This window comes from Larus michahellis, chromosome 2 (genome assembly GCF_964199755.1).
Source record: "Larus michahellis chromosome 2, bLarMic1.1, whole genome shotgun sequence".
Lineage (NCBI taxonomy): Eukaryota > Metazoa > Chordata > Aves > Charadriiformes > Laridae > Larus > Larus michahellis.
In genome coordinates, this window is record NC_133897.1 from 44,010,293 (window position 1) to 44,154,471 (window position 144,179).

The 144,179-nt window shown below is 38.9% G+C and overlaps 1 protein-coding gene across 7 annotated transcripts; it reads right to left on the reverse strand.

Annotated features, from left to right (window-relative positions):
* Positions 1-1,357: 1,357 nt before the first annotated feature.
* Positions 1,358-105,179, reverse strand: SLC4A7 (solute carrier family 4 member 7). Of its 7 annotated transcripts, none has more exons than XM_074575078.1 (26): positions 98,691-98,961; positions 59,470-59,551; positions 45,029-45,172; positions 42,637-42,772; positions 41,443-41,603; positions 39,102-39,290; positions 36,084-36,452; positions 30,627-30,742; positions 29,054-29,211; positions 27,049-27,136; positions 25,763-25,909; positions 24,462-24,565; positions 22,743-22,917; positions 20,200-20,333; positions 19,395-19,640; positions 15,847-15,952; positions 14,076-14,237; positions 12,976-13,089; positions 12,370-12,531; positions 11,859-12,110; positions 9,244-9,312; positions 8,622-8,795; positions 8,146-8,277; positions 7,309-7,406; positions 7,030-7,081; positions 1,358-2,188 (listed from the first exon to the last, which is right to left on the reverse strand). In XM_074575078.1, the coding sequence occupies exons 1-26, from the start codon at positions 98,736-98,738 to the stop codon at positions 2,183-2,185; spliced, it is 3,624 nt and encodes a 1,207-aa protein (XP_074431179.1). In that variant the 5' UTR covers positions 98,739-98,961; the 3' UTR covers positions 1,358-2,182. The 7 variants fall into 7 exon arrangements, with proteins under 7 accessions (XP_074431179.1, XP_074431178.1, XP_074431175.1 ...); XM_074575077.1 differs by lacking the exons at positions 7,030-7,081; positions 98,691-98,961 and adding exons at positions 5,388-5,495; positions 105,130-105,179 and having other exon boundaries at positions 1,969-2,188; XM_074575074.1 differs by lacking the exon at positions 7,030-7,081 and adding an exon at positions 5,388-5,495 and having other exon boundaries at positions 1,969-2,188.
* Between the last annotated feature and the right edge of the window lie 39,000 nt (positions 105,180-144,179).

The following is a 144,179-nucleotide window of genomic DNA, read 5'->3' on the forward strand; positions in this document are numbered from 1 at the left end:
TACTTTATTACTTCTTTTTAAAATAATGCAGAAAGTTTTTGGAAACCATCTGCTCTAGTTTCACTGTATCTCAGTTTGACTAGAGGGAAAACATGGGTATTTTCTGAAAGAGCACCTACTCATGCTAAGGCACAAGCTACACTATTGTCTAGGAATAAAGGAACGTGTATACAGGTCATTACACACTATTAGTCAAATTGGTAATGCAGACCTCACTTGCTGTGCCACTGACCTGAGCCTTTGTTATGACAGTTTGGATAGCATTATTTGTATTGCTGTACACTATGATTTACTTTCTTTAAACTGTCTTCTCAGAATTCAGCCAAATGAAAAAAGAAAAGGAAAAAAAAGAACAACATTATTTAATTACATTACATTTAAAGGGAACAGTATCAGTCCATCTAACTTAAACGCTATTTTAAAATGTTTCTATTTATTCCCACTGATTGCTTTACTTTCGTAATATAGATTATCTTCTCTCCAAGTGACATTTGGCTGAAGAGCACCAAAATTCCACCTCAAGTAGTACTTTCAGATGAACTCTGCCCTCCTCCAGAATCAGCTCCTTTTGCAGTTGTTGAGAATTTTACCACGTGGCCCATGGTATAACTCTCAACTTTGCCAAAAGCAGAATTAAGCAAACAGCATCTTCTAATTTTAAATGAGCACAGATTCTAATTAAAGCCACTGTAATACATCCAGAAAGGGCTGGTGGCAATTCAGAATGTAAAGAGATCATTTCAGAAATTAAAGCCAAAAAACTAAGGCGTAAGGCAAAAAAAGTATTAAAAATGGAAATTGCGCAGGTAAGTGATCAAGATTTACATTTATACATAAAATTCTCATTATTTCAAATATTATAATGCTAAACACTAGAACTTGAAAATTTAAGTACAATAAATGCACTGACTGCATCTTTATCACTGAGCCCCCCAAAATCCCATTTACTTTAATAAATGAATATTTACTTAAATTCATCTTACAAGATAAAAATTTTTACTAATTAAAATAAATAAAATGTTTAAAAATAAGTTGGTGTGCTATCATATATGCCCCTTACAATGGAGAAGATCAGAACTGTACAAATACCACAAGCAATTTGTAATCCATAAAATAATACTGATCAAAAATCTATTACAGAATTAAACTACAGCTAATTTAATCAAATACACAGTAAATTTAAAATTAATTAAGCAAGAAATACATTTGATGAGGACATGAAATACTCTAAAGTTTCAGTCTTAAAGCTAAGTAAATCAGACTCAAAGTCGATGGGAAAATGTAAGTAAAAACAGGAACCAAAGAATTCAAAAGTACTAGTGTGGTAAGTATGTATAATTTCCCATAGACCAAATTGCTGTTGGTAAATCCAATTTATATTGTGTAAACATGGATTGTCCAGGATGACAAATACTGACTCGGGACTGTCAGTACAATTACTGCACTCATACTGCTACTGGATAACAATTTAAAAATCAAGAGTGAATTTAAAAAAAAAAAAGGGGGTAGCAGAACAGGGTTTTTATATATATTTTAAAGATTAACTAACCACCTGACTTAGGGCTCTAGGCCACTTCCATAAAATAGAAGAGAGACAGAATCCAGAAAACACCAGCATGTAGTGGAGACATAAAACACAGTAGTTCTCGTCAACAGCACATTAATATTTGTTCTATGAAATCACGAAAAAGTATACCCTGCAAAAACAAGCAGTAACTGCCTGCATGGAAAACAAACTTCCGTAGCGCACATTATAAACAGAGGTATTGCAAAAATTTAAGCAATGTGGACCAGTAATTTTCAGCAAAAGCTGATTTAACTTTTATGCACATATTGATTATTGAAAATAATATGCATTCATTACAATCTTCCTATTTAAAAATGAAAATAAAATTTCCAATAAAATAAATAGCTGAAGTGTGATTACCACTCAACTTACTTGTAGGAAAATCTTCTCATTATGCAAGCATATCTACAGTGCCCTAAACAATGGCAGAATTAAATACATGTTGCTCCTTAAATTGGAAATCACACTTCAATGGTATAATATCCTGCAGTGATATATACACACACACACAAATACACGCAGTTCCCCTTGGTTCAGTACTATAACGATGTTTCAGCATCCACGTATTTCACAACAGGTGCCTCTTCCACATTTATTTTCACACTTTCTGGTTTTTCAGGGCTGTTTGAAAGCAAAGAGGAAAATGAACGGTTTAGTTCACTTTAGTAAAGGTTAACTCTCAAACATTTTATACTTAACAACGAACACTGAAAGTGTTTTATGTAAAGATACTTTTATAATGATGCATTTCTATCACATTCTAGTAATTGTTACTACTCACAGGAACAGTACAAGCTTAAAGAGAGAAATCACCAAGATCTCACCTATAAATACCATTTCTGGTCCCACTGCTCTTATTGATTTGAAATTGTTTTGCAAAGCATCTTTTGAAAAAACAAACAAAACCAAAATTCACAAAAATGTCTAGTTAAAAATACTCAAAAATACATAACAAGCAATAGTATTAATACTGTTTAATTATTGGTCAGGGAAACAATTTTGTTCACAAGACAAGACTGGGAAAACATTTCAGTCCCTTCAAAATGGGGAACACCACTTAACAAGAGTAGAGGACAGTGAGAAATCCACTTAAGTCTCCATTCAAGTGGAAGACCCTAAAGACAACTGTCTGGCTGGGACCCAAACAACTGACACTTTTAGGGAGGCAGGCACTGAACAGTGGCTTATGCAAGGATAGAAAGGAACATCCCGAGGTAGTCGCAGGACAGAAGAGGAGAAACTGGAACAGCGTAAGAGGGAGGATTCTCTAGGCATGCATTTTATAAGTGACAAAACATCTGTGAAGTTGCTCTTTAAGGGAAAAAAAAAAGTGTACTAGAAATTCATGCAAATAGAATTCCGGGATTCCTTAGAAAATATAAGTGTGCCTGGACTCCGCAGAGTCTATAAGATATGAGACACTGTGGAGGTAGGAAGAAAAAGCAAACTGGATCAGTTTGGAAAATACAAACAAATCTAAAAAATATTTTTTTTAAAAGTACGATTTTTAAGTAATAATGGCAACCCACACAACATGTCATCTGGAATTCCAAAAGACATTGGTTGCTTCAAACTGCATCCTATTTGAAACCTATAAATTTGAAAACAGCAGTGCCTATAGAACCATTTTTACCACAGCACTAAACATCTGTCCATGCTATCAGATGAAGACTGTTACACAGAAAAACCTGAAGAGAACCGAGATGAAAAATTTAATGGGAATTATTTTTGACTGAGCAGTGATGACATCTCTAAATCTCTCCAGCACTCACTATACAAGAAAGGGTATCAAATACCTCGAAACAACAACCAATTCATTGAGTTAAGGCTCAAGGAGGTCCTGCCTCCTAACATCTTCCAGATTCATGCGATTATCAGATTGCCTCTTGAAAGAGCTAGTGTCCATCACCAATGTTTTTTATTTTCAATTTGTAATTTTAGCAAGCTCCCTTCCAAGATGCAATTTTTACCATACTGATCTCAAGTGGGGTATGTTATGGAATCAAAGGGAAACATCTTATAGCAAAATATAAAAAACAGATGGAATACTGAATATGACCTAAGTAGACTAAAAAACATTCCAAACTGGTCAGAGGCCTAATTCACTAGTGCTGCATATAACTCTATTCTAATTTAACCTACTCAGGAAACAGGAAAGCACAAGATGGAGTTGTACTAAGTTCTAACTGCCTGAAAACGAAATCTATAAATTTTAGTTCTTCTGGAAAGAGAAGTATGGGTCTGTATCTCTTCAAGCCTTATATGCCCAATGACTATAGATAATGTACCAGAAGCGTCCACAAATTCTGTAACAGGTTTCTCAGAACTTTGCATGAAAGGAATTAAACAATTAAAATACGAGGGTATACTGACACACACATTCTGTTATCTATCTATTGCCTCTGGTATCTATCTTCCTAACAGTCTAGCTTGTGTGGTACTAGAGTTTTTAAAAGGGTTAAAAACATTTATTTAAATATTTTTAAATGTTTAAATAATACAGGCTGAAGATTTGCTGAAAATTGTGCCTGTAGTAATGAGTCTCCAGCTTTTCCTATTACAATACCTCCAAGTTGTCTCCTTGTCTCCTCTTTCACCATTGGTTGACCTACTGTCTGGGCAAAACAAAGCGTATTTCCATGCCTATTTTGGAGCAATGCACATGCTGAATAAACACATGGTATACAAGTGCTAAGTGGCCAACCACTACTGCTGTTTCCATGATGGAAGCTGAACGGTACCCAATAGCTTGGACGATTACGTATGAATACTCCCTCACCAGAAACTCTTCCACCGAGATGTTATTTTACACAAAACTTGACAATTTCACATCTCTGAAGCCTGCCTGCCTTTGGCAGATTTGGCTGAAAGGGATCAACCAAAAGAAGCTGCATTTACAGACAGCAGGACTGCATAAGGTTAGTTTTCCAAGTCAATTAGGCCAATTCTCCCCTCTTTCCTACATAGGAACTACTAAACAATAGTTGCACTGTCATGGAACAGTCCACAGATACCAGTCCCTATAAACTACAGGCTCTTCAGGAAGTTGGGGATATTCTATATGAATATTTGGTTTGTTCCCCTTGACAGATTCAGCCAGACAGGAAAGAAACTAGGATGAAACAGAATGATTCACTGCATACAGACTTTCTTGTTTGATAGGGAGCTGACTGGGAAAGAGGCACCTGGCCATCACAGAAGATGCGTGTCAGCTTACAGGAAATGTTCATAGCACTGAGGACTCCTCATTTGTCTAGTACTTCATTCAAGTATATTTCACATCCAGTGAAGATAATATTTGAGCCAGGTTTAATTTTTAGAGATTAACAATGAGTCAGGGAAAAACAAACCAACCAACCAATCAACCCACCCACCCACCCACCCACAAAAACAGGGGGCAGACCCTAGGGCAGCATAAAGCAACAATGAAAGTGCTGGACTTACCTTTTATTCCCACTGGCATTTGTAACATTCAGGATCAAACAATTTCCATGCTCATATATATTCTAGTAAATCTTTTAGAAACCCTAAACCCATCAGAGTAGCGTACAATTGTACCAAGCAAATAAAGAGTAACTTTAAAGTTTTAATAATACATTCAGCAAAATAATTTTAATTGTTTATAGAAATTTTTTAACTTAAGAGTAAGCAGCAAAAAGTTAAGTTCAAATTCAAGTTCCTCAAAAGCAAAAAGTCAACGCAGATTTTACAAACCACATATGCTCATTTTTTTGAGATTGCATTTCAAGAAACACAAATACAGCTATTAGCTGCTAAACACAAGACCATAGTTAGAAAATGCGTGAGTAATTATAGCTACCTCAGGTTAGGTCTGTTTACTTTGGCATTCTCAGTGCTCATGGCAAGAGCCTTCCACTGTGCAGTTTTGGCCATTTCGTCTGATATGTTTACAATTGAGGGATCAAGGCTAAAGAACAAACATACTTTCTGGTTAGTATTCAATACCTTGCAACAACATTATATTTACTGTCACTCATCATTTACATCAGTTGTGCCTTCTTTCAATATTTACGCAGCCACAAGTTGAGTTCATCTCTTACAAATGTACTTCAACAAAAATTTGAAAACTTTACTCACTAGTGCTGCCTTAATCACATAACATCTTAAAACAGTATTTCACATAAGATACCACTAAAACATTGAGACTATTTGAGAGATACCTCGTTTCTAAATTACCTGTAACTTCAGAAAATTATTTTGCGTGCCCAGAAATAATGAAATTAATCACACTGTTCCACTAAGCTTTTCATAAATTAGAATTATTTTAAGTTGTTTCCAGGAAATAATCAAGGGCAAAAGAGCAGATGTTAATAAAATTTTGAAAATGGTAACTCAGTTGAGATTTAAAACTAGTAAAAATCTAGAAATCCCAATTATCTAGACAGATTTCAAGGTAATTTTTTTCCTGCAGAGCCTTACTAGACATTTTTCAAGGTTTTTTTGCCACCATCCTCCCCAAGTCCTGCAGAAAGTAAGTTCGCCCTTACAGATGGTAAGCTTTCAAAACCTATTTCCCTCTTTGCCCTTCACACATTTATATGTACAGCAGACTTAGGTGTTGCCTGTAGATATGTCTTCTGTTCTGTTCCGTACTTAAGCTTCAGAATTTACCTCAGGGCATCTGTAAGAGTTCTTCAAATTGCATAGAAATCTTTCAAAGCCATTTTTCCTCAGGAATCCCCACAAGATACAAGACAGTGAAATATACAGTAAACACACATGCACACAGTCAATGACATCATAGTTCTACTGTGAGAGCAATTAGCAACTCAAATGTTTTTTAAAAAAGCTTTAGTATTTAGCGTTTTCATTTGAGTTGCTAAAGTCTAATTAAGCCTGCTCTTACAGTAGACAATAGCACTCAACAGGAATATAATCCAAAAATCTGCCTATTCCCAACTCACATCAGGGTAGACCTGACACTACCCGAGATCCATAGGAAAGACAATTTTTAACCTAGGAACCCTTAGTATTAGAGAGGCAAAAAAGCTGGCAAGCTATTTATCTGTCACGTCTTCCAGGTGTGTGGAACAGTTCTCGAATACCTGGCAACTAAGGTGAATACATCCCCAGTAAGGGAGATGCATACTGAGACAAAAGACCTTCCAGTGCTGAAGGAACTTTCCATCAGTGAAATTCCAGCACTGTAACCCTATTCTGTAACTACCCTGTAACCCTATACTGTAACCAGTAACCCTATCCTCACATCTACTTTCAGAAAATGACCTTTTAAAGTAAAAAATGTCTGCCTGTAAAAAGTTCTTTTATATCACAGAAATTACAGACTTTAGCCCTCACTTAAATAAACCATCACAGAACTGCATACTTATTTCTGAAAAATCCAAGTGGCTGGTAAACACACGGCTCAACTGATGCCATTAGTTGCTTAATACTCAGTTATTTCATGCACAGTAACACACAAATATTCCACAAAAACTGACCAAGGAAGCTTCTTCACCTTGAGTACAGCTGGTTGAAATTGAGTCATCTGATCTGTTCAAGATGGTCATGTAAATTTATAATTAAGATGCAGTTTAAAGAACAATGCAACATAAAAATGCTACTATAGCACCATGAGATACACCTTCATACTTCCTAATCATGGCTGAGTTACAAGCTTGGGAAAAAAAATTAATTCAACTCATGTACAATCAACTTCATATAAAGCAAATTACAGCACGTGATACAAAAACTCTTAAAAGACCAATATTTCATTATACCTGTATTTTAAGGTTTTTACAGGAAAATCCAAATTTGCTTCTCCATATGCAAGGTGTACACTTTCATTGTCCCCTGTATGAAGCATTCTCTCTGCTTCCTGTAAATTTCAAGTGAAGAGTTTTTTTATAAAATCACTCACACAGCATAAATCAAAGAAGTATCTCACACTGACAGTTAATTTCCATAGGGGTAGGGGAATGTCCCTGTAAGCACTGGAATTGAATGCAGGAGATATATTTTGAGACCTTTTTTCTTACGAGTGTTTTATCCGGGGTAGGGGGAGGTGAAGGAGAGGGTTACAAGTTTTGTAAGGAATTCAGATAGCTGTTGTACAGTTAGGTAAGACTTTTATGGAGAAGTTATACATGCTATAATACTGTATTATTGGTAATTAGCAGTTGGTTTTAACTACAGGTCTGCAAACACAAACAAGCAAAATGTCCCTGGTACTCTGAAGAGTTTTGTGATTTATTTAAGCAGGGTAAAGATCCCTGCTCCACTGCTTTTCTCTCCCTCTCCCATTTCTCTCCTTCTAACCTGATGAAAGACAAGAAAACAACATTTTGTGCTAAAAACTGCTTTTTTTCCACTTTGCTTGCTAATTTTAATCACAAATAAGAGTCATAGTTCATAATAGCATCATTGAAAGAGTGACTCTTCCTTAACTTAATTGACAGTAATAGTTCCTCTAGCATTACATCTCATTAGTAAAGAATTTCAAAATGTGTATTTGGTATCTACCGTCATATGCTCAGGCCACTTAAAATTCTTTTAAGTCTCACTGAGTATTTTTTAGTAATTTACAACGTGCTTAGTTTGATTGTTTTCACACTTACTGCTTTCTCTTTTTTCTTTTTGTCATCTTCTTTCTTCTTTTTACTTTCTGGCATAAGATCATCAAGCCAGCTAAGCTCTCTTTTGGTGAAACATAAATCCATGAGCTTGCGAATGAACACTAATGCTAGAACCTTAGGGGAACCATAAATGAAATCATTTATATTAAACAACTTAAATGAACAAAAACGCAGGCACACTTTCAGTACATTCAGAATCTTTATCTGAAGCCCTTTTTTGCAGTACTAGTTTTATCTTACCACAAAGTTAAATAATTTCCACTTTCAATAGCAATTCACAACTGAATTCCTTATTTTCAGGAAACGAAAAGTCCTTGTGTTTCAAAAGTGAAGTACTACGGGTTCTTTTGTTTCTTTCCCACTCCCTTCTTTCTTAAGGCAGCAAATATGTTCTGAAGAGATCCTGGATGATGCACATACTCTCGGAAAATTATTAACTTGTGAAACAGAAAACTTACCATCATAGGGAAAACAACAGCAGCTGCAGAGGCTTTAATCACCCACAAGAGAACTAGACAAGTGAGCTGAACAACTGTAAAGATATGGACCTTCCAGAGCGGCACATAACGTAGATAAATCAGGTCAGGCTGATGTTTGGCAGGCATTCCAAACAGTTTTATACGGTCAAAAAACTGCATTGAAAAATAAATCATCCTTCAGTTAATTATTTTCTTCCCCTCCAGGAGGAAATAAACGTTTTTAAGGGACTCCAGAAACATATGTTAATCCCAAATAAAATGCTAATGAAGTACACTGAACATTCAAAGGAGTGGGGCGGATGGCTGTTTTGTTAGGTTCCCCACCCACCCCACCCCCTCCATTACTAACTACAAAATTTCAGAAAATTTCAGAAAATTTATTTCTCAGCTACACTACCGAAAGAATAACTGCAAAAGAACTGATAAGTGAAAGCACAACACAACAAGAACAAATAGCTGAATATGACAGACAGGAAATTATCCTACATACTATTCAGACAATATGGACTGGCTTTATTGTTGCTCACGAAGTAATGTGTTACAGTTTCCTTTTCACTTAGTGTTAAATAAAAGCAAATTGCTCATCAAAATCAGACTTTACCTGAATGCCTTTTAATGAAGATACTCCCATGTAAAGAAAGACACCATACAAAACTGGCATTGGAATAAACTGGGGAGGAAAACACACCCACACAGTTACTCGTGGAACCAACATCACATAACACTGCAGTCCATATCAGTGAAAGACATGGACCAAGTTATTCTTTTACTTTATATTTTACTTAAGTGAAATCTGTCAAAGCTGAGGCTCTTTATTTATAGAGAAAATGTATGCATCATTAAGCAGCCAAAAAATCTAGAGCTAACAAGACTACCAGCAGGATTAAAATGTAGTTCCTTCTTGACTGCCCATTCATTCAATCTTCTGGGTTGCAACCACGATTTTGATTAATGCTAAGTATAGTGCTTTATGTTGCTATCTGATAGGAACTGTAGCGAGACTATCAACTTCATGAAACTGCCACATGAAGTTTTACTTTTGATCACTAATCTTGCATTTCCGGAGCAGACAAAACAAAAATCCCATGAGAGCTACTGAGGTATGAAAATCTGCTCACTATTCAGGGCTAAAATTTTGCTCCAGTAAGATCAATTTAAAGCTTACTAAGATAATGAAGCTGTCCACTGATTTCAGCAGCACTTGCATCAAACCTCTGCAGCCTACACAAAGCAAGCAGGGCTTTCTTCGCTCCTGAATTCATGAAACTTCTGAGTAAAGGACAGCCAAGATACAGTTCAAAATCTTAATAAAAACTGCTGCTATCAAGCCTGAACAAAAGCCTTTAGTGAAACTTAAATATCGTAGAATAAAACTATGCCTTAAGGATTCATTACTGCATATCTATGTGTTATGTACATATATATATATATATATAAAAAAAAAGCTAGTGTCCTCACTGCAAGCTCTATAATTTGACATGCTAGTACTTCATTTATGTTAACTCCTACTGCATTAGATCAGTATAAATCCATACACAGAAAAAAAGCACAGCAACCTACAGATGCACGGCTTTATTCTCCTTCCTTTTTTTCCAACAGCAGCAGCCATTCACATTGAAAAAGAAGAACACTTCATAAAGAGCAAATAGTAATAATTCCTATTACCCTCGGTTCCATAAAAAATAAAAGTATTAGTTTCTAAGAATCAGCTGTTAAAACATGGGGTAAACATCACTTCAGCCATCAGCACCTTTATATTTTGTTTTTGAGCAACAATAAATCTATTTCAGTATTTCTGCTTTTGATTCTGATCATGTGCATTATACAGCTGAGCTCTTGGTAGCTTTTCAACCAGAGATGGTCAAATCTGGGGCCTACAGGAGAGATGGGGAGGGACTCTTTATCAGAGACTGTGGCGATAGGATGAGGGGGTAGCGGTTTTAAACTCAAAGAGGGGAGATTTAGATTAGATATTAGAAAAAAATTCTTTACTGTGAGGATGGTGAGACACTGGAACAGGTTGCCCAGAGAAGCTGTGGATGCCCCATCCCTGGAAGTGTTCAAGGCCAGGCTGGATGGGGCTTTGAGCAGCCTGGTCTAGTGGGAGGTGTCCCTGCCCACGGCAGCGGGGTTGGAACTATAAGGAAACTTTAAGGTCCTTTCCAACCCAAACCATTCTATGATTCCATGAATACTCATTTTTCGTGACTGCAACTACCTTATTGTTTTCAGACCTTTACATTCTTTGACACATGCAAATGGTAAACTATTAAGAATTTATAATATGCAGTTTTAATTACTAAACTATAATTGTGTGTTCATAGGTTTATTTCTTCCCATTATCTAAACTTAAACAGCCAGCAGAAGCTACTTTTTTGTGAAATGACTTGTGATCTGTCTTCAAACAGACTTTTATAAAGTTCTTTAAAGGTATCAGCAATTATGCAATTTATGCCATATCTGCTATTTTGGCAATAAAAAGACTTTTTTTTTTTCATTTCTCCTTTTATCTATTGGATTTGAAACAACAAAGCAGAAGTTGAATAGATTTTATGCAAATCTGAGCAAAAAGCCAACTGAACTGACTCATTTTCTTCCAATAAAGTCTTCAGAAGGGCACTATGGATTTAAGTTGAGAGACGAAGCGTAAACTGAGGGCACAATAGGACCTACAAAATCAGTATTACACTGTGATGACGCATAAAATAATCTTGACGCTTTAAACATCCAAGGAAGTTTAATAAACTGAAGATAAGAACTAGAAGTGAACAATCTGACGATCACTTTTTAAACCAGATGATTTGGTTTCTTCTGCTACACTACTATTACTTCCTCTCAAGTAACTTTATATCTTTATCACACTCCTTTTCTCTCTCCATTTATGCACTCACCTAAAAACTACAGAAGAACTATTTTAGGTAACGTAGACTTGAGAAACTAAAAGATAGCTGGCAAGAAAAATCAGGTAAAATAGACAAAGGTTGCTTTCTTCACTCCTCACTACATTTCTAGCTTGCTCAGATTCCATTTTCTTACATCTCCCCCCATCGTTTCTATTCAACTAACACCCGTTATTAAGAAAGCAATTCGAGAATGACTGGATGCGTATTTTACTTAACATAATAAAACTTACTAACTTCATGAAACGCTAAATCACAGTATCAAAATCAAAAGCACAAAGAAAATACAAATATTTTGGAAAAATCTGTATTTTACCTTTAACACAGAAGTCATGAACACTGACAGCCCCATCAGGACAAAAATCATCAATCCTGTCACTCGTTGCTCCCGGATTCCCAAAAACTTTGGTTGCTCTCCTGGTGCTGAGCATTCAGATTCAACTTTCAGGCTGTTAACATGACTTATAGACAGGACAGTTGCAGCAACAAACCACGGTAAACCCATGATAGAACATATCCCCAACATAACACCAACCATGAGCAGATCAAGATGGTAACCACAGCCTTTCTGTAAAATTAAGCAAAGAAATAATTTAATAAGTTTTCTATTTATCTGATATCATTATTTATAACGTAGCCGGTAAATAACTGATAACTACAAAAGTTAGATAATTTGAGAATGTCCACAAAATTATATTCATTCTTTATTAGTCAATACATAAATTTATTTAGTAGCTGTTGGTAATGTTTCACAGACTTGCAGGATGAATCCGATTTAAATAAGCTTGACTTACACGATGTTAGGGTTTTGTGAAAATGACTTTTACCTTCAGCTTATGCTCTTTCCTGTTTATAATAACAGCTGTTATTTGTTGATCCATGAAAATGAGAATGGTGCACAGTAAAGCAGGAACAGCAGCTATCAATAGTGTCCACCAAGGATTACTTCCAAGAGGATCTATGAACCATCCTCGGTCTTTTCGGGTGGGCTGAAAAAAACCAAAACATCAGCAATAAGAATTAAACAACTGAAAGAAAATGCAGGTTTTATTGCCACAAACAGCTGCAATGAACAGATCAACAGTCTCAAACACGTGTTTAGATTTTATTCCAATGCCTTTGACCAAAAGACTGACTTGGCTGTTATATGTGAACGTGACGTTTACATGGAAAATTAAAACAAATGCATTCCATTCCTTCATTTCTGCACATTTGCACAAAAGAATGCTTCCTTTTCAGTGATATTATAATATAAAGCATAGTCTCTTCTGTCAGATGAGACATACGTCCAAAACAGAAAAGAGAGATTACTTCATCAACAACATTATAAGTAAAAAAGATAAAATTCTGTTTCTACACAATTCCATTGTTCTACTGTATATGAAACTGTAAGCATTTAAAAAGTTAAGCTTTTAAAAGGTTTTATTTCTTACTTCAAATTTCTCTGGAACATGAAGCTTAGGAGAAGGTACTCCTACAAGATAGTCAATCAAAACCATGATTACTATGGTCAGAAATACTGCAAAGTCACTGATGGTAGAACGCACCTATAAAGAAAAGACTTGTATTAACTCTTGCTTTTTCATCATTAGAATTTGCTTGTATAGGAAGACAATTTTCTCCCCTATGAGTAGTGAAGTCTGTTTATATCATACTACACCCCTGAACATTACATATATTTTCTCTTTTCATTTTAAAATTTAAGCTGCCTGCCAGAATAGCATGAAGTTGCAGAAGGAAAGCATTCTGTAAAACTCTTCATACCATTATGTCATTTAAAAGTCATCTACTGCAAGAAGTAAATTACTTAAAATAATGCCTTCCTCATCTTCCTATCCCCTCAATACTACCAGGAGGCTGGGCCATCACAGCTAGGCTCTTGTAGATTAATTCAACAGCATCACTGAATTGTTCCGAAATCAATATTCGTACATTTGATGTTTTAATAGACAGGAGAGGCATAATTTGCAACATATTCAGGTTATCAAAGGTGACTTCATTAAACATTAGGAACACACTGTAGGAATAAGCTGAGTTTTATAGAAGATCTAACCACTTTATTTTGGCTAGCAGAGGTTGTGTAAATCAGTCCAAGGATAATCATGATATTAGCCTGATTAGAAATAGTGATCTCCTGAGGAACCACTCAGAATCCTTCATATGTCAGCAGCTTGGGGAAAGCAATCAATTGTTTTGTACGGCTAGGTGAGGAAAAGAGCAGCAGTATTAACTCTTCCAAATTATACTTGGCAATACCCATTAACATGAGAAGACGGACTGCTTAGGTCTTCTAATGCTTAGTGTTGTAACTATACAAAAGTAGAGAACAAGCAGTGAATTTTCTGCAGCACATTTCTTTCATCTAATGTCTTCATTTTTGGAACTATTAGCTAATTTTCTGTTTTCAGCTTCTTCTTCTGTTTTAAAAGAAATCTCTCAATATAAAGTTCTGAAGCAAAATAGAAAACTCAACTCCACTAAGTTTTACTACTGTATTTATCACAAGATAACAATAGTCTCTAATCAGAATTACCTTCGTTGGGAAATAACGTTTGGTCTTGAATTGCTTAAGGAAAGAGGAGAGGAAAAACGTTGTGAAGAATAATATGACAGACCAGAAGAGAACATCTGGAATATATGGTCCATGATGGCCACAAGCTGATCCACGAAACACACCATGAAATTCTAAACATTCCTGCAAAGAAAAAAACTACTTAAATTTCTACATTTTATTCATTTAGTACATTCAACCTAACTTGCAGCTTTTCAATATAAAACACATTTAAGAACCTTCACAATCCCAAAAAGGGTGTTCTTTCCTTCATCACTACCTCATCCTGAAATGCCAAATATGTGTGCTGTCTGTTCCAGAAGAGCCACATTAGCCATCACATTATTTCAGGATGACAAAATGCTGGGAAATGCCCAAGAAGAAACAACTACTTTACATTCACCTCATTTCTATTCTATTTCTCAAAGCATCACAAGACTGAACGTATAAATAAAGACTGAGGACTAAGCCTAGGAAAAGCAGACTATCCAACATCAACTTTCAAGCTAATGAACATAGAAAAGGACCACCTCAGTTTCTACCACCTCTTTATTCTTGACTTTGTTTTGTCCTGATACAGATAAAAGTTTCTAATAAAGTAGAAAAACATCATAAATAATGGATTTGAATAAAAAAGAAAACAAAGTCAGACAATCCCTACCCAAAAGGCTCACTAAAATGCAAAGTAAAGAATTAAAGTAGAGACATGGAGTACAACAGATCAAATAGTCGGCAGCAGCACTGCCACAACCTTGTCTTCAAACAGGCTGAGTTATCGAAAACTTATGACAGAAATTCTCTGTGTTAACAATCTACTTTGATTATAAGCACCAGCAAATCCTGAATCAGTTCTGTCTCTCTGGGAAGACTAAAGATGCTTAAGAGAATGAAGAGGTATATAAAATAAAAAATAAATAGAAAATGAATATTGTAACTGTTCAAGAGAAACTGCCACCCTAAGTGATTATGGTAGACTAGAAGCTGTTGGTGGTACACAGAAAACACTGCAGCTAAAACTCAAGTAAAGCACTGAGGCTTTTCATAGTATTTTTGCTGTGCAAAACACCTAGTTTCAGTATGAATATCTAGGTTCAGACACAAGGACAGCCCATAAACAGACGTCTACTGCCATCTTAGCCTAAGATGGCCAAAGTAGGCACATGCAGCTAGCACACGCAACACAAAATCTCTACCAGATCCAAATCTTTCAAGATGTAGGTGAAAACCAGATGCCAGGGTATGCAAAGTGACTGTGGACAGCTGCATTTAGGCAACTGAATCCCACCCAATGATCGACTAAATCAGTAAAAATGTTTCTTCCTAAAAGCTTTCAGTATCACTTCCACACGGTAACTTTCCTCCTCTTCACCTACCCACAAAATTAGATCTCAGTATGAAATATCCAGTTCAGAAGGTAATGCTTTCAAGCCTCTTCCTTCAAATAGCTCTTCTCCTTTTCTTTTAACCTTCAGTTTTCCAAATAATTATTTTTTTCCAATCAATATTTAGATAGTTTCTTTGTTTGTGTTGTATTTTTATACCAACATCTAACAGACTGATGAAACATGTTTTGCTACCACATTTTAACTGCAGATTCCATCTTAACATCTTCTTAAAAATACAGTTTTAAAGAAAACAATCCAGGTTCAAATAAAGGAAGAAACCAGATGAAAAATATTAATCAAGACTGGTACTGTGTATGTATTTATTTTTTATATGCACACACATATACACATAGCTTTTACATACTCACAGGAACTGTAAGGTTACTCCATGCTATATTTTCCACAGATATATTCATATCCCTCCACACCTGCAAAGTTTCATTGCCGGGATTCTCGGGCTCAGAGCACACACATCTGAAGGGGAAGAAAAAAAAGCTGATATGCTTTTAAGCTGTAAATGCCAAAATGCAGTGATTTTGCAGTAGTTTTAAAAATCCTAAAGAGTTTAAATCAGAGTTTATCCCAACCTTCTATGAAAGTAGCAGAGCACAAGGCATGACATGAATTTGCATGACATGAACTTGCATGACATGAACTTGCATTATCGGAGGGGTGGGGAAAGTGATGATGCAAAAAAGCAACTGCTCAAGAGGTTGAATGGATTGGACCAAAAAACCAAACTATGTATTTTAAAGAATTACAAGCAGGCAAAATGTCGACTTAATTATTTGACTGATCTGCCAGCTTTTAAATAGCATGACAACTGAAAATAAAACAAAACAGATAATATACGTGGACTTCTACATATTGTGAATTACAGATGAAGATAATAATCCAAATGACACCACTTTCCAACAACCCTATACTAACATGTATTGTGTAATTTCTAAAGATTTCTACATAATTCAGCTTGGCACAAAGAGTTTTCTACGTGTACAGGTTAAGGTTTTTAGATTTCTATACAGCATTAACATCCCACAGTGAGTCAAACTTCAATTAGTCCTACTGTACACCAACATAAGAAAAAACAGAGAGATTGAGATAGTTTAATTTAAATAATTGGTGTAGATGACTCAGTTTCGGCAACTCCTTTTCAAACCAGATGTGTCATTATCCTCTAGAAGTTTCCAAGTCTTTTCTAAAATTTTGGTAGTTAGCCATTTATGTTGCATTTGGCATGCCTTCTGATCTACATATGACCAAAAGTGGTCACTCTGAAATAAGACACAATTTTTGAGTATGTAGTGGGCTAACCTAAGATATAAATGCATAAGTTGCTCAGATTTAAAGCAACTGCATATATTCATTTTTAATAACTTTTTGAACAAGTAAAAGTGCCCCTCCCTACTGCAGTTATCCTTTCTGTCAGAGAGACTGACAGAAGTACTCATCAGTTAAAAAAAAAAAATAAACCAACTGTAACACACTGAATATTGATTTAATGGGATGTTTTCAAATAAAGCTATTCAAGCACACCAAACTGTAAGCTTGACATGTAAACAATTACGTAAAAGAAGAGAAACAGATAATAAGCAAGAAATAAGCCTCCTTTTTCTCTTTCGAAAAGCAAAGAACCAGGGCAACTTGCATCCTGAGAGTGCCAAGGTCAAGAAGGAAAAAGCACTAAATGTGCACAGGCAAAAAGAATCTAGATTTGCAAAGCATAATGTTTAGGGAACTTAAAAAAATTAAGAAATAAATATACTTTCCTTTCATAACTGAATCCTAAAGTAACAGCAAAAGGAAACAGAAGATTGGAAAGCAGTAATTCCTAGAAGGTAGTCGCAAACAGAGTAACTTAAGAATCATCAGAAGAGAAAGGAACTGCAACAGTAAGTATGATGAGACAAAAAGAAAGCATCTTTACTTGCTGGTCAAGGCAGTAACATGAACAAGCATGCCGAACGAAGACTGACAAGACAAGTTTCTAAACAGACACAATGAAGATACAGGATGCCATCAAGTAGATAAGCGGAAATCCAGGAAGAGAAAGAAAAAACAGAAAATGGAAGAGTATCTGAGAGAGTCTTCTGGCTCACTTAGCTGAAGATGCTTGTTTTGCACCCTCTTCCCCCTGCAGGTACAGAGAGGGGGGGGAAAAGCGTGCAATTGTAAAAGGCTGGATCTCCCACAGCTTTGTGATAGAAAAAAGATACAGGATAAACCAAAGCTGAACTCTGTGGCACACCCTTGAAGACATGTGTGACACGTCACAGAGCTAAACCAAGGAAATGTCACACCTTCCTCTCTCCACCCTCATGTTCCTCCACACCTATGCTGGTGTACCAAAACACAATCAGGTGCAAAGAAGGTCTACAGTATAGTTTCTGCCAGATCAGTGAATTTAACATGCTCACACGGGAGTCCAGTGAGGTCCCAGAGCTGTCCCCCTGCAGCCCATGGAGGTCCACGGTGGAGCAGAGATACACCTGCAGCCCATGGAGGACCCCACCCCAGAGTAGGTGGATGCCTGAAGGAGGCTGTGACCCCATAGGAAGCCCGTGACGAAGCAGGCTCCTGGCAGGTCCTGTGGCCCCATGGAAAGAGGAGCCCACACTGGAGCAGGTTTGCTGGCAGGACTTGTGACCCAGTGGGGGACCCGTGCTGGAGCAGTCTGTTCCTGAAGGACAGCACCCCATGGAAGGGATACACGCTGGAGTGGTTCGTAAAGAACTGCAGCCCATGGGAAGGGCTCACGTTGGAGAAGTTCATGGAGGACTGTCTACCATGGGAGGGACCCCATGCTAAAGCAGGGAAAGAGGGTGAGGAGTCCTCCCCCTGAGGAGGAAGGAGTGGCAGAGACACGTGTGATGAAATGACCACAACCCCCATTCCCCATCCCCTTTCGCCACCTGGGGTGGCAGTAAAGAGAAATCGGGAGTGAAGCTGAGTTTGGGAAGAAGGGAGAGATGCGGAGAAGGTATTTTAAGATTTAGTTTTTATTTTCTTATTACCCTACTCTGATTTGATTGGTAATAGATTAAAATAATTTCCCCAAGACAAATCTGGTTTGTCCATGATGGTAATTGCTCAGCAATCTCCCTGTCCTTATCTCGAACCCCAAGCCTTTCATTGCATTTTTCTCCCTCTGTCCAGCTGAGGAGGGGGAGTGGTAGAGTGGCTTGGTGGGCACCTAGTATCCAACCAAAGTCAACACACCACAGGTAGGTAATATACAACCACCACAGAAATAAATGAAATATAAAAAGAGATACGCCTAAATAGCTTGCTTATTGCTTTCCTTAAAGGAAAACAAGTTATTTTTGTAATGATAGTTTTACTGCTAGTTACTGTGATGAATAGAAATAATATTTCTACTTAGTCAGGAAAGAAAAAAAAAACCAAAACTATTGCATTTTCTGTTTTTCTTCTCTCAAAAAAAAAAGAATTTTTTTAAACTCAAGTGTTCCCTGTAATTACAGTAGAAAGTAACACTGTTTGAAGATGTTAACTCCCTGTTCAAAGCATATGAAAGTTGCAGAAGCTCTCCATGAGATAAAATACCTGGAAATAATTCTCACCCAGGTGGGGTAAACTATCATGAGTTCTAGAAGCGTTAAGGCAGAACTCGTGTTCTGACCTTTAATCTCCAGGGTGACCTTTAATAAAGCTGCAACTAAAGCAGGCTTTGTCACAGCCCCTCATCCCTTCCAACCACCCATAGCTACCACAGAAAATTCAATTCCACAGCATCCTGAATAGAATTTTTCTGAGGTTTCTCATACCCATACCACCCCCAGCATTCCTCCTACCCTTCCACGGAGAGGCACACATTGCAGTTTAGTTAACGGTATGTCTCTATACTATAAACCTTTTCCCTACGTATTTTAATAACAGATAGAAACGTGGTACTTACGAGTATAAAGTCAGTTTATCCAAATCATTGTGCATATTGAAGGCATACACTTCTCCCAAATGAAAAAGCTTTTCCAATGCCTCATAAATAAATATGATGCATATAAGCGCTGCAAAAGCTTCCTCAGTAAATCGAGTGATGTAACACACAAGGCTGCTGGCATCTGTGGCTACAAGCACTATGCATAAAAATGCTGTCCACAGACCAATGCTAGTGCGCAGGGAGAGGTAGGAAAGACCATAATCCCTGTGTGAAGAAACAAACAGAAGTATTAACTGAGCTCAGAAGTCACCTATACTATATTCTATTTGAAAACCAATACTGAGGCCAAGCTCTGTAGGTAATTCACCACTTCTCTTATCCTTGATGTTAGTTCTGAAGGAAGCAGACATTTTTCTGTCTCATCTTCCAAAGTAAAGCAACACTGCAAGACATTTCTAGGACTGAGGGTGCAACTACCTAGCTTGGGAAGCATCATGGTGACAATCCTTCCAGAACTACCTAGATGCTTTCACCTAGAGGACAGATCAATCCCTGTTTACCCCTGCAGAATCAAAGCAAACATCTCCACACAGTGAAAACATAACTTTCATGAATTCCTAGCCACATCTTATCACTGATTTTCTCATTAAGGTGCACCAGTGCCTTATAGCTTTGCCAAGTCACATCCAACTCTTAAGTCTCTTGCCGCTGCATTTACATCTTCATGGACATCCACATCGAAGACACATCCGCTTTCAACTACAGCTATTCTAACAGGCTAGAAGGTTAGAAAGTGCATCAAGCTAATACAAACATCACTTACCTGCAAAATTTAAATAATATTTTTTCAAATACTAGAACTGGTCCGGTGCTCCCCAAAATTGTAAGAGGTTGCCCAGCAAAGAGAGAATAGGCAATCCCAGTTAGTGAGGCTCCAAAGAGAGACTCTATTGCACTCTGTTTGGGGGAAAAGAAACTGCTGTAACTATGCTGCCTTTCAGGTTAGTGTTTAGCATCACATCTGCATAAACACAGTTTTAAAATGCATTAACTTAGAAACAAGACAAGATGTAAAAACATTGCAATTAATACTGATGTTTGAAACAAGAATAACTTAACACGGTTTTGCAGTAACAATACCATAGACAACAGATTTTGAAAACTTCACTCCTGAGAAACATAAAGCCATCCAAAACCATGAGAACAAGTTACTAGTCCTGCTAGCTATGGAGGAAAAACATACCAACAATTACTACAAGTTTGAACAACAACAACAACAAAAAAAAAAGTTACTCAACACGTAATTTATGGAAAGCATTATCTGTCTCTGCAAAGAAAATAGATATATCTACACATTGCAACATACCTGTACCAAAACATGATACGGTGTGCCGTATCATACCTGCATCAGTTAACCAAGCATTACAAAATAAAAAAAACTGACAGGTGGAGGTGCGGGGGAAATTACTGAACAATATCGGTTTATGTATACATGACACCAAAAATAGATGAGCAGTAAACCAATGTCCCACCTGGTAATGCATTTTTTTTCATTGAAGTAAGAGATCTGCTTCAGTTCTTGAATTAAATGTTTTACTATAACATTGTCTGTTAAAAAAAATTACAATGCACCTCAAAAGAGAGGGGCAGGACTTTTTCATTTCTAAAATGATATTAATGTTACTTGAAAATAGTTAACTACACCACTTACAACTAATCTGTAATCCATGACTTCTCATAAAGGGTTCCTGGTGGAATTTTTGAGTGTTTGTTATTTTGCAATTATAGAAGCCTAAGAAAACAATATTTATGCAAACTTAAGCTCCAATTCAGGAAAGCATCTAAAACTGGGCAAAATGGTTTGCTGAACTGGGGCTATTCAAAATGAAAACATTGAGTCCTTTGTTCATTACATTGGAAAAAAAAATATATATAATCTCAGTCTCATGTTCTATTACCTTTAAATTAGTGCTTTTGGTTAGTCAATGCATTAACCTTGGGGCTCTCAATCAAGGTGGCAGGGACAGGAGTACTGTGGAGGTGATGACCTCTGGGAATGTGAGGGAAGGTTTCAAACACAAACTGTGTACCTTACAATGTCAGCTACTGTGCTTGAACATGTGTGTGCAGTAACTAAATTTTATATTCAATGATGCACACCAAGTATCTGAAGGCAGGAACAAACCCGCAAACAATTCCAGACAGCTAAAAGAAAGAAGGTGTTTAAGAATCAAGCTTTAAAAGGAGCATATTCTCATAATTATACATGATGTACATACAAAAATTACATCAACATTTTGATAACCACTCCTACATTTAGAGTGGCAAAAACAGCACACAAAAAAGATAAAACTTATTTCTGTATTTGCTATCAGCTTGAAGTGCTATATCAATAAACAAAAATCTGAGTCAACATCATTACTTGAAAGAGATAAAATAGTTAACTAAATTTTAATATAGTAAAAGCTTGAAAACTGATCTAAGTATCAAGAAGAATGTTATAGCATAATAAGCTTTACCAGGATCACAAAATTTGTAAAGGACATGTCTGAATACATCCTTCCCTCCCCCAAAATGACCGAGCCTTGTTTCTTCATAACGGATTTAAAAACAGAAAATACACTTCAAACTAGTTTATTCACAGGCCAATTGACACAAACACTAAGTTATTAACATTGATGTCTGCTGTTAAGTATTCTTTCCCTGCTCCAAAACCAAAGTGCAATGTTATTTTGGTTAAAAAGGTGCTGGTGTTATCTACTGCCCAACATAACACTACCAAAATTTCATGTGTACAGTTTATATTCAAGTTTTTTACAGTGAAGAGTATTTTCTGCTCATAAACCTTAGCCACTTTCTTTCATTGTTAACAACATACCATTAGTGAGAACATATACGTATCCTGTCCGTTATTTAAATACACAATTGACTGCTACCCACACACTGCAGGCATTATCATCCTCGTAGGCCTACTACTCAAGGCCAGTACATGTTCTTGGCTATCCACCTTGAGCCTCTGACTTTGCCTAAAGTAGGCCTAGTGGGATGGTGCACCTTTACTGCCATTCATTATTTTTAAGTAGCCAAAAAGAAGGCAATGCAAGCCCTTTCTCAATTCATGAAGCCATTCATCCAATAAGGCAGGATAAACATTTTTTTACCTCCACTGTGCATCTTCTCCTGTTCACATGGGTTCCCCACATTTTCCACAGCAATTACCTTTTGGGGAAGGTCTGCTTTGGGGCAGGCTAATCAAGTGCTGTGGGTAAATTCTTCAAATACAAGTATAAATAAATGAGACAAATGCACACAGTGACTTGCCTCTGAAGATCTAAAAGCCTGGCCACTACCATTCTTTGTACTCACTATTCTGCCTTGTGTAGCTTCTCCCAGGAGCCCTCCAAAAGTGATTACAGGAGACATACAGGCACAGTATAGGAAAAGAATCGAGGCCAGGCACTGCAGGCTTAATGCATCCTTGAAGTCACTCAAGAAAAAAGGTGCTTTCCTTTGGATGTCAAGTATCAAACCACCAAAAAGCCTAAATAGGTGAGATGAAACTCGTCAAACTGTACACTAAAGGATTCTAGCTAGTTCAAAACTATGGGCTACACATGACTGCCAGTGCCTATTGCCAGCGCAAATTAGCTATTTCATAATCCAGATTAAAGCATAACAGTTTAAAATGTAAACGAGAACTTTATCTATTCCAAGTCAGCAGTATTCCAAACATAATCAAGCAAGTTACCCACATTTTTAAAGCTGGCTAGGTATTTTTGTATATAGGCTAGATACTGATAAAATATCTTTGCAAACGATTTTACCTAAATAACGTATTAAGTCAAATCTGTTTTATGATATTCAAAACAAGGAACAGAAGAAATATGTTAAATTTCAACCAAGACCACTGCATTGATACATTTCAATATTACTACTCCAATAAGTAGATGTAGCTTTTTGATTTGAATTCTTTACGTACATATGGTTAGGTCCATATATAAATTTAGGTCTACCATTTTTAACAGTGTTCTCATCTGAAATATACAGACATTCTACAAATGAAATACAAAACCAAACATATATAAGTTAGTTCAACTGTAAATTTATTAGCTTTAATTAAAAAGCTTTGGGCAGTTTCCAAAATTTTTCAAGACTCCAAAATACTAGGTATAATTTGCACCTACAAAAAATTGATTTTATTTTGAATTAAAATAAGAAATAAAAATAGTCCATTTCTAAGAAAAACAATAGTCTTATCTAGGGATAATTCTGTGGGCAGAAATGAACTTCTCAGCTCCACATACTGCCTGCAAAAAGCTGAAAAAGTAAGCGTAACAAAGCCAAAATGATAAAGATCAACACCAATGTTGTAAAGTCTTTCTTGGAAAGGTATGAGAAAGATGCATTTCATTTGGAAGTTTATCATTTTGGGGATAACAACATTGTACATCTTTTCCAGAATTTCTCAGTTGATTTAATCTCTACTTTCTCATCTGACATATTAAGGTTTAACGTTAACCATGTACTTCCAATGTTTGGGGCTTTTTTGGCAAATATTTCAGAATTAACAGAGAACAACGCAACTCAACTGAAAGAAATCCCTTTAATTTTATTTTAGATCTAAAAGAAACCTAACCAAAACCAAACCAATACCAAAGTATTTTTTGCCACTTTATATTCCTTGTTGCTCCATGTCATACATGTTTAATAAAACAGATTTGCATTAATGGAAATTTTTAGTACATAGCCCAATACTGAAAATTGTATATTCCTGCTATAATTACAATAATTGCATGCTCCTGACAATTAAAAATTAAAACCCAACTCTTAAAATTCAGTTAGTTAAATTAGGCAGCATCTTGTATGAAATCCCTTGCAAATGTGTTGAGAAACATTGCCACAGGCTTGAAAATGCTTTAAGCAGACTGGCATTTATAGGCAAGAATCCAACACTTGAAAAGGAAAAAGGATGTGCTCTGACACTTCTACCATGATTTTTTATGTTCAAATGTCATCATTAAAAACTGTGGAGATTTATCACTTTTATTTCATTATGGTAGCTAGTATTTAGGGAAGTGAACACACCTTCCAGTTCTCTCAAGTTCAGGTCCAGCATGATGGCCTTCTTCTTTGAGAGTCTCTCCTGTAGGAGTAGATCCATTTGGAAATTTAGGTACCTTCCTTTTCTCCTACAGGACAAAAAAAAAAAAGAAAAAGAAAAAGAAAAAGAAAAAATGCTCGTACTTTGAAACTGCCTCTACACTAAAAAGCATAATTCAAAGACAGCAGGCAGAGACTCTACACCTTCCAAACCTTTTTCATGCTCCCAGCTTATCAGCAGTCCTCCATTTGCCAAATTAATCTTTTGTTGAGTGAAGATGACTAGAACCAGTCATCCCAAAAAAGATCTTATTAGCACCTTGCACAACAATATTAATCTCCCCTCTTTCTACAAGAAATATGTCCCTGAGACATGATGAAACAAAACCTATCTTAAGACACGGTAGAATTTCAACCATGAGGTCTAGATATTTTTAAATACTTTTTTTCCTCAATCATTTCCAGAGCAGAAGCCTCTCGCTTCTAACAGAAACTGACCTCACTTGATGACACACTCCGTATTTAGTTGAAGTATAAATGAGAAGTCATTCCAATAAAAATGAGAAGTCATTCCCTTATTGAGCAAGCTGCTCACCAGCTCCTCATAAATTTCTCAGCTGAGCTTGCTTTCCAAAAACCCCTGAGCCCTGCTCATTTTGGAAACTATTTAAGAAGTAGCCTCAGGCTATTCATGAATAAGCTGCACTGCTGTCACCCCTCCATTCCACCCACTTCCCAAACCACCACAACGCCAACCTTCTGAACCAAGAGCACTGGGCTCTACTCCCACTTTTGATCCTGGCAGCAGGAATCTCAGTTGCAAAGAGGGGGAAAGGGAAGAAATCAGAGTCTCTCCTAAGGTCCAGCTTCCCCCTTGGATCCCATTCTAAGCTTCTATTGCAACTGAGCAATATGATCCATTTTTACCTATTTCATAAACATTCTGTGAACATTACATGTTAGCCGATATACATGAAAACATTTCAATGTTGTATGCAAACATACATTTTTATATGAATTACAATAGTCTTGCTGATCATTGTTAGAATAATAAAATTTACAATAGGAACTAGGGTACAGTTTCAGACCAATTCTCCTACATCCCACATGAACTCATTTCAGTATTACAAAAGGAAACTACTTTTTCTTCCAAACAAATGTGTGGGGTTTCCTAATGCTTTATTGAAGTTTATACTCCGCACACGATTTATTTGCATTAGGAAATGGCATTTTCGAAGTAAAAATCATGTGAGGTCTCTAATGGACTTTTTTTCTTTTTCTTTTACCTGGGAAGGAACACTTTTTGGTGGCTCAATTCGTATAGACGGATCCCATTCTCCTGGAGGCAAGACTGTCACTTGGTCTAAAAATTCATCAATTCCTGACAACAAATCATTTCGGTCTTTTGCTTTATAGGCAACATCATGGAATACCTAGAAGAAGAAAAGTACCCAACATTCTTTTTTTTTTTTTTTTTTAAAGAGGAATTGATTTCAAGGAACACTACATTATTTTTTAAAAGGCATGGGAAATTTTTTAAAGGTACTCAGAAGTTAGGCTTTTACTATACTTGCACACTTTTGCATTAAAAACTACTTGTATGCATCCCCCTATGGAATATAAAATAAGGAAGTTTTATCTCCAAACTCAAAAGGAATATTGAGTTGATTTCTAGATTTTTAATTTAAAAATTAATCTTCAATATTCAATTCAGTAAATCAAGTTCATGTACTATTGCCTGAATAATTCTGCCCCACAGTCACTGTGCCCATATGCTGTGCTAAATCAGAACAAAAATACTTTAAATAAACTTGCTTTTTGGTTTGAAGGTTATATTAAGAATAAGAACTTCATTTGTTTACCTCTAGCTTAATTAATTTTAAAAGACTTCTTAAAAAGCACACAAATTTCTGGTTTACATTTCCAAACTTTAAAATAAAAAGAAATATTAGAATTTCTATCAGGTAACCATAATAATTACCAGCAATTCAGTAGGTGGCGCTCAATGCAAAGTTAACATTAAAACATCCTAATTTCACTCAGTCTTTAAAAGTGCAGATTCCCCTGTGCTCTTTAAAACCATCCACCATGGCTCTAAGCGTATGACTTCAAATGCCTAGTAAAATTCTAATTTTAGTTATTTTACCTCGCTTTAATAAAAAAAAATAAAAAAATGTGATGATTCACACGCGTTCTTAAGCTTTCTGTCCTCAACACTTACGCAGTTTGTTGTGTCCTTTTTGACGTACAGTTATTCATGTCAGATGCAGTTCTATTTAATGGTTCTATTTCCTAATTGAATACAAAAATGAAATCTATACACCAAAGCTAAAACATTTTTTTCAGAAATACATTTAGAATTTTTTCAAGAAAGACAAGGGGAAAAGTTAATTTACCATTATCTAGTTCACTAACAAAAGAAATAAGTTTCCAGTTCTTCATTTAACCAGTTTGGGGTGTGTTTGTTTTGTTTTGTTGTTTTGTTTTTTTTTAATCTGTCACTCTGGAGTACATTTATTGAAAACAGTCAGTAAATACATTATTCTAGACTTCTGTAAAATACATCACTCACGTCATCTGTCATAAGTGTTGCTATTGATCTTCCAATTTCATGGTACTGTGGAGCTTTTCCTGCTGGTCCCAGCAATAAAAACAAAAAGCTGTGGAGAAAGCAATCGAGATGAATTCAGCTGACTCATTGGAATATACTCAGAGGGTTCTTTCAAACTAATTTTTAAAGAAAATTTAGTTGTGAAGTAAGTATACCTTCTTCACCATTTCAAATCTTAAAGACTGCTGCAAGACTAAGAAAAGACTTGCCTCAAAATCGTTACTGGAAGGGACTCGAATCCTGAACCGAAACTGCTCTGAAATCATCTTAGTTAAGCCTAATTTTTCAACTCCTTACAGTGTCATAAACGCAGTAGAAATCCACAGGCTAGAGCTCAATGACTATTTCCTCCAGATTATATGCCTTACCGACATTCCCACTGGCAAAGATCCCTTAGGGCCTTGGAGCTTTATGACCTGTTCTAGCCTCCCTGATGATCACCTCTTACAGGAATTAAACCCCCTCTCACTTGCAGTAACTGGGTACATCACACAGCAGATGCACACATACACCTCAAGCGACACACTGGACGTATTTATATAGGCATATCCTCGTCCTGTGCCACTGGAAAAGAAGGGAACCTGCATTTTGAACACCTAAGAAAGTCAAAGTGTCATTTTGGGAAGGGAACCCAATCTGGGGGCGGGTCACAGCATATGTTATTCCAATCACAATAATAGTTATCACACTTTTTTTTGTAAAAAATACAAAAACAAGCCAAACTTGAACAGGACTAGTATCTTATAAGTTCAAAAGGATACAAACCGAAGAGTCAACCTCAGTAATTCTTTTCACAACCTTCTTCCTATACTCCATGAAAATGAAGTTCTTAAGTACAACACATTTGAAAAAAGTAGTGCCTTCTTTCACATCGCACTACAGAAAAGCTCCATGTTATTTTTCCTTTGCAAGTTAACTACCCTAACTGAAACTGAGATTCCATCTTCAGAATCAAGTATGTTATTCCAAATCTGCAAGTGTACACCATTCTGCAAAATTCAGGACAGGATAATTTTAGCTACGTTAATACCATAATCCATTTGCAGAAATTTGGAAATTTCCCAAGAAACGATATGAGCATTAACGTCAACTACCCTCTGAAAATTCTCACATCTATTTATAAGAACACTACCAGAATTATTTTTGTCTTTCATTAGAGTATATAAAAGTTACAAAGATAAACAGGCACCTTGATCACCTATAAAACATTTAAAAAAAAAAAAAAACAAAACACCAAAAAACATAAATATACAAATTTATGTCAAACACCACAGAACAGCCCAATACATCAATGTGCACAGAAAATGAAATGTTATCCATGACGACTGATTAAATGACCTACTATCTGCATCATGGGACCTGCATTTTGACATTTTGATCATCTGTGGTAAATACACCCACAGTATACTGGTGAGACCCATGACTTTGGGGGGATGGGTGCACCCGGCTGGATGGCATATTGCATTGGAAAACCGATTCAACGGCTGCAGATTGGTTACCCCAGTGTCAATCATGTAGATCTGGGCATATAATTAAGAAAAGTAAATTTTTTCCACCACCTAGGTTATTCATACACAGCATATTTTTATATAAAAAGCAGAGGTTCAGATTCTTCCCCACTGTCAGGCTGTGTTGTGCTGAAGGGAACCATAACAACCTTCATGCCCCTCCTTGAAATGGCAACACAAACTTGGAAGACTCATTGCTTTTACTCCAGGTCAGGTATAAGTTTCAACTTCGACAGTTACTTAAGACAGCATCATTACACGTATTTAAAGCATTCAGAGAATTTTATAGCAGATCTCATTCCTTCAAATATTGCAGCAAGTGACTGGCATCACGTTAAACAAAAGTCTACATTTCTTGAGCTTAATAGAGCATGTATAAAAATTTACAACTATTTGAAATCTTAAATATTATTATCTTATTGTATAAGTAAAGCCAGACTTTCCAGGCATGTATTTACCGTGTAGGAACCGGAACCTCTGTGAGACCTGAGAGAAGCACAGCAGGGGAGAGCCTCACAAAAGCAATAATAGGTCTTTCTAAAAAATCTACTTCTCCCACTAACACATTTGATGCTTCTGCTCCTGAAGGTATTTTCCTCATGAAGTTCATATCAACCTATTCATACAAAGATGAAACAAGTGTTTATTCCCTTACGTTTGCTAGCAGAAATTCTATAACAGAATTGTAATTTTATAAGTATTTACTAGATATTTATGCTACAAAGAAAAATAAAAAAGCAAATTAAATACCCCACAGTACAGAAAAGACAAACATATGTAGAAAATATCAGCCAGCCAGTCAACTAATAATAAACTGTCTTCTAAAAGTCAGAATTACTACCACCTACTATACTCTAGAAGACTCCAAACCGCATAACCACCTTTCTAATATTACTTATCACAACAAACATTCCGTCATAGGACATAACTTCACAAAACCTATGCACAATTAACTAAGGAGAGTTCATGTAATTACACATGGTTTCTAGAATGGAATTAGTTATTTCACAGCTGCATATTTCAAATATGACATAATTTTGAAAAGTAATTTGTATGTTTATGTTTTCATCCATAGAGAATATAATGGCTGAAAATCTTAACATTCGTTTCTGTACGTAATTGCAGAAGAGCATTAGAAAATGGTACAGCACATGAACTCTGTGTTCACATACACACACACACAAGCACCAGTTACATTGCTATCTAGAGAACTTACAGATGGCCTCTTGAGTCCCACACCAAGTGTGCCACAACTACAGTGCCAGGAGGCTGACTCCTGCCCAACAGGAGACAAGGCAGGTGTACAGAAGGACGGGCCAAGCAAAAACATAAAAACTGTGACAGAGCAGCAGGAATATATGGCACCTGCCATGATTAGTGAGAACTACAGTGTAAGTTAGCTTTCCTTAAGCATAATTATTTAACTTGTCAAACCAATTTTCTTACAGTGTTCCACAGTACAGATGACACTACAGACTGAGCTTTATAGTAAAAGCCGTAATAGACCTTGCCCAGCAAATTTAAATTATGAAAGAAATACAAGGGATTTACAGTATTACACAATATTTCCCTCAGAAACTGGTATTATACATTCCTAATGCTTAAGATGTACAATAACTTTTGTACAGCAAACCCATAAAACATATAAAGTAAATCCCTTTTAAAAGCCCTCTTAAAAAAATCCATTCTAGAAAAAAAATGTTGCAACACCATCTACAGAATTGTTTTCATAAGAGTTTTTATAGCGGATCTGAAAATATCTCCCTCTGCATGAGAAGTACAGCGGCTGCACTCCTGAAGTTACCAAATACTGAAAAGATCATCAAACAACATGGAAAATTCAGTCCCACTGGGAAAAGTTAGCCTATGCCATATTCTGACACTTGCACATAAAAGTTATGTCTTAGTACATGTGTCTTGCATACGCTCGTACAGATGTGTATCTATATGTGTCTTAGTTGTAACTAAGAGGGAAGTTACAACCACCATAGTTATTTTGTGCTAAATATTAAGGTACTTAATGTTATTTACCTTGCTGAAATCAACCGTGCTGTTTTCTCTGCTGCCTCCTGTCCCAGTACCTTTAACGTCTCCACTTTTCCCAGTGTCTAGATTTCCAGGCGCTGACTGTGGAGATGCTAATAGCCCTAAATTAAAACAAAGGAGACAAGTTCAAAATTGTGTATGAAGTTAAGTGAGTATGAGACACTACCAAAACTCAATGTGGCAGCTTGCTTAAAGCAAATGTGCAAGTCATTCAGTAAGAGTGCCCTACATTAGTATCATAAATGCAACATTAACAAGTCGTTGTGTTGTCAAAATAATGACATAATTAAAAAACTTAAATATTGCCCAAATGATGGCCATTTGCAGAACAGTCACCAGAAAACAAGAGTTACTTTAATTGCAGAAAAAATAACAACTGTTGAGATTTTAATCGTAACCGCTCTAGTAGTTAGTAGATAGCATCTTCGCTATATTTAGAAGTCCTCAAACACCAAAAGCAAACACCTCTGCTATCTAGTCTGCTGTGCAGCAGTTAATTCAATTGTAAAAAGCCTCGGCAAGCCTCAGGCTACAGCTACAAGGAATGATACCCTAGTAGTTAACTAACCTGTACGAGCAAATAGTGTATGACATGAAGGACAGACAGCTTGCAAACCCTAATTTCAATCAGCAGACCAAAGCTCCAAGTCTCGTTCTGAGCAGATGTTACCATATGAAATGCTCTCTCTACCACATTAGCTAAAGAGGCATGGACAATGAAGTTATCCAAGTTAAACGTACAGCTTCCTTATAACATCTGCACCAACATAAAACCATTTTGTGTAGCTTGCTACGCTGCTAGCAACACTGAATTGCAGGTTCAGTGAAAGATGCAAAAGGCAAATAACCCAGGTGTTCACAACACACTGAATTCCATGTTGCACCATGGTTACCCCTACCCAATTATCATTTAAAAGCTGGCCTAGGCATGCATAACCAAGCCCAATCCCATCTTTTGCATTACAGAGCTTTTACTTGTTCAGTTTAAACACACACTAGAAGTGCATTTGGCCTTGCTTGTCTACACTAGACCTTTCAGATGTGGTGATAAAACATGCTTTTAACATGCTTTCAAAACCGTATCTAGACAAAGACTGAAGTCTAAACTTTATATTACTTGCAGAAAGTTTGTATTTAGGTCAAGCATCACTCTAGTCGAGATAAAGCTGAAGTCCTCACTGGCTACCTTTTGGCTACTGTTCTAGCACAACTACTGCTACATAACTACTTGCATCCCTCCATGTTTATAATTTAGCACTGTAACATTTTTGTGCATTTCAAATGACAAATGAATTCACTTTATTTGATCCCCAAATTTATTTTCAAAAAACTCTTTCAAAGAGTCATCGTATCATTGAAAAACATGCAGGTCCGAGCCTTTACCATTAATTTTCATTCTTACAGTTCATAGGGATATAAGTGGTGTGGGTAGTTTTTCCTGAAGCAAAAACCAAATGAAGTTAATAAGCTGTAATTTCCCGTGTGAATCCTAACATGCACAAGTAATTGGCTAGTACTATAAATGCTACATTCAGTTAGCTAGACAAAAAAAAAAAAAATCACATTCTACCCTTCTGCTAAGATGTATGCATTATTCACAAGAATAACGAACAGCGATCAACCACCTGTGAAGTAAGCTGTTCAAAGTATTTAACTGCATAAGAGTTGATGTTAAAATGTGTTTGTAGGACTAGAAAGAGAACAGAAATATTAAACAGCTGTTGCAGAGGACGACCATAATCTAGAAGTTTATACATATACACTTTTTTCACACCCCTACGTAAAAATAAAGGTAGCTGAAGATGTGCATGACTGATAAAGACAAGCAATAACGCATCATTTTGCACTTTTCACCATGTGAGCAAAAGCAAGCAGAGAATAGAACAAAGAGTGGAGAGACAACCAAGGTGGAGAATAGAAAATAAAGATTCTACATACTAGCAAACACTAATTTATTATGTAAGTGCTGAAGTGACACTGATTCTTCTAAAAGGTTTGCCTTCAAAATTTCCCCAACCAGTCACAGTTAAGGTCCACAAGTCTTGGCACTCACACAGGAACATTTATCTGATCCTAAACCATGTGTAAATAGTTTTCCTTTCCGTTGGTCTCGCAGTTGGACAGACTGCTGCACTCACATGACAGTACTGCTTACAGGATTTCTGACCCGAGCAAGCATTTCCATATGCTACTGCATTTCATTATGCATCTCAACCAATCTGACATTTGCAGGGAAACTCAGAATAAAAAATTCTCCAATAGCAAAACACTTTCACTCACATCTCACACTAATAAAAGAACTTATTTCCTTCTCTTCTCCAATTCAGTAGATACAAACGAAGAGGCTACTGCTGAAAGACTACCTCGTAGTTTTTCCAGACTGTGAGGCACAGGAATTCTTCTGATCTTACCAAGCTACCAAGGGGATCATTAAAAATAAACAGTACTCTTCTTGATGTTGTGAGGCAGATATACCACCTGCCTCTTTCAAAAGACAACTGTGGACTAAGTCTTGAGTAAATTTGGATTAATACCTCATCAGATGACTTAAAATATTCATAGCTACACCTTGACTAAAGATCATGTGCATTTTCTAGCCGACTACACTTAGTTTAATACTGAGATCACAAAAATCTCATCTAACCTACACATTAGAAATAAGAATTAGAAATTAAGATGAGTTCAACACCCAAACGTGACTATTCCAATATAATTATGTTTATATAGGCAAAATTTATGAAATACGCAACTTCCAAATAAAAAGTCAGACCACATTTGTATTTGAGGAAATTAAAACCAATTTTTAAAAATAAATTCCAATGCAGCCTTAATGTGGGAAAAAAAAATTACTCCTAGAAGGCAAATATGTAAACCTTTCTGAATTAATATTTTCAGTAAGTAATTAATGTAAGAGCAAAGCTGTTATAAATATTATTTTCCTCAGTTTTAAAGTATATTTATCAGTGAACCAAAAGACCCCTTAAACCAGGCTGCTTTGCTGTTGATCTCGGATATTAAAAAAGCTTAATGATGCTGATGAATTAACAGTGCTCATCTTTAGCTGTGACACAGCTTTCTTCCCAGCTCTACCTATGGAATTCATTATTCAACAGTTTCAAAGATGAGAAAACAAAAGCTGTTTTTCAACTGATGACAAAAGAAAAAAAAATTGTTAAAGAGAACCCTTTGCCTGATTGACTTACTATGAACAGATGACTGGCTGACAGAAAGTAAGTGATAGACCGAAAGCGCGTACCTCTTCTCCTTTTACAGTAATTCATGTTAAGTTCAGTAACCTTCCAGCTAAAGACTAAAAAATAAAGTCTGAATAGCTTAAGGCCAAGGACAGATGAACGCTAAACAGAAGAAAGCCACCTATTAGAAAATTAACACAGTTCCTCAAGCTCAGAGGAGGCAAACTCAACTCAATCATACAGACATGGAAAAAGTATTCAGGTTGCAATATTCTGAATTACTAGAGTGGTAATACAGACCATAATATATAGTGGAACGGACTAAGAAGTTTGTTTTGGTTTGTGTTTTTTTTTTTTTTTATTATTTAATACAAGGAAGATGACTTCCTCTTCAGGGTTCCCTTCTGAGCCTGTCTCCTAAGACAGAGACTAGTCCAGTTGCAGCCCTGAGGTCATAGTCTGAGAATGTCTTCAAAGGCATCTCTAAGGAAAATTTGTCTTTCTGTGGTCAGATGATTTCTTGAATTAAAAAGGGGGAAAAAAACCCAGAAAACAAAAGTGTCTTCCATCATTACTGGTGTTCATCTTTCTCTGGAAAGACTTTTATTTATGGATTAACTGGGAAATCATCTCAGATTTTTCTTTTATGAGAAACATCCCCTTGAGGCACAAAAGCAATCTGAACATGACTTGGAGATTCTGGTCGAAAGCTTTATTAGTGATAATAATAGCATCAAGTACTTGATCTTCATTTGTTTGCCTTCTCTTCGGTTCTAAAGTCCTTGGGTCTGGCATTCCTGTCAGATGAGTAGAAAAATGAGAACTGGAAAACCAATTACAGCTGTTATTTTACTTCTGGTTTTTAATTACCTTTGAAAGATCACCCATGAGCGAGAATGATCTTCATGTGAATCCTCTTAATTCCCCATAAGGAAGTCAGAGAAAGTTTTTTGTTTGCTTTTCTGAATCTAAGTAAGGATGGTGCCCCTACTCCAACTCAAGATGACAGCCTACAACAGTTTGCTCTTTCCTTTTTAGTGACTTAGGTGCAAAATGTGACAAGGCAGATAACCACAGCCTTTTCTCTGTCAGCATATTTACACTGCTCTATGTAACAGGCTGCTCTTACTTATTAAACAAGTGACGAAGGAAAACAAGAAAAGCCTCACTGAGGCTTCCCCCCCCCCATACACATAGGCATAAAGCAGATAAACCTGCAAGTTAGATTTTGGCAAGAGAAATTTCTGGGCAGGAGAATTTCTTCTTCGGGCAGGAGGAGCCTGAAGGCTAAAGAGAAAGGTGATCCCTTTAAAAACATCATCTATCTAGAAGAATCCTGAAGTCTTTAAATAGGTGATAATTTTTGCAAAAGTAAAGCAAGTATAACAGTATGTATGCAGACTGCACAAGTTATGAAACGTTTACTAAAATCTATTAAAGAAACCTTCAGAACTTTCCATCCTTTCTCTCAACTTATCTATAGATGTACATACCTTTTTACCTTTTTACAAGTAAAGAAAAAGAGTTTTGCAAGACAACAAGTTAAACTGCTGAGCTCTGACCTACAATTATAAACTCTTAACTACCTAGTTTGCAAGTCAAACACAACAAGCAGTATGATGTGACTGATACTAAAGCAGTGTGCTATCTGGAAACCGTACGTGAACTGAACCTGCCAGTTCCATCATAAACTACTCTACTGGTTTTAATGGCCCTGTGTTTTAAAAGCACAAAAGCAAAAATAAAACTGCTTAAACACTTCATGATACAACTAAACTACAAGCACCACTGATAATTGCATTCTTCCTAATTCTTTTCATATTCATCTCTAATACTTCACTATGTCTTCAGCTGTAGCTATGTCAGGATATCAAACACTGGTTTAAAATATTAACTCAACCACTGACAAAAACAACAAAGCAAAATCTGACATGAACTGTAGGTGAGTGAAAGGAAAAGGCCACCATTTTTGACATTTTGCTTATATATTATAATTTACAACCATATTCCTTTTTCATTACGCAAACGAAGGTTAATTAAAGAATTTTTTTGCTGGTTTTAGTTAAAAGCTAAAAAGTTAAAAAAGCCGAACAAGAAAACAGTCACAACTGAGAAGAAATAAAACATGCAGGCAGAAGTAACAGTTATCGTATTCCTTGGTGCCCAAGTTATGTGCCACAACATTGCAATGCAAGTGATCCAGATCCAGAGAGCATCACACATGGACAGCTTAAATTTTGATAGTTGCCTGGTGTTTTGACAATATTTTCCTCTGTCTTCTTTTCCTGGCTTTCCTGCACTTCTAAGTCCTCCTCAGGTGGGTGGATTATTACTGAAGGAATATCATCACTGGTAGGCGACACCAGCAATTCCTTGCCCTGAAGTGGACTTGGCTGGGCACCTGTGGTTGGCGAGTGGCTGCAGGTAGGACTGGAGGGTGGTGTGTTTTGAGGGGTAGTTATAGGGGTTGTACACCTTGAGGCTGCCGGGGTTCCAGCTCTTGAAGAAGGAAGAAGGTAATTGAGAAGAACTGACAAACGGTTTTCTCCTCTCAGGGAAATATTTGAGGCAGAGAGACCTGTTCGCAAAGAGTGGCGGGAGGCTGAAAGGCCTTCCCCTGAGATAAAACAAATGAAACACCATGAGGCTTACAACAGGGATACACTAAAAAACCAGAAACCAATACCCATTAACAATTTACACAGTAAACTGCAAGCTTTACAGGCCAAGTGTCATACCCATGCAAGTATGGTAAGAGTAAATCTGATTTCAAACATTAGAAAAGTCAGAAATTACCGATAAGTCTAATTAAAACGCCAAAGATATGTGGGAGAAGATACTATCTTAAAATCAGTAAGATCTGTTAATATAACAACAACAAAAAATTGTGTCTCTTGAAACTGACTCATAAATTTTCCTAGAAGAATTTCTCATTCCCAATTGCACAGCTTTAAGGCCATCCAAAAAAATACATTTAAAAAAAAATCATTAGCAGCCAAAACATTACAAGACTTCACAGTTAACTGCATCCGTTATATACCAAGAACAGTTAATTTCTAAAATTAAAATATTCCAAACGAACATGATCAAACATATCTAATCATGTTAAATGCAGCTGTCTTCCAATAAAAGTCTTGTTTTAATAAGAAGTTTCCTAGACAGCTGTAGTCTCAAAATACTGAAGAGGGCACATGGATGAGATTATAGTCCCTTCTCCATTTCTTCTTGCTGTGCCTAAAACAAAACGTGTTTCTCAAAAATCCATTGTTACTTTCCTTGCCCTATCCAGTTTCAGTGTCCCACTAACATAGTCTTAGCATGGTGCCCTCAGATTTCAGTTTGTAATGGATTTCAGTTCTTCCTTCAGCTTACTTCTCCTACAATCCCTGAAATTAAAAACATGCTGTTTTCACGTACCATGCCATCAAGCAAGGAAACAGCAAACTAGGCATATTTAGTCTCACACCTATACTAGGCCTTACAGAGACCAATACGCTGAACGACCCTAGAAAAATTTACAAGGAGGCGCAGAAAGTATGCCGAGGTAAAGGCCACATGCATTTCCTCCCCGCCTGCCCCCCCCAACAATGGAAGAGCGGATCCTACAGATACAAACTTGATTTACATTAAGAAAGAAAGCCTCAAAAGATTAACTATTAAAACTGCAGTGCAGTAAAGACATGAGGAACAATAAAGCAAACTGGTTGATTTTGTCTATATTAATCACTACAGTAATAACTAGACTTCTGTCAGTATATCTGTGATGAATCATGAACATGATATGTCCCCAGCCTAAAAAGGAGCCTAAAAAGTATGATGCACATATGTGTGTTTGGTTTACCGGTTTATTAGAGGGTAATCATAGCATTATTAAAAAAAAAAAAGTAAATCTGTATACACCAGCAAAGAGTTCATCATGTTATACTGGTTTCTTATTTCAGCATGTATCCCATATTCTGTTGTAGGAATACTATTAAGAATAAAATGCACTGGAAAATGGAAGTGATACAGAAGAAGTAACTGACAAGCAAGAGACCTTGAATACAAAATTCTCAGAATTAGAACTGGGGATACAAGTGTTCAAGGATGGGCAAAACCAAGTTTATATGTGAAATTTTCACGTATACCGAACAAAACGGGGAAGTCAGAAGTTATTGAAGAAATTATGCTCTTATAGGAATTATCTGTATTTTCATTCTAGAACAAATAATTCTGGAACTATCAGGGAAATATTTAAGCATGCATTATATATTCACTAGCTAACAAAAAGTACCAGCAAGCTTGGACATTTGCTGGAGCATACTCCAAGTACGCTCTCAAAGTGAGAGCTCCCAACAAGCACTTAAGTAAAACATGTTCTAAGCAATGAGGTATCTTTCAAGACAGGAAAAGAACTTCACTTAAAGGAGTGAGTCGTGAAATGAGTACTAAGTTTTCACTAAACCAAAAAACATGTCTTAGTTAATGCAAGGCAAAAGAAAACATAAAGAACGGAGACAAAAATAAAGGTCGTAAGAAATACAAGAATAAAATATGCTGCTCTGCAGTATGTATTGCTATTTGGACTTTGGAACTGGATGTCTCTAGTAAAATGTATTGATATTCCAGAATATTTTCAGGAACTGGTTCAATAAAAGATGTGGTACAGCCTATAAAAATATCGCAAATATCTTTCTTGGGTTTGGTGCCCCTCCCCCCTTCCCCCCAACCCAGCCCCGTTAGATCCTTCTCTACAAAGCAAGGTAAAAATAAACAGTGTCCTGGCTAAGAGTAATTTCTTCACTATTAGCATAGTGAACTTTTTCTGGTCATATTAACATAACAACCCTGGATTAACACACAGTAATTGTCAGCATCACTGAACTCATGACATTACCACAAAGTAAATCTCTAGTATAAAGACTGAATAAGCAAGCAGGATCCATCTGACAAACATATAAAGCTATGCCACGATGCTGAAATTCCTCAAACATTACACATTTTATTCGAGCATATCCTAAAAACCATTAGAAACAATGTAGGTCTATTTCTATACTTCAAAACAATAACGCATGCGATGTATGCAGGCACAAGTAGAACATTTGAGTAAATTCAAAAATACACAGAAACATCATCTATAGCTACACATAGCACACACTTATCATTAGTTCTTTGCTTATCAAGAAGGAAACACTTATCTGCTATTATCAGCTGAATTTTCCTTCATCTCCCAGTGAGAACATTACTTAACAGGTTAGAACAAACTGGATGCTACAACTTATCTCACCATTTCGTTCAAGCAAGTGAGGGTCAGAATGTTTCTTGCCTATATCTGCAAAAGACCGAACCAGGGGAATCCGATTGCTGAATTTTTTCTCATTCTGATGATGGTGCCTTTTTAGAAGAGCCTCTCTCACATTCTCTCTTATGGATTCATCAAGCTGGCCAGAGGCAATCATGTTGTCCAAAACCATATCTACATAATAACAACAACAAAAAGGAAAATTATATGTATAGCAACCAAATCTCTCCTTCACCACACTCAAACACTTCAGTTGCACCAAATAATAAGAAAAAAATGAAATCTATTTTAAAAAAAAAAGTCTTTTCTTTAGCAAAGTCATCTTCAAGAATCCACAGGAAATTTTCAAAGATGTCACTAAACAAGCAAATGTGAGAATAAGGAAAGCACAACATGCGGCTCCAAAAGTCAGAATTTATTAGTAGCATCATTTTAAGAAATAAGTTACTTAATATTTTATAACTTATTGTCATTTACTTCAACTTTCAACGGCTACCCCCTTTCAAAAAAAAAAAATTATCTATGTATTCAACAATCCTTCACTAGAAGTGAACACATAGAGACAGAAACACGATGGACTTAAGACAGTCTTAACCTGGTGTTCCCTTTTTCAAAAGTATACAACTATACCAAAGTGAAAGTTATTACAGGACGAGATGAATTCCCTAACTCCTCTGTCACCTTCAGATGCTCTAAATTCCTGAGGCTCTCTACCAAACTTCATGCAATTCACATGCTGTAGAAGAGGAAGTGTAAAACAAAAGCTAGTCACATCATCTAAAAACTAATTAATCAGCTGTCAAACATGATCAAGTTTCGATTCTCATGAGTGCTCACAACAGGAAAGAAAGCCTGCATGTCTGGGAAAACCTGCTGTGATTTTTTAGCTTTTTTTTTTTAATTAAAAAAAAAAAAAACAAACCCAAAAAACCCACTCACAAATCAACATGAACCTATGTGACAAAACTTCTAAAATCTAATTTCCCAGTCTTAACTGATGTATCAAGAACCTAACTGTCTTGCTAAACTGCAATTACACAGAACTTTCACAATGAAAAAGATTATGGCTTGGAACACCACCTTACAGACAAAATTATATGCAGCGAAGTCTCTATCAGTACAGTGCAGCTTCTTTCTGGGATTATTGGCAACACGCCTTTTGTTTTGCTTCTCAGAAGGAAGCCGGCCACCCTCTCCCTCCTGTTTTAAGTGAGAATCAAGAACACCTAACCAGGTATTCCTGGCTCAGTGAAACAAGACAATACATTTGTATGCCAGAGATTGTTATCCTACATGCTTTGTAACAACACTTAAAATTAACTTGTAAAAAATTCAATCTCTTAAGACATCCTACCTAGTTCCAACTAAAATACCTACTAAAAGAGTGCTGCTTGCACAGAATTAAGCAATAACTGTTTTTCTTATGTACTAAGATTATTGCTACATTTCATTATTAAAAATAAATTAAAAACCAAAATCTTGCTTTTACAAACCCTGTATTGAACACTCTTTCTCAGGAAGTCAGGAAAATACGAAGGGAATACCAATTTCCTGAGTGAATTTCAAAGATTTCAAAACAAAGCAAAAAAAAAAAGTTTCAAGCACTGCCAAAGTTTTTAATGCCAAAACACCTCATCCTTCACATACATGTTGGTCAGCCCTAAGCCTAGCATGATTCCTGAGAAGGCATTCCACTGTGTGGTACCTGTAGCAAGAGATACCAGGAAAATTATGTAAAAATAGTTCAAAGGCATTCAGGCTAAGCAGGTATATATACGTATATGAAAAAGCCTTCAATGCTAATTTTATAGTATCCAAAATGACCATGTGATTAGTGAGGACACTCAACACAGTAGGTCAAACAACATGTACAAAGTTTATTTCTGCTCACCTCTTAAAAAGGTGAAAAAAATAGCAGATGTGCAACAATCAACTGCACTAATGGCATCAGCCAAGTTATGATTATTAATTATGGTACTAAACTGCACATATAAATCCTAAAGTGTTCTGGCAGATATTTACATTTCATCTGTAGAAACAAAGACAAAGAACATGTTCAGGGATTAGAGCATAAAGGCAAATTCTGGGCCTCATCCTAAAGCATGTACTAAAGGAGGTCCTACGTATCCAGTGAGGCACCTCATAAGTGAAGTTTGTAGGATCAGCTCTTTACAATGAGATGAAGAAAACTTCAGTAAGCACGCACATACCTATTTCTTCAATACAGTATTTTCAAGAACATAGAAAGATACCACCAAAGGTGTCTCAAGTGATAGATTAAAGTTTAGGAATAAAGTATTTAAAAAAAAAAAAGTTTTGCTGCAACCTGCTATCTCATCTAGTGTGTTTGCTCTCATGTCCAACATGACGGTCCCATTAAGAATACAGCTTCGCAGTTCAAAGAGACTGTGCAGAGACAGCGTTGCTACATAAGGCTTGCTCCATCGATCACCACCATCTTCAACATCCTCTTCAAATTTTAGCCACCTGAAATGCACACACGTATTTAGATTTCTCCTGGAAGATAGACGAGCAATCCCATTCTTCCCTGTGACTTCTCATGACATGGAACAGGAAGTCTCATCAGCTCATACCTACTTTCATTTCCTCAGACAACCCAACTGATTGACAGTTCCAACATGTTTACCAGGACTTTTAACTCCACTCAACTGTTTTAGTTTTCACCCACTTTGCTTCTTTTATTTTGAACAATACCTGTTCGACTCATGAGTTCTTGTGAACAGTGTGGGACTGTGCCTTGCTAATTGATTTGCATATCTCAGTTTCATTGGTATCTTAGGATTAGAAAGCTGTTTGAAACACACCATATACAATGTTCAAGTCTCCTAGGGTGCTAAGTCAGACATTTAAGAGCTAGGTAACACTAATATGCGCAACTATAAATTGATCTTGATTGTGACTCATGTGCATTTTGTAAATTGAACTTCTGCAAAAGCTAACATGCAATAAGGTAATTAGAAGTACCAAACGCAGCAGAATTTATTACAATGCATATGTAGAAGGAACCAACTAAACCAACATGGGCCAAAAATAATCGTGGCATCCTTTAATGTTCATGCATGCAATTTGCAAAAAAAGTAATCAAATACTACTTAAGAAGAACATATGTAAATACCCAATTTTCTTTATGTTTGAGTGAAAAAAATAGACGCTAATATATCAGCAATAATAGAGCAAAGAGATTTCCGAGATTGTAAGTACTGTGCTTCAGGGCTGAACACCTGTATTTATAACTAAACACAGTTTCCCTTTCACAATGCTTGGCATGATCAGCTTTAAGAAAGTCAACACAGCACCAGTAAGACGGAGGGTCTCTTGAGAAAACATATTGATTCTTCAGAGTTGGACAAAAACAACAGAAGTTTTAATTTGCTGAGTATGAATTGAGTGAACAACTCCTATAGTTCATGAAAATTCTAACTTAGACCTGGTTTGCAGTTCTTTGAAACAGAATCACTAGAACATACACATTTAAACAATCTACTTTTATTTAGCATACCTAGCCGTTTCTTTCCATTCATATTCTTCTCCATCCCTGAAGCAAAGTTCATCCATTTCAGTGAAGAGATCATGGGGAATGTGTTCATCATCATCTTCAGTACCCAAGATAAACTGCACTCGTTGGGATGGTGTGTCTTGAAGAAAAGAATAAACCGAACAATTAAAAGAATTCATACTTCTATTATGCAAGAACACCACATAACAGTTAAATCTCCTACTCAGTTAGAAATATGCAGCACAATATCCCCTTCAAGAGGCAGGAGGAACAAATGAAACATGGACATTTCTTTAAAAGGAGGCCCTTTTAAAATTTTTCATTGTTTCTGAAAACAAAACATCTGGAAATTTGTGTTTATGTAACACAATTAAGTATTTTTAGCTCTTCTACAGATTAACAATATGAAAATAAAGATCAACAGCAGAATTAGTAAGAAAGTAAAAATTAATATACCAAAGGGCTAGAAACCTTGTTTTCACTTTGAGAACAAAATAAATGATACCATCATCACAGAGACACCAATTGGGGGGTGTGTATGTGTGTGTCAGAAATCACAAAACCAAAAACCCCCCATAGGTTGACAGAAACAAATACTCTGACTTATAAATAGGTTGCTCTAGTAATAATTCAAGATGCTAAATACAGATGGCTTTTTTCTTTTTTTTCTCCCCCCTGCACCCCCCCCTCCGCCGCTCTATATAGTGGGCACCCAGGTACTCATATTTTTAAAGCTGCAGATTTTTCAATGGCCTGTTGCTGCTTATGTTGGATGGAAAAAGTTATTACCTTTCTCATTGCATGGCTGGAGCACTGTACATAAATTAGCATAGGAAAACAGAAACTACACAGCTAAAATGTTGAGGAAATATTTTAACTTCTCATGGTATAATGCTTAGGGGAACAGGCTCAGTAATAACTTGTAACAAAATTTAACTAGCTTTTTTGATCAAATATAAGTAGTGAGCTTCACTGCTATGAGCAAAACTTTAAAAAAAGGAATTATAAAAACACATGGTTTTAGCTGTATTTTTAATACCTATACACAGATCTTGTTTCAACTCAAGGGAGAGCTTTCAAATTACAAGGGTTCAATAACGTAGTATTCACAATGTTATCTCATGGAAGGTCAGAGATAGAAAATCCAGGTACACCTCAATTTTAAAAACTGTGCTTTGTTCACCGAAACATTACTCTCACAGCTGCTAGATCTGAACATACAACTGTATGCTTCCACTGCAGAAGATGATCACCTTTTAGATTCAGACATAACATCTGAATTACTAATAAACTTCACTCAAAATTGAATTTTGCTTTTGCATTGCTGTTGTGGCATACTTCATCACCCAATAACGTAATTGTGAAATGAGCTCTTCAATACGAACAACACTCATTATCAGTGAAGACGTACAGCAGACTGTATGTCTGCTGTACATATCAACATATCCCAAGAATCTGCCATATCCTCTGTATCCAGGATACAGAAATGACCAGAAGAGAGAAGTGAATTTCTATCTATTTAATATTACTTGCTGCTTCAGAACCTACAAACATAAGATCAAATGATAATAATTTGTATTTGGGTGTGGAAGTTTTGATGAAACTAAGAACTGTAGGAGAATGGTAAAAGAGGACTTGTCAAAGCATTCCCATTTGAAAACTCCTTTGTTTCAGGGAACTGGCCCCATGTAGAGAACGGTTCTAGACATAGAAAGGCGACAGTGAACAGCACAGTGTCCATGCCTGAAGTGCAACACTGCACCATAACCTTCCCATTCATCAGAGTCTAGGAATCAACGCGGGTTTGAGGTCTTGAAGAAAAACTGCCAAGAGTACCGCCAAGTAATTTCATTTCAGAGAATGATATGACAAAGTCATCAAGAGGATAAGGGGTGGGCTGGGGGGCGGTGTCTGATCCAAAACTAAAACTTCGGAAGCAGTACAATTCCTTTACTAACAGACAGCAAGAAAGATGAAGTGAATATTTTAATAGATCATCGATCAAATTATCATGGCAAATGCTGTTTCACAGCTCTATTCATACTTTAAAAAAATCTTGAATGACAGAGGAAGAATAATACAAGACTACACAATCTGAAAAAAAGTATCTAATTTAAATAACACAGATTTTTATGCTACAGGCGAGTATTATGAAGCTCTAGTATAAGCTATTCAGTGCAGGCTGCTGAACATTCATGCAGACACCTGGATGAAGTCCAACAGCTTATGATTTAGATAAAACACAACCACAAAATCCTTGCACGTTTGTACATAAAGACATTAATTACAGTGAGAATAAAAGAAACGGCACAAAACAAACAACATTTAAGCACAGAGTAACTAATACAAGTTTATTTTCAAGAGATACAAAGAACTCACACAACAGATTTCTTACCATATGATGGAGATTCTCGGCCATCCTCTCTGTCAGTTTCTTTTTCTTTTTTTCTTCTGTGATGCCTGTGTCCACGATGCCTATGCCGTCGACGGCCTTGCTTTCCAAATGGGACGTGAACGCCAATATACACAGCTCTGTGGCCTTTTCAAGAAAGGTTAAAAGGAAACCATCAAGCAAAACCAAGCCTCTTGCACAAATTTAGTGTCTTAGTCAAAAAGACAAGGAGTTTGACAAAAAGAAACCCAAAAGCAGCCGGCAAAACTACCTTTAGTGAACTAATATTACCACTGCCAACTCAGTTGTAAAACAAGTAATGCAGAAACACAAGCTTGACCTGTAACACTGGAAGAAGCTACTTGATAAACACCAGGGCAAGGCAGAGAAATTACACAATATTCCTCTTGTTTGCAGGGATCCACATTAGGATACTTGTTACAATGGCAAGATTTAACCTTCTAGTTCAGTGTAAGATTTTCATTAAGAAATTACCCATAATGTAGAGTCTGCAAGGAGTTCTCACTGCTTGAATTGAACTGCCAATATTTCTTCAAGTAGCATGTGACACATTTAGGTGAACCTGGTGTTCAACTATACCATTAGTTTAGTATCAGTTCGGGAGCATAAAAGGAACATACATTTGGAAATGTATGCCAAAACATCAAATAACTTACAGAGACGGCTGGAGTGGTTTTTTTCTATTCTAGAATTTTTTAATAAATTTAGATAGTGCATCTTCAAGTTAATGCATACTGCTCTTTAAAACATATACTTTCAACATCTTGTTTTTCCTTTGACCTTTCACATTAAGGCAATACTAGTATCAACAACTTTGCAAAAGAAATCAATCAACAGACTGTTACAAACATAGTAGTACCATGTCTCCCATAATGGAGTTAGCATATACAATAACATTTTCAATTCCTTTTTAAACAAACAATCTCAGGAAGAGACACATTAACTATAAGCCTGGAGGTTAATGCTAGATACTTTGTTTCATACTGCAGAAGAGTTATTACAGAAGACTGACATTAACAAAAGGAAAAGGAAGTGGTTTTCCAGCTCTTAGAGAGATGCAAATTCAGCAAATTTATAGAAGGCAAGCAAGCCCCACGAGTTGTGACCGTACACATACATGCACATATGTATGTGTGTATAGCATACACACACTAGATTAAGGATATTGAAAAATTCTGGTGATTACAGAGCTTTAAAGTAATAAAGTATGGTAGTATGTCAAGGTTGTTTTCCAAGAAAATAATGTCTAAGCCCAAAAAGATACACAAAACTTTTATAAAGCTGTATTTTTACAGTGCTACATGAGTAAAAAGACTAAGCAAAAATCAGTAATAATGCATGAGTAAGTTCAACATTTAATTAATTTGGTGAAGATTGCTTTTCAAATTACAAAACCTGGTTCTTGACAGACTTCCAACACTAGTTCTAATTAGAGTCGACTGATAAGCACTATGACCAAATCTGAAATTAAGCATATTAAAAGCTATCTGTTTCCATGTAAGACTGGAAAACAGATTAATTTGTTGAAGCATTCATCAGTCCTATTTATAGAGAGAGATTTTTCTTTTGTGAGCTTCTTCCAAGAAGAGCACTCAGCCCCGGCCAGGCAGCCTGCACAATGCAATTGCCAGAGAAGTTAATGCAAATGTGATGCCTAAACATAAATCAATACCCTTGATACATAATATTACTAGGTACCATTAAAAATGGTCACGTTATTGATACCATTGTGATACAATAATCTTATGTATAGGGAAAGCAAAAGTTCTAGGTTCAAAAATAGCTGCATTACTCACCACACAGCACTCAAAGCTGCCTGGTGCAAGCGAGTGACCCACCACTCACTGCAAACGCTATTATCATCCCTGACAGGATTTTTGGTTTATTTTATATATTCAACTAGCAAGTGTGAAAACTATAGTTATACAGAGTTAGAAAGTTTTATTCAGCATCAGTGTTTAATTTTTTGCAGGAACTATTTTTTCCTAGGAAAAACTCAAACATATTTCTAGTAATAAGAGCATTTTGTATCATCAGCTTGTTTTAATATTCTTAATAAGACTGTTTTAAGCATGTGTTTTGATCATTGCACAGAAAAAACCTTGCAGGTGATTACTTTCTAGAAGATTTCAGAAATCTGAAATTGTTCAAGATTTTACTTCCTGAAAAATCAGAACAACTTTCACATTTTGGTCTCTTGCTGCTCCCATAAATTAAGACAAAAATCCTGCATTGCTTTCTGTACTGAAGAACAAAAAAAAAAAAAAAAACAATTTTTTTTTTTTTTTTTTTTTTTTTTTTTTTTAAGAGCCCCATCTTAAACCATTCTCCCTGCTACTGCAAAGATTAGCACTTGTAATAGTGTGATCATTTCCACAGTCAAAGACCATGCTGCTGCACGGAGGAGAGGTGGAACAAGGGAACGAGAAGTCTCTCCCCTATTACAAAACCGCAGTCTGACTGAAACTTTTTTTTCAATGGAAAAGTTTGGAGGAGAGCAGATACATTGCAAGGAAACAAGCAAAAGCTAGGGAAAACTGAGCTGAAATTAGCAACAAACCACGTGTGTTTTCAAACAACCTGCAACCATACCAAATTGCCTTCCTACCCAAAATGCACTGACCTCTCAGCTATCCCTATGCCCAGGTGCCTCTGAACTGCTTCAAGGCACACCAAGTAGGCAGTGCCAACTTAGTCTTCAACCTGAGCAGCCCACAACCTACAGAGTACTGTGTCCAGCTTTGGAGTCCTCAGCACAAGAAGGACATGGACCTGTTGGAACGGGTCCTGAGGAGGGCCACAAAGATGGTCAGGGGCTGGAGCACCTCTCCTGTGAGGACAGGCCGAAAGAGTTGGGGTTGTTCAGCCTGGAGAAGAGAAGGCTCCGGGGAGACCTCATAGCAGCCTTCCAGTACCTGAAGAGGGCCTACAGGAAGGATGGGGAGGAACTCTTTATCAGGGAGTGTAATGATAGGACACAGGGTAACGGCCTCAAACTGAAAGAGGGTAGATTTAGATTGGATATCAGGAAGAAATTCTTTACTGTGAGGGTGGTGATGCACTGGAACAGGTTGCCCAGGGAAGTTGTGGAGGCTACATCCCTGGAAGTGTTCAAGGCCAGGCTGGATGGGGCTTTGAGCAGCCTGGTCTAGTGGGAGGTGTCCCTGCCCAGGGCAGGGTGGTTGGAACTAGATGATCTTTAAGGTCCCTTCCAACTCCGACCATTCTATGATTCTATTACATTCTCATCCAGAAGGGAACTTTCTTTAAAGTGTCTTCTCACTACCCTAACAGATTAGGGTATCACAAAGACAGGGGAACAGGCTAGCAATGGGTTATCCTACCCTTCAGCCCACGCTGCCCAGAAGTGACTATTGTGTGAATGGCTATTTCCTCTTACAGGCACTGTCTTGCAGGCAAATGTAAAACAAGAATACCTTCCCCAAATCACTTCTGTATACGCAAAGTGATCAGACTGCTACACCTGCAACTGTATTTTGAGACTAACGTGAAATGCTGATGAGCAAGACAATCTTCAGCTATTATTAAAGAAAATGCATCACAATCCAATGTAACTCTATCAGAATAACTTCAAGAAAAAAACCTGATGTTGAAAAAGAGCCTCTGAATTTTATTTTATTTTCTGGAGCACGCATGAGGGGTGGCAATACAATAGACTAACCAAAAGAAGTTTGGCTGTTGCAAACAGCAGCTTATGAGTGCACCAGATTTTCCTTAAGAAAGGGGCCCTTTTCTTGGTATCATGGACATTAATAAACAAAGACATCTCCACCACTACCTAAGAAATCCAAAACTACTGCTGTTGAGTATACAAGCATGATTACCAAAAAACATATTGCAGGTATATTCAACTCCAAAAGGGAGGGCAAAACTGCATAACAAAATTTGGACAAGCTTAACTTTAATTCTAACTCCACAAAGCAAAGCACTGAGAAGCCCTCTAAAAACAGAGACAGCTGTATTGAGTAGGTCTGTGTTGCCTTAAGTTTCATTATTCAGACAGGAGTAATTAATGTTTGCAGATGGACAGATAAAGATTTACTTACAAACACAATTTACAAGGGGAAACAAAAATACAGGGATTTTTTTTTCCTTCACCCCCAATGAATTAGGCAAAACAACTTAGTTTGCTTCACACAGAAGTAAGCTTGCTTCACCAGAAAGGCAAGTAATATGAAAGCAATGGAGAAAAAGTTAACTCTAAAAAGGTCTGAATTCATATTACTAGCATCAGTGTTATTTCTAAAGGGAACCCAACCTTTTCCTTGAATATTGTTTTTATAAGCTTGAAAGGTCACACACAATTATGTGACCTTCAAAACTTTATTCACACTAGCATCTGTACCACAGTACCACTCTCAAGCAAAGCTTGTTACAGAATTACTTTAAACCAATAATCAATAGAATTAGTAGACTGCCCAATACTAAATTTAGTAATATAAAGCTCAAGAGATAATTGTTCATTTTAATCTAATGTGACTTTATCCAAGCTTAGCTATTCAAATCTGCCAAGAGTATTTACTACTTAAGGTCCTTATCAGTATGAAACAAATTTAAACGTTAGGAGCTTGCTACATGTCTCCATCGCGTGGTTGGTCATAGTCCAAAAGTCAGCTTATATCAAGACCTTTAAAACTGACAGTATAGAATATGCCCTGTTTAAGTTCCCTGATTTCTCCCTAAAGCGCCTAAGAAAATGCTAATAGATGACTTCTAAAGTCTGAGAGAGATCAAACACATGTATCCAAAAACGCTCTGATGTGGCAACCCTGTAAGTACAAATACACACAGAACTTCCTTTTTTCTACCAATATTTTGTTAGCTAGATGCCCTTTAAGCTTCATACAAAGAAGGACATTCTTCCCCATGTTAACAAGGGAAAGTACAAGAAAAACAAGTTAATACCTACGTGAATCCTCACATCCTGTTACTTAGAAATTTGAACTGCAGATACCTGTAAGGGACATCTGGAGGTGGGCTATCTGGTCTAGTCTCGCTCAAAGTACAGCCAACTTCAAAGCTGAAGTTATCTTTTTGATCAGGTTGGTCAGGATGACAACCAGCCAAGCTTTGAGTATCTGTAAAGACAGACACTCTACAGGCTCTACGGTCAACTTATTCCAACACATAACAACATACTGCATGAAAAAAATTTCCTAATATCCAATCAGCACTTCCAACACTGCATCTTGTGACAAGAGTTTGACTCCATCTTCCCCATAAGCTCCCAACAGTCTGCGGAAGACAAAAAACGACAAGAATTACTTTTTCATTTCCAAAAATCTTCAAATAATAAGCTGAAGATAGATCGTTTATTTTACACAGAAGCCTTTATTTCATAAAATAATGTCGTAACCTATCTTGTTCCAGCATGGAGCTTTCCAGTATGGAAAAATTGGAAGATCTGCAGGAGAGATCCTAATCTGTTCCTTAAGACCATAAAACAGGGAAAAAAAGCAGCTGTTTGATGTCTTCTATCTCACATCCCCAAACACATTACCCTAGTAGGAAGCATTTGAAATCTATCGTCATCTCATGCCCTGACATTAATTCCCCTTACATCACAGAAAGTACTTGTAATCACAAAAATCAGCTCAATGCAGTTTATTGGCATAACTTCTACCTTTTCTGTCACAGGTCTGCTTCAAAGGTATAGACACAGAAACAGGAAAAATAATCTTAGGCAGATGGAAGAAGTAAAGAGTCAGAACAAGAAAGTCTTTTCATGCCCTAAAAAACTTCACAGCCCAAGGTCTTCTTCAAATATTCTCGGCTCTGGTGAAACTTAAGGAACAAGCAGAATTCCTTGTTTACACACACACACCCTTTTGTTTAATTTATTTATAATGAAAACTCTGAAAATTCACTCAAGTCAGTAATTCACTGAAATTACTGCTAGTATGCTAAATTCTCTAATTTCTAATTAAAAATAATGCCACCTTTCTGAAGTATGCAATTAAATGTACAATTTAATATTGATAGCGAAGTTATCAGTGTAAGATGCAAACTAAGTATTTCAAAATAAATAGTATTACAGCTTATTTTATGAATTTCTCTCACACAAAACATACCCAAGAAACACTCAAATAATTTTCTAATGAATTAATGTAGTAAAAGTGAACATTAAATATTTTAATATAATTTTGTTCTTCCATGCATGAAGTCTATAAAAAAAAAATCTATTATTACCAATGATTCTTTTTCTGTGCTTTGTTAAAAGAATTATTTCACAAAAACTATCTCTTGCTTTCGAAATAAAATTTTTTCTAACCAAATCTGTATAAAGAAGTAAAGAAAATTCTTTCACGGGACTGTTACGTGTCATAGCTGGAGCCCAAAGGTTCTCCACAGTGCAGTGTATTTTAGAGTCTCTTAAACCTCCAGGGCTGTATTCTGAAATCTCTTGTTGTTCCTAGTAATTAAGTATATCTGAGAACATGCTCTTTATACTACAGTACTTGGACAGACAAAATTGAGAGGCATAATCCAAAAATCTCGTATGCACAGCATACAGTAAGCAGCTCAGTAAGAGTGTTTTCTCACTACACAATGAAAGAGAGCGTCATATTATGCTCTGGCAGGAGTAGTAAATGCCAGAAGTGATTTTTTTTTCCTGACTTAAACACCAAATAGGAGTTGGTAGGAGCAGTCATAAGAAAAAAATGCATTGACTATTTCTGTTTGACACAATCAACAACATTCAAGGCAGCATTATCAGTAATTACATTAGACATGCAGGTAGTAACAGTAATAGGAAAAGCTTAGTGCCAGCTGACGGTGCTACACAGGGATTCTAGCATGGTACCTCCACCCCAGGTCTTTGTGGTCCACCGCCAGCATGGATCTCCCCCAACTGGGAAAGGAGCCAGCATTTGGTACCTGTGGGAGGGGGACTAGATGCCCTTGCATTGTACATCCAAGTCAGACCTGGAGCTGAAGGCTTAGTCCAGCCTGTCTCCGCAACAGAGCTCAGAAAAAAGGATACATACCCAAGGTAATTTCAAAACGTTGTTTCTGTTGGAGGAGAGAAAACCTAGAAACACGCAATTCAAGCAAAAGTCCAATTAAGATTGAAGATTGGCCCTTCATCTACCACTGAAGAAACCAACATTCTCAGCCCTTCACTGATGCATACCCTGTAAGGACATAAGGCTTCCACATTCCTATCACTGTTCTTATAAAATATTTCAAAGGAAGCATTTGTAAGGTTTTCCCACTTTATCAATAGGTTATAAATACATTCTCATTTCAAATTTGATGACATCCCTCTCTTTTACAACTGCTGCACGCATCTTTAAATGGATAAGCTTGCCCCCAAGTGCGTCTATTTCCTGATATTTTAAGATATGAAAAATATTAGAGAGGGAATCTTGCCTCATGTAACAGTTACCCTTTCTGAGAAAAACTGAAACTTGCACATGGTTTTTATAAAATAAAAAATGTTCAGAAATTTAAAAAAATCTCACACTTTAAAAGCTTTAACTGCTGTGAAACACAAGCTTTGAGCGAATTGCAAATGGAAAAGTCATCCATTCAAGACTTCTGACTTCCATCAAGTCACAGGCTTAGCGAATTTTTGGAACAACTGATTTTAAAGAGATTAAAAATAGTAAGATAAATGTTATGAAAGCCATCAAGAAACAACAGGCTGCAGAATAAAGTACAGTCTTCTATTTCTTCTGCCACATCTCAAAAATTTTAAGTTTGAGCAATCTAGAGCCATCAAGCTCACTGAAATCTTTAAATTTCGATTTTCTGGCCATCCTACTTGAAGAACAATTTTACATGTGCTGCAGAATACAAAACTGCAGTTGGTTACCTTTTTATAAAGTTTCTGACGCAGTCAGAACAGAAACATTACATGATGTTCTCTCACATAAAAGAAGTTTGACAATAATAAAAAATGTTAGGACACAGTTTATAACATGAACTTTTAAAAAGCATTGCTTTCATCTTAGTCTATTTTACATAAAATACTTATTTTACATCTTTATGTAAAAGGCATTTGTTTTGAATGGCACCCATTTTTAAAAACAACTCTGTTTTAAGAAGCAATGCTACAATTAGCACTCACATTTCCCAAAATGGATTTTAAAGATTTAAGTATAAGCAAAGTTATTGTCTGCTGCAGATGCTGTCATGAATTCATTCAAGTTTAAACGCTGATTCACTTTGAAAAACCATTACTAGAGGGTAGAGAATGTGACTGAACAGTTTTGTCTGTTTTGGAGGGCAAATATTAGATAACCTAGCCTTATTTGTCAGAAATTGTAACAATGCAAGGGTAGCATATTCAGCACTGCCTCTAACACTACAGAAAAAGTAGCTGCATATTGAAAAAAAATTACACTTTGCTGCATCGCCTCCTTCAAAGATTATTTTCACTTAAGGTTCAGTATTTATGTAAAGGTCTTCTATTTGACATTAGCTACATAAGGAGGAAAGCGTAGCTAAAAAAATTATGAATCCCTACACATGTATCGCAGTTCCCATGCAAAAATCACTTAAATTACTGAAGTCTACACTTCCCATAAAGCAACACCTAGATTGTAATATTAAATAGATCTAAGTCATTACAAAAGCTGAGAATATTTTCCTTACTTTAAAGTAAAATTGAATACCATACAGATTTATATATTATACATACACTAACATGGCTTTTAAACAAAAATGAAATCAAACTAGTAATACTGTTGTTATTCTAATGAATTACTTACAGTATATGCAAAAAATACTGACTTAGTTTCAGTATGAATACTACTGCTCAGTTCCAACTTGGTCAGCAAGATTGTGAAGTTGGATAATATCATCTTTAGCAAGATAAAACATCCTGTCAACAGCCATTCATCAACTGCAGTATGCAGAAGGGTTCCTTAGCTGTTGAGACCATTTCACAAATAAGAAATTACCACGTGTCTCAAGGACATTCATTAAGAAGTTCTGTTTGTAGAATACTGAGTAATTTGCCTCAAAGATGAGGAACACTGTGGTATCAGAACTGCTAACAATTTTTTTATTTTTTTTTTAAAGTTCATGCATTTGTTTCCTAGCTAAAGAATATTAATTTTGGGGTGCACTAGTCCATACTTCTTTTTATACTCAGCTCTTGTTATGCTACCATCAAGAAGTCTCATAACATAAAAAAAGAGAAAAAGTCTCTTATCTCAAGTAATTTCTATTAAGTTCACTTGCCAGGAGGTTACAGTATGTTTTTCCAGTAATTTACAAATAATTTAACATGCAAGTAAAAATTTCAGAATTTACAGCAATTTTTAAGTACTGTGTTTGGCAGAATCAGAATCAACTTCCAAAAAGAATGTTCTAGAAACTGGAAATAACCCCCTGCCTCCAAAACTGACGACACAAAGCTGAAAACTGTGTCTAGTCACTTTGGGTGCCATATTGAGTTTTACATCTACACAATCAGGTTGCCAACTTTCCCTCTCAAAAGGCAGTCTGAAAACATTTTGAAAGCATTTGTTAAGGAATTACCTTTGTGATAAACACCACAAAAAATAAAATAAGTTGAAGACAACTATTCTCTCTGCACTGAAGTCTGAATATTGCATAAATAAACAGGACAAGAGGTTCTGAGGAATTTGCCCATGGACTAGATAATGTAGGATTCCCATAGCAAAAGATATTATAACTAAGTTTTCAACACATGTGATGAAGGTGTAGCAATGCAGCCTAATTCCAAAATTCACTTAATCAAGAATGCACTAAAAATCATATGAGGAAAACATCCCTCAATTTTTGTGACTTACAAAGAAGCCGGGCACAGATAACATTTATTTCTGGATGATAAGGACATAACAATTTGTCCTGCACCAGCTACTAGCACAACTGGTGCAAGTGAACATTTTGTTGCATATGAATCAGAGCATGTCTCATACACCTGACTAGCTGTACTGTATCTGAATAGACATGTTTTTGCTTGTTCTCAGTTCAACTCAAACTAAGGACCAGGGAAAATCTTTCCAATTTAGGGGTATCACTAGAGAGGATGGATTAAAAGTGGTCTGCAAGAATCATTAGTGACCATCCTAAATTATTTTTCACTTTTTTCTTTTTGACCACATAAAAAGATACAACTTCATGTGAAATAGCATTTCAAAATTCTTTTTTCTGTTAAACACAGTTCTTCTCTAGACCATTAAGGGGTCTCTTAAAGCACACTCTCTCTTTAAAGTATTCATTCTGTAGTTTGAGAACCATAAGAAACCTGTTCTATACTGCCTGTCTAAATTAGCACAGCCTCTTACAGAACATAAAAACGTAAATACTAAGCACAATCTTAAAGAGACAGCAGCTACAATGTCCTGTTGTTTTACTTGTGTTTACCTGCTCCCGTAGAACTTGTTTTCTTAAAAGATATTACAGGAACTATTCACGGGTTTTTGGACAGTTGCAATTTACATGTATCTAAAAGGTAGAATAATAGTAAACCTGCCACCTGAAAAAAAGTCTTAGCAGTACATTCTACTACATGTTGCTGTGTAAGTTCTCTGAGTTCCCCAAAACCCTTTCACAATACTGAAAAAATTTCTAACTACTCATAACACATTAAACTGCAAAACACTCGTAGAGCAAGTTTTCCACTTACATATACAATATTCACTTCTAGAGGGGAAAATGTGAAGGATTATTTAACTACCTGTCCTTATCAAATAAGATTAACTGAAAAGCACAGCTGTTTTCTTAAAGGAAAAATAAGGCATGAAGGTATCAGAGATAATAGGGTCACTTGAAATGTAAACACTACTTACACCTGCCACAGGATTGTGTGAGAGTAGAGTAGCTATTAAATCGTCTTAACTCTTGAAAGCTGCTTCTTGGATTTATGCCACAGAAAACTAGTCTACTGAGACACACACTCTTGACCTCAGATTGTTTCTGGAACAAGACTTCTATTATGTATAAACTCCTTATCTTTGCTATGCCTGTAACTGGTCTGCTAAGAGTAACGATATATCCCTTGTCTCTTAAACTGTATCTACTAAATGTATCCTCAAATCAAGGTGGAAAAATAACTACACAGTTAAAAAGATAGCTCCTGGTAATATCAAGCCAACCATGTTAACTCAGGTTTAAGAAAGCTTTCCTTAAACATGGTTCTTAGAAAATGCCTTTTACGAGATGGCATGAAATACCTCTGCCATTACTGTTCTTGCCTTACTTCCAATTCCTGTCTTACTTTGTTATTACTCTCATTCATTGCAGCTCAAAAAGTCTGGCATCAATTTAAGAACATTAGGTGCTCTTAAAAACGTTATTTTAAGATGTTATTCCCTATTCTAGCTCTTCTGTAAACTGACATTTGTTATTTCACAGTAAGGCCTTACAGCTTCAGTAAAGAGCAGTACCTTTATTTAGTACACACGCAGTCTGCCCATAATTGAAGTTTACCAACTCTACCAATTTCTCTTTTACAGGAAGGGAGTCACAAAACAAGCAGCCTGAGCCTAACCTTTCTAACCTAAACACTGTCACTCTGGATATGTACCACACTTTTCCAGCCACCATAAATAGAATGCAGAGCTTGGGAAGCCTTAACTACAAGATCTGTTTTCCCCTTTAGCATCTGGCCATTAACATTACACTACAGAATTTCCAAAAAATAGAAGTATCCAATACTGACAACACCAAGAAACCTTTGTTTTAATATTAGTAGCAAAAATATGCCTTCTGCAGCATCAAACCAATGAATATTAGTTTGTACAGGCTTTAAAGCAGTTAAGTATCACCTGCCCATGCTGGCTCTAAAAGGTTCAGTGCTTCACATCATAGCTGAACTGAATCAATTGCTTGCTGCCTCTCCTTGAAAAGAATCAACACACACCTCTGGAAAGGGTCCAGATTCCTAGAACTCCTTTTCAAGTCACAAGAAAAACAAGTTGGAAGACGGGACTGAAACAGCTTCAAGTCTTAAAACACTTGCAATACTTAATGCTTGACTATAGTCTTCCTAAGCCTACAAGAAAACGTTCACAAGTCAGTAATGAAAAATAATGCTATCCAGAGGTTTTGTACTGCTTGCAGCCAACAACTCAATTTCTCCCCTTGTAAGATTTTAATAACAGAATTAAAAACAAAACCCAAAAATCCTATATACCTACTCTAATCATAATAGCTTATAAATAATCTCATCAGACAGAACTGTAAATTCACATAAATTTACCCTCTAAAACACCCTGAATCTAAAGAATCTCCTTTGGTGAGTCTCAGAGAAGATAACTATGAGTCAAACAACTGTACTTACGTACCTTTCTCTTTCGAACAGGAAAGAAAAACACTTCTTGTTCTAACTTGGGAACTATTTCCACTGTCAAAATACATGCAGTCCCTCCCTCTCCCCAGTCTACCATTAAAAAAAAGGGACCCATTTTCTTACAAATATATAAGATGCTACAAGATATATGTAGTTACCAAAAATAATTCCTACTTATGTGTGAAAATGTGTGCCTATATGAAGCTTCAGATATGTGATAATCCTAGCGGAATACATTTTTCTTGTCAGATACTTGTTTAACCTCTGCGTAGCCAGTCCCCTCTTGTGCTGTGACGCTTAACACTGGGTCACTCGGGCAGCACGGCTAAGAGTAAGGTGAGGACAGTGAGATCTCCTCCTTTCAACACCTGTTATGTTGACTCAGTTGCTCATGAAACAGAAGCCCTGGTTTCACCTTTAAATTATTCTTTGGCCGTAGGTAAGACAGGTGTATTTTCCACAGTCAGCAGTACAAGTGCTTAAATTGCCTCAAGCAGCCTGAACCCCCTGCCTTCCCACCCAGTATCTTGTGTAACTACAGCGTTGTCCTTGCTGAAGCACTCCTGCGAATGTGCTATGAAAGGGACTGGGGAAATGATCTGGCTGCACGTTCCCATATCATTCTTGGTGGCTGAAGCATTACAGCTGTTCCTGCAGCACGGCATGCTACTCCAGCTGAACCCCTGCTTCCCCTTAACCCCTGCCTTCCTGCAAAACACAAACATGATTTTTCTGGGTCATCTCCTGGAGAAAACCAAGAGAAGGAAACAAAGGAGGAGGCAGCTTAAATCTGCAGTGAAGATTTAACTGCAGAGACAGACACAGCGGCGGTTTCACCACAGCTCAATCCTATCTAAACTGTCACTGTTGCAGCCTCTGCCGCTGCACCTCTCAACCTCATATTCACACTGCCTTCCTCCGCTCAGCGCTGGCACGCGTCCATCTGTGTGGCAAATGAGTTTCGGGTGCTCAAGTTGCTGAGATCTTTCTTATTATTTTCCTGTTAGGACTGTTACATTTTCTGATGGCTTTACATACTTAACCAGGCTTATGGTATTGTCAAAGAAGCAAAAGTGTCAGTACAAGACTGAACGCAGTAACAGCCTGAAGGGAGCAGAGCAAGAGTATGTACAACTGCAACAGCAACAAACAACTTTAATCACTTTAAACCGTCTCTTGTTAGACCACAGCATAAGAAAATGTGACAGCAACCTAAATCAACTTTTCTCAGCTAGAAACTGCTGCTATAATGGCTCTCCGGTGTTCTGAAGCAGCGAGAGTCAGTACTGTCAAGAAATACAACTTAGTGAATCTACTGATAGTTTTCTGGCATTTTACAAATGCTAATTAAGCTGCAGAGCATTCTATGTGAAAGGTCAATAAATAAGATTTTAACACTGGATCTCCCTAGCTTTTGCCTGGCTTCACTAAACAGCATCCATGAATCTTCATTCCAATCTACTTCCTTTTCAAGTCAGCAAGAAATTGTATCTTAGATGAAGTATCTTAATTTTGCATTTTGCTATATGAAACTAACTCAATGCCATTTCTCTTGCTAAATGCAGGGTGCCGAGTCAAATAATGAAGACTAACAGGATCCCATAATGCCTTAACTGACTGCAGATGGCAGAACGTACAGTTTACCACGGGAAAAGAAGAACTGTTATCTGTTCAGACTCTCAGTATTTAAAGCACATGACCACACTCACAAGGAAACTTAAATTTCAGAAAACAAAACAAACATCTCCCTCATGGCCCCTCTTCAATGAGTTTTGATTCTGCAGAACTTGACATCATTCACGCTGGGAAATTACTTACTGACAGCAATCATTTTTCCAAACCTACAATCTCAGAAGCAAGCTTTCCTTGGAAAGCTTCATAAGTTGTTTTTTTTCTTTTAGTATTTATTTCTGTGACAGATTTGAATAACAGTGAGCATTTACTAGCATGCACAGAGACAAAAAGCAGTGCAGGTTATCTGCTGTTCACTGGTTTTATTCCTAGAATTTCATAGTGACCATAAAATTCTGATTCCTTTTAGCGATACTGGTTGTTACTTGAAGGAAAATAAAACTTTAATCCTGAAGCAAAAAATGCGTGTTAGGCAAACAGAAAACTACCACAAACTTACTCTCTAGTTCTTCCTTCTCGAAGTTTGTATTGATAGTAGAGCTGATTTTGCCCATATCCACAACGGCTTCTTCATCATGACCCTAAAGAAACAAGACACAAGTTTAACGAAATAGAACTATTTTTTCTAAATCTCCATATATATTCTGCAGTTCTGAAGCTAAGTTTTCTAAAACAACATGCTTTCACCTCTTAGAAACTGAGAAAGAAAGTGTCACTGAAAATCTATCCATCCAGTTCTTCAAGAAAACGTTACCCTGTATTGAAGGAAAAACTGTAAATCAACAGACACGCTAAACACCATGCAATTTCCTTTTGCAATGCTCTCAATTTCATCGTATCAGGGATCAGGACATACATTTCAGGCACGCAATATTCTTTAGTTTCACATTCAACAGCAGTGAATCTACTTCAATAAAATGACTGGCAAATTTATAGAAATTTACGTAAGTTAACATTCAGAGATCTTGAACCCATTTGTTTCGGGGACAATTCCCATGCGAGATTTTCCAGCACAAATAAGAAGTTTTCGTGAACCGAAGGTTATACAAAGGGGTTAAATTACACAACTTGGGGTCTCTCCTAGACCAACCGTTTTGGGAAGACCAAAACCAACTGTTTAACTCGGGTTTCAACAGACAGCTTGTTAACCACACCCCTATCTAATTCACATTTTTTATGCACAAAGTTAGAAAACAACAGTTGCATGATGATCTGTTTCAGATTTCATTACTACTGAAACCATACCACTCATAATACAAAAAGCACAGTATCCAAAAGAGATAGAGGGTCAGGAATGAGGCTGATCTCTGAACGTGTCCTCTAATCACATGTAGCACATCACTAAAGCAGAACTTTAAACACTGCATTTTGCTCAATCTTGACAAAAATAAACCTTAAAATAGCTGAACAGTAGAAATCTCATAATCTCATCTCAGATTTGACATCAAAACAACATTAAAGTTGACTTTCTCCAAATGTTTGCATTCCTTAGAATACAGTCCACTTTTAACAGCTCATAAATTATAGCCTCCTGGCAGAACTGGTTCTCCAAAAGAACTGCTGCCTACCTAAGGGTAATGCTTTGCTTTACATCTAACTACGTATAATGTCAGGCTAACTGCTACAGAATACTGTCCCCGCTCTTTCTGCTCCCTTGGGCACATGCTTTTTTCCTTAAGTCAGATCTATCAATCATGGAGTAAGACACAAAGAGCTGAAGCAATCGGGGGGTTTTGTGCGTGTGTTTTTAAACAACTTAATTAGTTTTCCATTGGATCAGTTCACCAAACTGACTTTTCTTGTGTCCATATAACAGCTAGATCCACCACAAATAAATCTGAATACTGCTTCTGGCAGCAGCCCACTGGTGCGTTTACATCAACCAATGTGGGATCTGTGATAATGGTTTCATGATGAAAAAATGGAAACCTAAATCAGGAGTCTTACAGGGACTGGGAACTCTAACAGTGTTGACATTCACCTAAACTTTGATCTTAGAATTACTCAATAGTGCAATGTTTTATATATAGACCAGGTTTATCACCTCAAGGGGAAGTGACAAGGATAAAAAACAACATAACTGTGTAACAGCTACAAGCTAAAAGATACTGCAGCACCACTCACAAAAAAAAAATTTTGAACGAGTAACTCCTTAATAAAAAGCGCGCACAAATATCGGGCGCACATACACACGAAAAAGTCCAAATCTTTGACTATTGAGGAAAGTTGATTAAAAAATATGAAGATGACAAACAGCACGTATAGGAAAAAAAATTCAGATGCAGTTTAAAAAAAAGTTAAAAGTAGTGCCAAATTTTTTATGTGGTCTAACTATGTAAATAAACAAGATACAAGACAGAAGTAGTACATGTCAGAATAAACCCCTGAAAACTAAATAAAGGTCAATTCTGAGCTGTGTCCCTAAAAATGAAGTTTTCAAGAAAGGCCTTAACACAGCAACAACTTTGTCACTACTCCTGCATTGCAAAAGTAGAGTTTTCCATGCACGTTAGAAAAATCAAAACTCCTGCACACTCCAGACAGCTACAATTTAAAAAAAAAATCACTTTACTAAACCAAAGTCATGTCTGATGGGCAAATCTGTGAAAATCTTACAAGGATCTGTTCATAAAGAAGTAGCAGAAATTTAGAAAAGTGTTACGGCGATAAGATGGGGGGGTGGTGTAGTGTGTGTGAAGTAGTACACTCCTGTAATCTACACACCACAACGAAATTACGGAGTGCTCTAGAAGATGCAATAAGGCAACTGGTCCCTGTCATCTCTCTGATAACCATTCCAGAGGTAGGGACAAACACAGTTGCAAAGTGAGTCTGGGCTCTTATCTTTACTGAAGATGGATTTTCCAACATGGCTTGGGAAAAAAAAATTTAATATGCATAAACCTAACAGCAAGAAGAGGTCTCCAAGCAGCAGCATTAAAAAGCTTTTACAATCATTTTACAAACATTAAAAAGCATTAACAATCCTTTGAGGCACCAAATAAGTACAGCAAAACATTTAACTGCATTGGTAGGCCACAACACTACCAAGGAGTTGTCAAGCATACTTAATTTCCAGTTTATCTCAGTGACACAGAAATAGAAAATTATAGGACTGTAGTACACTCTAGTGCACTGAAATAGATATAAACACAAATCCTGCATGTTACAAGAAAACTCAAAATAGAGACAGAAATAGGTGAAGTATTAAAAATCCTCTAAATTACCTTAAGTGAACTTAAAGGAAAAACCCTAATATTAGGAAAACTGCTATCAAAATCTCTTCCACAATTAGCTTCATGGTTACAGCCACAGACTGCTGAAATATCCTCTACCTAACTTCCCCCCTACACTCCAGCACCAAGAGTCCCTTTAGGACACTTGGAAGCTTGCCAAACACACAGGTTTTGAGCAATAAAGGAACACAATTTTTTTCTCCAGATTATACAAACCACTGCATACCGGTAGAAAATTACATACACGCTGCAGAAAATATACATGAAAGAAAAAAATTATCTCCCAGTAACATTTTGAAACTGTACTTGCTGTATGCCTTATACCATGTTATTAATATTTATCACCCTTTGCTATATTAACAGAGGTACTTTGCCAGCCTTATACATAGAGAAGCAGCCTTCAAAACCACATCATGTGAACGTAACATGTCTTCTGAGATTAGATTACAGAAAGGCATGCATGCCCTTGCAAACCATTCTATCACTATCTCAAAGTACTCAACATATGCAAAGACTCTTCCAAGAATAAACCATTAGCAACCACAAATATCATACATGAAGAATGCATATCACTTACAGCCTTTGTTTAGAAAGAAAACACAAAGCATCGTTATTTAACATAACTGTTTGTGATGCCAACAGCAAATCCCACTGTAAAATACCTTTGCCTTATGTCAGGTAAAAAACCCAAAATACTCAAACACACTATAAAGCTAATACCAAACTACAGCTTTTTCCTTACTAAAAATAAAGTCTGTAGGGCATAGGTTTCCAGTAATTATAGAAGATCTACCGTGTCAGTTTAAAGCACAGAAGTGAGAGAAAACTGTTTCAATTGCTGAATCAAAACACATTCCCATTCTAATTATCTCTTTTACTTTCTGAATTTTTTTTTACATATATAAACAAAGAGAGGTGGGATGGTTTAAAACTCATCAACTTCCTTTTTTAGGCACAGAGAATGACTTCATTTTAGAGCAAGCATTCCTCTGCAATTTACCGTGAATTTCATGTGAAACTTAATGTATAATAATCCCACAGATGCACGAAAACCAGATGATGAAGACGAGCCCAAGTAACATCTAAGACTAACTTGGAATGTAAGTAACTTCTCTTTTCAGTCAAGAGACAGAACAATTGAGAAGGGAAAAACACAACACAAGTAGCAACCCAGGTGCCCCAGGGAAAGATTAAGCCTTCACCTTTGGTTTGCTTTTTCACAAGGAGATGGTCATTTATAAAAACAAAACAAATCCAGATGACTTCAAAGGGAAAAAGAAAAAAAAACACACCAACAAAATCCTAGTACATTGTACTAAAATACACTAAGCACACTTCTTCCTAACCCCAAATTTGTTGATACTCACAAACATACTGTAGAAAAAACCTTCCAGTAAAAACCTTTGTATTCAGCTAGAGCTGCCTACATACACTACAACATGTCTTCTCGGCTTTCCAACTTTCCCCAGCATGAAAATGAAATTCCTTTTCAACTGTTGCAGACCAGACAACACTTTCAAATACTCTGTGCTCTAGCAGAATCCCAGCAGGATTCCTCTTGCCACTTCTGATTTTCAAATGCCTTTTCTCAGTCTAGGAGAAAAGAGTAATTCCCCTTTCATTGCAGACAAATAAGTATCTGCAATACTTACTGAAGTATTAGAATACTTCAGTACTATTTAAACCTTTTTAATTGTTTTTATGTAAAAAGAGTTTTTTTAATAATTTGGTTTTTTATTTAAAAGAATTATTAAATAAACTGTTTAAACTTTAGTTATTTACCTTCCCAAATAATTGTCTTTATTTAGGATGGTACACTTTTCATATCTAAAATAGTAATGCTACACGTTTTTTTAAAAGCAGTATTTAAGAAAGTCAATCCTAAATGGCATGAATCACTAAGGAAAGCACTCAAGTTTGCAAGAATTAAGTTGTCGACCTCCATCCGCATGTATTAGTTACTGTCTATTGGACTGGCACAAATATGACGCACAGAATATTACATCTAAAGGAAACTTTCCACTGTCATCTGTACAAGTTCTTCTCACCATGCAGCTCGCCTAACCTTATGCAGTCACATACACATGACAGACTTAAGATGGGCACGCTGCCAAAGTGCATTACTGAGTAACCACTTCTAAGAGATGCAGCTGGCTAGTAACGCATTTTTAAACGTACTTGAAATATAGTTCAATCAATTCATTCTGGTAATAGACAACAATTATACAAATGGCTGCTGATACAGTTAACTGTAAAGCTTTGAAATGCAAGCTTAATACAGTAATTGCGTTGAGAATAATTTGAGCTCAACGTTCAAAACTGTTACTTAGCTAAGTCAGTGTTCATATGCTCCATTTACATTCCCTTGTCCCAAAGTTCTTCCCCAACAGAGCTGGGGAACTACTTGCAGCACCAGAAGAAATAGCACAAGTGTTCATCGGCACAGGAGAGAACGCGAACAAAAGAACACCACCACCACTACACACACCCATCCCACCCACCCCACCCCCAAACAAAAACAAAAGCAAAACCCAAAACAAAACAAAAATCAACACGGGCAACAGGGGGATGTGGGAGGTGTTCATATCTAGGTTTTTTCCTTTATACATCTGTCCATGGCCAAGTTTAAGACTTCTAATTTTGATATTATTCTACTACTGCCTACACCATCACAGTGAACATACATATAGTCTGTGACTGTAATTATATCCCATCCCCTCTGGCTTGGGCAGAAGGCAAATACTTGCCCAGTCCTTCTCACAAGAACTCACAGATACATCTCTACCTTTGCAGAGTCACCAGGTCTGGCACACGGGATTCAGCTCTTAGGCTGGAATGTGGCACCAACAAACCATTCCTCTCAAAACATGAGCACACGCTACTTACAGACCCAACTGGTTAATATATATAGCATGCTACTGTAGATTTACATACTCAAATCAATAGCATATGAGAATTTTTGCACCGCACACTTTGGTCTTTGTACTTTGCTCTTCATTCTTTCATCATCAGTACATATGAGCAGTTAAGCTGGATCAAACCATCCACCCAACCCAGCATGCTGTCTTCAAGAGGATACACCACTAGTGGCCTACAGCAACTGCCCAATAAACTTACACATCAGTGCAAACAGAATTCAAAATGATGGCTTGACCTAGACCTAGGAAGCATAGTCAAAGCAGTATTTTCTTTGTACCATCAGCCCTCACTTTGTTGGATGTGCGTTCAGAAGCCAGATACAATAGCCATCAAGGCTCCAGTAACAAAACAAAAAAAAATTAAATTAAATACAGAAGAAATACCAATATTGCTCTGCTTGAAAAATAAGTTTATCTGGAAAAAAAATTAAAACCTTCATTTTGATCAGACATCTCAAAAATAACTGAAGAGGAACCACGAAACCTGATTTTGCAACTTTTTCATAGATACGTCTGTATATATATAAAATACTTTAAAACTGACATTTTTTAATAGATAGATACACACACAAACTCATTTGTTTTCTCACACAGCTACTGAAATACATTGTTCAGAATAATCGAGAATCAGTAGGGTAATTCATTATTCATTTTCACAGCAGCATTTCTTAGGTGTTTTGTTTCAGAAGCCTGCATTTCTGTGCGTTTTCCAAGCACACAGAATACTCCATGGAGTCAGGAAAGAAAATACATCTCTGACTGACAGAACGCACATACAGCCACTTCTCTATCCATCAATGTCCCAGAACTGCAAGCCAATAAGCACTAATACCGGGGGGGTGGGGGTGGGGGGAACCAGACAAGATCAGCGTTATCTCCTAATTTTGTAGGACTACAAGTCTACCCTTGATAGCAACCCTGGAAGTGATAAGAAAAGAAATCTGAAAATTAGTATATTTGTTAATGCCATCTGTGACTACTGTATGCAGAGTTCAATAACGATCACTCTACCTCTGGCAATCATCAGGTCAGGACTAGGTCTACGCTACAGCTCTCCCACTGCTACCCATACAGAGCAGCAAGTAGCCTTAGTTAAGAGGGAGTAAATCATGAAGGGCTTTTTGACATGACTCACCTGTAGAATGACTAACAGCAGCACTTGGTAAGTTCTAAATATATTGTTTTACTTCTCTGTCAGATTGATTCTGCTTTTAAACCAGAGGTAAGATGAGCCTATGGTGGGCAGGAGGGCGGGCATCTCCAGTTGCTGCCTCCTTGAAGGACAGCCAGGATATGAAAAAAAATCAAAGTTCTTCCTAAGTACTAAGTACTTTACTAAGTGAAGATATTATTCAGCCTACTAAACAGTCTTCAGCTGAACTGCAAAGTAGTTCTATAAATGCATTTGAAGTTCTTTGGGCACAGTATTGGTCTACACAACAATACTGTACCTTCAGAAGTTGCCAAAGTGATGAAACACTACCAGTTCTAAATCAAGCACATCAACCTAACAGCGAAGGGAAAATGCACCAAATGTAAATGGGCCCTGTCTCACTTTGTTGGCATGCAATTTTTAGCTCGCCTTGCCCTCTAAATATATACAGATGAGAGTAAAATTAATAATTCACAAACAGAACACTTGCCAGGTTTAAAATGGGAAGCATACCATATTGATGGGTTCCCCCTTGGTTGTATTTGCTACAGTCTCACTTGCACAGGAACAGCTGCTTTCCAGATATTTTTTTTTTCCCTACTATCATAGCAGTGGATATTCCTCAGGCACTACAGGAAACACTCCAGCACAGCTCAAAGGTTTTGGTGTCGCTCCTGCTCTCCCCCTCTTTTTTCTTCTGAATTTTATCTGTGGTTATACAATTACTACTCTACACAACTATCCTCACATGTAAACGAAGATCCCTCCTAATTAAAGCAATATTCGAGAGTCTCACAGGAAGGCTTGATGCTTAGATTTCAGTAAGACCACAGCTGTAACGAAAGAGGTTAGGAATACTTAGAGAAGTTTTTCTAGCCTACTAATCCTCTAATTAAACACTCAGCTTACCCTACTATATACATCTGACCAATCAGCTTCTCGAAGACTTAAAAAAACCACAGGAGCTATACAAACCTTCAGTTTGGACAAATATGTCCAACAGACATCAACAGATTTCAATAGGACTTCCCAGAAGTTACATTTTATTTTTTACAAAACTGTATGTGGAGGACAGCAAAGACAGACATGTATGGGTGCTACTTAAAAAAAAACAACACAACACAAAACACACAACCAAACGCACCACACAACAACAAAAACAAACCCCAGCAAACTTTTGGAAAAAAGCAGTTCTAAACATGTTAATTTTATTTCAGTAGTTCTAGCAGGTGTCAGTCTGGCCACTGTCACGCCAAGTGCCAAAACCTGCAAGATAATCCACGTCCCAGACAAATCAGACACTAGTCTCTGGACAGCAAACACAAAGTGCTTGTGTTAATCAAAACAAAACATTAAATTGGGAGAAAAAGTCAGAAAGAAAAAGAAGCATGAACACTGGCAAGAGACCGGTCACAGTAGTGACTGGCTGTCAACTAGAGCACACTGCAGCAATTTATCAAAAAAAAAAAAAAAAATTGGGTCAGAACAAACACAAGAAAAAGGGATGGCTTGATTAATGTTAAGGTGTGACTAAAATACGAGAGAATATTCAGTTAAAATTAGAAGCCCTGTTTGAATTTAACACGAGTGTTCTGCAAGCCAGAAAATTTACAACCAGGCATAAAGTTAGCAAATAATGTCACCAATCCAACACAAGATATCAAGTTGCATATCTAACATTATAGTAGTCATTTTACAAAGTTGCATTTTATCACTGCCTCACAGCACTAAATTTCATTCAAGAAATTCATAGCTCCATTCACTTCAATTACTAAAATTACAGTTAGAAAAAGCAGAAGTAGTATAATCTTTATAACTAGTCATCTCAGATCTTTGCCTAGTCTTCTAGGTACATGCATGCATGATAGAGTTCTGTGTCCAGAGCTGAACGTAGCACCACAATGAAAATCAAAAAAATCGACCACTGTACTACAGAGACCCTAACAATCAAGACCACTGCAATCAGATGCGTTTTAACATGTCTAAATGAAACTCTTACTTCTTATGCTCACACGAGGAAATTGAAAATTTAGTGGTAGTCTTATAAAATTTATATAAAACAATTCAGGGGTCTTTAAAGCTTTAAGGTTTAGGAAAATTCCATCCCATAGATTTTAGTTTCCAGGGAACTCTAAAGTAGTAATCCCTGTTACACACTGCATTGCAGTTAAATAGCAGTGATAAAGACTATCCATACAACCAAGAGGATAAGCAATAGCTTGTTAACACTAATACTTAAGAGTTCACTGCTTCATTGTAGAAATCCCCATATAAATGGAGTTTTGCAGCTATGCCACTCAAGTCTGAAGAAAACACTATCTCCATCTATCTCCATCACATTTTACCTCAGTTACACAGCTCATTAAAGTGTTTTTTTTCTGTCTTGGGGTTTTCTTGGTCAAAAGGAACAATCAATAGGCTATTTCAAGATCTTTACCAGAAACTTCCCTGCTATACTTGCACAGAAATACTTAAAGCCACAGCTGATAACCATCAAATTAAGAAAAGCTGAAACTAAATAATGAGGGGGAGGGAGGGGAGGAAACAAGCAACCCACACTCAACCACTCTCAAAATCTGGTAGTATGCTCTCAGGATTATAAAGTCACATTTTCTTTCTGAATTAAGCTAGTTACTATAATTAAGCAATTCCAACTACACAGAAAATATCTTCCCTAATACAGAAATCTCTAAGTACTATACCTATCACCATATCTTTCAAAATTTTCTTCCACAGCTAGTGAGTCTAAGGTAGCACACCATTCTAAGACACAGCTGCTAAATATTGCTTGCATCAAAGCACATTCAAACCATTATACGGCTTGAATATTAGTTATACGGCTGCTATTTACATACAGGTTGCATTTTCTTCCCTGGACGAGCTGCTTCCATGCTGATGTGCAGAAACGGAGAATGCCCTTGTCCGAGACCCTGTAATGAACCTCCCAGGAGATCAGAGACTGCGCATACATGACTGCTTTAGCTCGCTCTGCTTGACACAGATGTACTCCGGGAAACTGCTCCCCAGCCCTGCAGCCAATCGCTCCCTCGCCAGCCTCTCATCTCCCAGGCCGCTGATTACAGCTACCGCAGGGTCGCACAAGAGCAGAATGGGCAAGACTGCATGCCTTCAATTCCAGCTCAGAGAATACCAAAAAAGGAACTGAAACGGAGTTCGAGACTTAACATTTTCTGCATCACCAACAGCTAAGAACAGCTCCAAGGTTATATTTTTGCTCCAATCCAAGACTTCATTAGCACTACAAAATGAAAGCACATGTATACCTCACGTCCCAGAACAGAACAACCCAAAAGTCAAACATCTGCTAAGTGCATTTATAGCTGTATTATCGACCTTTCACTGAATGCTCATTCCAAAACACGTTTTTTTTGATATAGGCCATATATTCTTCTTCAGCAAAATAAACCAGGGCTTACTAGGGGAAAAAAAAAAAAATCCTCAGGAGTTGGTTGTTTGGTGTTTTTTTTCTCCTGTTGAAGAGGTAAAAAAGCCATGCCATTAGCTGCAATTAATTTCATGTCTCCTTTCAGATTAAGATGGCTCTCTGTTTCAGGTATGATACAAGTAGCTATGCTTTTTCCTTGTTGAAGCCAACTCTAGAAAAATGCAGCCTCCACTACAGCACATCAGTTTCTGAGCTTCATTTCACTCTTCCCTTCTTCATCACTGACATACCTTAATCTCCTTGTCCCATCATATAATGCATATGAAAACTGGCTCTTTAAGGCATTATCCATAGATTAACCTTCATGACATGACACTGCCTTCCTTGTTCTTTTATTCTTCTTTCATTCCTACTTCTTGGATGACGAGAAGTCTGGTCACGAAGCTGGACCGGTGCCACCCCAACCAATGAAAAAATGAACAACTTGGAGAAAACAAAACAAGCAACATACTGTTCATAAACTTGGGGCAAATACCACCAGCCAAAGAAACCTACTGTGTAACTGTGAAGATGGTATTTACCACCTAGCAGTTCAGAAATCAGAAGACCACATTCAGTTCCCCTCAATGCCTTTCTCAGTCCAGAAAATTCTCTAACCATACACTAATGAAAGTATTCTCAGATAGTGCTGACAAGAGAGTTTAGAAGTAGTTTGTTTCCACTCTGTAAATAGATGTTCACTCTAACATGTGTGTGAATCTTATCACTTACAAGCTATTGAAGGCTTCTCTGTTGCTATATGTAAATACCGTAAACTACATGGTTCATATAGGAAGAACAAAGCTAAACAAAAATATCAGGTACCCTAACTCTTAGTGATCTCCTCTCAACTGAGCATCCTAAACCAAACCCATTCTTTTCCTAATGCAGAGAACAAATTCATACAGTTCTTTAGCTACTCAGATGAATACTGAAACAGCAATGCTGAACTGGGTTCTGGTGGCTCTCCCACATTTTAATGCAGGCTTCCTTTGCATAAATCCATACTAGAAGTACTTCAATTTCTAAAACTACAAAAGTTGGTTTGTTTAGGTTGGGGGTGGGTATGTGAAGGGGAAAGAGGCTGTCTATTCCTTTGGGGTAGAATAAGGGGAGAGCAGGGGGGGTTGGGAATCACACACCATTGATTTTTTTATATGTTTTGGAAAAAATACTTGCTTTGGAAACTTAAAAACCTCTCTGAAGCAGTTTATTGAAATCTCTTTCTAGTCTGTAGTCAACCAATTCCTAGTTAATAGTCATTCAGTCTTGGAAGAAAAAAAGAAAAAAAACACAACACAACACCACACCACTCAGAAGCTTTATTCAGTAAAAATAAAAAAAATAAAAAAGAAAGCAAAGAACATGTAGAGCCAAGCTGACAAACTAACAAGGTTTTTTTTTTCCAAACAGATGGAAATTTTTGGCTTTTAAGTCCCATACCAAAATACTTTGTGGATAAACGTCTGCTCTTACCTAAGAATAAATACCAGGGATTCGCATTAGATGGAAAACAACACAGCAACTTCAAACTGCAACTGTCTCAACATGCTTAACTACAAAAGTATTCTAAAACAAACTTTAGGCAAATATATTCAAAATTATCACATCCTTGAACATGTTCAGCGACAACACTGTGAGAACTCAGAGCAAGACTATTTGTGCTGCAGCAGTATCTCAACCATATGCTTGACGCTACAAAAGAATCTTTATGAAGTGTATGAGGGCTTTATTTTTTTTAAAGAAAAAGAAACATAAGTAGCTATCATGAAACATCCACTTTTTCCATCAATCTGTCCTTCTTAATTTTCATTTTTATACCCCCTTCAAGTTCCACTTAATTTGAGCTTATCTTCCCCTATAAAGGCACTTTTTTGGCAAAGCAGGTCAAAAAAAAAAATACCTATCTATTCTCCAGACAGGAAAGAAAGATTTTTGTCTGAACTCTTAGCTTTGTGCAAAACTTTTAGTCTTTTCACAAGCAATATATAGTCCATTATTTCCTTGCAAGCAGCACAGGCTTCCATTAAAAATTCCCTCAAAATCAACTAAATTGGACTAATTCCAAAAGCTCTGTTAATCATGGGGTGGAATGCAGAAACGTTTACAATGGATCAGAAGAGTAATTTTCATGTCACTTGTTATGACTAGTTTCTGGATCAATCTGTAAAAATATCTCCTATCACGTCTTACAGTAACACCAGCGTTAACACACCAGCAAGCTGCATATATTTTACTACAGCCGCAACCTCTTCTTTCCTGTCCTACAAATTTTGCTCTTAAAATGAGTGCACAATTATGATCCCAGTCTATCATAAAGTGGCAGTAAACTGCCTTATTGCAGGGTGTGCAGAGTCTCTAGCAGGCAGAGCTGTGCCTAAACTGCCATTCCGAGATGACAGGACACGTGCATGTTTTTATTTAAAATAGCTGCAGTGGGCAGGACTGTGCTCTCAGCAGGATTTACCACATGAGCTCAAGCCCAGGGCTATCAGACCAAGCCAGACAGGAGCATAAGGAAACCTGAGTGCTCATTTGCTGGCAAAGAAGCCATACTGACATACCCACACATGTAGCCCTGGGAACTGGCAGATCTGGTATGAGGTTTCTACTGATACTCTAAAATCATGTTTTGGGGTGGGGTGTTAAGAGTTGCATCCATAATCCAACTCAACCCTTCCCTATATGAACAAATTATACAAAATGAACATGACCATTTTTTTCTAACATTGCAGTCCAAAAAACCCAACCCAGTTCACTGCTGCCTGTCTTCATGTATCTGAAAGGACAGCATCTATCTCAAACTCAAAGCACCTCTCTTTAGAAAAGAGTATAAAAAAACAATAAATACTTAACAATGAGACAATAAGAAAATACTTCTAAATGAGCCTTTATTTTGGATTGGGGAGGGTGGGGGGGTGGCCCAGGTCATAAGGGAGACAGGAGGAGAGGCAAGGTGCTAGGGGATTAAGATGATGCAGGAGGAAGTTGTATGACACAAACTGTCTAATGTTAGTACATCAAACACCACTACAGATGGTTTTGTTCAGGTCCTTATTAAATGGGAACGTACTAACTTCTTATCAAGAAGAACAGCTTCCTACAAGTTTTCTATTAAACATAAATTAAATATAAGCTATTCCTCTATGGAGACATTATTCCCTTAGCAAGGGAAGACAGAAACCTTCATAGGGAGTGGCTCATCATTTAATGAATTAAAACTATCCATAAAAACCAAGTTTGACTGCCTACAAGTATTTTTCAGAATACAATTTCCACATAACGGCTAGTTCCCAAGAGGTACATCCACACAGCACGCTTCAACTTGCTTCAGTTTGTATCGGCACGTACACATGTAACTGAGTGTTTCCAAAAAAAGACGACGACAAAAAAAAAAAAGAGGAAGAAAAAAAAAAAAAAGATAGACGTATTCTGTGCTGATACTCTCTGGTGTATTGCCCTAGTAGCATACTCTTGGGTTTCTCAGCACATTGCAGGACAGCTGTCACAAGCCACCGTGACTCTGAGAACGAGCACGAGACAGGTTGCTAGTTTGAGCCCTCCTGACATTGCACAGTTACATATCATTCCGAGAGCTGTGTACTTATTCTCTAGAGAGGCTACCACAAAGTTGTAATCTGAATTGGCATCAACAGTGACATTACTACATACTCTACTGTATAGACTCCTTCATTAATCACCCTGCGGTCCTGATTTGGATACAGTGATGAAGCAGAACCACAAAAGATGTATGTAAAGTTTTAGAGTACTTTACTTATTTCTGGACTTAAAAACATCCCTCAGTAGAGACAGATGGAAGAAATTCATCATGTTCAAACAGAACACTACCAAGAATTTCACTTCAACATGTATAAGCATGTGGTCACCATGCAAAAGGCACTGAGCTAGGCCAGGGGGGTTTTGCGTGATTTGATTTGTCAGTTTGGGGTTTTTTTTTCGTTTGGTGTTTTTCTGGCAAAAGAATGAGCATGCTTTCTAAATTCAAAGCCACTCAACTTTACAACTGCAACATATCCGTCATCTCTTGCTTTTACATAAATTAATCTCCAGGCATTTTGGCAGCATTTTTGAAAGATATTCTGATTTTTCTTTATCCTAAAGAAGTCTCAGATCACTGTACAAGTTCACAAGAACTATAAACCAGGGCGTTACTAGTGTTGAAACAGCCACCTAACCAAGGCCATATGTTTAAATGCTTTACAATCACTTGTACAAATATTAAACATTCATCTCCTAGAATAATAGATGGCACAGAAATGAACAGCTAATGAGTTCGGATATGAAGCAGCATAATATGGGTCAGATAAAGTTATCTGTTTTGTACTGTCATTATATTATTTGAAGTACAGGAACACGAACGCCTTTCCCTGACAGCAGATCCTCAGGAGGAAAAAAGAAAAGGGGGCAGGGGGGGGTGCGGAGGAAAAAAAAGTAGAGTCAAATTATCCAGTTAGGACAGACTCTCCAAATATAACAAAACCAAGCTACGCCCACACAGAACAGTTCATTGACAAGAACACCAAACATCAGCAGATAATAAAATAAAAAATTTGCTCTTTCAATGAATGCTGTATATTTGGAATTATTATTCACCTAAATGTTTTTCCCTTGACAGAAAAGTGAAAGATCATGAATCTCACCAGTTCACATGAATGCAAGACTTAACTTCACTTTCAGCTTTCCCTGTCTCTCAAGTTTTCCTCTATTCATGTAATTAAATCCCAGCCAAATCAAGTATCTTTACTGACAACACATTTACTCTTAAGAGTGAACAAAAATTACTACCTATAAATCAAAGCTCAGGAAACTATAATGGAAACATAAGGTAATGTTTCCAACATCAGTAGCAGGACTGACAACAGCAGGAGGTTATTAGCACTCCACTGGGCCACATTTCTTTTTAAAAACAAGGCAGGCAGAATGGAAGTAAAACTCCGAGCCTGCTCATGACCACTGCAATTTGAACGAAGGCAGAATTTCATCATAAATTTTTTACTTTCCAAGTGGTGTAACGTACAAGCTTCAGGTGTTATTGTCTGCAGATTCTGTTAATACATAATACATTCCACAAATCATATCTCCCAAATTACGCTGAATAACTTCAAGACATCTGAAATCTACATTTATCATGAATACCTGTCAGACAATGACTTCTCCTCACAATATTTTGAGCAGACATTGTAATATCCTTGCCTTACATTAGATCTGATGCTTTCCTGATCACAGAGTAAACATATAACTCACTTCTATGTTTTTATATATATATACACGTTATATATATATGTATATATATAAAAATCATATAACTCACATTTCAGAAAACTAACCTTGACAAGTTTGTTTTGGTTTGTTGGGTGGGTTTTTGTGGGTTTTGGGTTTTGCCAGCTTCACAAGTTAGATCAGCTTATGGGAAAGGAGACAGGACAAAGGGGGAATGACACCTCCCCTTCAGAGACCAGGAACTAATTAGTCCAGCTCAGCCTTCACATCAAGACATACTGTAAGACATGTACTTTCTTGCTGAAATTGCTTCCATTTTCCTCCTGCAATTCTAAAGCACAACAGAGTACCTTAAAAGTCTGAAATAACCTTTTTAAGGAAAGATGTTGCTAGACAAAAAACTGTCAGAACTTTAAACTCCTAGGAACCAGCCTAAGATCCATCAGAAGGATCACTGAAGGGACATTTAAAAGGGGATCCACTTCTATTTCTACTTGCCTTGCCTACCCTCACGTAAAGGTATACAGTTGAGCTCCTTTTGTTCTGTGTAAAGAGAGAAAGCCGCTGATTTTCTGGTGTACTAAGAAATTTAATGTTTTTTGCTGTGTCTGACTAGGAGGTTCTGGGAGAAGTCAGTGTAAAAGTAAGGTGCTGATTCTGACACAACAGATTCATGCACATGGTTGTACATGGTATGAACATTACAGGAAAGTTCAACTGAAAAAATGCAAGGGTAAAAATCTGACAGAGATCTAAAAATTAGCCAAAAAAGAAAACCTACCTCTTTTGTAGGTGCATGTTCTTGACACTGCATTCTTTGTGTCAAGAACAACCTCTGAAAGATAGTTTTTTTTAGTACTTTATTACAATTTTCTCTTTTATGAATAATCACGTAGAAGACAGTCTAGAACACTACTTTTAAGAAAGATGCTCACATTTCTCTTTTGAAGAGGAAAAACTAATGCTGCAGGACTCTTACTGTAAACTTATGACTTGAGGGGCTATTTAGTAAAAAAAGTTGAATGCATCCAACCCACAGTAGGCAAATTAGGTGCTCTTGATTTGTTTAACAAACACTTAGAATTCTCTGCTTCAGAGGGCATTAACATTTGAGTTTGCATGGGAGCTGTAACCAGCCAGCAAATACTAAAGAGGGTGCTCTCTGAAAAGATTACTCAAACAATACAGAGGCATTTTTAATCATTTTGGAATAAGCAACAAAAGTTACCTGTCTTCCTAATATAGCCACAGTTAGACCACAGTTCTGTGCTGCCTATTCTGTGCATTGCCATCCAGTAGCACAAACACAAGTTCAAGGAAAGACTGATTTTAAGTGAAACTGAACAACATGGAATTTAGACAGGCTTTTGGCTTTCACATTGGCTTCTAAAAGACAGACAATTATCCGATCTTGCATAAAGTCTACCCATAAAAATTCTACTGCCATGATTTTCTTGTAAGACAAATATGAACTTGCATAGTAAGCTTATACCAGACCCATGCTACCTGAGATGCAACCATGGCAATTTTCACCAGCCCCAGGAACTCTAAAGGTGCCTTCAACATATTAAGTCCTGCCCCAAGATACAAACTCTCCTCCCTTCACTCTCTGCCTGAACTTGAAAACAGATTCAATAGCTTAAAGATGTCCTTACGAACATCACTGATCCCATTAACAGACAGAAAACTGAAATACTAAGTCAAATACACAGTAAACCAAACATTAAGACAAATACACAAAATATATCATCCAGACTGGAGACCTAAGCAAAAGACCTTTCAGCAATATGAATCAAATATGCCATACCTGATGGCTACAAGAACTGTAACATTTGTAATTCAGGATTTCACAGCTAGTAGGGAATTTTTAAATGCTGAAGAAAAAAAAAAAGCAAGATTTGATCTAGACAATGTCAACTCTATCTGTCAGCCAAATGACTTTTCTACAAACATCAGATAATGGAAACAGAGAAAGGAAAAAAAACAAAAACAAACAAAAAAACCCAAAACAATAAAAAAACCCAAACCAAAACAAACAAACAAAAAAAAAAAAACACAAAACAAAAAAACCCCGCAACCCAGCACTATTGCATGACCTTTCTAACAATTTAGAAACCAAGTCTCCAGACTAAGTATGTCTTTCTGATACTACCAAATGCGTAGAGAAGCCATCTACACAGAATCCAAGACTTGGTTTTACTGTGACATATAAAATAGAAACAACTACAGCTTACAGCCCTAGGGATGTGTTACTATAGCAAACAAATTTCTGCAATCAGATCAATCTTAATCATACACGCATTAATATAACTTTAAATCTTTAACTGGGTTTTCTGAGGGGAAGCCTTCACTAGAAGGCTTTTAGCAAAAAAAAAGCTTTCCATGATTCCAAAAGCACCTCAAACTGATAACAGGAGAGAATTTGAAAAATTATATACGAGATACATGAGAAACAACAGTTAAAAGAGGTAATACTGAAGCTTTCCCACCTATAGCCAAAAGCAACATGTAAAGAAATATTCAAATAGGAAGATTTTGAATATACTTGTCCTCTAGGCAACTCCCTATGTTTCTAATGATAAAGTTTTCATTTGCCTAGATTATACGCATATTATAAGCACACCCATCCCTTTTTTCCAGTGTTACTTCACTTAAGTCAGGGCACACAAAAGAAATTAACCTATTCACCAAATTACTTGCCATTATTCTCACATTTCTTCACAGGACTGACTCTACAGAAAAAATAGCTGCCTGTAAACCAGGCTGGGAAAGTGTCACTGAACAGCATGCTGTAAAAATCTCCTATGTATAGAACAAACAGAATCAAACTGGCTTATAGTGCACACTAACCTTAATCAAATGTGATCATATCTGATAAAGGCACTCAACGTTGGTAGAAAATGGGATTTTTTTATTGAAATGGGAACAAAATTTGATATTTGGGGCAGTACAACATCATAGCTTTTGGTGATCTTAACATCAATTTCCGAGCTTTTGACTGAGATGTAATTAATTTAAATAATAGCAATAATTTTGTACATTATTTTACTAACCATTTACAGACTTCCTCAAAAGCTGAGATTTCCAAAAGATTTGTCTGTAAAATTTGAATCAGTTTTCATTGTTGATTATCAAAATCAACACTAGCAGAAGCATTACTTTAAAAAAAATTATATACAGCAAAAGCATTCAAGAATAATGAGACAAATAAAAGGATACTTTAAAATGTTTATAACCAGGTCAGCTGTCTACTAAAAACTACTTACGTTGTCTGAGGTCTCTGTGCATTGACAGGGGCTCAAAAAAGGGTAATGCACCCTTTTCTCACTGGGACAGAACAGCTGCGCCAAAAGAAAGCTCTACCCTTAAAGGAAGACTGAACCGTAGTTCAGTTTAGAATTACAGCATTCATACCAGGACACTAGGGGGAACCTGAACGCAGTCCACTTCAAAAATCACTTGCATATTCTGATGCTGCTATTAACCCCAAATTTTCACTCATGGACAAGTTATTCAGCTATACGAGGGAAGACAACTTTTTTCAGACCACCGAGGTTGTAACGCATACAGACTATGTAACTGGGAAAAAATATGGAATTCTTATAACCTCAGAAAGGAAGCTGTTGTACAATAGTACAGAGCACAACTATCACTCTCTCTATTCTTATGGTTCTTCCAGCCTTTTCTATTGAAGAAAATTATCAAGCTGCATACTCAAATATCAATCTGTTAAAGAAGTATGTTAAACAAAAAGCAGTTGAAAAGACTGCACTGCATGTTTACACTTACTGTTTAGGAAATGAAGCAATGAAAACAGCCTGAAGAAAAGTTTATTCTATGTATTTGAAGCTTGTTTCCACTTTTCACTAATTCCATTACATAGCTGGATTTCTGGTAACACGTAATGTTATTAGCAACTTACACATATTCATAAACACCGTGCTCTCCTAAACAGTATCATCATGAACACATTGCAAAACCAAGGAACTGTACCACAATACCAGACTTTCGGAACCACTGTGTCAGCAGGCTTCACTTCTGCTCTGGGTCTGAATTTAAATTTTCAAGACAACTCCACATTTCTAAAAGCTCTAAAAGAATTAAGTAGCATTAGGAGACAAACACAGGCATGCAGGTTTGAAAGATGTCCTTAGCAGCATTCACAGTCTAACACTTTATAAGAAAGAGGATGGAGGAAGACGGTGGCGTAAGAGAGTTCACCAGTAGTTTCCTGAAACTCGCCCCTTTTCTTTTTCCTTAAGCAATAATTTTCTTATTTTAATAGTGCTATGTACTTATTGACATTTTAGAATAGTTTGGGGTTTGGGGGTTTTTTGTTTTTGTTTTTTTAATAGAATCATAGAATCATAGGGTTGGAAGGGACCTCTGGAGATCATCTAGTCCAACTCCCCTGCCACAGCAGGGTCACCTACAGCAGGTCACACAGGAACGCATCCAGGGGGGTTTTGAATGTCTCCAGAGAAGGAGACTCCACCACCTCTCTGGGCAGCCTGTGCCAGGGCTCTGCCACCCGCAAAGTAAAGTTCCTCCTCATGTTTAGGTGGAACTTCCTATGCTCAAGTTTGTGTCCTGTCCCCGGGCACCACTGAAAAGAGCCTGGCCCCATCCTCCCGACACCCACCCTTTAAGTATTTATAAATGTTGATAGGATTCCCCCTCAGCGGTCTTTTTTCCAGACTGAAGACACCCAAATCCCTCAGTCTTTCTTCATAAGAGAGGTGTTCCAGTCCCCTCAGCATCTTGGTAGCTCTCTGCTGTACCCTCTCCAGCAGTTCCCTGTCCTTCTTGAGCCGGGGAGCCCAGAACTGGACACAGTACTCCAGGTGCGGCCTCACCAGGGCAGAGTAGAGGGGGAGGATGACCTCCCTTGACCTGCTGGCCACACTCTTCTTGATGCACCCCAGGATGCCATTGGCCTTTTTGGCCACGAGGTCACATTGCTGGCTCATGGTCATCCTGTTGTCCACCAGGACTCCCACGTCTCTTTCCACTGAGCTGCTCTCCAGCAGGCAGCCCCTAACCTGTCCTGGTGCATGGGGTTATTCCTCCCCAGGTGCAGCACCCTACACTTGCCCTTATTGAATTTCATAAGGTTCCTCTTTGCCCAACTCTCCGGCCTGTCCGGGTCTCTCTGTATGGCGGCAGAGCCTTCCAGTGTGTCAGCCACCCCCCCCAGCTTTGCGTCATCGGCAAACTTGCTGAGGGTGCACTCCATCCCCTCGTCCAGGTCATTGATGAATACATTGAAGAGGACTGGACCCAGTACGGACCCCTGGGGAACACCACTCATCACTGACCTCCAACTAGACTCTGTGCCCCTAATCACTACTCTGTGAGGTCTGTCTTTCAATCAGTTATCTATCCCCCTTACTGTCCATTCACCAAGCCCACTCTTCCTAAGCTTCACTATGAGGATGCTGTGGGAGACCGTGTCAAACACCTTGCTTAAGTCAAGGTAGACCACATCTATCGCCCTCCCCTCATCTATCCATCCAGTCATGCCATCGTAGAAGGCTATCAGATTAGTCAGACATGATTTCCCCTTGGTGAATCCATGTTGAGTACTTCTGATAGCTTTCTTTTCCTCCACATGCCTTGAGATGACGCCCAGAACAAGCTGTTCCATCATCTTTCCAGGGATGGAGGTGAGGCTGACCGGCCTGTAGTTCCCCCGCTCCTCCTTCTTGCCCTTTTTGAAGACTGGAGTGACATTGGCCTTCCTCCACTCCTCAGGCACCTCGCCTGTTCTCCAGGACCTCTCAGAGATGATGGAGAGCGGCCCAATAATGACTTCTGCCAGCTCCCTCAGCACTCTCAGGTACACCCCATCGGGGCCCATGGACTTGTGAATATCTAATTGATCCCTCACTCGATCCTCCTCAACCCAACCCAACTCAAGGGAAGTCGTCTTCTTTCCCCGTTACTTCCCCCAATGCCTGGGACTCCTGAGGGCTGGGCTGAGCAGCAAAGACCGAAGCAAAGAAGGCAATCAGTAACTCCACCTTCTCTGCATCCTCCGTCACCATGGCTCCTGTTTCATTCAGCAGTGGGCCCACAACTTCTCTGGTCTTCCTTTTGCTTCCAATATACTTGTAGAAGCCCTTCCTGGTGAGCTTGACATCCCTGGCCAGGTTTAATTCCAAGGCAGCCTTGGCTTTCCTTGTTTCATACCTCACGCTCTGGCAGCATTCTTGTAATCCTCCCAAGGGGTCAGATACTTCTTCCACTTATTGTAGACTTCCTTCTTCCACTTGAGCTTTTTCAGAAGCTCCCTGCTCAACCATGCAGGTCTCCTGTGTCCCTTGGCCGATTTCTTGCTCTTAGGGATGCACCGATCCTGAGCTTGGAGGAAGCGGTCTTTGAATATCAACCAGCTTTCTTGAGCCCCTTTGCCTTCCAGAGCCCTAGCCCACGGCATCTCTCCAAGCAGTTTCTTGAAGAGGTTGAAGTTAGCCCTCCTGAAATCCAAGGTTGTAATTTTACTTCTTGATGTTTTGTGCGTGGTACCCACAATCCTGAACTCTATTATGATCATGGGTACCACGCAGAAAACATCAAGAAGCTATACTCCATAGCTAAGCTTTCTCAAAAAAAAAAAAAAAAATTTAGATAACTATTCATGTATTTGCTAGGTGTTGCAAACTAACTCGACTCAAGTCTTTTTTACTAATGTTATCAATACAACTGTCAAAGAATGCATATTAATAGAAAGCACAAACATTTACAGTTAGACCTGATGATCGTAAAGGTCTTTTGCAACCTGAACGATTCTATGATTTATATGATTCTACTGGAGACACATCAGCGCTTTCAGTTCTGAAGTGGAACATCCTTAACATTTTACATTAATTCTGAAGCATCAACTCAAATACAACTTTTTGAAGGCTATTCTCTTCAACAATATTTTATGAACAAAAAGCATTAAGAATACAACACAAAAAACCCTCTGCTCAAGTTGCTTTTATTGGAAATTTATGAAACTACAGAGGAAAATTCTATCTATTCTAAACTAGGAAACCACTGAAGGAGCTACCATTCATAGCAGGATAATACTAACACATAACTCTCCCACACTATACCCTCTTGTCAATCAGGGACCACTTCTTTACAAACACATCATAAGCAGGCTTTGAATTACAGGCTCTGTCTGTAACAGTAGCAAACTGAGACACACAAAAAAGTCACCAGTAAGTATTTAAAACCAGATACCTCACTCAGCCCTCAGCTGCAAGGGAAGACAAATTGCCCTGTACTCAATCTGTTGTGCTGTAGCTGTATGCTGGGTGGCACTTTCTATGATGAAAAGAAGACTCGCTTGCTTCTCAAGTGCGGTCTTAGAACACCATGACAGGACCACATCCAATTACTCAACTTAAAGCAAGTAATTCTGGCTCTGCTTCATTACATCTAGTCTCTGAACAAGTTTGATATAAACTGTTATTCCCATTAATAAGACCTCTGTCAAACTACTTGCTACCAATAAGTTTAACACATTAATTACATCATCATCAGAGGACACTTAACAAAGACCAGCTTTCTTGTCTATGAAGAGCTCCATGAGGAACTGCACCAAGAGCTTTAACACTACATGAGCTCATTTAGACTCTTTTTGTTTCACTTTCAACAAGAAGTTTTCAGGTTTGGATTTTCTATGACTCGGATTGATACAGGATTATTGGCCTATCAGGTAGAATATAAAGCATATAACTTGTTTCGAAACTTTTGTCCACACTGGTGATGCAAAATCAGGACATCACTGCTGACGACTGTCTCAAAGCATAGCGTGATCAGTTTATATATCAAAGTGAAAACAACTATTTTTTTTTTTAAGTTCTTCAATTTCTGGTACTTCTAACAAAGCTGCTTTCTTGCAAACCAAGGGGTTTAGAAGCACTTTCTTCTATAATACAAATAGCACAAGGCAGGAAGAACCAAACTTCAAAAAAATACAGTCACATCCAGAACATCCTTTTCAGTTCAGTTTTCATTACTACCACCTAGAATTAATACACTGGAAAGCTGCTGTGAGTTATTAAAGAGAAGCCATGCTTTAAAATTACATTCATCAAAAAGAACAGGGAACACACTTCACTTAAGAGTTTAGCAATTCATGACCAAGTTGAGAGATACTAGCACAGTAACATGAGAAAAGTTGACATTATACTTCTTAGAAGGAACTTAGTGTTTAGTTATATATGAAGCAGTATGTGAAACACGGAAGTACTGTAGAGTAGCAAATGCTCTGTTTCTCACTTTAACAGAGGGACATTTGTCTAGAGCCACCAAGAGAAATTTCTCTCTAATGCTGCAGTACAAGTCACTGTAAATCTTCGCAGATATGTGGAGAAAGCACACCAATTTTTTAGAGTTGCAAAACACATTTTTTTATAGGTGATATCCCATGGGAATCCTTCCACATCACAGACATATAGACTCACTACTCACAAAGAACAGGGCACTCGGTCACAATCCAATTCCTTTGAGGCCATCTGTCAACACATGAGTTTAAGGATAAAAGTCAGACAAAGCTCCTTCTAACAAAGAAAAGCACTGGACACTTTACAACAAAGTTGGAAATCAAAATTAAACTGGAAAGCAGAAAACAGCAGCCTTGTCAAGGCATACCTAAAACTCACCTCTGTTGCTTGCTGTTACATATGAAATTCACATGGAATTCTTGAGAATTACCTTTGCCACACAGCCTACAGAAGGACACCACCAGGCTCCCCTTCACCTTGTATCACTCCTCACAACAAGCCACTTTCTTGATCATTATCTTATCCCCAATGATTCCTATATAATCAAGGGGAGGCTGAAAGCAGTTCCTGGATTATTTTCCTCTTTCCCATCCTATACTTCATTTCAGCAATACTAGTGGACTTAAAATATGTTCATCGATGATCCGTTAGTGAAATCTTGAACTTGCACAACACAAAATTATTTTGACATACAAATCCACAGAAGGTCAATTCTCAAAATTAAGATCATGCCCATTCTTAACTTTTCTGTAACAATACATACCTTTTTCCATTCAAATTTACGAACATACACAAACACACAGGAACAATCCACTCACCAATAAAGAGGCATTGTTCAGATATCATTAAATTCTATAGCGTATTGTATCTATTCATGGCATTTGGATTTTTTTTTAGTAACCCTCAAGACAGGAAGGGAAATTTTCTTTTGTCTTTGCTCAAGAGCCTGTTTTATACCACAAAACAACTGAAGCAAGAAACAGGTTCTCCATATCATAATGTGGCTGTCCTGGTTTGAAGTAAAACTTTCTGTTCAGCAATTTTACCTTTCAGCTAAGCCTCTTCTAACTCTCTGAAATCAACAGCATATTGTGCAGAAACTGTTCATTCTCAGAGTGATAGGACCTACGTTTACAGTTAATGGCAAGGAATGGTATGCAGAGAGGCCCTCTCTTATACTTACTGCTATAACAACCAAGGTCAGCTGACTCTGTTATCTGCCCCGTTGTAGGGTCAGAAGCTGAAAAGCGTTGAGGGGTCCCACCTGTGGGTAGGAGCAGACAGGACAGATGACCCAAAACTGACCAACAGGGTATTCCATCCCATCTGCCTCATGTTCAGTATAAATGCTGAGGGATCAAAGGGACAGCCTCTCTTCCTTCAGTGGCCGGAGTCCAAGGAGGACTCTATCAGTTCGTTTCTATCTGTCATTGCTGACTCCAGATCCGGAATCCAGTTCCCATCCATCGCTGAGTCCAGTCTGAAACTTCCCCAGTGCCTGCCAGTAATACGATCATCATCCTGGGAGCTTGATACAGTTTTGTATATATTGCATCTATTTAATTATTTTTCTCTTAATTTTATTATTAATATTTCATTAAAGTAGTTTAGTTCCTTCTAAACTCATAAATCTCTTTATCTCTCTTCCTCCTCTCCTCGGAGAGAGGTGGGGGGGAGCATCTGTCATCCATCATTGGCCAGTCTTGCCCAAACCAGAACAGTGGCCATAATACGTTAAACTATTTACAGTCTTGTGATGCATCACCATAAACTTACAGTTGATCCTCTGAGCTTCACAAGAAATAGCACAATGCAAGTCACAACACAGAAGCCAGTATGCCACCTTGGATGCATGTATTCTCTACTCCGAAGTAGAAACTCATACATGTTGTACACTTGCATTTCCAGAAACAAGCATGCATACAAACACAGATACCCTTTCTGTCACTTCCACAAGTACTCAGCTCCATTGCCTTGCCCAGCTGCAAACCCTTTGGGCTCTTAACAGCTTCCATAGCACCACTCCCAGCCCTGACACCTGTACTGCCATTGTCCAGGTCTCTCCCCAGCTCTTGCCACCTCTGCAGCCTCTAAAACAAACTTAAACCTCTGTTTGGAGATACTGCCACCATTCTCTAGAAGCTACTTCTAAAAACAGATACACATCTTCCTGGTTCTCAATGGTGCCTTCACTGCCACCAAGTTCACCCTCTGGCTATGACCTCTCCCAGCACCTGGAAGTGGACACTTGTGACTTTACTCAAATATGCACAAGTGGTAATTTCAACCCAAAATATTCTGCACCAATCTCCAATGCAACAGACAAGACTAGAGCCTTATCTGCTTGAAACTTCATGATCCAACCAGTGGTCACCAAGCCCTACAGACTTCCTCCAAGGATAGCCACAGAAAAAGAAACATTTTCAAGAAGCTGAAATGAATGCGTTAATCCACAATATAGTTTTTCAAGTGTAGACCTACTCCCCCGCCCCTTCCCTAAAGAGACACAGCTATAGAGTTGATATGTGTGGACTAGCAGGTAATCGCACACCCCTTGTACACACTTAAGCATATGGAAAATGATCTAGAAAAGTACACCTGGTTTGAGAACTGCTGTTTTAACATGCAAATTCTCACCCTTACATTGCCTCCAGAATCTGGAAGTTTATAACCGTCAGACATCCAGCCTAGGCTACCATAAACACAAACACAGCAACTATCCAGTCATACAACAAACCACAGAGAGAAATCAGTCACCTTATTCAACAAAGTAGAACATTCCAAGTTCTTTGCTGTATTAGGATTACCTAAAATCCCATATACCAAATGGGTTACAGTAAGTTGGACCCATCACCAATGAGAAAGCACACTGAACTTTCTTGTTTCTTGTCTTTTCAAAAGGTTCTGTCCGTTTAAAGCACAGAATACAAGTAGTAGGTATATTGTTTGGCCTTGAGCATATCAAACGTCTTCAGTTCCCTATTTATATTTTGCCCTTCATTTGTGTCTTCTTCATAGCAAAGGCAACTTACTCATGCTCAAGAATTAAAAGCCTCAGACTAACACTATTTGCCTTCACTCAGTAGAATATGGCCATCTTCTTGCTTTAACTATAAGGCAACAGGCTACCTCCCAAGCACATTTGCACTATACAAAATTTATAAACAATAGGAACTTACTTCTGTCTCTAAATGGACCATAAATTAAGTACATTTAATCATGCCAAACAAAATCATTTGGTGAACAGCTGTTTCATTAAAAAAGAAATTAGCTAGCATCCTACCTCTGTTTAATTTGTTCTCTTTCTTGGGGATGAGATATTTAATCTTTTTTGTCTCCCCTGTTCTCAAGGCTTGAATCTATAATTTTACTTTGTTTAAAAATAAACGTTCATTTTATTGACTCTAAAGAAGAATGTTCTCAGCTTCTCAATAAACTGATCTTCCTCAGCTGAAGCTCTACCTAGAACATCTGGGTATAAACCAGACACAAGAATATTTATCCTTACCATAAACAGAATCATATACAGTTACGTATTTCAGTAAAAGTAAGCAAAGTCAATCTAGCAAAGTACATTCCAAAATATGCTGATAATAAATTGTGGTTACGCCTCTAAAAAAAGGAAAAGCATTGCAAGCATTTTACATAGCATCAGCAGTTAAGGCAGGTAATGGATGGCAACACTGATGCCAGCAACAAAGAAAAAAAACCTGGGTGATGTTCTTCCTTTCTTGACTGGCATTCATCAGCAGTTTTCAAAACTCAAGAATTTGCACAAAAATCAGTTAGAAAAGCTTTAATAAATTTGCTTAAGATTTACAATCTAAAATTAAAACTGTCCAGTAACTGGTTTTGTACACTTCATTTATAAGCTGAAACATGCCCCTCCATCCTATCATTATCTAACTATCTGCAATTCAACCAAATATTAATTTCAAGAGTATCTGCCTCCTTAATTTCCTTTTTGATATCTCTCAGTGGCAGGCAAGCACTGAGAGATTAATAAAATTAATAAAACATTAATAAAAATCAAGCTGAAAAAGGAAAGGATCTCTGCTACTCTTGGGTTTTACCACTTCCTTAAATGAGTCACAAGAATTACCAGATGTTATCTGTTTGTTTTTATATATACAGTTTTAAAATGCATGGCTGGTAGGGTGCAGTCATTTGACAAACAAAATGAAGAATTTACCACCAACAGTAGTAACACCAACTGTGGCTATTCACTAAGAAGTTTCTCATTTCCTTTTTCGTACACAAAGTCTGTCTGGAAATATGTTTGACATGTTAAAGAAAATGCATGGGCTTACATAATGGTATATCCTCACAATAGTGCTGTAAAAGCCAAAGAAAAAAATACGCAAAAAATCACTAGCCTACAAACAAGCAGTAGTTTAAATACGATCTTTCCAATTGCCTTTTTTTTTTTTTAAGATAGAAACAAAGAAGCAATAAATCTAGCCGTAGTCTAAATAATCCTACCTTATTGTTTAGAATGATAATTAAAAAGCTTGCAATCAGTCCTCCACCTTCAGAAGTTAGTAAGAGAACCCACAGAAGGATTCCTTCTTTTACGTGTTCTTTCTGGGGAGCAACTAGAAAAGATACTCTAGCTTTGTCTAGGACTAGTAAGCACCAGAGGCACTATTCAGTTAAAACCCCTCTATAAAAAAAGACAGAGGTGAAGAAAGTAATTCCTAGAACACAGACTGAAGCTGCAGTGTTTCCACCTGCAACAAATTATGTTTACAGATATCCCAGAGAAAGAGAAGAAAATTTTAGTTTTTCAACTGAAGCACCTCCAATATGGCAGAAATGTCTCCCCTCTACATAACAGCACATAATAAATACCTCATTAAGTATTTCAAGGTACAGGCACAAGACCTGGCAAAACGTGAACATGAAAATCTGTAGTGTTTGTCCCCTCCAAGCTGAGAAGCCAACAGCATCAGCCAACTAAAAACCTTAATGATTATTATTAGTGAATAGCTACCTTGCAGAAATAGCAGTCATTACAAGTAAGTTTACAATACTGGAGTTTTTAAAATAATATTGATACAATGTGTCTATGGGAAACCAATTGTAAGTAGAACAAGTTTCACATAAACGTGTGCTTTAAATCTATATTGTGAACAGAAATAGATGGTTGAGTTAAATAGTTTAACTTAATATGATAAACATGGGCACAGCATATCTCCCAGGCCTCAGCCAACAGAGGCAGCTAACAGACGTCACAACAGTTTACAGGCTAAAGCTACAAAAGGCCCCGAAACACCGTTCAAGATGGACACTTTATCCTGTAACGTTGCACTAACACCAGTCAAAGCAACTGTCCCTTGCACATCAGAGATCCTAACTCCGCGAACCACACAGGGAAGATCTCACCATCCAGATGTTGGGCTACAGGGAGCACCCGAGGCTCCTCCCTGGTGTTGTTGATAGCAGTGGCCTCATCTGAGGGTGGTGTGCTATCTTTGAGGTGCTGAGTGGCCTGTTGAGAGCTGCAGGAGGGGATGAATACACTGCACAACAGGGAATATAAGCAGGAGGTCTTGGGAGGTCTGCTGCTTGCTGAATAATGTTTTGGAAAGACTGAGGCTTATCCAATCCTCAAACTATTGCACTTTCCTGCTTATCCAATATGGACACCAGTGACACTTCCGAATAGCAACTACTGAGCAAATCAAGGGCATCTACTAAGCACTGTGGGCAAGAGTGAAGAGGCCTAGGTGGTGTGTCTCAGTCTCTCCAGTGAGAAGCAAATGGCCCAGGGCAGAGCAGATGTATCCAGAGGGTCAATATGCAGTTATTAGCAGAGCTTTTACTGTTATGACCACAGGAACCTCTCTCAGGAATAAGGATCCATCTGTCAAAGAGCGGCAAGAGTATCTTTGCCACCAAGCGCATTAAGCTTGTGTATAAGACTTTAAACTAGGCATGGTGGAGAAAGGTTGTCGCACTCAAGAGAAGTAAAGACATGGGGAACACATGACAGAAGGCTCTCATACTTCCCTTGTAAAAGAGGCATGTCTGGGGGCTCATCTCAAGTGTTTGCGTGCACGCACACACAGCATGGGAAATAACAGGAGGACTTAGTCCATGCACGGTTGCAGAGCTATAACCTCACAGCAATTACAGAGTGACAGTGGGACAGCTCACATGGCTGGAGTGCTGCAACGGATGGATACAAACTCTTGAGAAAAGTCAGGCTGGAAAGTTAAGGAACACAGGTTCCAACCTATGCAAAGGGCTGGCTACAACAAACACTGCTTTGCTTGGAAGGAGTGATGAGACAGTCAAGACCTTATGGGTAAGGATCAGAGAACAGTCCAACATGGGTGATGCTGTGCTAAATGCCTACTACAGACCTCCTTATCAAGAAGGGGAAGTAGAAGAAGCCTTCATTCGAAAGCTGTAGGAAGCTTCAAAATGGCAGGGCCTGGTACACACTGGGGCCTAAAACTGGTATCTGTCAGTAGAGTGTGGCCAAGCACAAGCACTCCAGGAGATTTCTTGAGTGTGTTGAAAATTATTTTTCAGTGCTCAGATCAATGAGCCAACTAGTGAAGATGCTCTGCTGGACATGTTGCTCCCAAACAAAGAGGAACCAGACAGAGATGTGGAAGTCAAGAGCAGCCTTGGCCACAGCAACCGTGAAATTGCAGTGTTTAAAGTCCTGAGAGAAGTGAGAAAGGCAAGTAGCACAGTACTAGCAAGACCCAGTACATACAACGTGGGCCCTTCTGGAGAGCAAATTTCAGCTTGTTCAGGTATCTTCTTGGTAGAATCTCATGGGACACCACCACGGCGGGTGAAGGGAAAGCCTGTGAGAGCTGGCTGATCAAGGACAGACTCCTCAAAGCACAAGAGGGACCACTCCTGCATGCAGGAATTGAAGCAGGCCTGACAATGGACCAGTGTGAAAGAAAAGGGAACCTGTGACTGAGCTCAAACGCAGAAGAGTTCATGGAAGGTGGAAGCAGGGGTGGAAGGAATATGCAAACGTTATCTAATCATGCAGGGGTGGAGTTAGATAAGCCAAAGCTCTGCTGGAGTTGAAACTAACAATGGATGTGGGGGGCAACACAAAGGAGAGAAAACACATTTTAATTTTTTCCTCCAAAACTGAAGTTACACCACAGAAAATAGATCTCTGCACAACGTTATGCACATTAGCGTCTGCTATACATCTTTTTCTTACAAATGTAAGAGAAAATCTGAAGAATTAGAGCTTCTAATTGTGAACTTAAAGTCTGATCAGTTAGCAATAAACGTGATTAACTAGCTGTACTAGCCTACTCATAACCCTGTCTAAAAGAAAAAAAATCACACATGCTTCCGTTTAGCTTGACTTTTGAGATCTAGAACACAGCAGCCTGAGTCTCTTGACACGACAACAGAATTTTTGCACTGAGAAACAATCACATTCCAGAAATGGACACCAAACGAGATGCTATTACAACACCTCTACGAACATGCTTGCTTTAACCTCTTTCTGTTCTTTTTAACAAAGATATACAAAAAGACAGTCTGATTAGAGATTCTCTAGTCTTCTTTATATTCTGTTAGTGAAACCGCCATGGTGTTCAGAAGTGGCACTTTTCATTGAAAAAAATTCTTAGTTTTTTTCTAGCAAGGAATAATTGATATTATTACGCTTGCCATAACCTAGGTATTTACAATCACTTAGCTGTCATTTTCTTCATCCCAAAATAGATCCCAGTCAAGACATAGCCAGCACATACTTAGTAGACATTAGTCATGGAAAACGCAGAGGAATCAGCCTAGCGCAACAATGAGCAGGTGAGGGGGGTGTGTGGAATCTTCACTTTACACTTTAGGGAAGCATAGTTTTTCAAGACGTGCTGTCCACATACACACTCTTAATACACACACGTCCCCACAGTGAAAAGATAATAACCAAAAAAAATAGTCAAGTTTTCATGTGAGTCCTCAGTTGTCCCCACCTGAAAGCAGACCTCGGCTGACAGATCCTCAGTAGTAGAGCTGTTCTGTAGAAGGAACAGTAGCAGAGGGTGGAGTAGCAGGTCAAAATCAGAATCCCAGCGTACATCAGACAGTGGGGGGACAGGGGACGCTGCTCTGTAAGCAATTCCCCTTTTCTCTCTGCAGCCTCTGACCACATGCCTCATCCACAGGACACTCCAGTTTGTTTGGAGGTAGCCTCCAGAAATTCTGTTAAACTGGGGCAGTGGTTTGACAACAGGTACCCAATCTGGAAACTTCTACTGAAGACTCTCTTTTACTTAAAAAAAACTTCAAGTCTGTTTTTAAGTTTAAAAATATTTTGGTATTTCAGGATACTGCCTTAGCCATACTACCAACAAGACAAGTCCAGATGCCTTCCAGCACAACTACCTCCTATGAAAAAGACCAATACTCGTTCTACACCATTTGTAGAAAATTTAAGCTTCCAATGAGATTGAGTTATGAGAGATTGAGTACACACCAAAAAAAAACCAAGCCAAAAAAACCCCACACAACAACACTGAGCCACAAGAAACCTCAAAGTCTGTCACACCAGGAATCTGGGGAAGACGATACACCTATACCTCACAAAATACCATATATTGAGAGAGTTCAAAATGAAGATTTGAATACGGTCCCACTCTTCAAGTTCACACTGTGTTCACCAAAAATCACCTTCAGTGCTGAAAACTTGAAAGAGTGGGGGAAAGGGAAGATCTATCAGGTACATTACTAAGTATAAATGCAGGGGCAAAGAGTCAAACTAAGAAAAGCACAAATATTCCTTTTAGAAAAGTGGATGCTGAAGGAGGATACAAGATGATACAAGTACAGCATTGCAAATACTTCTGCTAAAATGGGACTTGACAGAATTAATAAGCCTGGGGTGTTTCAAGGTTATGAAGCACTCCAGCATTGCCGAAATAAGACAACTTGTGCCAGTATACCCAAATAGGACAACCATTCCATTACATAGCTTTGAGTCAATTTAGTTTAAGGCACTGGAGTAGGAAAAACAAAAATCTCAGTTCAAGCTAACAGCCTTTCCTCGGTGGAAGTTACAAGAGCATTCAGACTGTCAGATACAACACTATGGATCAATATTCTGAAACATTAATCTAGCCTTTTTTATGCCTTGTGTTGCCTGTAGAGCTCTACTTACGTAACAGTGGACAATTTACAGAGATAACTGTAATTCCCATAAAGCACAAGCATTCATTCTTTTTGGCGCTTTTATGAAAATGAAACAGCCTTCCTGTTGTACAATCCTGGCACTGTTATTGGAAGAATAAAACACTTAGTCTTCTCTGTAGATAAAGAAATAGTAAAATAACTATGAGCCATACTCCAAAGACAAAGTAACTGAAAAGACTTAAGAAATAAAGTTTTCCAAAAACTTACATAAATAGGCATGGCTGATATGTAACTAAAATGGCTCCATCTACTGGTTAAAATACACATTTCCTTTGTCACGACATGCTCTCCCTACTGCAGCAAATTTAACTCCCAGTGAAACAAGGAACTCGGGGGGTGCCCAGCACAAACTAACAGAGACTCTTACACAGATAATCCCTTCTAATAACCATTGAGATATGCTGGCAAGGTAGGTTTGGGATGCTTGCATAATTGATGTTTATTCTCAGTAACACAAAAAGAAGCTTCTACAATGTCAGGACTGATTTTTTAAATGCAAATGTTGCGCTTTTTTAAAAATAACATCGTAAATTTTTTCACCTATTGCTAAATGTACAAGTGTAAATTTAGAAATACATATTTAAAAACATTGTAAGATCATCTGTATAAGAACAGAGAGCCTCATTTTCACATTCAGACATTTACTGATCTACAGGATTGTGGTGCTTTTCTCCATCTGCTTATTTACAAAAACCTCATTTGAATCTCACTGTTCTTATCACCATTTCAAAACATGAACTTAATTACATGAACTTAACAACAACCTTAATTTTAGCAAAGAATCTGAAATGCCCCTAAACTTTATCATTCCAGAATATGCTATACTAAAAGCATGAGAGCATTCTTTTGAGATCTTCTCTAGCTAAGTTCAAGTACATTCAAAGTTATACTCTGTATTTTATCAATCACTAGTTATACAGCAGTTCTATTTACTAAGTAGTACTTCACGGCCACTGAAGATCTTGTGTAACAGATATCCTTGTGTAAAGGATATCAATATTCAAAAGCCAACAACAATCACAGTGACATGTCAAAGGTCACCTACAGGAGCAGATCAATCACATGGATATAAGGCAAAAACTGCTCAACTTAGTACACCCTACAGCTTATTTTGGACAGCAAATTAAACTGCTCAAAGAAGCCTAATGAAAGTTCTCAAGTAACACATGAAGTTTTTGACAGCCATAGAAACTTTTTAAGAATTCAAAAAGATACACTTAACAGCAGCTTACAGCACTTTAACCCAGAGGTGATCAGATGCACTGCTCATAGCCCACTGCATGGTGCAAGTTGTACAAGGTACACACCCTGCCCAAACAGCACAATACAGAAAAGCAGCTTGTCTCGTCTCTCAAAAGTCATAGATTCAAGTTTGCAAGGTTGTCAAGCTAGTTAAAATTCTCTCCCACCAGGGCTATTTAGTCAGGGCACTGACACAAGTCTAACTGTATTGCTGTAACTTGCGGAGAGCATGTGTTCAGCCAGATGCCATGAACTCATGGGGGAGGAGAGTTTCCTGCACAGTCCTCAGTTACACAGTATAAACATACCCTCAGTTACCCTTGTCCAGCCATAAAGGGAAAACAGCAGTTCAAGCTTACTATGTTAATACGAAAAAAATTTGTATGTACCAGCGTAACATTCTTCAGAGACTTGTATTTGACTTACCATCACAAAAGCCACATCTCAAATAAGAAGGCAAATAATCACACAATAGAACACTTTCCACTACTTAATTTCTAAAACAGCACATCATCCGTGATACGTGGAAAGATATAAAGTAGTCAGATCTCTAGAACTTTGTTTTACTATACTAATGCTCCTTACATCCTTACATATAAAGTAGCACCAAGGTAAATCAAGACTTAGAACATATTTTAAAAGGAACTGTTTCAATAACCACCTAAGAGAAGTACTGCATAGCTAGGCAAAGTTACCAAACTATCTGAAATGCAATAACTGGACCAAAGCTTAGTTCGGAAACCATATATTGCATTCTAGCCACCACCAAATACCTGGTTCTCCCCTGAAATCCATTCATGAAAATTAAGTTGTATTTCAGATTTTTCTTGAGAAGAAAAAGCACTTTGTATTTTGATTATTACACTGTTGAAGTTGTAACTACCAGCAGATTCTGATAGGATACGTCTCATCAATTTGTGTATTTTTTTTTATTTCAAGTGGTTCTGACGTCTGTTACCCTATACTCCTACAAGCCTTCATGGGTTTTGTTATGGATTTGAGAAGCTGGAGTACCAGACGCTACGCTCTTGCATTAAGAAGATGCATCAGTATAAAGGAAGGGACTGACCCCGTTTAAGGCAGTGATGTGTGTTGGTGAAGTGGGGTGTACCTGAAAGAGTCCTCAAATTAAGCCTGAAGTGAAAGCCCAAAGCTGTCATTGAAACACAGCCACTGTTGAACAGGAAAGTCTAAAACTCACCTGATAATGTGCATGCACAGCTGTTAAAAAATAAAAGCAGAAGCCAACCATGTAGCCACTTCAGAAAAAGCACAGGGACACTAATGCCTCTTCAGTGAGATATGGCAGACCACATTACTTTAATGCTTTGATTAGGAAAGCCAGAAGGAGAAGCCTGGAAATATGCCCGTCCCCAACAAGAGCCACTTTCAGTTCTATCATCATCTACAGTCGAATAGTGATAAAAACAGATTTGTTTTGTTGAAGGAAAAAGACGACACAAAGAAACACAAACCCCTTACTTAGCCATACTGCGTGGGCTAAGACCTTGTGAAAGTTTTACGATATACATGAAGTAGTACCAAAGAATAAAGAAAAAAGGTTTGATCTATTTTTTGGTTTTTTAAGATAACAAAGTATTTTGAAAATATTACCTGCAAAATACCTAGAGACAGAGCTGCATTCCTTTAAATGCTACTTACAGCTGTTGCAAAGAAACGCACCAAACTATCCAGTAATGAACACCATAATGACAAAAGCTAGATAGAAGCTACAACCGAGATCACTGGTATGCAGTATAAAGCATTTTAATACCATCACTGTAACTGTCAAACTAACCACTGTATAGAAAGCAACATACTAACACACTCCACTCCTATTTAAACAAACCAAAAAAGAATTACTGTAAGTAGCTGTTGAGGGAAGAGGAAAAACAAGACAAGTGTACAACTCCTCCTTACACTCTCACAACCTCCAGCTATTTTCAACTCAGACTTCCTGAGGCTATTGCTCATTCATTTACCAACTTCAATGTATCTGTTTTCCGATGTTTGTCCAGCCTCCCCTTAAGTTCACAAAAACTTGTGTATACGTTGTACAGCAAGCATACCTGTGAATTTCCTACACCAAGTGAAGTTCTGCTTATTGTGAACCTAGTGCCTAACTCTGATTTGACTATGTGCCTCCTCTTCCACCTTCACCTGCTCCCTCCACACGAGTTTTATAGAGCCCTACCGCATCATTCTCCCATCACCTCTACCAGGCTGACAAGTCCTAGCCTGTTCAATAATTTCTCATCCAGGAACCAATTCACATCTTGTTGCCCTTCAGTGAACCTTTACCAATAATAACACATCTTTTCTGAGGGGCAGAACAGCTTACTGTCTGTAAGGTATGAAAGAACCATGGATTTATGCAGTTATGTATCTTTTTCCTCCTGTATTCTCCACTTGTCACAGATGTTCTGATGGTCGGTTGCTCTCTGTAGTAGCTCTATCGGGCATTTGTTTCACCTCCCTCTTTTGACTTTCATGTACACATTGACACCAAGCAGTCCCCTCAAAATACCAATGCCCTAAATCCTTGATCATTCACTTCTTTAAGACTGGACCTAAAATACAAAACAAGCAAGATTAAAGGTATTTTATATTTTTTATAAAATAAATCCACGGAGGGGAGCAGGGTGGGTGACTGACAGAGGTGGTCCTCCATACAAGCACCACCAGAGCTTACTCATTACATATCTAACACTACATAAACACAGAACCACCTAATTTACCAACACTGGAGGAAAAAAAGGAAGTGTTAGGGAGTTCTTTATTTGATCGTGCTTCTGTATTTTTAAACCGCAGCACTTAAGTTCTCAGATTTGATTCACACTTTATACAAAGTCCTTTCACCTTACTTCACCTTTCACCGTTTATTTCTGAAAAAGCTATAAATGCGTAAGCAGTTTCAGCAAGCTCTACTAGCAGGAAGGTGGTCTGTACTACCAGACGCACAGGATTAGAAAAATTAAGTCAAACTATATTGTCAAAAATACTCATATTTTGGATTAAGTAGCTTTCATGTATATAACATTATACCTCTTGCATACAAAACCCCCAACAAATCCAACACTGCTATACTATGTAATTGCCCAAAGATCAGCATGTCCTGTCTTTTCTTTAAGCCATTTACTTGGATGTGTTTTCCCTAGAAATTCCTTTTTTTCTAGTTCTTACCAAGCTTTCTGCTCTCTCACTTTTCTAACTATTTCAGGTTTGTCACAGCTGCAGTCACCTCCTGAATACACTCTGGCACCAAGGTCAGGCTCCTCCTGACTCCGCAAGGAAACCAACTTGGACCACTCCACTGAGCACCTCTGTTCAAAGCACCTACATCAAAAACAACCACACAGTAGTACAGCAGCTTACGGGTCTGTCCCAAAAGCCCCTAGTTATTTTCTGTTATAATAGAAGCTAAATGACTCCTGCCCGGCAGGCCTGACAAAGACAAGCTCGGGGCACCTTGACTTTCATGAAGTCTGTAATCCTCTTTTAATCTGGAATCACCTGAGGGTAATGATTAACATCTTACACTTGAAGCCCAAAGCTTTTGCAACTTGCTCCTTACAGCCTAGCATCTCTTTACTAGATGGGAGTATTCTCTTGCCAGCTGATACCTCCTACAGAGAGGGAAGGCAGTTTTAACACGAATTAAACCTATCAAGCAGTCTGCCCTTACCAAGAATTTAACTGGAAAAGCTAACACAAATTAGGAATATGCCTTTTTGGGGCAGAGACAAGAAGGTGGCGCAGCAGTCTGGACAAAACAAAACCTTTAGAGGTGAGCACATACATTAATTTCTGAAGCCAATATACAAAGACTGTAACAATACAAGGAATTTGCAAAATTCATGGACCTTTGAACCACTAAGTTATCAACTCTCCTGTTATAACAGAGGAAAGACATACTAAACATACTGATGTCACAGGAAGGTAGCACTTCATTAGACTGCCAATTTTATCAAATGTGACTCAAGTCTCTCCTTGAAGAGTAGCAGAAAGATGATGAAAACTCACACGTTTTCAGTGTTATTTCTCTGTCCCTCACAGCATCCTTTGTGTCACAAACTACACATCCCTCCTCTGCAGGCAATGAAAACAGGTGGCTGTGCGACACCTCTTTGGAAAAGGCCTCGAAGGCGAGTATCCGAGCAAGGGCTCAAAGGCTCATTAACAAAATCCAGACTTTGAGTCATCTGAAGGGAGGGGAAATTACAACTGTGGAACCACATGTATTTTTCAGTAGCACAGGAAGTAAGGCAACACATGTCTGTTTTACTTAGCCACCGGCCGGGGAAGGAAACAAACCCGAGCTCCGTAGTTTTATCCATCTCCCCCCCACACGACCAACACCCCCGTCCCCCCAGAGCAGAAATCCGCCGGGGAACCGTATCCACCACCTGACCCGCCTGGGCGGCCGTGCAACATGAGGACAAGGGGAAGCTCGCTGCTTGCCATGTGTGCGCACTTCTCCCTCGCCCAGGAACTCGTCAGCCAGCGGGGCCGGGGCGGGGGGGGAGGGCAGGGAGAGAAAGGCGAGGCCGGGGGCGGCTGCCGCGCCGCCCACCGCCGCCGGGCACAAGCCCCGCGGGGATCTCACAAAGGAAGCTGGGGGGGGGGTGGACGGGGGACGACGGGGACAGAGCGGCCGCCGACCGCACGCCGCAGCGGCGCCCGAAGCCGGCGGCGGAACAAAGGCTCCGGCCCCTCGCGGGGGCGGGCGGGGGTAACGGCGGCGCGCACGAGGCCGGCACGCGGGCACACCTACGCCCTCCCGCCCCCGCGGCGAGAGGGGGGCCGGGGGAGCCCCGGGGGCTCCGGTACCGGCGGCGCCGCTTCCGCCTCCTGCCGCCGCCGAGGGGTTGGGGAAGACAGAGGAGGGTCCGAGGGTCCCCGTCTCCCCCTCCGCCCACGACAAAAGCGGAACGGGATGGCCTCGCGCACGACGCGGGAGGCGCTACCCCACCGCGGCCCTTTGTGCGCCCCCCCCTCCGCTCCACACCCACCCCCGCGTTACCGTGGTGAGCAACGGTCTCATCTGCTCGCCCGCCCGCTCCTCTTCCATCGCGGACCCCGCCGAGATCGCCCGGGAGAAATGGAGGGAAGCGGAACGAGACGCAGAAGGGCAGGCTGGAGGAGCCCGGGGCGGGCTGACTGCCTGGCGGAGGGAGGGCGGACAGCACCGGTGCCCTCAAGACGGGCCGCCCGCGACTGCTCCGCCGCGCCGGGGGGCTGAGCCCAGATCGACTCGGCGCGCCCGCTCCCCCCCCCGCGCCCGCCCGCCCCGCGCTCGACCGGCAGCGCCGGCAGCCAATGGGGAGGCAGCGCAGCGCCCGGCGCGTCGACGCCCCCGCCCGCCCCGGGGCGGTGCACGCGAGGCAGGGGGGGTCCGGGCAGCGCCGTCCCACGCGGAGCCGCGTGGCGGCCCCTGCCTCGCCTCAGCCGCCCGTTACCGCGGCGGGCGGGCGGCCCCTGACTCTCCTCAGTCGCCGGCTGCCCGTTACCAGGGCGGGGGGCGGCCCCTATCTCGCCTCAGCCGCCGGCTGCCCGGCGGAGGCTGCCCGTTATCGGGGCGGCTCCTGCCTCACCTCAACCGCCGGCTGCCCGGCGGAGGCCGCCCGGGCGGCGACGGAAAGGTTCAAGGCCCGGGCTGGCGGGAGCGGTGAGGTGCCGGTGCCGGCAGACGGCGAGCAGTAGCGCAGCAGCTCACTACGGCTATTTGACGCTCGCCCCGCACAGCAGCCCTTGCCGGTAACTTCTGCCAAGCTTTTACCGCGCAGGCTGAAATTTTCCATGCCAGGTGCCTGCCTCCGGCTGATTTTTTAGAAAGTAACCAAAATAATTCAGTCACTTCCAAAAATAATGTTATTTGCCCTTGTATAAATATTCCAACAATCCTTTATTCAAAAGGCTGGGGGGGAGATAGAGTCAAGGTTGTGCTTTTGGCTGCCGCTATAAAGCTTCGCTCCAGTAGAAGTTTTTAGAAAGAACCAGCTGTTTGCACTTGTCTAGCAGATAACTTTCGCCTTGTCTGCCTCCATGAAGATGACACCCTCCTTGGGTGTAATTGGAATTCACAATTCCAAAACACCTTGTACCGATAGGACTGAACATGTACACGGGCAGCAGATGAACCATCCCGTGATGCTTCCTATGCTTGATAACATGCTCACGGCACCCTGGGGCTTCTAACTGCACCCACAACAGTGTGTGGGGGGATTTTTATGCTATGGCCCCTTTTTCCACTCTGAAAGCCTGCCTGGCTCAACTAGAAGACAGCCTTTATTCGCCCAGGACTCCTGGACTGAGTTGTCAACAAAGCTCTAACACCATAAAGGCAAGGAGTTGACATGCACCCATGGGGCAGAGATGGCACACAGCTCCACAACACGTCCCTGGACCGCTTTCGGGATGCTTTGGGCGTAGTGCTTTTTTGTTACATACAGCATGTGAATGCTGAATGTCTCAGAAGTGTCAGGAAGAAAATACTGGTGACTACACTGCAGGCCCAGTCACAGCTTGTCTTCTGAAAGTGACAAAGTTTGGAAGGCTCACTTGAAGAGAGGCACAGAGATTTCCCAAGGAGACTGGGATCAGAGGGGATGCAGAGTAAAAGAGAAGGCAGGCTGACTGACACAGATATAAACACGGTCAAGACAGACCAAGGCAAGGGGATCAGAATTAAACTGGGTCTCAAACAAGCCCTCTCAAATGGAGATAAGAGAGTTACTGCTTTTATCAGTAGCTTTAGAAGCAGCAAGTGAAAGGAATGCACGCATCAGCAAACACCGTGCAGGGCTACGAACACTATAAAAGGAGGCTCTGCAGAGCCCGCAGACAAAAATGTAAACCCGGCTGTAGAGGCAAACCAGGCCTCTCCTGCCGCCTACCAGCAGGAGGCTTAGCACCGCTTTCGAGATCCGCCTGCTTTGGAGGCTGGCCACAGGCTAGCAAAAGGCTCTGAACCTTTGCCTGAGCATGGGCAAGAAGAGCTGGTTGGTGACCAGTAGTCCTCTCTATGCTTTTCAGGAAAGGCACTGGCAGAGACGGATCAGTCTGCAGATGAAAATAGTTCACCATTTCTCTGAACAGGAGCAGATGTCCTGGAAGGAACAGCAGGTGCACACACTGTTGGATGGCACTGGGCACAGATGCAATCCTGGCCATAAGGTCAGAGCTCCTGATCCATACAGCTTGGAGGAAGTTTTCAAACAAATGACTTGGCACGGGTCTACACCAGGTCACTATAACCTGTACTTTGAGGAAGGTATCATTAGTGTAAGCTACACCTGCCTAGTTGTACTGAGGAGGTAAAGTAAGGCAAGCTGTGTGGAACAGATTGAAGAGGGAGAAACCTTAACACACTCTTAAATCAAAGATGATGAGCTGGATCAGGTCTCAGCTGAGTTTGAGCGGATAACAGACAGAAATAAAACACTGTGCACAAGCACCACAAAAATAATAACCTTGATATAAAATGCCTTGATATACCTGCAGTGTAACTGTGACCTGTTCTGTCCTTTCCTCTTCCAGGAACAGTACTGGCAGAGTTTCAACTCAGATAAACCATTGAAAATTATCTTGCAGTAGACAGCATGGGTAGTAACTGGGACAGATTGTAACTTCAGGTCGTAAATAATTAGTGCTAAATAGGTGTCTTGGGAGGCAGATCACAGAGGTCCTCCTTTGATACTGGGATGAACAGAACCCATCTTCATGAGCACAGAACTTCTCCATTCTATGGGGATGCAGTCCAGAGAACAGTAATATCTAAAGTAAGGACTTCCTGTAATGTTCAGTAAACTACAGTATTTGGTGAGGTTCCTCAGAGTGTTTCTAAAAACTCAGCTAGAGTGAGAAGAATGTTTAGTCCATCAAAAAGGAGCCTACTGACATGAATGTCGGTTAGGTTTTGGCATTAAAGGATGTTCCTTTTCCATTACCCTTTTGATCTCTGAAGAGGGATCTCTGGTGAGATGCTCTAGCATTCCCCTGGCATCAGAGAATACCCAACAGACAAACCAAGGTGCAGTAGGGCCCAGCATTCATTCATCGTACTTCCTTTGGCACACTATGCTGAGAACAGTATCTCCAGGTGAACACCCAGTCATTTGCTGAGCTGAAAAACTTGTTTGCTCACTGCATTCCATCTGGTCACCGTATGTATAACTATAGCAGAAAAGGCCAACCTAGCTTCCCCATGCCATGCTGCCCGAGTGAAAAGAACTTGATGCCTCTGTTCACATCAAGTTGACCAGAACTTCATAAAGTTCAAAACCTACCTTTTCCAAAAGCCGTCATTGAAATAGAAACAGGACGGCTTTGTGCATACATGACAGTGCAATTGTCACTGAGACACCAGATGATATATGAAAGGAGATGGGTAGGGCTCGTGTGGCACTGAAGTGCATCAGCAGTATTTCCAGTAAGATAATGTACCTGGTCCACCAAGAGTGGCCTGATGGTGCTTTTTCTCCCCTCCTCTTCCTCCCTTTCCTCCCCCTCATACTTAGACATGGATGGAAGAGGCAGAAATTGTTGGATAAGCCAGATCTCTGATTAGGAAATTGCCTGTCTCCTTAAGGCAGAGCCGTCAGTGTCAGGTTTACGCTTTACTCTCCTGCTGTTTAATTTCTTGCCAACTATCAGGCACTTACAAGGCTCAAAGGAAGGAAGTTAGGGGATGATAAAAGCACCTTCCATCCAGCCTGTCACCAGCATCCGATCCACTCCAGTCATCAGCTGCTTTGGCAAGTATGACCTCTGGCAGGAAGTTACCACAGACCTCACGAACAGGATGAAAAGGTGGTGTTTGATGGGATAACTGCAACAGCCATTATCTCTACCGAAGAGGACTCTTTCTCAAGGTTTTTGTCTGTTAATGCTGGCTATTCTTACAGGCTGACAGAATATCATTAGTGAAAACATAGTCAACTTTAATGGTGGGGAGTACCTGGTGCAGGTAATCACAAAGTGAGATTATTTTGGCAGCAGTAGTGCCTCTAAGAAGAGCCCTAAGAACGGTGAAGGAAGAAAATGCTAGGATTCAGTATTCCTTAGTCCTTTTTACCTTTTCTCACCAGAAAGAGCAGAAATCATTTCCATGGCTAGGACAGAGTCTTAGACTGAGGAGCCACCAATGGAAAGAGGAAAGGAGAAAGGAGCTGAAGGGGGAAAGAAGATAAGGGGACTGTCCCTTCTTTCTCATTAGAGCATCTGATGCTGGCAGAAGCAAACAGAAATTCAAGGAATGAAATCACTGTGTGAGGAGGAAAGGGATGCAATATGCAAAAACCGGTTCCTATAGCTGCACTAGGACAAAGAACATTTAAATCGGACTAACAAGAGTCAAACAAAAGGGATAAGGGCAAAGAGACACAAATTCTAGCGTAAACAGTCACACGTACAGAAGGAAAGAGGCAAGAGAAACACCTGGGTAGGGTGAGAAGACTGTCTCCAAGCAAAGAAGTGTAATAAGCTTGGGGAGAAAGATGCTGATCTCTTGGGGATCAGAAAGGTAAGTAACAGATGTTAAACTGGGGAATGGGGAGAGGAAGGGTTGAGGAAAGAAACACACAAATTAGAGCTGCAAAAGCAGAAAGGAGTGTTCTGGCCTCATGCTCTTAAAAACAAAGAAAAGGGTCTAGGGAGAGAAGAGTTCTCTGCGAGGAGGCAGAATATAGCAGAAAAACTGAAGAGTAACAGGACCTCTGCCAATGTACTGTCTACATCACAATTTAAATGATGAAACATTCTCCTGCATGGACAACTAAACTGTGCATTCTTTACATTCTGGATACCTGTTTGCCAGGTTCAGACTGCAAAAAAGCCAGAGACATTTGCAAACGAAGCCAGAGGATGTTGGATTTTGAAGATGAGTATCACACAATACTTAACACTTAAAAAAATTACCAGTTGCAAGTGTGTAAAATTGGATACTGAAGATTAGTTGAAGCTCTCGACATTGGCTAACCATCTGCAAAACGATAAACACCCCTTCCCTTACTTGTGCAAGCTGTCATAAAAGTCAATGCTTATAAAACGACCAGACATGTAAAGATGAATACTAGTAAAATCACAAAACAAAAACAAAAATTTCACCCCCAGAGCAGTAAATAATAAAGTAATAAATACATCCTAAGTCTGTACAACTAAGATAAAACACTGAGAAGTTGTTCATTAAGTGAATGCTATCATTTTTTGTGTGCTGAATGCAACAAGAATGGTCTTGTAAAAAACAGACAAACTGAAGCAATTGTGTAAATGAAGACCATCTCATAAGGCAAATGAATAGGGTCAAATCAGAACTAACAGCAGCCTGCGTTCTCGCAGATCCTAAACTAAGATTTACAAGTGTTGAGTGCTTCTCTCCTCACAGTTTGTGGGTGCAATATTAAATGCAAATTTGTGACTAAATATTTATTGTATATTAATATGGCCAGACATCAAAGTTATTCTTGTTTCTTTCCAGAAGATTTATTGTCCTGTGTGGTTTTTAAATGCTTATGAAGAAATAATCACAGGCCTGAGGAGTTCACAATCTAAAGCTAAGAAAAAAAAGCAGACTAGAGGACAAGTGCAGCATGTTTGAGGTATACCAAAATTACCAAATTCCAAAGTTGAGGCGTAATCAATACCTCTCCTAAAACCACCTCTGTTGTGATGCCCTCAAAAGAGATTTCAGTGTAAACAAAGCAGTGATGTCACCATCATTACAGTCAGTAGCTTGAATGAGTACAGATTCAGATGAGTAAAGAAGACTTGAAAGGTATATAGCAAGTCAAGACAGGTTACTTAGGAAATAAAATCACTTCCACTTCTTTTTCTCTCCTCAATTCTCCTGTCTTTTAGAAGATCAGCTGTCTTCATGTTTCTTTTTTCTTCCAAATAAAGAAAAATACACATTTAAAACAGAAATGTGTTTGAGCTGTTAGTTCAAAAAGTTTTTAGTCCAGGAAAATGTTTCGGTTTGTCTTTAAAAAAAAGAAAAGAAAAATCATCTTCTGGTATGTCACAATACTGAAATCAGTACAGACTTCTGACAAAAGGAAAAGATTTACTAGCTTCAGTGTGTAGAACCTGGCCATTTTAGAAGGCATGGTCAGATAGTATGAAAGGTCTCTAACAAACTACCAAATGTCATGATTGTGTGTCCATCTATTGCTATTTATCCCTCTTTAGTACCAGCTTTACTCATACACAGTACCTACCTTGTCCAAGTACACTAACAAAAATAAGGAATTTGGCAATCCACAGTAGCAGTGGCAGACTTCAAAGAAAATTTTCAGTTAAATTTCTAAACATATGAAAATATATGCAGCTGATTTTTAACACAAATTTGTATTTCTTCCCTCATCCAGTTTGTGTGCAATATCTAAAATGTAAGACATTTCAGACCCCCATATAGAAAAGCAGTGAAATCCATCCTCAGACTTAATCATATGTTTAGCGCTTACTGGATCAGGGCACCAACTCAGCATCACCATGGCCAGCTTACTACAAGAAGAGGCACCTTCCTGACATTCCACCTTCACATTGTTTAGCTCTATGGTAGCCATCATATTTACTTCTTCCCTAGGACAAAGAAAAGAACAGTTGTTTAATTTAAAAGACAACATTGGCACAATGTAGGCTGGAAAAAGTTTCTAGACACCAGAAGGATGAAGTTCTAGGGAACCCTTTTAAGACAGGTCTAGGGCAACCTTGAGAAAGCAAGGAACTACTAGTTTAAGATAGACCTTGACGCAGTCATCAAGGATTTTAGCATGTAAATGCCTGCAGTAGTAGCAGGCTCTTCCAAGAAAAGCTTCCAAGAACTTCTTTCCAATGCTGTGGTCTCACACATTTCACATCTGCACTTGTTGCTTGTTATCTATATAGGCTCTCAGTGTAATATTTTAACCTCACCCATGCAGGCCTTCAGATCATCGAAACAATCAGCACCCTTTATTATAGCACTACTTAGCCTAATGTCCCGCGTTTAACCTTTAACCCGTTACTCAGCCAAGGAAGAATATTAAAGGTTAGTCAACTTCTGTAAAAATTTTTCACATGCACAAAAGAAAGATAGCAAATAAACACCAAAGTTATTCATATATGTCCTGGGTTCCAGGTAGCTGAGGTAAATTGTGCAATATGGGACACCAAATCTCTTTTCCCATAAGGCTCTTTAGATGATCATATTCTTCCCACACAATTTCTCTTCCATCACCCCAGGGAGTTTAATCATACCTGTTGTGATGAAAAGCCAACTTCTAAATGAGTTTGGACACCCTCTGGACTCAGTTCCAAAACGCCCAATTAACTACATGCCAATTATCTACATACAAAATGCCTTCAGAGTTGGCATTTCTATTTCACAATGTCATACCACAAGGTCTTCACCCAGGATCTGGTGACTATACCTTTAAAAACAGTTGTAATATCATCAGCGTTAACATCATTTTCCCTTCTTTCAATAATTATTTTAAGCTTTTAAAGGGGGAAAGGGGGCTAAATTTTTATCAGTAGAACCATTCTTTATTCAGTACGCTATCAGTAGCTGAACTTTTGTTTATGAAACTATGTAACTGGGCTAATAAATTAGTAACAAAAACAGACACTATATTTATGCAATCTCTACCTTTACAAATGAAATATCTTTACTATGTACTAAGTGTTCAATTTGCTGTTGTGGTCTTTGCTTTCTGACTAGCCAAAAAGCCTGTCTAACTTCAGTTACTTTTCTTCTATATTTGAGAAGTTTCAGCTCTTGAGAAGTAAGGTACTTAGGGACAGACAACAGTGACATAATAAAGTCATAGTCCTTTAATATTTAAAGAAATCATTATAATAAATTATAATAAAATATCTAATTACAGATTGCAACTTCAGTGTTTTACTAAATATTATCAGATTTATTAAACATTGCCCTTACCAACTTTTATATTCAAGCATAAACCTACATATTTCTTTTTTTTCTCCACAACAGTTAGGAAACCTTTACTTTAAAAGGGGAATTAAGCATAAACATTAGAGTTGGCAAGAATATATCAATAAGACAGGGAGGCGACTCTTTCACTCCTGGCTTACTGAGAGAGAACAGATTTGAATGTTGTTTCTAACACAGCGTGGAAAGGACAGTGAAAAATGTGTTTGTTGATGAAGGACATGACTGATGCAAATGAGGTTACACGTCCCACTAGGCACAGCTCTGTGATATTTTGGGGGAGGAAGTGGGTGGCCTACTTTGCTTCCTCCCTCACTTAAAGAGAAATACTTACTGCATAGATCATCAACCCCACTAGCTCTGGTTTTCTGGCACTGATAGAGGAGCATGGATGTAAGGAACATTTATTTACAAGTCAAATTCATGTCCCACATTTTGTTATGTTGTAATTAACTTTAAGATGACAGTGCTGCTAATGAGCTCTATGTATTCCCTAATGCAAATCAGATTAGGAATTACTGACGTTATAACCTCCTCATGAGGGGACTGTTGTCAAAATCCCTTGTGTAAATGCAACTTCTAGAAAGTTCAAGTCTCCTATCTGAGACTTTGAAAGAATAAATACCATAACAACATACTACATTAAGATTCTCAACTGAAAGGAAAAAGAATCGATGGCAAATTTAGCTGTATTGTTCAGGAGATAAAGTGATTAGAGCACAAATCCATAGATTACTGTCCCTCTGAATATTTTTCTTAGCAGAGATGACTCCTCTCAAATCACCAATAGATAGCACAAAACAAAGTTATACTTTCCAGGTCTTTGTAATCTGATCTATTCTTGTATCTTTTTCTTAATGAAGAAGCATTCATCAGATTGTTCTGAGAGGTGAGATGTCTGCAAAAAAGTCTAGAAAAGTCAGATCACAGTTGAATATTTTCCTGAGCCACTGTCAAAGCGCACTCTTGTTCTTCTCATTCAGGACTCTTCCCGCATGTGCTTTCTGTTCTAATGACTTACTCTATTTCCACCCTGGAAATTGCCGTGGCACAAATCCTGCCCATTAGGCAATTTTGGGCAAAGAAGCTATGAGGGTTAGAGCAAGAAGAAAGCAGCCAAAAATGAGAATGGCCAGCTAAGGAAAGCAAGGTACAGCATGATCTGCCTCAATTCCTAAATTGCCTGTACTCCAGTCTAGAGGATTTACTGAGCGAGCTGGCAGCATGCTTAGAAGTGATGGCCCTAGGCCATCACAGTGAAAATGGAAACTGCTACCTGCACTTTCTGTGCTATACCACGTAAGTTCTTATAATATTTATGAAAGTACCGAATTGTAAGTAAATGCTGTCCAGGACAATTGTTGTGTCAACAAATGGAACACATGTTTCTGCAACACACTGGTAACTGAGTAGGAGTCAGATTACATCCCATCGGCCAGCTGGGAAGCTAAGTTTTCCCTTGTGATTGCAAACCAGCAAGCTGTTTTTGGCAAGATCCAAATAGCTATGTCCCTGACAGGCATCTAGGCACTGAATTTCCAATTATGGACAAGTTGCATTTAAAAGTTTCAGATCTGAACCAAGGAGTTCACCTTAATTCAGCAGCTATTGCAAAACAATTTGCCTGTCAAGTTACAGGCCAATCTGGGAAAAAAGAATTACAGAAGTTCAGCAGAAGTTTGCTAATGTACTTGCATTTGTTTAGCAAAGGATTAAAATGCCTATAGCCAGACCACACAGATTTTCAGTTTTAGTAAAACGTAATTATTTAATCTCAAAAGTGTCTTTTTTTCTTTTGATTGATTGGTATTAGTGGGGGATAAGGGAAGAATGCAAGTTGGAGTCTATTAGACAGAAAAGATAAAGAGCTTCTTGGATTTTCTTCCTCTCAATTTGCAAAATTTTATCTCATCTCCCCATCCTAAAAAATCATCTGTCTCACCGATACAGTCAGCTTCCACAAAGGTGCCTTCAAAATTCCTCTGTACTATGAGTTTCATTTGTTTATTTCTTACTGCTCAAAGTTGTTCTGCACAGCTTTACAAGTACATGGGATAGACCATACTAGCTTTGTGCTGCTAAAATGCTCTTTATATTCTTCACAATGCTACTTCTTTATTGTGGTCTATTTTAAAGGTGCACCACAGTTGGACAGTCTCAAATTCCTGTCTGATAATAGAAAAGTCAGATTTCTTGAAAGACAAAACATTTCTCTTTGTGATCGTGCAGCTCACCTACCATAGCAGAAAGTTTCATACACAACATTCGCTCAGGAATTCATCTAAAGTGACTTTAGCAAAATCAGATATTAGATCATTTACGAAATATATTGGAATTGTCATTTATTGAATACTATTTACTGACTATTTTTCTGGCAACTTTCCATCTGCAAACATACTTCAGTATGTTAGATTTCCTCTTTTAAAAACTTAAGGTAGAATCAAGATCTAGAGAAATTAAGTTTAAATAAATAATAAGGAAAGAGAAAATATGTAGAAACAGAATATGGAAGTGGATTATTTGGGAAAGAGATTCACAAGACACAAAAAATTACTTCCATCTTTTAAGCCAGACTACCTAACCTAAAGTGCTTTACGTCTATAACCACATGTCTATATTAGAGACTAGATTGCCACATGTGCCAAATGGGTTACAGCAGTTACTCTAAAATTTAAGAAAATCTAGGTTCTTTACTTAGTGCACATGTAACAATTTAAATTTTAGATAGTCAAACCTGGAAAAAAATTAAGAAAATAGGCATACATCTTGAACCTAACTCATGACTCTCATTTCAAGTCAGCTCCCAGTTACAAAACTCTTGCTTACTTTGGTGACTGTTGCATCCACTAAAGTATTCCCAGTCTAAAGTAAAAAACAAAGCAAGGATGGATCCCTGTGTTACTCCCTCAGGCGTGGTATCACGTAGGACACACACCTTATTTGGGCTCATTGTTCAGGGTACCTGTAAGAATAAATGTAAAATGGTAAAAACTGCTGTACTGGATCAAATCATAGCTCTTTATGTCCCATATTCTGCTTCTGACACTGTCCCTTAGCAGAAGCTTAGCAAAAAAAGAAAAAGAATAATTTTAGTATGATCGTTCCCCTGGTGCATCCTCCCAGCTCTCAGCAACCAGCATAGGGATCTCTTAGTCTGAAGGCTGACTCCAGACCACCATGTTCAAGAGCCAATAGGCAAATCGGCCATGACTTTCTCCAAGATATATTTGAATGAGTTCATACTTTTGCAGAGCAAACAACCGCCTTTTGTGTTTAAACTGCCTTGTAACTGGAGAAGTTTGAGTTCCCAGTTCAGGTACAAAAATAGCGAACATCCATTTCTTGCTAATTTTCCCCATGTCACATGTGATTTTTGTAAACTTCTGTCATTTGACGTCTCTAAGGAAGGGGCTGTCTTTTTGTGAGGACAGGGGTGATCGATGAGACCAGGTCACTATGGTCCCTCCTTTGCATAAAAGTTAGTTTGTACCACTGAACCCCTGTCCCCATCTCCAGCTCTGCTGGCATAGCAGAGCTGAGGCACAGCTGTGTACAATATAGAAACTGCAGGTTTCTAATACTAACAAAACAGTATCTTCTTTTTATTTGCTATTCCTTTCCTAACAATTTCTAACATTCTGCTGGTTAGTTTGCCCACCACTGAACATTGAGCTCACTTTTTCACAGGATTACCCACACTGACATGAGTATTATTTCCCTCGTAGTAATATTAACTAAAAGCAGTGGCTCTGAAACATATCAGCAGATTCACTAGTACTTTGTGATGAGCTGCACAGAATTTCTGTTCAACTCTAGTTTTGATACAAATTTTCAGATTATTGCTTCTTGAAAAAAAATAATGTTCACTAATGTTTAAGCATTTTATCAATGGGTATAAGAGGATTTTTGAAACAAATGTTATCACCAACTCCAGGAATGGAAGTTCCTATGGCACCAGAGGAAGAATGTTGCCACAAGTACAAAATATCATAGGACAACAGCAGTATTACCTAAAACATCCTAGGCTAAGCTGATTTTTAGGATATAGACTTTGATGATTTCTACCAGTGATCTAAATGTACGTTTGCACTTATAATTAACGTATACCCACTTTCAAGATCCCATTTACATCACTTAACTCTCCTGCAGTCTGTTTATCTGTTTTAATTGAGCTTAGAAAGCCTTTTTTTTTTTCCATATTTATAGTTCTAATACTCCAATTTTTGAATATAAAGACCCATACTAAATATGCCTAACAGAAAACCATCTCAGCCTGTATGTAGACAGGGTAGAAAAAGCCAAATACAATCTCTGCTGTTTCATTTTTTCCTGAACAAGACATACTCTGACCAAAGTCTTCCTTACTAAAGATTTGCAGATTGTGTAAATCATTTTGGCTACCCTGGCTTGACTGCATCTGTGTCAAGCAGTCCATGTACAGTCTAAGCAATAGCAGTATTTTATCTCAAAAGTGTGCAGGGAGAGATGGAGGAAAAAAAGCTGATCAGACATTAGACCATTCTGAACTGAGAACCAAGTTGGCATGTTAGCATGGCAACTCTGCTGCAGCTAATCACCCTGGTGAGAAATAGTTCATATAGACATACCCTCAGACAGTTGCTAACATTTTATGACTCTCCTTTGCCTTTTATGGGAGCTGCCATTTATAGCCAAGAAGTAGTTCTTATTTTATTCCTTCCCAATTTCTGGATCTAAACCAGTACTAGAAGTCGTTTAACAAACCCATATGAGACTTCCCTGTTTAAAACTGCCACCACCCTGCTGAATGTTGAATGCAACAGGCACTGTCAATGGTTTGGCATTCCACCTTATCTCCCCATCAGCATTTGTCTTAAGCTTTTATTTATATTGTTCTGTCAAAGTAAAAACATACAGAGGCAACTTTTTTTATCTTCAGCTGTGTGGTGTGGTTTGGAGCACTTTTGGCAATTTTTCATTTATAATCAGTCCTGCTTAAGCTGTCAGTAAAACATTCATTTACACCAGCAGATACAGAAACTGGGTTTACACATTCAATTCTGACTTAGTACAACCAATGGTTGTAACAAACTTTTTGTTCCCTAATTGCAAGATACAATAAGAACATACAGTCTGCAATCATTATACACACTTACTTTTTGCTCTGTGTAATACGAAATTACTATGATAGCTGCAGAGAAACACATTCCAGAAAACTAGCATACCAAAATTGTCTGTAAAAACAAAGTTTCTAGGATTTGATTTCACAAAGAAAATATACATAATAATGACAAAGTTAGGGCCCCTAGTTTGGCCTCTAGTCTCAGATCCTACAAGATATTTAAGTGTTACTGTTGTATTGCATTTCAGTAAGAAATCTGCTCTCCACCTTCCTCTCCATTACAGTTTCATTTGAAAGTAAAACAAGACACTACTGAAAATAGGTGTTCATTCCACACTAACATCAGTTCAGCAAAGCTCTGTACAAATCTTCCAATACAGGATATGGCTTGCTTCCTTTAAGCTTCTAAATTGGGTTATATAGAAACTTATTAGAATTTATATCACCCACCCAAAGCCCCATATAAGCTTTAAGCTCTGCAAAGGGTAATACAAACCAAAGATAGAAGACTGTAGAGGGAAATAAAATGCCAAACATAAGCTTCATAATTTGCCAAGAAAGCTGTAGATAAAAATAAATCTTGGAGGTTAACTCTAATACTTGGCTGCAGGAAAGCTTACTTTGCTGAGGACTAGAGTTCAGAGTAACTCCGCAAAGAACTCTGGCACTAGTAGGAACAGACTGCAAGGACTTATTTAGAAAACAATTACTTCTAGAGCCAGAATGATTAGCTTTCAAGAGCACATCTGGCTTTCCCTCTTCCCAGTTTTTAGTTAAATTCTTTTGCCAATAGTATTTTTGGAGAAGTCCTGGAGTGGACAAAAATGATTCCATCAAAAGAAGACAGCTTTGCAACAAAATGGTAAAATCTGCTATGTCTCAGAGCAGAAGCAACAGTAATCAAACATTTCTGGCTACTATACATTCCCTCTGGCTACAGAGAGAAAGGATTTTTCCCCGGTGAGAAGCTACACCTGAAATACCTCAAGTGTTTTATTATATCACTGCCCTCTCAAGACATCTAGGCCAGAGACAAGTTACAATCCTAGTGCTCATTGCTGCTATCAAGTTTTGAGTTTTTGACATTGTTCCATACAAGGAAGTATGTCCCACAGTTTATTTCTACCACTGAAATGCTCTGTTCAAACCTAGTCCTTGAGAGTGAGCTCTTATTAGCTGTTTGCAGAGCTCATGGCAGTAAGGAAAAATCAACTCGTAACTAGGGAGACTCCTTCGCTTGCACCTATTATTTCTTCCTCAGTGTCGGAAGGCTGCTGTGTAGTCCCATAGCTGTATAATTTAATCTAAATCTGAGCTGTTGCAGTCCTGCTCTCCTCTGCATGCTACCATTTACCTCTCTTGTGCTAGCACTGCTGCTTCTGCAATTGTTCGGTGAGGTGAGCCAGCTGAAAACAATTCCTGAAAAATGGGATTAATTTTTGGCTGGCCCAGCCCTTAAAGGAGAGAGGACTATGGCAGCCCCCAGTAGGTCAGCTACAGTTGCTGCAATACTGCGCCTTTATTCTTATCTCCAGTTTGCCCATCACATCAGACTCCTGTGTCCCCTCCATTAGATTTTCAAACCAGAGCCTTGTGCTTTCCTCTTGCAGCTTCTCACAGTTAGCCGAAGCTCTACGTAAGCATCCCCTGAGCTATCTTATTCTTCCCCTTCCAATGCCCCTGCTCTTAACACGGGTTAAATTGCTGGCCTACAGTGACAACTTCCTATAAACATAGATCAAAAATATCCCTCTTATATACTTACCCTGCCCATTTGCAAGACTTGTTTATGTGACTGTCTTCTTTGAGGCACTGGCTATGTCTGTGCTAGATACAGTACAAATACAGAACAAAACTTTCAGCTGGAGTCACGAGGTAATAAAAATGACATATCCTAGATCCAGTAGAGCAGCCATCACAGTATGTGATGTGTGTATCAGTAGCAATACTTCCAGTGGTGGTACCTGTTGCTATTGCCGTAAACATGACTATACATAGCAAAAAAAAAAAGAGTTGTAAGGAGCATTTGTGTTACTTACTGCTGGGCTGAACACTACTAAATAAACTAGCCGTTATGCATACTCACTGTGCCTGCACTTCCGTAGTCTAGTCTGAAGGAGGGAAACATGAATTATTGTGAGGCTCAGCAGAGGGAAATAGGGTTCGGTGATGAAAAGCCACTCCAGCCACTACACCTGCAGGCCTGTCTTCAGGAGCAGCAGAGTGACCCAAGCCAGCAGGCCGTACTATGAAAGAGAGGAAGGACTGGGCTTTTCCTATATACTGTCTGAACACCAGACAGCAGCTCTTCCACTCTCTCTTCAGACACATGTTCTAGCCCTGAGCCCACTTTCAGCCTGGTTCTAGCCAAGTTAAGTCCACACATTTTGGCTTTGGTGAAAGAGCCCTGCGCATTGCCTGCGTGCTGCTGACACAAGATGCCTCGCTTCCTCCCATGCTATTTCAAATGTAGAGATTCCTCAAGAACACCAAGCTTGCAGAATGAAAAGGAGGTGACTCAGCACTAGCAGCATGTGGGTTTTTTTCAGGCAATAAGGTAGGGACAAATCAAAGGCCATTCCTTCTATTCTTCCTACAGTCCTCAAGCAAGATGCATACTATATATCTTTGCCAGCCCAAATTACCTTTGTTAACAGGTCCAAACGTGATTCCTGGTAACAACGTCTAGACTGTGTTACTAAAATAAGACAGGAGAAACTAAGTACTCTTTGGATATACTTTGACAGTAGATTGCCAGCACTGGTGCTACATGACTGGTCCTGATAAGAACAATCCTCCAGCAACTATCCCACAGATTTTTGTTCTTGAGGTAGTGTCTACTTCAGTCACGCAATAGAACTTCACCACCCAGGAACCTAGACACTAGAGCTGTCACCCTTTCCTGCAAAGTCCATTTCCTAACCCACTTTCCCACACAAAAGCTCCCGCTCAAAACTCTATTGCTCCTTGGGAAAGGATTCTTGCATCTCTTAGGCCTGTGGGCTTGTACTGCCTCACACGCCACTACGGAACATGTTTATGTGGCTGCTGCAGCATGGGAAGCGAAACTGGGCTCTGCTGAGAAACACACTAGGCAAAGGCACAGCAAGATCCTGTGTGAGAAGTGAGGAAAACAAACAACCCGGGCTGCTCTCCTCCAGAATAGAAAGGTCCTTGACAAACTTGGCAATGATGCCACTACAGTGTTGTCACTCATGCTTCTTAAGACGCAGGAGGGAGACTCTTGGCAGTGCCCACTGAGGATGGGTTTGAGGGGTTGTCCCTGATGGCAAATATACACTGAGGAGGGGATACAGACTTCACATACAACAGGAATAACTCTGCCCTTAGTCAGGTTAAAGCTAGACTTTGAAAGAGACAGAGTAAGACTCAGAGAAGACGGTTCAAGTGACTCTGGCACACACTTTCCTCACTTGGGAAGCGCAATCTACATTTCCGCTCCTTTTCAAGGTATGTGATCTGTACAGGTGGCTAGGGAATAAATAATTTGACTTTTGAAAACCAACTTATTCCAGAGGCATGTCCCAATGAAGCAGACTGAAGGAAAGGACCAAGAAGTTGCACTGAGAAGCACACCAGGAGGCTAGCAGAGCTTTGAAAGTGATCCTGACACTGGACAGTAGTGTATGACAGCCTGTTGACCCATCTGCAAGACGCAGCTACATGCATCCCCACTGCACCCAAGTAAGCAGGTCAAACTAACACCTTTCACCTCACAACTGTGGCAAGCAGAGACCACACATGTGGTCAGTTCCCACAGTGCGGCTGACCGGCACTTGCTAACACTGCTTTGCAGGTGCCCAAACCCAAATACGTTTCTCAATCAATGAATTTTGACAAGGTACTCACTGGACAGCATGCACGCATCTTGCGGAATGCAAGATGAAATTTTCCAGACAGTTGCAAAACCAATGACTACTCAGTCCATGGGTAACTTGGTGCTCATGCGATCACATAGCTTGCCTTCTTATCTGTCTGTGCTGTAGCTAAACCAAACTGACTGATAACAGAGGAAGTCAGTAGCTGGAAAGTTTCCTCTGTTTTTTTAAAATATGTGTATTTTAAGACAAATGAATATGTAAGAATTGATAGGTTTTGAAATTTACTATTATTAATGAAATCCCACTGCTAAAGTTTTTTTTTCTTTTTAAATCAGGATACAATCAAATAAAGCAAAATGTCACAGGTCAAAATTTAGCATCTTGCCACCATATTTACACGGACAAATACTTCAGGTAGTGCACAAACATCAGCATATTATAATCCTATTCAATGTAGTTTAATTTATCTTTTCAAGCCTCACCCAGTTTTACAGTACTGAATGCGTTCTTGCAGCTACAAAGGCTGTTTTAAGTATTACCAGTAAATATCCTGACATTCTGACCCTTCCACCCATTGCTACATTTCTCCACACGTGTGCAAAAATATAGTAAGATAATGTACAATGGGAACATAAAATCTGGGACCATTGGAGGGCTGTCAAGCTACCAAACTCAACATCCTGTGCCTGTTTAGGTAGTGACAAAAGCCATCCTTGCTCCTATCCCATGCACAAGTCTGTGAGCCAAGGGAGGTTGTGAGACCAAAGCCTTTGCAGTTGTTACTCACACTGTAATGGTATCTATTTAAGCATATCGGTCTGCGGAAGAGGTCCCTGCTTGCAGCTTTTTTAAAAGATCTGCACTTCTGAAGATGTGCTTCTGTGCTCCTTCAGAGCTCAGAAAAAAGTTCCTAGAAAGCCGTTCCACATCAGTGAAGTGCTCCCTCTCCACTGTGCTCTGATGCGAGGTCACATGCAGACAAGGAAGGCAGGACTGAGTTCTGCTGGCCCACCAGGACAAACATTATTTCAGAAACCCCTCTTATTTTTGGCACAAAATCTAGAATCATCACCTTCAACTGAAGGGCATATTTCCCACCTGGGCAATGTCCCCTCTCCCTTAAATATTCATAGAAAAATCAATGATTCACTAATCAAGGGATTCCCAGGACTTCAAGCTTCTAGAGTATGATTACAAATCATTTTTTCTTGCATCAGAGAAACATCTCTTCCAAGTCTTAAGTTCTCCTGCTACACCTGATCATTCCTGATGGACACCTGGATTACTTCCCAGCAGCGTGTACTCATTTCACATGCAGTCCAAAAGCACTAGTCCATCTCCTGAAGTGTCCCTCACATAAAGGCAGTCCTAAAAGAGACATACAACTGCACCATTTCCATTTTAATGGAAAGGTGGCAAGGTGACAAAGTTGAGAAGCAATGACGGATTGTTTTTAAATCCTAATAAATTTATATAATAGAAAATTATTATTGCAACAAAAAAAATGGAAACTTGACCTTGAGTCCAGCCTCTGTAGGACATGCAGCACAGTAAAAGGGTCTTACAGAACAGTACTTTGGGCACTAGTAAGATGCTCTTCACAGTGCCTTATGTATTTTGTGTTTGTAGTCTCTCATAATAATGACATATCACAAAGACCCCAAGCACAAACGTAACAGCCAAGCAGACAAAGGCCATTAACCATTCTAGCTTTTAGCGTAAGACCTGGCTTTAGTCATGTTGGCCAAGACTGGTGACAGGCATAAAGAAATCAAACAGTTGGCTTGAGTTCATCTGTTTGGAATTAGCCTAAGCACTGTAGCCTCTCTCTTTGCTTCTGCTAGCAGAGATTGATTTGTATTCATTGTTCAATGTTGTACCAAAGTACATGGCTTCATGCTGGCAGCCTGAGACTGTGTCACACAAACCACCGCTGCTAGGTTGAAACCAACTTTCTGTTTACTGACTACTGTGCGTATAATGTTTGCTTCTTATGTTATCTTATTGGAACAGCTCTGTAGAAATAGAAGTTATTTAATAACTCCTTATCAAAACTTCAAGCCAGGTTTTATCTTTCTGCTGTTCTTGCAAAGGATATTATTTGTGAAAAACGAGTCTGATCAGCCATGGACTTCTTTTTGTTTATTTCTATGCCCATGAAAGCATCTTTTCCTGTAAGTAGTTATTCAAGTTTAACTATTTTCCTACTTAGCCAGTAGATATGTTTGTACCTGGAAAAATATACCTCCTCCTGTCTTATGGTTAAATGTCAGTATCATTGTTTTTAATACAACGTACGATTTATAGGGCATCTTCACACACTACGTGCTATACACGTTGGATATGCTAAGTATACATTTTGGACCTCATAAGTGCAAGCAACTACAACATTTTTTACGAGCTTAACACTCTCAAAGAACCAGTCAGTACTGGACACACATTACACTATTTTAATGAGGGAGAAATAAAATGAATAGCAGGCTTGGACTTACAGCTATAGCTTTTTTCTAGAAATTTGTATTTGGTAATGTGGTAATGCTGTTTTCAGCTGAAGGACAGGTGACTGAAGACTCACTACAATAATAAATCAATAAAATCTGTTAATCAGAGAAAGGGAGAGAGGATGCAAGGGAGAAATGAGACTAATGGCTTTGGCTTTCCATAAAATGTTTCGATTCTTGCTTTGATTTCCTTTAGCTTTGTGGTTAGCTTTTGCCTAAGGAAAACTCTCTGATTGAACACATAACATCTAATGTTAGATACAGTAAATGTAAAGCTTTGCATGGAACACTGTTAGTTTACCAAAAAGTTGCATCAAATCCCTAACTAGTTAAAAGGGTATATGTGCAAGTTATTATTTCCCTAGAGATGGGGCAATCCAAATAAAATATTGTTTCTGCTCCTTGGACCAGAAAGAGAAAAGGCTAATTTTGCAGTAATGGGGCCTCTTAACATCAGACCCATTTCAGCTGACAGAAATAACTTTAAAGATTGTCAGCGTTAATGCTTTAATTGAGGCCTGTAAAAAGATCATAAGAATATCACCCAGATACCAATGAAGGAACTATATATTTTTTTTTTAGCTAAAAGTGAATTTCCTGTATCTCTAAGTTTCCTAAGTTCCACTAAGAGGAAATGAGATTTTTTCAGTGTTGCTGTAGAAAATTCCCTTCATGAGAATTATATTGACAGTGCTGTATCTCACACTATTCCCATACACATATTAGCTCATTTACTGTTATGAATTGTAACTGCTTACAGCAGCACAAACAGCTCTGAGGACCATTTGATGTAAATTGTGCAATCGCTTAATTCAGTGAAGCTCCAATGACTTCAGTGCATATATTTCAGACTTATATAAGCACGAATAAGCAAAATCAGAACTGGGAACCACGCTCAGTAAAGTTTTCTCACAGTTAGTCCTACTTGCAGAAAAGATTATTTGGTCTTTCCTTTCAAACATATTTGATAAGCCTTAAAAAAACCCTTCCTCCCTCCAACACACACACAGGTACTGCAGCAATGTTTTTACATCCCACTTAAAGTGCCTTCTTGCCTTTAAGAAAGAAAAAAGATGTAACTCTTCATTAAAATCCTGATACAGAGTGCCATTGTTGGCATAAATAGACCTGCCTCAGGTTGGCATAACTTAAGTAGAAGCCCTCTGGAGCCAGCTGAATTCAGGCAGATGCTGCAGAGTTATCATGCTTTCACCATGTCACGTATTTATGATCCCACAGGAAAATAAATAAAAAAAAAGAGCTGAGTCCAGCGATACTTTTAAAATAAGTGAGAGCAGGTAAAAACATGCTCCGCTTAGAGCAGCGCCAAGAACAGCTCATTCAAATACACGCAGCAAACACATTCACTCATATTCCAGCCTCCCAGTAAACTTTCACCTGCATGCCTATCAGCCACCCAGAGCTGCTCAGAAAATTACTTATCAGTACTTGTCAATAGAATTTTACCCCTATATCTTTTAAGGTGCCTAATTCCTATCTGAGGAATTTGGGCAGCTGTCTATCTTTGAGGATCCAAACCTACGCTTCACTGAATATCAAGTGATTCAACCTGAGTCATTAAACACATATTTGAAAAACAAACGCTGTCAGGAACACATCCTTACCAAGTCCTAATACCAGATTATTTGCTCTGCCCTCTGCCATCCACATCCTAAAATTTCCTGTAGCAAAGAACTAAATTACGTACACTTCCAAAAAGCTGGCATTTCTAAACATCTTGCAGGTGGTAATTCACAACACAAGTAGCTCCTTACCGGATAGCAGGTGAGCTGGTGGAAAATGTTTGCAGCTTCACAAAGTGAATGCAACTTGCTGCATGTGGAGCTGAGACATTGGCTGCACTTCCCCACGACCTGTTACAGCATACAGCAAGAAGCCACAGTTACTTAGTTTGATAGTGCCACTGCCGATTCGCAGGTACCTTTCTCTTCAGGTGCCCCAGGAGACAATGCTACGCAAAATGGACAGTAAACAACATTCTTACACTGAACTGCACCACTGTTCATACAGACATCTATGAATTCTGAGGAGGAAATATTTTGCCCATCTTTCATCCCTGAAAGGGTTATCAAGCACTGGAACAGGCTGTCCAGGGAAGTGATTAAGTCACCAGCCCTGAATGTATTTAAAAGACATGCAGACATGGGACTTAGGGACATGATTTAATGGTGGGGTTGGCAGTGTTAGGTTTACAGTTGGACTTGATGATCTTAAGGGTCTTTTCCAACCTAAATGATTCTATCTCGTGTCTGCTTCTAATGAACTTACAAAGTAGGAGAGATGAGAAGAATTAGGCTTCTCATTATAGCTGGTCAAGGCAGCACCTTGCATACTGAGTGCTGTGTACCGGTTAATTTTAACCCTTTATTCCTTTTGAGGGAATTAAAATCAATTTGAATGCTTCATGGATTAGTCTAACATACAAGACATACTGCAGGAAGAAGACAGAGAATCCTCCTCTACAAAGTCACAAATGCTGATTTCAGAAAATACTCTAAAATCAAGCAGATTATCACTAGTCACCAGAAAGTATCTTTATCAATTTTGTAGTGTAAATGTCAGTGTTCTTCATAACGCTGGGATCTAAAATTTAAAACGGTAAGAAACCTAACATACATAGGTTGCATATTTTGCATAGGTCCATTATCTACAGTGATCAGCATGTATGTTTCTTTTTCTGCTCTTCCGGTTCCACATCTCTGCCGGAGCCAAACACAGAGAGAAGGGATACAATGTTGCTTTACGAATTTCACAAACAAAAGCACTCAAGTTGTGAGCTCAGGCTGCAGAAAACAAGTTCAGACATCTTGCAGCTCAACTGGCAGTTTTCCTGCCCGAGAGAGACGCGTGAGTGGAGGAGGAAGCTTCGCTGTGAGCAGAACCTGGGTACCAAAACGGTTAGTGCTGAAGAATACTGGCAGCGCCTTTCACAACACTTGCATGTATGTGGTTAGCTGATGCCAGCTCATCCTATTAGTTCTTACCTTAACGTAGCTTCAAAGTGCCCCAACAAATTTCAGCAGGAAACCTAAAAATATACTGATCTGGGAAACACAATTAGCATTTTTGTTTATTTGTTTGGATTCCGCCCCCCCCCGCTAGGTTTCAGGGAGATTCTCATAGGAAGCCTATTTCCTCATTCACAAAGCCATGATCCTGGCTCATGAGACTCAAGACTATCAGACAAGGCATAACCATCTAATTGGAGGTTCCCTAGACATATTGGTCTTGCTCAGAGAGACAGCGTGCTGCTGCATTTCAGCAAGCCCTTGCTGTTTTAATTACCTGAAGGGGCTCTGGTTTGTTGGGCCCCTTTTAGAGGAAATCATAGAATACGGTTCCAGAAGGAACCTCATCTAGAAGTCTCTCTTCCGGCCCCGAGACAGAATCAGCAGTACCTATGTGATTCTTGACACAGTGATTGTGCAGGTTTTTTTCTTGTCCCCTAAAGACTGCAGAAATCGCTCTGCGAGTGCCATCTACCTCAGCTATTAAACGAGGCCTTGCTAGCATCAGCCTAAACACCACTTGCTGCAACTCAAGTGCTACGCACAAATAACTTACAGAATCATTCACTCCTTTCCATTTTGCAGCTATCTTATCTGATGACTTTTTTCATCTTTCTTCTGATTTCTGTTTCTTAGACTGAGGATTGACATATTTTCAGTCTTGTCCTGGAGATCTTAACTGTCACCTTGAGTTACCAGCAGGAGAATGGCACAGCATTTGATTGATTGCCCTACTGGCAACTTTCTTGTGCGTCTGAAGAATTCCATCTTTCAAAAATGTATTTAACTGTCGTGGATTTCAAAAGTCATTATGATTGCACCACATACAAACAGGCATTTTGTCTCTTCACTGGTATATCTATTAATTTCATTTACCACTGAAATGTATTGCTTCACTGTGCTATGAAAATAAATAATTTGTAAATGCACAGAACTTTTATTATACTCAAATTCTGTGGCTCACCTGAATACAGCAACCACCTAGGTACTGTAAGTTTTTTCTATAATACATGAGAATAATATGCCATTCCTCTAATCATCTACCCTTTCACCTGCTGACAATGGCCATAGTCAAGATAGCTCGACTGGTAGCAAAATTAAGAAATAGAAAATTATTTCCCCTCCCTTTTCACAAACACATTCTTCAATTTTTCCAGTATTTGGTATTTATCAATGTTTTGATTAGATAGTTCACCCATATGCTCTCTCCATACCAACAACTGATAAACCACCAGTTAGTACGGAAAACTACGTCTGTTCAGGAAGTGTGCACAGACAAGAAAATTACTCCAGTCATTAATTAACCTTATGACTCCAGTCAAAAAGTCATTTCTGTCTTTTCAATAGTAAAAATGAAGGTGTATTTGCTCTACTTAGTACCTGTGATGCTTAGATTTTGGTATCCTTTGGTAAAAGGTGCAGTGTGGAATACTTCAGATGCCCATGGTTAAAAACAACCTCTACAATGCAGCCTGCATGGACAATTAATAATGGAATAAATCACAACAAATTACACACTGAGAGTAGAAAGCAATGCTGTAACAAAGAAAGTGTTACAAAAAAAACCACAAAGCTCTTTGTTTAGCAGACAGATGAATCAGGTTCATCATCCTTGGTAACAAGATCATGCGCTGTAATTAACTGTTAGAAAGCTAGTACTGTAAATAATCCAAGTTACCTGAAACCAGGTTGTGATGTCTGAGTATGTTGTTGCTGAAGGGTGTTAGCTTCCCAGGCCCTTTTCACAAGATCTGACCACAGAAAACAGGCTAAATATTCCTGTTAGTGGGTTAGATACAGGCATTTTAATTAAGCTGTAATGTCTTTAGAAAGACAAAGAGCAAAGGGAAGAGGAAAACACTACTTTTTGTACTTCATCTTGGCAAAGAGAAAAAAAGAATAAATGAGGCTTCATGTAAGTAAGCAGATTATGAAACTAAGCAAAATGTTCAAAAACAAGCGGTCTCAAGTTGGAGACCTGATCCTTCAACACCTTGTCTCTAAATGGTTCCCACTCAGGTAAGAATATTCACAGAGAAGAGCTACAGCACTGAGCTTTCTGCTTCCCCTCCATGGAAAGCAGGGGATAAAGGATGGAATAAGAACAATTCCATACGTAATTGTATACACTGTTATGTATCATTCCCTTTTATATTTGTCCCTTCCTATCTCCACTCAGACTGACAGCCAGTACATTTCAACAAAAACATATTAAAATGTCATCACGGTCAGAGCTTAACTGCTTTCAAAATACCTGAGCTGGTCAGAGCTAACCCTTACGTCACACAAAGCACAGGTGGGGGCCAGTCTGTTACACATGAACTGGTCCCAGCAACTCAAGCCCGTAACAGGCATTAGTGACACAGCCTTCTCTATGGATCCTTGCATCCAGGCTACACTGAAGTCTCCACCTTTTTTCCAAAGCAAATAAACTCTCTAAGACACCATTGCATTCAGAGACATCAATGTTTAACTATGCACTACTACAGATGCTGCAGTCTTCCATTCTGTGGTCTTCGGGACTGTAGATTTGCTCCACTGTCAGAATAACCTCGGCAAAACACTTGCCTCATGACATCCCCCACCTTTGAACTCTTCTACTATCACTCCTTTTCTACTCAGTACTCTCTGCTGCTTCTGGTTTCTAAGATCTCCCACAATTTCTTGGCCTCTCTATTACTTCAGCGTATTATTGACTTACTACCTATACTCAGCAACAACATAAACCCTTTACAGTGACACCACAGGCCACTAATCTGTTTAGCAGACACTTTTAATTATTTGGGATTAGACAGAATATAACCAGCAAAGCAGACATAATTTGAGCAAGGAAAGGAAAGGAAAGAGAACAGACTAGGGGGTTGACTTGAGCCTGGTGAAGTTTGCCCCAGAATATTTTTAGGAACTGCCTAAAGCTATTTCAGAGCCATTACCAATTATCTTTGAGGATTTGTGGAGGAAGGATGAGGCTTTTGATAAACAGCAAAGGGTGAATGCAGTGCTTATCTGTAAAAATAGAGAGAAAGGAGGATCCTAGAAATGACAGGGCACTTAACCTAACACTTCAGTTCTTGGAAAGACACCAGAACAAATCAGTCAACTCTTATGTAAGCACCTCAAAGATAAGGATATATCAGCAGGGATTTGCCAGTAACGAGTCACTTCAGTCCAAGTTAATTTTCTTTAAGGCAAGCAGCAAGCCTAAAACCCAGTGGAAATGTAAGCAATCATTTCTTTGTTAAGACTCTGAGGCTGTATCACGTAACAGTCTCGCAGGCAAGCCACGACAACATCATAAGACAGATGCAAATCAACATGGAAAAAACATATTCAGAATGATGAGCTATCAATGAGAAATTGTCCAACCAGGAAGTATATCAACCTGTGTTATGCAGCAGAACACTGCTCTAGGGCCCCAGCTAGTCAATATATACATTTGTGAGTTGGAAGCTGGTAGAGACTTACTGCATCTGCAAACAATGTCAAAGTGGAGGGAGCTGTGAGCACTCTGGAAGATTACAACTGAAAGCAATTGGGACAGCAATGAGTAACTGCTTTGGGTCCCTTCCAGTCCTGTTATCTGTGACTGTATTTTTCTTCATATCTAACCCTTATGCAAAGCACAAGCTTTAATCCCCTAATTTGACATTTGCTAAAGCCTCCCCTTATTCACATTGTGCTTTCATTCAATTCTTTTTGGCCAAATCCAGACAATCGTGTGCCTCCTCCCAGGCTGTCACAACTTGCTGCTTGACTGTTAAATTCCTTGGGACAGGGGCTGCTTTTCACTGCATTTGCACATCCCAAACCTTTGCTGTGGTTTCTAGCAGTATACATGTTACAAATTAGTTAAAAGAAAAGAAAATAATCCAACCAAAACCAGGCAGGCCTCTTCTTTGTCAAAAGTGATGATTGTTGTTTTCAGCATTAAAGTATTCTGAATGTTTTAGAATAGGACAGCATACTGGACAGGAATTAAATTTAAATTTGCATTCACTTTTAAGTTGCTTTCTGTTCATGCAATACCTAAGGCAAGAGTATTCAGCACTGGTATATGCTAATGGCACACATACTGAGGGCTGACACATGGAAAATGAAGCAAAGTCTGTATAAAATGAAATCATTCCGTACAAGGACACCAGGGCCTAAGGGATGGAATTACCAGCCCTAAATGGCACAGCAGCCAGCTTCTGCAGCGTCTGATCCTGCAAACATTGAACACACATGCTCAGCTTGACTATGAATAACCCTATTGAGTTGAATGGAATTATTTACAGTAGTAAAGTATGTGCAAAAGCACTCATAGATTTGGGGTTTAGCATAGAGCATAAGAAAAAAAGAGGATGAAACCAGAGTTTCCTGTGCTAGGGAGAAGTTTCAGTCCAGCAGATCTGCTCAGACCCATTTGCCCATACCTGGAACGTTCCTTTCTGTAGACACCCGCTGTCAAGTCTTCCTGGCAAGCAGATGGGGTGGAGCTCCCCTGTGTCAGAGGCACTGCTGTTCCTACCCCAGCATCTACACAACCTCTACAGGGCTTCTGGATGTAAGGTGGCAATAAAAAACACCTCAAATTTGGCACCTGTGGCCTTTTCACTCAGTTCAGAGAAACTGAATCACATGCTGTATTTTCATTGACAGTGAAAACATCCAAGCCAAGAATAAAATCACGCAGGCTTTCACAGACTGTCCTCACCCTCACCACACTGGTATTTTCCAAACTCCCAGCCAAACAAATACATATGTCCACAGTCTTTGAAGGGCCAGCCCCCATACTGTGATGCCTCTCCTCTTCACTGTCTCTGTTAAAAGTCATTCAGATCTGATTTTGGTTTGCTTAATGGTTTTAAATGCTTTTTTAGGGAATAAAGCAATCCACTGGATCCTAAAAGGTATCTAAGCCACACCACAAAAAAAAAGAAATTATATATGGAGGATTTAAAATAAGCCTGGATTCTGTATGCTGTAATGTTTTATGATTTAATCACGGGAATGGAGAAGGGATGATGCCACGGTCAAAGCATAGGACTGACACTTAAGAGACATGGCCTTTATCACTGACCATTACAAATACGCTCAGTGATTCTGAACACATTATTCAAATTCTTTGGCTGAATTTCCATCAGTGATTCACAATATCAATATCCAATCAGAGCCTTCAAGCCTGATACTTAGAGACCTTACACTCTGCATTCTGGAAACCTAGCAGATTTCCTTTTAAATAGCTCATACGCTGCCTACCCTGTAACTGACATTTTCAAAAGGAAGTGGGGGAAAATAAAAAATCAGTTCAGAAATCATAGGGTTCAAGTTGTAAACTGGGGCTGAAATTCAAATCCTAAGGCTTAATTCATTAATGAAAACATCTGACACGAATGTGTTCTGGACATCATATGTTATTTCTCACATTTTCCTCTCTAGAGTTTGCTTGCTCCAAAAACCATGTTCACATACCAGCCCCTGTCAACCTAAAGGTTTTGTAGTTATGGAACAATTGGAACTCAAATACCCCCACCAGGAAAGTGCTTTACAGCAGAATACTTTTGACTTTGACATGGGAAAATAATACCAACAACCACTTTTGGGCTGATACTTTCCTGATATAACAGGAAGTGGTATGTACAGCTCTCACAGTAGTCATGTACCACACCAGTTCCTCTAAAGGGGAGGCACAGCAGAGCACAAAGCATGAGCCAAAAAGCTCTTATCCAGGTTCCCTACCCACCCTGCACAGTAAGGCAGCAGGACACAACAGGTAGGGCTGAGATGACGGCAGCAGTGCTTCGGTTACACCACTGCCGCCACCTCCTCCTTTCAAAGTAGCAGGGCACCGATGCAGAACTGACTGCAAGGCCGCGGTACAATAGAGAGGGAACGATCTAAGACGACGTATGGTGTAATTACAATTAATCCCTCCTGGCATAGCCATACTCTGTTCAGACGTCAGTGGCAGAAGTTCAGTTTTGCATCTAGAGCTTGTTTTGCTGAGGTGGGCTAGAATAAGCTGCACAAACTAAAACACAGCTTTGCTGTCATGAACTGTGGCCACAGTGGGCAAGTGTTCTGATCCTGAATGGCACAGTAAACTGGGTAGCACCTCATACAGAGAGACAGAACTTGTGCGTGGACAAGCTATCGTTAGGCCATCTGGTTCCCATTTCCTTCTGCTTTTTCCACCTAAAGAAATTCAGAGGTGTTAGTCATCAGAGACCTGATGAATTATTTTCACCAGTGATTTTGCCAGTAGTAAATCCTGATGTCTTCAACATGTTTTTTGATATTTACTCTGCTGAAAATGTTAGGAAGTCCTTACTGTTTGTATTTTATTTCAAAGTTGCCTGAAAAAGAAAAATATTTTTCACAAAGAGATGATCAGAAAATACTCATTCATCAGAATTACTCTGAACTAAAAAGTGGGTTTGATTTTGATGACCCTTCTTTAATTAAGAAAAAGATAGTAAGAAGAGTCCCTCTGTGAACAGACATGTACACATCCTTATTATATCCCGTCAGTGTACTGTTTGGTAAGATTATACTGTCATATGACAACAGACCTATTTGTATCACAGGCTTCTTTTGAACAGAGAACACATTTCAGCAATTTGGACTTCTGACTATTTCATGGGTGGGAGCTTTTCAGAGAGAAGATACTGATGGGCCTATTTAAGCAAGCAGACACATAGAAGCCATGGAATAATAACCAGGCACAAAGCTAACAGAAGTTGGTCTTTTCATAAGAACAGAGATAAGGATATAAAAGCAGTTCCTTTGTTTTCACTCCACAGATCATTCCATTTGGCCTCAGGCAAGTGGAAGCAGCCACATCCACACCCTACCCAACAGCAAGGAAGTGGGTTACGTCCTGCAATTCTTGATACAGCTGCACTAAGCTGAATTTATCTGAAAACTATTGTTGGAGAACTTGCCTGAAGACAAGTAGAGGTGGTCCATCTTAGACCACAGGTTCACTGAAATGAACTACTTCCAGGATGGCACATATTTGATTTCAGGCTGTAGGCTTCCTTTTCAGTCAGCGTCAAGGCACGGGTCCAACCCAGAAAGGGGACTTGTTTCAGCTGCTGACATCAGTACAACCCTCAGTACAGGAAGGAGGAGGAGGTAGAAGACACCCAACACAGCAGAGTTTATAATGGCAGCAGCTCATTACCCTGGGAATGAGACTGGGTGCTTTGCTAAGAGGAGGCGGCTCCAAGGCTTTGAGAGGTGTTACACACCCTTGAGCTAACAATTTTGAACTGGACACTGAGAACAAAATGGCAGGCAGGGACTGCACTGCCAAGAAACCTTAGGGTAACATACAGGAACCCCAAAATGACCACGCAAGGCAGCCCAAAGTCCTGGAGCTGTTGAAAATTCTCTCTAGTCCATCAGTGCAATGCGGAGGTGCCACATAAGCAGGAACCTGAATTAACCTTGCAACAAAGAGAACTCATTTACATTTCATGGTATTTAGTATTTGTGTAGAATATCCATGAGGTTTCTTCATTGCAACGTCACCTGCTAGTTCTACGGTTTCAGCCACAATAGTTTCATACAGCTGAAATGTTTTTCCTGGCCACACAAGGTTTGCCTTGCCCAGATAGCAATCCTCTCAAATGTTTATCTTGAACTCTTAGAGTGCCTGGCCCAAGGAAACAGAAATAAAAAGGGGCAAAGAATGAAAAAAAACCAAGCAGAGAAGACTGAAAAAGGAAACTGGAAAACAAAGATCTAAAGAAGAGAGAAAAGTGAGCTAACATCAAAGATACCAGAAGAATAGCTCCAGCTGCAAGAACAGGCAGGTGTACTGTGTAGTTCTTTTTTACTTTTGTATGCAATAATAGAGGGGAACCAAAGCAATTCAGTGGAAGGCATTATTATTGCTTGTGTGTAACAGCACACCTGAAACTACCAGTGAGGAGTTTTAACTTCATCAGGCCCAGCTGTTCCCTTAAGAATCATCTTCATCCATCCCCTCAAGCTCCCTTTGCTAGCACCCAATAGACTGGCATTTTGGCATCTCCCACGTCCTTTGACAGCATGTTCATGACTCCACAATGTGCACAAAAAGAAAAGTAAAGCCCACTGTTTTTAAATCCACCAAAATAAACGCCAGGAAGTGTTAATCCCAGGTCATTTACATGCTTATTTAAGAAAGCAAGGACTGGGCATTCCATGGCTAAAATCAGTTTGTCACGAGTCTAAGCAAACACGATTTCTTTGAAATGGGGACAGGCACATGACGTGGTTAGTTACTGCAGCTCAACAAACAGCTGGCAACTAGTTAAACTGCAGCAAAGCAGCCACTCTGTATCAAGAGGTCCCAGGTGACGCTGCAACCCAGACTGATGGGGCCCCAAAGCTTCCCAGTTGTGGCACAGGATCAGGAGCACTGTGTATTATGCCTGATTTTAAGGGCTAAAGACATTTAAAGGGCTTGCTCAATGCCAGGCTTCATATGAGGCATTTCAGCATGTAATTCCACTGCCGTGGAGGAACTGGGCATCTGCCTTGCTAGATTTAGGCTTTCACATCTTACTGCCTGGTTTCCCAAATCTGAGTTAGACAGGATCTTGGCTCCCCTGTTAGAGTTGATTTTGGAGAAAAGATGAATGGGGCAAGGTGATACAAGTACATAAAATGTTGGTTGGTTAAAAGAAAAAAAAAAAAAAAAAGGTAAAGTGGAAACTTCCATTACCTCATAACTAAAGAACAAGAAAATGTTGAAGCAAACTATAAGATGATAAATTCAGAGCTGATAAGAATGTTGTTATATAGAATAGGAGAATTTCAGCCAAACCCAACAGTCAGTATCACTGAAGCTACAAATTAGGCAAGATTCTACCAGGGTTTACATGTTTATAAAGCAGAATTACAGTAACCATTTTTCCAAAGGGGAAGGACAACTAAATACATGCTCCCAGGCTTAATATTTAGAGATTGCATTGCAACAAGGAGGAGGCTCCTTTGAGGAACAGATTATCTCACACATACTAATTAAAGGCATGCTGTGCCTTCCCCTGCAGCATCCCCTAATGACCACTGCTGGAGAAGAGGAATTGTCATGTTAAAGCTGACCTGAAAAGGCACTAACTCCAGTGACTTTGTGTCAAGGTGCCGCATGGCCCAAAGCCGGACAGGGAAGGGCTGTGGGGTGCTGGAGACTGGCCCTGCTTCAGCATCACTGGGGCAGGGACCAACAGCCCCAGGCTGGGTTGAAATGGGGTGCTGGGCCTTTGGCAGGGTAGGGGGAGCCCCCTGGGGAGGCTGTACATGGCCATTAGTGCCCTCAATGCCCTGACAACTTATGAAATGAAAATGAAAAACTATTTCTATGGCCAACCCAAATGCAGTCTCCCAAATTACCCTCAAAAATAAATATTCAGCGACTTTTATGAATAATATCTGCATCTGTTCTGAGGGATGGAAGCGTTGGAGCGGGAAAAGCAGTCAGACCCAAATTCTGCTCCTGGTCCTGCTAGTAACCTGCAGAAGGTAGGTCACTTGCCCCCAGTTTTACCATCTTACAATGGGGGACAATGAAACAGTCCACAGCTGTAAGCAATAGGCGTTACACATGGCCAGAAGAAATGGGATAATTTTGCATCAGGCTGTTTTGGAAACATTAAGAATTGAGGTTGAGAGGGTTGTTTTGTTTGTGAATATATGCTATATAGTGGGGCTATTTTCTAGCTAATTCATATCCAGGCTCCATTAGTTGCCAAGAGTCCAAACAATACAATTCTGGGAAAGAGAGGACTATCTCCTCCCGCATTTATAATCTTTTAAGATCATGTAGAATAGTTTTTCTGTATCTAGATGTCATTGTTAAGGTCAGTATGACAAGTGTATCTAACAAAGAAAGATTAAAGGTGAAAATACAGGCAAGGTGGTCATAGTACATGATACATTGTTTTGCTTTGTTTTAAATCAGGTAACTCCGCAATTTAGCACAATTATGTCCTTCCACACACTGAGTGCTCTTATCTTAGGACTTAAGCAGTAAACAAAGAAAATCTCTGCTCTGCTGATTTCAGAGTTGTTTTTTCAAAAACTTTATTTATTGATTATCATAAGTTTTACATGGGTCATAAGAACAGATGTGGCCACTGTTCCAAGAATCTAAAAAACAAACACACCTAACCATCAAACACAATAAAAGCAGAAAAAAAATTCTTGAAGCATTGCTAGCATCTGTAGCTGATGAGATAATTATAGACAGTTTTTCTGTACAAAAACCTAAAAACTTTAAAGTAATTTTGAAGTGAAATTTGATAAAATACAGAAGCGCCACTTGGGCATGAGAACTAGCCCAAATGTTCCTCACAGACATATGGCATGAGGAAAAAAATTTAGATATGAGAAGAAAATGTGAAAGGGTCTAGTCCAGTTTCACTGATGTTAATAAGAGTCTTTCCATTGACTCCATGAGGCAAATATGACCAAAGACAGCAGTTAGCAAAAAGGCCAGTAAAGAGTAAACAGTGGATGAAGGATATAAAGAAAGAGTGCTGACTGGGCTGGAAATGCAACGATGTCAGAATAAGCTTGAACTTTACAAAGTAGTGAATTGATTGCAGAGAGGGTCTAACATGTCACAGCCAAAAAGATGATCATTCACTTAACTTCATAGGTTCCCTTTAAATCAAATCATGGGCGATGTGAGACAGTGTTTCCTTTTGGAAAGGTCTAAACTCCAGTTGTCCCAACTACTTTCACCTCTTCTTGACCTGCAATTTTATAATAAATACTAGAAGCAATAATCCCCACTGGAATTGTGCTATTATAATATTAAGAGGTTGGCTTGTATGGATATTTGGTCATTGTCTGCCACGGAGGCAGAGAGATAGTCAGAAAGCAATTAAATCTGTCTGGTTGTGCTGACATTTTACTCAGTGTTCACCAAGTCCTTTAATTTCTGTAAGCGTACATTAGAGTTTGAGCTGCTGAGGAGCAAGGCAGGAGAAAAAGATCAGGCCCCAGAGCCTTTTTTGTATCAGGCTGGATTTTTGGTTTAAAAATCAAGCTTAATCATTTCCCTAACATGGGTAAAAGTCCTGTGTAAGAGGCCATGTCACTCTCCACTCAAATGGCCAGAAGCCATAGTTTCCACAAGAAACAAAAGCAACTAAAAGCTTTAAATCCTATCCCATTGTAGGAACACAATTGAATTCTCTTGCCAACATGAGGACAGAGTATACATAGTCACTGCATAGGACTGACAGTCTGTGTGGGAATTACTGAAGTCTAGCTGCAAGATTTCCATATACAGACATTTCCTGCCATGAGAACGTTACAGTACTAAGTCAGCATCCAAAGTAATCTAAAGAACAAAAGCAAAGCCTCTAAAGTCGCAAAGAGGAAAAAAATTATATACAAAGAACACTTCATACATTCAACACAGACATTTAAAGTAGAAGATATCAAGGTCATATCCTGCAGCCTTTACCCAGGCACATCAATAGCAGGGGGTTGTTGAAGTAAACCCTGAGGCAGTATCTGACCTTTTTCAATATTTTTTTTTTTTTCCTTCGGATGAGATGGTTATGAGATGGTGCCCAAGAATGGAACTATAGGACATACCAAGCTCAAGCACACATTTGCAACTGAATAGTATCTATGTTTCAAAGCATGGCCCCAAAGAAGCTCTATGAGTAGCAGTAAAAGAGACAAAAGATACTTGGGTCTACAGTGTGTTAATATAAAAATAATCTAATCTTGCTATAAACAAAGCAAAGGGAGTTTAATTAATGAGCCATTACATCAACCATGTTTGAAGTGAACACAACAATTCCCATGGATGGATGGCCTCCCAACCTGTCAAATTAATTTTGTGGTGAAGAGTTAACTAATGCAGGTAGCATGCACTGAAGCAACCCTGCCCACCCACCTCCCAAGAAATCTTGTTTAGCATAAAGAGAGGTGTAGTCCGTGACTGCATCAGCTCAAATACCCAACTCATCCCTCTGATCTGGAATCCTGTTGCTCAACACAAGGAGAAATAGAGACGATTTCCCAAGAAGTGTCATGATGGAGAGCAGCTCCATCTTCCACAAACAGTGTGTGTGAAATAACACCCTTGTGTCCCCATATACACAGATATCTGAGAGGAACGCAGCTGCCATCCAAGTCAACTCCCCTTCCTTGTTGCCTCAGCTCAATCCCAGGACACAGAAAGACAAGAACTATTAAGTCTGCAGTGTTTTTCCATTGTTCTCACTTTCCTTTTCCCTTTTGCAATGGCTAATGACATTTACCTACAATAAAAAACATAATAAAGTATAACAAAACCTTTGCTTTCCTATGTGCCCAGGTGGTACACCTCTGCAGGGAAGCAGACTGCTAGAGTGTCACAAACCTAGCTCTGATGTCATTATATGTCACTAATATTATAATACTTAGTAGTTGTTTCATACACTCCCTGCAGTTCACTGATACCATTATTGATCATTCATTCATAATAATAATTCCAGTGTTAGCAGAACAGCTTTTAAAGGTCACATAACAGGTACCAGAAACATTCATGTGCCATTGCAAATGGTATACACTGATATCTATTTTGCCTGAGCACTTATTTGCTTGGATAAATGAATACACTATTGCTTCTTTCAGTGTATGCTTAGAACAACTTAATTTTTACAGAATTTTCTGCACCAAGTTTTCAGCTTTGTCCAGAAGAGAGCAGCTGTGGAAAACATACTAAAGCAACCAGGGCATGTAGGAGGGAAACAGGAACCGCCCCATTTATGTGTGCTGGGCTGGGCTTGGTACCCCCACTTTAAGCAGCGCGCAGCTACCTCATGCAGAGTATGTAATTTACTCATGTGTAACATCTCCCTCTACTGGCTAAACCCGTGCGAATACTTTAATTCCCAAGCAGGAACGTTTTCTCTGGAGTCAGAATCCCGAGACCAGGTCACCTCCCATCCTCTTGTTCTTGCACGCATTTGTAATCCTTCTCTGTAAGCCTAATGTAGACAAGGTTTGTGTGATGGAGCAGGCAATGATGAACTGGGCAAAATTCACCTGAAACTATTCCTCGATGGTCAAATCCTCAGTGAAATGCTGTGAAGACAAAGTGACATTGAGGAAGTGCAATGGGGCCGTTCTTGGGAACCCAGGATTAAAGTGGACGGTTGTTTTGCACAACCTTTCACCTTGGACTCTGGAGCAACATCTGATTAACCATACAGCTTATTAAGTGATTTTGAAAACTAAGATCCTAACGGTGAACCTTAAGTCTCTTCAGTAACACCAGAGTCCAGTGGTTAAATACGGAGGTTTTACCAAATCTCAGTTCTTTGAAGACTATTAAAGCCATAACGCAGTGTTATTGTGTACCTCGAACTAACAGCATTTTTGTATCTGATCCTATCTGTATTCTTTTTAAATGCTCAACAGCTAACAGAACTGATGAAAAATTATCTTGATGTGTTTTGAAAATGAGAAACACTAGCTTTCGAATACACTCCAGATAGCAAGACAAAGCTGGGATACACTGTCAGGGCAACTCACGACATGCTGCATCTACACACATCTTCAGCTTCCAGCACTGCTTACCATGCTCTTTCACACACTGGAGAACTAATGGTCCTTGCAGAGCCTATAGGCTACAACTGGGAGGGTACAATTCCCATATACCCCAACACTAAATGGCATTAAGCTGAGATAAAGACATTCTAAAGTTAACCTGCCCTTTGGTAAGCTGGTATCAGATTTGGCTATATGGATCTCCTGTGGACAAGAAAAATAGAACAGATGATCCATTTCATTGAAAATGGAGAATCCACTTCACACTGACCTTTCTGAAACGTGGCCTACACTACAGATTCAGAGGTTCTTGATCTATAGGCTGCAGACACTACAATTTTTCCTGCTACAAGATTGTCTAGTTCAACAAATAATTCAGATACTATTTTTGATCATAATTCACATAAATGTTATTTACCATATTTACAATTAAGTTGTTCATAGCAAGAGAATTATATCTATTTCATTGTTCTCCATCTTTCAAAAGCCTTTTTAATTCACCATTCCTTCCCTTTTATTTCCCTTCTTCCTTTGTTTGATAAGCTTTTTCTAAATTTCCCTTCCCTGCATCCTGCGTGCAGGGTGAAACCATTCATGCAGAATTCATCACAGGAAAACAAACATAATATCTCACTCCCATATTCCCAGGAGGGAATTAACTGAAATTACCAGTTCTTGGGAAACTGGCACAGAAAAAAAAAAGCATGAGAAATTATTATAGCCAAGTTGTCAGAGAAACTGTTAGCACTCTGGCAGCTCAGGAAAATGGGCTGTTTGAAACACTTTCTTCTAAGTACCCAAGCAAACTGTAGGGTCGTTTATGGGGATAGGAGATGCATAAAGCCTGAAAGCATTATTGCCTTTGAAAGGCTTAGTAACTCCTGGCTGCTGTGGGAGAGCTCACTGCAGAATGGACTCTTACTACCTTTTCAGCACAGACATAGGGTTCTATGAATAGGACTTGGCTAATTCCCCCTTTGTGGAAGTCTTTAGGAAGCTTTTCATTGTATAGCCCATTCTATAGAACTCCTAAAGCCAAAAGATAAGAGTGACATTTTTCTAAGGTAATTATTCAGTTGTATAGTGGGCTTTTTTAAAATTACTTGTGCCCAACCCTGTTACCTTTCCTTTGCTACTCACAGGACAGCAATTATCACAGCCAGCGCTAGACAGGCTTCTGCAACAGAGCTTCATTACTTTTAGTCCTACATGAGTACATGCAAGAACAGCACTTTGTCAACTCCAAACACCCAGGCAGCTTCTGTAAGCTAAAGCTGCCTAAGTCACACTGCAAACATTCAGCATGAGGCTGTGATTATCAGTGCAGTACTCCTCTCCTCTGCTCTCTGCTAGAAACTCTTCTGACTTGCCTTCTAGCTAGGGAAGGCTTCAGACTATAAAATGACCTGAGGTTAAGGCACACCGGGAACACGCTGCTGGGATACAAGCATTGCTCCAACAGCCCTCCCTACACAGATGCACTCATGCCCAGATGATGTCTTGTTTTGCTCTGCTACTTGCCACAAACACACATGCTTACAACATAGGGCTGGCAGAGCAGAAAATGACAGCTAGAGTGCCTTTCTGTGGCGCAACTGCACTTGCAGTAGTGCTTTTGTGAGCAGAGTAATGCAGAGAAAGAGCAACACGCCTATGCCAACCAATCTTTTATGTGTTGACCTTGCTGAATATCTGAATGGTGACAGCAACTACATGAACTGTAAGCCCGGGCAGGCTGTAGGAAGAGGGGGAAGAAATCCTAGGCTTTAGCCCTGACCCAGAACTGTGTGGGTATGTAACAAATAAATAAATCTTCCTTTAGACATTATATGTGAAGAGATGCCTCAGTCACGTGGTGGTTAAAGGTGTGAAGCTCTCACAAAACATGATTAACCTCACGTCCCACAAGCTTAAACAGCCAGTAGCAGATTTTATGTTATCATTGCATCCACATGGATCAGACTCTGAACAAGAGACCCCTGGTCAACGATGTATGAGGCAGTATGGGTTATTCTAACCATAATGCTTGCAAGAGGCCTGAGTAAGGCTTGAGTTTTCAATGGCAGAAACAGCAGAGTAAAGAGGGGGAGGAAAAACGGAAGAGGGGGGAAAAAAAACAACAAAGAGCTAAAAACTTGCTGACAACAAAGCAGAGTCAAAATTAAGATTTTGAGGGCTATCACAGATTTTTTCTTCCCATTCCCCCTCTCTCAGAAATAAGGCCAAGGCATATAAATACAGTTATTTGGTTACAGACTTAGAAACGTACTAAAGACTTAAGTTTTGTGAGCTGATTTTATCTTCTATTCTGCAGGTTATACGAAGTTTCCTTACACCTGCATAGCTCGCTCATAAAGTATTAAAGTATTCCTCCTTCTCCAGTTACTCATTTTGCCTGTTTGAACTACAGACCTACCAGCCCTGGAGATTCATCCAACTTGTACCTACTTATCCTTTCCAGAAGTGCTTGCCATCCCTGGCTCCCTTTCACCTTAGAGCGTGAGGATGTGCACGCACATATACAAGGTGTGTTAAGAGGTTAAAAGGGTGAATTTGTGCTGGGAGCATCATGCTGGAGTCTCAGCTTGGCACAAGAAGAAAGGCCAAGACATGCCAGAATTTGCAGAGACTTATTCCTCAAGTTGGTTCAACTGTACTTGGCTCTCAGACTCCTAGCAAAGACCACAGGACTCAAGGTCACCACGTTTGTACAGACAGTTGTTGAGCACCTGAGCACACACGCAGCTGATTCAGTCCCTATCTGAGGTCCTGCCATCAAGGGCACTTTACCACATGGCATTCCTCCCTGCACAGGGCTTCTCCCTCACTCTCCTGACAAGGAGCAGCCATTACACTCAGATAATTCATTTCCCTTGCTATAAACATCCGGAGCAGGGAAGCCGAGCCTGCAGTTTTGCCTTCCTCTGCTGCAAGGAAAAAAGTTCACTGTAGTTCTCCAGGTTACCAAGCACATATTGGAAATCCACTGGGGCTAATGAGGCATGGGAAAAAGAATGAAACCCAAGCCTGTAGCCCCAAGGGCAAGAAGAGATTGCACAGCATCGTCTGGACAGCCTGAATGCAACACTTGACTTTTCCCACCAGTGCCTACACTCACTTTCCTTCTAAATGAACCTGCTTAAGCCACCCATGCCAAGTCTTGAAAGAAGAGCCTGGCAGACACCTACAGCAAAGTCCCTTATTGCTTCTATGAAAATTGCCCTGTTGCAAACAACGATCAGGAAGGATACCCTTGCAGAGGCTGGGACTCTTATTCAGTTCAATTCACAGCTCAGCAGTCGATTTCCTCAGTGAGACAGAATAAGGCACTCTCTGTGCCTCAGCAACCAATGTGTAACAGGGAAACAGTGCAGACCTTCTCCCAAAGGCACCTCTTACTGGTCTGCAGAGCTAGGCCCTAAGGTTACAGATACACAGCATAATTTAAAAGGACTTTGAAATATCTGAGCTAGCTCCGAAATTAACTTAGAGAGTGGAATATACTCATGTTAACAGCACCTTGGGTCAGTTATCCCTGAGGAGATGTAGGATCTGTCCTACAGGTTACCAGCTGGGGATCCTTCTCTTTCTATCACTAACCTCAAGGCCCTTGAGAGTAGTAAGAAGCTGGAAAATGTCCCCGGCACAGGGTCATAAGGCAAAGATAATGCTGACACTGCTCAGGTTGTCTGGGGAATGATCCCCCTGGCAAATGTAAGTCCCTTTCTCTCACTGGGAACACAGCAACTCTATTCTGGGACTTCGCTAGAGAAAGAGTAAAATGTTGCCACGTGGAGTTGAGGGGAGGGTAAGTAAGAAGAGGTGCGTGGCCTCCTTGGAGAACAGAGGCTGTGCAAGTAACACAGGTCATAGTTGAGAAGAGAAACACGGCAGGTGGCACAGGGAAAGGAGGAGTACAGTATTACAGAAGGAGCATAATATAAAAGCCAAACATGTTAATATTGGCATATAATAACCTTTAATATTAATTCTTAATTGCAAAACACCTACAGCATCACAAATCTTGATGCAGGATAGCATCAGGCTGTGTACACACACTAATGTCCAATACATTTAGGCATCTCATTCCCATTAACTTTAATAGGAGTTATGCATCTAACTAGGATTTGGTAACTTTCTACCTCCATGAACATCCCATGAGCCTGTAATGAAGTACAGATAAGGTGGTTGGTTGGGACAGTGTTTCTGTCCAACAAAGGATGCAAGGTATAGGGAAAAAAGACACCACATCACTCTGTATCTGGGAGCTGCTGCCTCCAAAATCATGCTATGCCTTCAACGTTTCGATAGCTTTCAAAGTTGATTGGGTTTGTTTTCTCTGCAGGCCCATTCCCTAGTCCTATCACCTACTGCATGTTCCAGCCTGCATTAGGCACCACCCTACTCAGGAGAAGTAATTTTGCAAGAAATTTAGGTGGTTTCAGCATATTTCAAGGTATTAAAATCAGTTTAGTAAGTATCAAACTCTGAAGTAAAGTAGATAATAGGCATTAATCACCCAAGTAAATCCATTAGTCAGTTGAACAGTGTTCATGGCTGTTCCTGTACCTACAGCATGAACAAAGTCAGAATGAAGCATCAGCCTTCTCTGACTTGCTACAGCAAATCCAGCTGTTACTTTAATGGAATAAAAAAATCTCACCCCCTGTGATCTCCTCCTTTATTTTTGCTAATTACTTTGGTACAGAGATTTCAAAAACATTTTTTATGCCACAATAAAAAGGTAATGGCTCATCTGGCCTGCAGAGGCATAATTACTACAAATATATTTGTAATGCAGATAATGATTCTGGACAGCATGTTTCTATGAGCAGAAGCCAAAACGAGCAAGCAGATGACTGCCACCTGAATGGCAGTCTTCTAAAACAGTGACCCCTCTAGAAAGATCAACACCACTGCCTAAAAGCTATAGGTATGTGTCGTAAGCATCACCTAATATTCTGTCTTTCCTCATATTATTGGTTGAAATTATGTATTTTCAGAGGTTTGGGTTTTGGTTTTTTTTCCCCATATTTTATCAATTTTACAGTAAGCAAAGAACATTATACAAAGGATTACTAAATAACCATTGTCTTTCACTCTGGAAACTCCAATCAATGTTCACCATTATGGAAATAGTTGTTCAATATTTATACACATTTAACGCATAAGATATCTAGACTGATAAAAAAAGCTAAACACATTCAGATGTGGATTTATATGTTTGTAATTAATTTACATATAAAATTGAATTTATCAATCTACTTCCATGCTATTGCAGGCAATCTCCTTAAGTAGTTTCCTGACATCACAAAGAAAGTTTCCATACCTATAAAATAAATCCAGGTTCTTAAAATTCCCCATTCAAAATATCCCCATTCTTGAAATGCAAGAGGGGAAGAGGAAAAAGTTAGAAATGAAGGGAAGGCCAAAGAAAAACAACCAAAAGAAAATACTGGTTTTTCTTTTTGGAGGGAAAAAAACCCAAGCAAAATACAAAAAAATAGTCTGATCTTGGTGAAGAAAAGTTTTCTGGAAGTTTAAAGTTCTACTTAAAATCAAAATGTAAAGGATGGAGGGATTCTGAGGAGTCCAGACAGGTATTTCTCTCAAGCCACAATTAATGATGGTTTGCATTTCCCTTAGTCGCAATGTCCAGAAAGATTTTTACCTTAAAAAGACCACAGCAACCATCTTTAGAGCAGACTGTCTTTGCTACAGAGATCTGCTGCTCAGTCACCACTAGTATTGCATGTATTTATCTCAGCGCATGCCCATTCAGAAGTCAAATGTAGTCATTCGTGCTCCAAATGGTCTAAGATAAGAACAGCACAAAAGCAAACTTTCATGTAATACCTTTGCCCTTGCCAAGTGGCTGCAAGTTTGAGGTGCTTCCAGACCTCCCTCCTCCTGTGAAGTGAAATCAGAGCTCAGAAGACAAGATAGCCATCATGTAGGTAGCTGTCTAGCAAACACCCACAAGCCCATTTCTTCACAGTGCTCTCACACTGCACACAGGCTGCCCGTTGCAAAGCCTTTAAGCAATATACTTCTGCCAGCCACCTACCTTGGGGCCATGTCCTTCAGGGCATTATAACACAGAAATTTGGTAGCAGCAGTTTACATTACTTCCACGTGGCCCTTGTCTGCTCATACATGATCCTACACCACCCCTGACCAGTGTTAGGACAATTGCATCAGCACCACGCAGTGATCCACACTGGGATCCTGACCCAAGTTACACTTCAGTATTTTCAGCCAGGTTATTTTTCAGACAAATTAGTTTTCTGATCCTACCCGTGACTCCGCCTCACACATAGCTACAACAACACAACTTGCAGGATCTCATGGGGAGAGCGGAAAAAGGGAGACGAACACAGGAAGAGAGATTGAAAACAGGCGCTACTGAGGCCATCCCCATTGACGAAATAAGTAACTTGGCAAGTAATTTGTTTAAAAACCATTCTCAAACAAAGATTTAACAAATGTGACTTCCTGAACTCTGAGCCTTACTCGTTCTCCTCCATCAATCCCTGCTTCCAAGAAATCCATAAGCCTGAACTTATAAAGCCATATTTTGAAGACTTTTCTCTCACTTGCAGTGATGGTTAAGTAACCACCCTCACATCATCTCTCTCAAGCACACAGAGCCACCCCAGTATAACCATGCCAGACGGGGGCGAATATTGCTAACTGCTCGGGGTAACTAATTCATGTTTGAAATATTACATCTTGCCAGATTATTTTGGTACTTCCACTCCTGTCTCAAGCAAGAACTAAGAAACTGATGAGAACACACAGAGAAATGAACAGCAAGCGAAAAAGTGGGCAGAAATGAAAAAGGAAATGGACAAACAATAAACATCTCTGAGCCTCAAATTAAAATGGGTTTGTTTCCAGGTCGTGTCAAGGTTTAATCCTGGACAATGTGTTTGCCTAAACCAATCTGTTCATTGCCAGCCAACAACTGGCAGTCAGCAAACACTTCAACAGTCTTCTCTTGAGTTATTTGTACATTCCAGCTTCTTCACCACCAGCCGTTCAAATCTATTTGCAATTATCTGTTTTTCTTTCTAGTTTGAAGAATGTGATGACAGTCAGTGTAAGAAAGCCAAATAATAGTTAATGTTGTGGAAGCACTGGAATGATAAGAAAACTGTTCTGAGTAGACATGGTTGTTTCTCCAAAATATAGTTATCCAGTTATTAGACTCTACATGCTTATGTGGACTACTGGAATTACAGAATACTAAATCTGCAAAATGTTCATTTAACTCCGTTGACAAAGTAAAAAATGAAGTGAATACCTCAGGATCAGATGAGCAGTCTCTTATGAATAGCACATTCCCTAGAGAGCAACTGGAAGATCTTAGCTATCACATACAGCTTCATAAACCATTAAGGAGACGGAACATTGCCTGTTCACAATTAAATCAACAGCAAAACTTCACTGGCACAAGAAGTGGCACCAATAAAAAATGAGAGCAGATCTGAAACACATGTCCAGGCCCTAACAAGATACCTTGACAGAATGGTTCACCCGTAACTGCTTCACCAGTAGTATTTCCCTCCTGAAAAACAAAGCCAATTTTTTTAGTAATGTACTCGCAAAAAGGAAAACCAGAAGTTTTACCTGCTAAAAGCTCTCTTTTCTTCCCACACACTTTGAGTGTATTTTTTCCTCTTCTTGTCTCTGTCTCATTTCTAAGTCAAACTCCTAGCAGCTGCTTATTGAAGACTTCAGTGGTGATTCTGGCTGGCTGGTGGCAGATTATTTCTTTCAAAATAATAGATGAAGGATACACAATAAGAAAAATTTCTTCACAGTTTCCACCACAGTGGATGAGTAATTCCAAAGGTATCGAGAATCTCTTCTGTTTGCAGTATTGCTCTCCTCAGCTTTATTTAGAGGATACAACAAAGAGCTAACTTAGGAGATACCAACAAAGCTATACCACACAGAAGGATCTCCTTTGCAAGGGGGAAGGATGCAATTAACAGCTGTCACATATAAAAGTTAATTGCACATTATTCTTCTGCAATGGAGATTCCTGAATCCATTTCAATAGTTTGTAAAGATAAAACAAGGTAAACAAAACAAGATAAAAAACAAACAACTCCCCCCATAATTTATTCAAAGGTTTAAATACTCTTTAAAAGATAACTTAGTTTGCTGCTGACTGACATGCAGATGGTATATAAATAACCACACACAGAGGCTACTTTAAGGCTTTGATTTAAAACTCAGAGAAGATTCCAGAAAAACCACCAAACTACAACTTGCCACAAGTAAACTACACTCCTCTTGAAAGTCACAGTGCATTCACCATACCAATGGCAAAATCAGAGACTGTTCATAGTGAATCTCTGTTGACATATGAAAATGCACAGCCTATATAAAATTTATATTCCAGAGATCTGGGTTCAGTTTTGATGCATTGTTGAGGGCTGTTGATCTTGCTTACATTTGCAAATGCGTGACAGAACTGATGGCTTTATGAGATATTACTTATTTAATTAACACCAGAGACCCAATACCATTTGCAGACAAATCAACAAGAACATTCTTGTTATTCTGGCATGCCTTCTGTTAGTTCTTAGAAAAGAGGTTTCCATTCTTGCATGGCTAGGAATAAAAGTTCCGTCAATCAAAATCATTCATCAGTTTTGCAATGCCCCTCTGTCTGACCTTGACTGCCTCATGCAACAAGCAACCTCCTGAGTCTTCTGTAAAGAACACATCTTGGTAGCCTATTCATCTAATCCGTCAAACAGAAAAGGAGTAGTTGTGTGGGTCAAACTCATGCAAAAGGCATGCTGTGGTAACTAACTGTACCCCAGGATACACATCACCTTAAAACTCTTACCTTCTAGCACACAACAGGTGATATAGTAGTAAGCAGACAAGCAGGCAGCTGACAACTGCATTTAAACAGATTGGGCCTGATCGTCTTTAGGCCAAGTAATGAGAAAAGTACAAGCAAGAATTATCTTAAAATTACATCCCTTAGATGCTGCTTATGATCCAGCCTCTCAAGAACATTTACAGTAATATTCTCCTTTACGATAGGCATCATAGGGTTTATTTTACACTAGCTTAACCGCATCTGAAAACATGGAGTCAGGTAGGATATAAAAGTAAAATTAAAATGGATTGAGTGACTTCAAGTAAGTCTCTGGTGAGCATTTACTCACATTGCAAAACTCCTGCTGAGAGAAGATTGACTCTAGCTTTTGATGTGGCCATAAGAGAGAGACTACTCTGATCTGAGCTTTAATTATACATTAATAGCATCTGAAAGAGATTCTCTGATGGAACTAATCCTTTCACACCTTGACCCATATATTTTTCCTTAACCAACAGGAGACATTTAATAGATTAGAGTATTAAATATTACTCTGGTCCAGACCTGCATCATGAATCCCTGAGACAACATTTTCAATTAAGACAGCCCGAAATGACCTGTTTTTCAATGCCCATGATCTGATACACCTATTTGGTTTAACTTATTATGCTAGTCATGGAGCTTGTTAAAATTAGGTGGCATATCAGAATCTAAATCATACATTATGACA

Coding starts and splice junctions, on each gene's coding strand:
- SLC4A7 (XM_074575074.1), bottom strand. CDS start 98,738: ATGGAAGAGGAGCGGGCGGGCGAGCAGATGAGACCGTTGCTCACCACG. Junction 41,604..42,636: donor GAATGGAAAGAAACGGCTAG/GTATGCTAAATA, acceptor TGTGCATTTCAG/GTGGCTAAAATTTGAAGAGG. Junction 13,090..14,075: donor AACGTTATTTCCCAACGAAG/GTAATTCTGATT, acceptor TTTTCTTTATAG/GTGCGTTCTACCATCAGTGA.